The sequence below is a fragment of the Rhinatrema bivittatum genome, chromosome 6, assembly GCF_901001135.1.
Source record: "Rhinatrema bivittatum chromosome 6, aRhiBiv1.1, whole genome shotgun sequence".
NCBI lineage: Eukaryota > Metazoa > Chordata > Amphibia > Gymnophiona > Rhinatrematidae > Rhinatrema > Rhinatrema bivittatum.
This window is the reverse complement of record NC_042620.1, coordinates 120,454,020-120,598,198: the sequence shown is the minus strand read 5'-3', so window position 1 is coordinate 120,598,198 and position 144,179 is coordinate 120,454,020. Positions and strand designations below refer to the sequence as shown.

General features: G+C 43.6%; 1 protein-coding gene and 1 long non-coding RNA gene across 4 annotated transcripts in view; one reads left to right on the top strand and one right to left on the bottom strand.

Moving 5' to 3' along the window:
• The first annotated feature begins 30,483 nt into the window (after positions 1–30,483).
• Positions 30,484–100,030, top strand: NFE2L2 (nuclear factor, erythroid 2 like 2). Of its 3 annotated transcripts, none has more exons than XM_029605877.1 (5): positions 30,484–30,721; positions 88,546–88,815; positions 89,380–89,464; positions 90,021–90,199; positions 98,247–100,030. In XM_029605877.1, the coding sequence occupies exons 1-5, from the start codon at positions 30,680–30,682 to the stop codon at positions 99,474–99,476; spliced, it is 1,806 nt and encodes a 601-aa protein (XP_029461737.1). In that variant the 5' UTR covers positions 30,484–30,679; the 3' UTR covers positions 99,477–100,030. The 3 variants fall into 3 exon arrangements, with proteins under 3 accessions (XP_029461737.1, XP_029461736.1, XP_029461738.1); XM_029605876.1 differs by having other exon boundaries at positions 30,485–30,721; positions 89,380–89,469; positions 90,023–90,199; XM_029605878.1 differs by lacking the exon at positions 30,484–30,721 and adding an exon at positions 31,238–31,366 and having other exon boundaries at positions 89,380–89,469; positions 90,023–90,199.
• Positions 100,031–143,104: 43,074 nt separating this feature from the next.
• Positions 143,105–144,179, bottom strand: part of LOC115093712 — a 6,904-nt gene continuing 5,829 nt past the window's right edge. Inside the window, exon 2 of the long non-coding RNA XR_003857388.1 lies at positions 143,105–144,179. This exon is cut by the window's right edge and continues 69 nt beyond it. This is a non-coding gene — a long non-coding RNA (uncharacterized LOC115093712).

Below are 144,179 nucleotides of genomic sequence, written 5' to 3'. Positions count from 1 at the left end.
CTTAGCCCGAGGGCAGCTGTGCCACTGCAGGAAAAGGCTGGAGGGAAGGAATAATATGAAGCGGAGAATGAAGCAGTTGGAAGGAGGGGAGAAGCTGGGGTGAGAGCAGCTGGGGGGAGGAAAGAAGTGAGAGGGGCTGAAGGCAGAAAAGAGAAAGTTGATAGCTGAAAGAAAGAGGAAGAGCAATGGACAGGGGGAAGGAAGGTTAAAGGAAAAGGGAGAGCAGCTAGGCGCAGTGGTTCTCAACCCTGTCCTGGGGGGAGCATATGATGGGAAGGAAGCAAAGAATCATAAACAGGAAAAATAAAAAGCAAAATAAGCAACAAATCTAAAATTGTGTGGCAACTTGAAGAGTGTGTTATATGAAAAGAAAAGATATTTTGATGCATACACTGAAAAATAATACTTTATTTTTTTAGAAGTACAGGAGACAGGAGAAGGGCCTGACCCAGGACTCCATCATTCACACCAAAAAACAGCTTCAGTTGCATAAAATGTGTTATTTTAAGTTGCAGCATAGTTCTAGACTTGGGTAACAATTTTTACATCTTGTTATATGTTTGCAATGCACATTTTTTCCATTTTTGCAGCATCCCCTGTGTGAGATTGACACTTGGCTGTATCAGTAGTATTTTTTATTAAAATGGACAATCCAGAAGCCTAAAACATTCTAAAAGCTTTGAAATTTATATATAAAATAAGAGGATACGTATTGTGGAATTGTTGATTCTTGCTATATATTTTGTGATTTTTGTTCCGGTCTCCAGCACAGGATCCCAGTTACTTAAAAAAGTGCATCTCTCCGAGTCTCCTCCCCCTCCCCCATCCCTCCACCTACAAACCTGTTCATCTATTAATATTTAAATTTCCCAAGAAAACTCCTTAAGACATTTTATCCAAGCATGAAATAAGTAATATGAGATATACATTCCACTTTCAATACATAATTTTTTTTTAAAGATGACTGAATTATAAATGTTTATGAAAGATTCTTTAATGGACAGTAGCCAGGATTGAAGCCTTGATGACTGGAGCAACTGTTCACAAGTTTTAAACTTGTGCCAATTCAACCATTTTTTTGTATTTATAAAGTGTGATAATTTTGAGGTTCCCATCGTACAATAATTTTGTATTTCAAATCTAGCAACATTGTTGCCAATACTCAGATGGCTGGGACAAGGAGATTTTAGTAGCCCTGGTCATGCTATTGCCCCATTCCTCCTTAGATCTCCTGAGGCAAATCTGCCATCCTCCAGGTCTCATCAGCATCGGAGAGGGCCCCCTTCCAAGTCTTCCAGCCCTATAGCCACAAGATAGGCTAAAAGTGCATTAATGATACCAATGCCATGTTAATTCTACAACCTACAATTCATGTTATGTTTTTAGCATCCTCTGCATAACAAATTATATACTTTTGAAATTGCCAGCAGCAAATACATTTTGATAACTCGGCCTATCCCTTTTCATAGGGTTTGTCTTTTTGCGGATGATACTAAGATCTGCAACAGAGTGAACACGCCGGAAGGAGTAGAGAGAATGAGAATTGATTTAAGGAAGCTTGAAGAGTGGTCGAAGATATGGCAGCTAGGATTCAAGGCAAAGTGCAGAGTCATGCATTTGAGGTGTGGTAATTCAAAAGAGTTGTATGCGATGGGAGTGAAGGGCTGTTGTGCATGGAGCAAGAGAGGGACCTTGGGGTGATAGTGTCTAGAGATCTGAAGATGGCAAAGCAATGTGACAAGGCAATAGCTAAAGCCAAAATGCTGGGCTGCATAGAGAGAGGAATTACCAGTAAGAAAAAAGAAGTGATAGTCCCCTTGTACAGACCTCACTTGGAGTATAGTGTTCAGTTCTGGAGACCGTATCTCAAAAGGAAAAGAGCCAGGATGGAGGTGGTCCAGAGAAGGCTGACAAAAATGGTGGGAGGGTCTCAATCAAATGACTTATGAAAAGAGATTGAAGGACCTAAATATTAGGGGTGAATCGTTTTTCTAATGAATTGAAATATCGTACGATATTTCTAAATTCGTTAATATATTGGGTAAAAAAAGAAATGATCACTTTTTCCCCCGAATTTTTGTAAAATTGTTTTTCGGGTTAGTGCGCGCTAATGGGAGTTAGCGCGCACTAACCCGAAAAACGATTTTCCACTAAAAATAAAAACAGGGATCCGTGGGAAAACAAGATTTTCCCACGGCCAGACGAACCCGAAAGCGGGAACGATCGGGCACCCGATTCACATCCCTACTAAATATGTATACCCTTGAGGAGAGGAGATGCAGGGGAGATTTGATACAGACCTTCAGATACCTGAAAGGTTTTAATGATGCACAATCAACAAACCTTCTCCGTTTGAAAGAAATCAGTAAAATTAGGGGTCACGAATTGAAACTCCAGGGAGGATGACTCAGAACCGTCAGGAAATATTTCTTCACAGAGAGCATGGTGGATGTTACGTGTCCCGGCCGTGCTAGGCCCACGCCCGGGTCTACTCAGCTGCCAGCTCCGGCTCACCTTCGCTCGCTGCGGTGGGCAGCCGCCTCCGTCCCCGAGCGCCTGCAGCCACCTCTTCCACTTCTGTCTACTGTGCGGTTCCTCTTGGCGCCCAGTGAGCCTCCCCGCGTGGCCCGCGGAGTGACGCCGCCGCTCTACTTCGTTCGGGCTCCAGCTTAGGCGCGTGCGCAACTTGCACTCTTTTAAAGGGGCCACAGTGGGAAAGTAGCCCGCAGCCCCGGATGATGACATCACTGGGCCTCTTTATAAAAAGCAGGGCCTAGCCACTTGTTCTCTGCCTTGGCAACAGGTCTCCACGATACCTCCGAGCGGACGCCCTGTCTCACTCTTTTGATCCTGATGGCATTCAAGAAGAACCCAGTCATATAATCGATCCTGCTTGCATCTGTCTTTCTACCACCTTCACCATCCCAGCCGGAAAAACCATTGTGCCTCGTCAACTTCGAGAGAGGGTCCTATGCTGGGCGCAAGACTCCAAACTTGTCGGTCATCCTGGGCGCGCCTGGACCTTGCTTGACACCCGTGCTTATGTGGATTCTTGTGTCACCTGTGCCCAGGAGAAGCCTCCAGTTGGCCGTCCTTGGGGCCTTCTCCAGCTGTTGCCTGCACCTGATGAGCTGTAAATCATCACAAAAAGCCCGCTGGTTTGGATCGATTTCCGGTTTGTTTCTTTGGACCTTCCCTGATGAGCCGTGGACTCATCTTTCTACGGATTTCGTCGTAGACTTACCGCCATCCAAGGGAAACACTGTATTCTGGGTCATCAAAGACCGCTTCTCCAAGATGGCCCATTTTGTGTTTCTGCCTGCCTTGCCCTCGGTCCCAGAGCTTGCACGTCTCTTTTTTCAACACGTTTTTGTCTCCATGGCTTGCCCACAGATATCGCCTCCAACAGAAAACCTCAATTTGTCGCTCGCTACTGGCGCTCCATCTGCAGGAAATTTGGAATTAATATCAGCCTGACAACTGCATACCATCCGCAAGCCAACGGCCAGGCTGAGCATACCAATTGCTCTTTAAAGAACTTCCTGCGATCTTATTCTAACGATCAACAGGATAATTGGGCAGAGTTCTTACTGTGGGCAGAATTCTCACACAATTCCCATGTGGCAGTAGCCACCGGAGCCTCACCGTTCTCTATAGTCTACGGCAAACAACCACGGCTTCCCTTACCAGTTCCTTTGTCAATGCCTTCCCTGGCAGCTAAGGCCACTGCTGATGCTCTGCAAGTCATCTGGAATCAGATGAATAAACGTCTTCATCAAGCAGCTGCTCAAGCCAAGAAAGCCGCCAACTCTCACCGTCGCCTGGCCCCTGAATTCTAGCCAGGCCAAAAGGTCTGGTTGAGCACCCGTTACATCCGGCTAAAGTTACCTTCTCAAAGGTTTGTTCCCAGGTACATTGGTCCGTTCCCTGTGACCCGACGTATTGGACCTGTCACCTACCAACTTCGGTTATCACTCACCTTGGGTGTACACAATTCATGCCATGTGTCACTGCTCAAGCCAGTGATACTTTCTTGGCCATCACGTAAAACCCCTGCGCCATCACCAGTTTCCTCAGAGACCGATACACATATTGGGTTCAAGAAGTACTGGATATCCGGAGAAGAGAACGCTGTTGGGAGCACCTTCTTTCATGAGACGGTTACGGACCTGAGGAAAACTCCTGGGAACCAGCCAGTAACAACCTGAACAAAGGACTCCTCCTTCAGTTCCACCATGCCCATTTGGGCAAGCCCCGACCTCCAAGAGGAGGGCATAAAGGGGGGGGGGGGGGTGGGTACTGTTACATGTCCGGGTCATGCAAGTCCCACTCCCAGGCCTACTCACCCCAGGAGCTCAGCTGCCAGCTCTGGTTCACCTTCGCTCGCGGCAGTGTGCAGCCACCTCCGTCCTCAAGCCTGCAGCCACCTCTTCCGCTTCTGACTCCTGCGCAGTTCCTCCCTGGTGGGTTCCGGCTTAGGTGCGCGCGCAACTTGCGCTCTTTTAAAGGGGCCGCAGTGGAAAAGTAGCCCGCTGCCCTGGATGATGACACAACTGGGCCTCTGTATAAAAGGCAGGACCCAGCCACTTGTTCCCTGCCTTTGCAACAGGTCTCCATGATTGCTCGTGTACTAGTTGCTCGTTCCTGGTTCCTGTTTCTGTCTTCCGCTCCTGTCATCATTCCTGGTTCCTGTCCCTGCGTGTTCCCTTGTCTGCTCCTCGTTCCTCAGACTGATTTTCTGGTATTGACCACTGCATTGCCTGGACTACGCTTGGACTGATTCTCTCGTATTGACCTCTGCTTCGTCTGGACTATATTTATTTATTTTTTTTTAATTTATTTATCGAGTTTTATATACCGTCGTTCGGTTTCGCCGTTGATCTATCTCCTGGCTCTGACCTCTGCTCTGCTCCTGGTACTGTACCTTCCTGCTGCCTGCCCTGACTCCAGCTTGCCTTGGACTCTCCTTGTCTCCTACGGACCTGGCCTCTCAGGCTTTGGCCTGGACGCCTCCTGTTCTCCTTTGTTCCTGTTGGCGTCTGGGTCTTTGGTACCCTGCCTCGTCCAGACTGTCCTCGGCCTTCCAACACCTCTGCTGGTTTCTGGCGTACCCTTGTCTACATCAACTGGGAGTTGTCTCACAGAAGCCCACCTAAGTCCAGCCAGCCCCGGCACCCAAGGGCTCAACCTAAGGGGAATGTGGGCTGGTATTGGTGAAGCTCCAGTCGGCCTCCATCTCCTAGCCTGCTCCGCCACCCGACGGTGGGGACCTATAGGGCTTGCCCTACGGGTAGCACCAACCCCACCTCGGGCCAAGGGTCCACCATCAGCGCAACAGTTTAGAGCCTTCTTTACTGTCCCAGATTATTTCTGTTAGGTTTTGTAGGTTTTGTGGATCCTTGGCCCGAGGTAGGAGTTGATGCAACCTGTGGGGTTGGGCCCCACAGGTCCCCACCATCGGGAGGTGAGGTTGACTGGAAACAAAGGCAACAGGACCATGGCTGTGGTCCAGGAGAGAGGAGGTGTAGAAGAACTGCCTGCGTCACAGCCACGTGATCGCAGGAGTCTGCACTTTAGCTGTACTGTGGGGTGCCCTGAGGATCGGGGACAGAGAGAGTCAGTTCAATGATATTGCAGTGCTGGGCAGGTCTGGAGAGAGCATATACCAGAGGAAGGATCTCCAATGCTGGAGCGCGCAGGCCAGGCCCCAAGGAACGGGTAGCGTGGAGACAGGACCCCTGACGAGGTAACGCTGAGGCTTTCCCCAGCGTCGAGACAAGATCTCTGGTTTATGTCATTGAGGCTACCCCGAGGAGTGGGGAAGCGTGGAGACAGGATCTCTGGCGTAGTAGCACTGGGGCTACCCCGAGGAGCGGGCAAGTGTGGAACAGGCCCCCGAGGAGTGGGTACCCAGAGCCAGAGTCCGCAGTCCGAGAGTAGAGATCCAAGGCAAGAACAGCAGGTCCGGAGAACAGGAACAAGCACCAGAGGAGCTCAGGGAACTCATTGCCAAGTTGGCTAGCATAAGCCAAAGATGGTGCTTAAATATCTCAGGCTTGTGATGTCATCAGCCGGGGAAAACCCTGGAGTTCCCGCCATTGGGCCTTTAAAGGGAGGACAGATGGTGCGCACGCTCGCCTAAGAAGGCCCTGAGTCGGAGCGTAGGTTGGCGGCATCCTAGCCACCATGTGGGGCACAGAAAGGTAGGCGGAACGCGGCGGTAGCGGCCACAGCCGCGAGTTCACCCAGAGTGGAGAGCCAGGTATGACATGATGTGAGTTGGGTCAGCTGTGGCCGACAGTCATAACAATTTCTAGTGCTTCAGCTTGCTCCTTCACCTTCTCCTCAGAGTTTGCTTGGCCAAGTCCTTTTTTATCAGTCTGTTTCAAATACTTCAACTACTCCATCTACCTGAACCATCTCTGAATGCTCCAGCAGGCACTTGTTGCGCCCGGTCGCAGACGGCTGTGACCTCTGTTGCTCACCTCTCTTTTCCCTGCACCAGCGATTATTGGAAGAATGGCGGCCTCCGCTTGCATATGCCACCTTCCCCGGCGTTCCCAGGACGGCCTGGGCGAACCCGTCCGCCATCTTGAATCGGGGATTACCTAGGGCACACATGCAAGTGCCAGGCCCTCTTTTATACACGTCATGGTGGGAACCTCGGAGGCGTCCCCTCCGCATGATGTCACCCGCCAATGTATTTAAGCTGTCCGGCTTATGTTTCCTATGAGTTAGCAAAGACTTCCTTCCTGCTGAATTCCACTTCACTTGGAGATGCTTCGCTATTCGCTACTCTGAACTGTTCCTGAACTCCGGGACTTGGACGCTATAGCTCCTCGGGGGCCTTGTCGCGTTCTGGCTATCCGCTTCTCGGAGGGCCTTCCTGCCTGGAGAATCCATCTACTCGAGATTGGGACTCAGCCTCGTTCAGCCTTGTGAGTACACTTCACGTTTGATATCAACTTGCTGATGGAACCTCCGGTGTACCCCGTGTCTCGGGCCGCTACCGTGCTCGCCTCAGCAACCACCTGCTACACTTCAGAGTGAATACCTTCATCTACCTAGCTCTGCTGCCCTCCTGCACTTCTCTTACCATCTACAGTGCTGATTCTCAGCGTACCCTGCACTGTGGGCCACTACCGGATCTACCCTAAGAAGTTATCCTTGAAGGAGGAGTTCCCCGGCATACCCCGCTCCGCGGGCCACTACCAGGGATATCATCACAGAGCTGTGTCTTCTTTCCCACTCGGTGGGTACTTCACCTATGTTCCAATCTAATAAAGTCTCGTTACTACCTGTGTCCGTCTCAGCTGAGGCCACGCCTATCATGGTGAGTCCCCACAGGGCTCCTCCCTGTGGGTGGAGACAGCTTTCACTACGATCCAGGGTCCACAACCATACCAGATTATAACAGTACTTCACCATCTATGAATATTTTTGCTCCATTTCTTGAATTCAGTCTTCATATACTGCTATCTCCTTATAGGGTTGCCAACTTTTCCATAGACCAGGACTGGACACTTGAAGACCATGGGGGTGGGGTGGGGGAATGGTACCTCCTGTTTGCATACATTTTAGATCCTGCCAGTGAGCTTCCTAAACAGTGTATCTATGTATCTGCAGAACCACTAGGAGCTGAGGGCTGTGCTGTTTTCACCACCTTCTCTCCCTATACTGTCCAATCACAGCATGGGAAAGGAGGCAGGGATACAGCACAGCTCTCCTCCAATAGGCTCCAACCTGCCTTTCTCTTCCTCTAACTAAGAGGCTGTGGGAAAAAGGAAGATCCACCTGCAAAACCGGACTATTACCATCCTGTCGGTATTTCTGACTGAACACTGTACAGAATGCCTGAAAACCTGGCTGTCTGGTCCAAAACTGGACAGTTGGCAATCCTATCTCTGTATCCAGCATCATCTTGCACCATATTGCTTCTTGCTCCTTTTATATCCTCAGTTCCTGCTGGGTGGCTGCAAAACATGAGACATCTTTACACTTCATTTTCAAGGTCTTCCGTATCTTGTTGCCCACTTGCCTCAGTTTCTCTGCTTTAACATGCTACAACTAAATTTCCTCAACCAGTTCCAAACTTCCTTTCCTTCTTTCCCCTTTATCCCTGAGTCGAGGTGCCCCTGGTGGGCCTCTTGTATCTCACCCCACTGCTTTATGATCTTTTCTTTAGCCACCTTCTCAGTAGTAAGGAAGCCAAGTAGCTTTCAATATAGCTTATCCTGTTGCTCTGTCTCATACTTTAACCTGTTCAGCTGTGGTAATTTTTCTTAAAAAATAAAATAAAAGTACTATGTCAGGTCCAGCAAAAGCCTTCACTTTCCATTATAGTTGCAATGGGGGAAAAGAAGCAAGTTCATGAAGGTTCCAGATTGGAAAAAAAAATTACCACTGGGTTCAGTAGGAATGTGTACAGAAATCTTTTTTTTTTCAATTAAGTGATTTTTTTCCCAGCTGAAATAAAATATCAAAGGAACAGAAAACCTGAAAAAAAAAAAAAAAAGGTGGGTCCCCTTGTTATTTATTTATTTAAAACATCTATATTTCACTTTTTGAATTACCTTGTACAAAGTGGATAACAATAAAAACATAAAAATAAACAACAGTTCTTACAACAAACTTTAGATTATCAACAATCATACACAGACAGACAACTCAGTAACATCAATAATCCCTTACTACTTGGAATGGTGCTATAATCGTTTCCAATCAAGACTAGCCCAAACCTCCAGCGCAGAAATTAAACCATTACTGTCAAACCCTCTCCTCCCACAGCACATATAAATTGAATTCACACATCATCTCCACCCCTTTGCAATTTGAAAATGGTGTCAGCTGGCCAATGTGGGGGTGGCACCACTTTGTTGTACAGCTGTACATATGTTATTATAACAAAATGGTGCCAGCCTCAAGACCCATTAAGTGCCATTTTGAAAATGGAACCTAGCAAAATTGGGGATCACGTTTGCTCCATCTGGATATTGGAACTTCATTGGTAGAGGAACGTGAATTCAATTTTTTAATTTCTGTGAACTTGTTCATGTTCTGGCTCCTCCCCGAGGCCTCCCTACCTGCGTGCACACAGTGCGCACCGATACTTAAAGAGCCTGCAGTGGGAAAGTCCCAGCAGCACCCTTTGATGAGATCAATAGGCTCTCCCTATTGAAGTTGTCCCCGGACAACCCACCAATGCCTCAGCAACGAGTCTCCTGCCTAGTGCACTGCATGTTGCTCTTGCATTCAGCTGTTCAAGTGTTCCTGTGCTTTTGTGTTCTTGTGATCCTGTGTTCTAGTATTCCTGCCTCCAACCTTGTCTTGCCGAGCCTGCATTGCTCAGCCTGCTTCATCCAGCCTTGCCCAGCCTGCCTCGTCCAGCCTTCCCCTGCCCAGCTGTCTTTTTCAGTGTCTCTTCGTCCATCCATGGCCTGATCTCCTGGTACTGAACTCTTGCCTTGCCTTGGACCTGACCACATTTGCCTGCCACCTGGACCTGACCTCTTGCCTTTGACCTGACTATGCTTGCTTGCCTCCTGCCCCCGACTCTTGACCTGTTCCCAGTATCTACAATCTGCTGCCTCTTCTGACACTGGCTTACCCTTGGACTCTTGCTCTCGCTACCGCCCTAGAGACTCACCTAATTTCTGCAGGTTGCCAGAACCAAAGGGCTCAACCTGCAGGGGAGGCAGCTGGTATAAATGAAACTCTAATCTATCCTGCTTCAATGTGCATTCACCAGCTGTTGGCATAGATCTCTTAGGTGCGCCTACGAGGTTGTATCAACTATGCCACAGCATTAAGGGCTCACTCTCATGCCACTCATCACATATAAAAAGAAATACAAAAAGAGAATACATAAAAGGAAAACCCAAGGTAGGATAACTACAACTGGGAATATCACAAAAATCCTTCCACCTATTGTCCATAAAGCTACAAAGACGCCTCTGATCTGTGCCAGGTCCAGTACAGTCCCCAAACTTGCATTTTTCATTTTGTTAGAAAACAAATGTGCATCCCTCATGTTCAGGGCTTCCTCTAATTGCTGCTCTACACCTTCTTTTAAGTGGTTTGTTTTAGCCAGCAGTTTGGCCCAGTGGCGTAGCCATGGGTGGGCCTGGGTGGGCAGCTGCCTACTCAATTTGGACCCAGGCCCACCCAACTGGCACTGGAACTGCAAGGCTGTCGCGGGATCCCATCCCCGCGACGGCGAAGAGGAGGACCTGGGCCTGGTGCGCCATTCTGTGCATTTGCATGGCACACATGGGGAAGCAGTCCTGTGGCCGTATGGCCCACCGATCGTCCTATTTGGGGGGGAGCGGAAGCGCCGTGCACAGCTTCCGCTTCCTCCCCCTCCCCCCAAGTAGGAAGATCGGTGGGCCAAACAGCCCGAAGATAGCAGGAGGCCGGATGCAGCAGGAGAGGCCAACTGATCTTCCTGCTGGGGGGAGGAAGCGGAACTGGAAGCTGTGTGCGGGTTTGTGTATGTGTGGGTGATAATGGGTGTGTGGGAATGAGAATGGGAGCTTTGTGTGTATGCGTGGGTGAGAATGGGAGCTTGAATGTGTGAATGCGTGGGTGAGAATGGGAGCCTGGGTTTGTGTGGGGGTGAAAATGGGAGCCTGGGTGTGTGTGGGGGTGAGATGGGAGCTTGAGTGTGTGTATGTGTGGGTGAGAATAGAAGCCTAGGTTTGTTTGTGGGTGAGAATGGAAGCTTGAATATGTTGGTGAGAATGGGTGCTTGAATGTGTGTATGTGTGGGTGAGAATGGGAGCATCGGTTTGTGGGTGAGAATGGGAGTCTGGGTTTGAGTGTGTGCCTGGATGTGCGTCTGTGTGTGCATAAGAATGTAAGCCTGGGGAAGGGTGAGAAAGTGAGAGCTTGTATGTGTGTCTGCAGAGAATGTGAGCTTGTGTGGGGGGGGGGGGGGGGGAGAGCATATGAGAGTGAGAGCTTGAGTGTGTGAGTGTATCTGTGAGAGAAAGAGTGTGTGTGTGGAAGGGAAGAAGACAGTAGTAGAAGAAAGACACTGAAAAGGAATTAGGAAATGAGCAACAAGGGAAAAAATAGGAAAAAGAGACCAGGACCAACTGATTAGAAAAATACAAAGATCAGACAACAAAGGTAAAAAAAAAATATATATATATGTATTTTGAGATGTTAGCAATTTAAATATGTCAACTTTAGGAATGTGCTTTTCTTATATTTTTGTATTTTGCTCTTTCTTAAGTATCCACTGTTCAGAAACTTTAGTTTCTCAGGCTTTCTATTTTGGTTTTATCTGCATGTTTCTGTTTCTAATTTGTAGTCTCTTATTTCTATATTAGGTATAGATCAGTCTGTTTTGCCTGTGTGTGTGTGACTGAAATGCAGTTTTTCTGCTAGCATGTAGTTTCTCTGTAGTAGCAGTCCAGCTTGTTCTGTTATTCAGTAGGTGATGTATTAATGTTCTAGGGCCTGGTGTAGCATTTGCATTGCTGCTTTTTCATAAGGTTGCTGTTATTTGAATCCTGAGAGTCAGTGCTGTGACTGTATAGCAAGGTTCTATCTAGATGCCTCTTTCTTTGCAAGAGTTTGTGTTACTTCACAAAATAGCAGTGGAGGGTTATTTTTTGCTGAGGTGACACCAGAATTTGAATTTTGTTTTCATGTTAGTTGTAATATGAATTGCCCTAGCTCTGCGCTGTACCTGTTCTGATGATTAATTATATTTTATTGTATTTATGATGATTTCTGGTTTTCTGCAAAAATGGTTCATGAAAGAATACATTAATTTTTGTTTTATTACATGATTGGATCTGATTGTTTTCTATACTTGTGCATTTATAAACTGCAATAAATATAAAATAGATTCTGATTAATAAGGAATTTTTAATGCTGGTAAGTGCTTGAAATAATTGAGGTAAATTATTTTAAAGTTTCATACATGATGCATAATGGCTGTTGCAAATTACTTGGAAAGTCATTCTAGGGTGCAGTATATGGCATTATTTTTCAATAAAACAACTAGTAGACCTGCATGCCTACAGCCCACCCATATTAACCTTGTGCGCTTGGAGCACTCAGCGGCCTGGGTAAGGCATTCTTTGACTTGATTCCACATCTGGCGAATGGTGTGGGCCATGAATTGTGTAGCTGGAGAAGGAATAGTCAGAGGAACTGGAAGTGGCAGCCGAGGTTGTCGTCCAAATACCACAGAGAGCGGAGATACATCGGTGGCAGCAGCAACATGGGTATTATGCGACAGTTCAGCCCAGGGTAACAAATCAGACCAGTTGTCCTGCTGGTCATTCACATAGGAACGAATGAATGTTTTCAAAGTCCGGTTGGTCCTTTCAGCTTGACCATTGGTCTGTGGGTGATAGGCAGACGTGAAATTCAAGGCAAGGTTGAACTTTTTGCATAGGGAGCGCCAGTACCTGGCGGCAAACTGTGGTTCTCGGTCAGATATAATTTCCTTTGGGAATCCATGGAGACGTAAAGTGTGTTTCAGGAACAACTTGGCTAGTTCTGGGGCTGATGGAAAGCCCAGCAAGGGAATGAAGTGACCCATTTTCAAAAAATGGTCGATGATGACCCAGATTACGGTATTGTTCTGGGACGGAGGCAGGTCTGTGATGAAGTCTGTTGAGATGCTGGACCATGGCTCGGTAAGTGCTGGAGTAGGCCCTAAGGCCATCCGGTAGGTGGCTTCTGTTGGGCGCAGATGGGACATGAATCTACATAGTTACGAGAGTCTTGCACCATGTTGGGCCACCAGTAATATCTCTGCAACATCTCTAAGGTCCTGGTACGACCCGGGTGTCCTGCCAACTTGGAATCATGGGCCCATTTCAGAACTTGTTCACTTAATCTACATGGAATGACGGTTTTCCCAACTGATACTGTAGTGGTCACGGCAAGGGATACGCAGGCAGGATCTATGATGTGTCTGGGAACATCAGGAACATCTTCTGGTTCGAAGGATCTTGATAGTGCATCAGCACAGAGGTTCTTGGAAGCTGGGCAATAACATAGAATGAAATTGAACCATTCAAAGAAGAATGCCCATCGGCCTTGTCTAGGATTCAAGAGTTGAGCTTCTTTAAGGTGCTCAAGATTCTTATGGTCGGTGAAAATGGTAAGAACATAAGAACATAAGAAAATGCCATACTGGGTCAGACCAAGGGTCCATCAAGCCCAGCATCCTGTTTCCAACAGTGGCCAATCCAGGCCATAAGAACCTGGCAAGTACCCAAAAACTAAGTCTATTCCATGTAACCATTGCTAATGGCAGTGGCTATTCTCTAAGTGAACTTAATAGCAGGTAATGGACTTCTCCTCCAAGAACTTATCCAATCCTTTTTTAAACACAGCTATACTAACTGCATGAACCACATTCTCTGGCAACAAATTCCAGAGTTTAATTGTGCGTTGAGTAAAAAAGAACTTTCTCCGATTAGTTTTAAATGTGCCCCATGCTAACTTCATGGAGTGTCCCCTAGTCTTTCTACTATCCGAAAGAGTAAATAACCGATTCACATCTACCCGTTCTAGACCTCTCATTATTTTAAACACCTCTATCATATCCCCCCTCAGTCGTCTCTTCTCCAAGCTGAAAAGTCCTAACCTCTTTAGTCTTTCCTCATAGGGGAGTTGTTCCATTCCCCTTATCATTTTGGTAGCCCTTCTCTGTACCTTCTCCATCGCAATTATATCTTTTTTGAGATGCGGCGACCAGAATTGTACACAGTATTCAAGGTGCGGTCTCACCATGGAGCGATACAGAGGCATTATGACATTTTCCGTTTTATTCATCATTCCTTTTCTAATAATTCCCAACATTCTGTTGCTTTTTTGACTGCCGCAGCACACTGAACCGACGATTTCAATGTGTTATCCACTATGACACCTAGATCTCTTTCTTGGGTTGTAGCACCTAATATGGAACCCAACATCGTGTAATTATAGCATGGGTTATTTTTCCCTATATGCATCACCTTGCACTTATCCACATTAAATTTCATCTGCCATTTGGATGCCCAATTTTCCAGTCTCACAAGGTCTTCCTGCAATTTATCACAATCTGCTTGTGATTTAACTACTCTGAACAATTTTGTGTCATCTGCAAATTTGATTATCTCACTCGTCGTATTTCTTTCCAGATCATTTATAAATATATTGAACAGTAAGGGTCCCAATACAGATCCCTGAGGCACTCCACTGTCCACTCCCTTCCACTGAGAAAATTGCCCATTTAATCCTACTCTCTGTTTCCTGTCTTTTAGCCAGTTTGCAATCCACGAAAGGACATCGCCACCTATCCCATGACTTTTTACTTTTCCTAGAAGCCTCTCATGAGGAACTTTGTCAAACGCCTTCTGAAAATCCAAGTATACTATATCTACCGGTTCACCTTTATCCACATGTTTATTAACTCCTTCAAAAAAGTGAAGCAGATTTGTGAGGCAAGACTTGCCCTGGGTAAAGCCATGCTGACTTTGTTCCATTAAACCATGTCTTTCTATATGTTCTGTGATTTTGATGTTTAGAACACTTTCCACTATTTTTCCTGGCACTGAAGTCAGGCTAACCGGTCTGTAGTTTCCCGGATCGCCCCTGGAGCCCTTTTTAAATATTGGGGTTACATTTGCTATCCTCCAGTCTTCAGGTACAATGGATGATTTTAATGATAAGTTACAAATTTTTACTAATAGGTCTGAAATTTCATTTTTTAGTTCCTTCAGAACTCTGGGGTGTATACCATCCGGTCCAGGTGATTTACTACTCTTCAGTTTGTCAATCAGGCCTAGCACATCTTCTAGGTTCACCGTGATTTGATTCAGTCCATCTGAATCATTACCCATGAAAACCTTCTCCATTACGGGTACCTCCCCAACATCCTCTTCAGTAAACACCGAAGCAAAGAAATCATGTAATCTTTCCGCGATGGCCTTATCTTCTCTAAGTGCCCCTTTAACCCCTCGATCATCTAACGGTCCAACTGACTCCCTCACAGGCTTTCTGCTTTGGATATATTTAAAAAAGTTTTTACTGTGAGTTTTTGCCTCTACAGCCAACTTCTTTTCAAATTCTCTCTTAGCCTGTCTTATCAATGTCTTACATTTAACTTGCCAATGTTTATGCTTTATCCTATTTTCTTCTGTTGGATCCTTCTTCCAATTTTTGAATGAAGATCTTTTGGCTAAATAGCTTCTTTCACCTCCCCTTTTAAACCATGCCGGTAATCGTTTTGCCTTCTTTCCACCTTTCTTAATGTGTGGAATACATCTGGACTGTGCTTCTAGAATGGTATTTTTTTAACAATGACCACGCCTCTTGGACATTTTTACTTTTGTAGCTGCTCCTTTCAGTTTTTTTCCTAACAATTTTTCTCATTTATCAAAGTTTCCCTTTTGAAAGTTTAGCACGAGAGCCTTGGATTTGCACACTGTTCCTTTTCCAGTCATTAAATCAAATTTGATCATATTATGATCACTATTGCCAAGCGGCCCCACCACCGTTACCTCTCTCACCAAGTCCTGTGCTCCACTGAGAATTAGATCTAAAATTGCTCCCTCTCTCGTCGGTTCCTGAACCAATTGCTCCATAAAGCTATCATTTATTCCATCCAGGAACGTTATCTCTCTAGCGTGACCCGATGATACATTTACCCAGTCTATATTGGGGTAATTGAAGTCTCCCATTATTACTGCACTACCAATTTGGTTAGCTTCCCTAATTTCTCTTAGCATTTCACTGTCCATCTCACCATCTTGACCAGGTGGACGGTAGTATACCCCTATCACTGTAGTCTTCCCTGATACACAAGGGATTTCTACCCATAAAGATTCAATTTTGTATTTAGTCTCATGCAGGATGTTTATCCTGTTGGACTCTATGCCATCCCGGACATAAAGCGCCACACCTCCTCCCGACTGCTCCTCTCTGTCATTGCGATATAATTTGTACCCCGGTATAGCACTGTTTCATTGGTTATCCTCTTTCCACCATGTCTCTGAGATGTCAATTAAGTCTATGTCATCATTTACTGCTATACATTCTAATTCTCCCAAGTTACTTCTTAGACTTCTGGCATTAGCATACAAACATTTCAAAGTTTGTTTTTTGTTTGTATTTTTATGTTGCGCCCCTTCCAACCAGGGGTGCCACTCTTGGAGCACCAACTTGACGGCTAGAAGTTCTCGGTCACCAACGCTGTAGTGCTGCTCTGTACAAGAGAACTTGTGGGAGTAGAAGGAGCAAAATATCAATTTACCCTTTGGAGAAAACTGACTTAAGATGGCTCCTGCTCCAATTGCAGAGGCGTCGACTTCAACGACGAATGAGCGTCTTGGGTCTGGATGCTGAAGACAAGGACCAGAACAGAAAGCTTCTTTTAGTGTCTGAAAGGTGGCTTGTGCTTTGGGTGTCCACACACAAGTGTTAGCCCCTTTCTTGGTCATGGCGGTGAGCGGAGCAGCTAGGGTAGAATAATTGGCAATGAAGCTCCTATAATAATTAGTAAAGCCAAGGAAACGTAAGGCCCGTAGGCCAACTGGCTGGGGCCAGTCTCGGATCCCCTGGACTTTATCTGGATCCATGGAGAACCCTCGATCAGATATGATGTACCCTAGGAAGGGTAAACAATTTCTCTCGAAGAGGCACTTTTCTAACTTGGCATAAAGATGATTTTCTCTTAGACGTTGGAGGATGATCCGAACATGATCTCGATGGGATTCAAGGTCTTTGGAAAAGATCAGGATGTCGTCAAGATATACGACTACGAATGAGTACAAGAGGTCTCGGAGTATTTCGTCCATAAGGCGTTGAAAGACTGCTGGGCATTGCATAGCCCAAGGGGCATCACGGTGTATTCATAGTGACCATCCCTTGTGTTGAATGCGGTTTTCCAGATATCTTCATGTTGGATGCGTACCAGATTGTACGCACCCCTCAGATCCAACTTAGGGAAGATCCGTGCCCCTTGATGGTGGTCAAACAGCTCACTGATAAGGGGCAGGGGGTACTGGTCTTTGCGGGTTATGGTGTTGAGCCCTCTGTAGTCAATACAAGGGCGTAAACTGCCATCCTTTTTCTTGACGAAGAAAAAGCCCATTCCAGCGGGAGAATCAGAGGGATGAATGAATCCTTTTTGTTAGTTCTCTTTGATACACTCAGACATGGCTAGGGTTTCTGGATGAGACAATGGATAGGATCTGCCCTTGGGAGGCATCGTGCCCGGCAGAAGTTCTATGGAGCAATTGAACTTACATAACGGAGGCAAGGTATCCGCCTTCTGCTTCGAGAAGACGTTTTCGAACTCAACATACTGAGTAGGCAAACCAGATAGGGTGGTAGACTTCAAGGCAGAGACTACTGGAGATACTTGACGTAGGCATGTCTTCTGGCATTTGGAACCCCACTGCACCAACTGCAGGGAATGCCAATCGAACTGAGGTTCGTGGACCTGGAGCCAGGATGACTGGATGTGTAAAGTGTTTTAACACATAGGACATCTTCTCCTCGTGGAGAGTGCCCACGGTAAGATGGATAGCCACTGTTCGATGGGTGCTGAGCCCTGGAAGATGTTCTCCTTGAATGGAGGTGATACGGAGACTCACATCTAATGGCTGGAGAGGAATATTCAGAAGCTTGACAATGTCATCCATGATGAAGCTGCCACTTGCGCCTGTATCGACAAGAGCAGTGGTGGTGAAGGAGTGGGCCTCGATGCCCAGAGAGACTGAAAGCAGGAGTTGGGGGCCGGTGACAGTAGCGCCTAAGCTCGGGACCCCGCCAGGCTCAGGCATTGTAGTTTTCCGGATGGACCAGACAGGACTGCCGAAGATGTCTGGAAGTGCTACAGTAAAGGCAAAGACCCTCCGATGGAGACGTTTAGTTGGAGACAGTCGCCCACGGTTCATCTCCATAGGTTCCACCATGGGAGGAGGTGGTAGTGATGGAGTCTTGGCTGGAGGACTCTGAACACGTGTGGGACGCGGTATAGGAGAGCGGGAAGCCTTTACTTCTAGGCCCCTTTGCCGGAGACGATGGTCAATCTTCCCGGTGAGGGAAATCAGGTCCTCTAGAGACCTGGGAGTTTCACGGACGGAGAGTTCATCTTTGAGAGTGCTGGAGAGTCCATCTAGGAAGATGGCTTATAGACAATCTTCTTGCCACCCGAGCTTAGTAGCCAGGGTCCTGAACTCCACTGTATACTCAGAGGGTCCGTGACCCTTGACGGAGGTGGAGTAGATTATGGCTGGCTACAGCTTGGTGGCCTGGGTCTCCGAAGATCTGCTTGAAGAGAGCAACAAACTCTGATAGCTTGGAAAGCGTGGGATCAGAGAGTTCCCATAATGGAGAGGCCCATGCAAGAGTCTTCCCTTCCAGACGGGAAAGGATGAAGGTCACTTTAGTGGTTTCCTTCAGGAACAAGGAGGCTTGCAGTGCAAATTGCATAAAGCACTGATTGAGGAAGCCACGACAGGAGTGTGGGTCCCCATTGTATCGCGGAGGTGCAGGGAGCGCCCACGATGCTTTGGGTAGCATAGAGGCCGTTAGGCCCACAGGATTGGCCAAAGCTGTATCTCGCAGCTGGGAACAAAGCTCTTCCAATGAAGAGGCTAGCAATCCCAAAGCCCTGCGATGTTCTTGGACTGTGGCGGCCAAACCCGGTAGGGCCCTGGAGGCGGGAGACTCTGCCGAGTCCATGGCCTTGGCAACCTATTGCGCTTGGAGGTGGACTCTTGTCCTGGAACAGTGGAGATTGGCTCCCTGGTAGGGACCAGGAAGCCTCTGCCCCCAGGGGGCGGAGCACAGGAGGAAACAGAGGCTAGGTTGAGCTTCACCACTGGAAGCCCGCATTCCCCCTGGGTGGAGCCCATAGGAACGTGGGCCACTTGGACTTAGGTGGGCCTCGCAGGGTCTCCCGGAGAGTTGGTAGAGAGGCGTGCCCATGAGCAACAAGGGAGTGCGGTCGGACTCTAAGGCTGTAAGTCTGGAGGAGCAAGGAAGGCCAGTACAGCGTAGGCGATGACAAGGCAAGGGACAAAGCCAGAATCAGGAGATGAGGTCAATGGCAGCCGAGGTCAGAATCTGAGGATCAGTCAGAGGAGTAGTCAACGAAGCAGGGGGTCAGGTTCCAGAGGTCAGACGAGGTCACAAGGCAGGCAGAGGTCAGGATCCAGGCAGCGAACAGAATAGTCAAGGAGCAGGCCAAGGTCAGTACCAGAGAGACAGTCCAAGGGTACTACCTGGGGAGACAGGACAGACAGATGCTGGAACAGAAGGACGCTGGAACAGATGACACTGGAACAAGACTGTGAACGCGGAGGCAAACTAGTACACTTACAGTGCCGACCCGATGCTGTGCTCGATAGTAATCCAGCCGGACCATGGATCTCCAGCCACGGTGGACTCAGGAGACGGTCGACAGGAGCGAGGTCTGGGGCGAGCAAGTGAATGGGACAGTGATAATCTGGTTGGAGTGGATGTTCTTGGAATTCTTGAAGTGGGAGCTTGAACCCACAAGCTTGGAATCAATTGTTCTTGGAAGCGCTGGTGTGGGGGCTTGAACCCACAACCTTATGATCAAAGTCTCTTATTGACTCTATGGCGGATCAGAGTCTCTTTGGCCTTAACCTCTGCACCACGAATGAGGCCTGGTGCGCAGTGGAAGGCCCGGTGACCGCCGCCGCGAGACGCCAAGGCCTGGAGGAGCTTGCGGCTGCCGCTGGGGAGGTCGACCCATGTCCTGCAGAGGAGCTAGCGAGGTGAGCAGGTCTGTGCACGGGCCGGGCGCGGACGGGCGTGCAACAGTTTCAATAGCAGAGAATAGCACAAAGTCATTTTTGAATAAGGCCCATGGTTTTACCAGATTTTGTCAAAGACTCATGTTCTGGTAAATATATTTCAGTGCAGGGAGTACTTCCAGGTAAATCAGTACATTCCTAATGTTCCCAGTGCTCTATACACACTTTTTTGGGGGGAGAAATTGCCATTTTTCCAGTGTTATTAGTATTGTATACCATTCAGTATGGCAGCACATTTTCAGTGTTTTCAACACCTAAAAAAACATTTCAGTGGATTCATCCATCCTCTGCTACAAAAGGCAGATTTATCTTTAGACAATATATCCCACAAATAGGTGTCTATTATTGCATCAAACTGTACCAACTTTGTGAGCATGCCACTGTCTACACACAATTTTTTTCAAATGTAAGGAGGAAAGGACTATAAACTGGACCATCTGGCTATCCCTGACCTTTAAACCAAAGAGAAGATCACATGAGATCCCATGCTACCATTACCAAATTCTGGCAACCACCTATATGTGAATATTTTTACACTAGCATCCGTGTTGTAATTTACTGGTTAGAAACTCAGGTATGTAGAATAGGAAAGGATTATAAGAAGAGTGGTAGTCAGAACGGTGAGAAGGGGAGACATTTCTGCTGTGGCAGGATCTAATATTATTTTTTATTTACTTGATTTACTGCAAATCAATGCAATCTCGTTAAAGATTGGACCTCTTTGTGATGGTGAGCCTCCTCTAGGCATTGACACTTTGAGTATCCCTTGCAGTGCTATATAATGTATTTTTTTATTGGTTCATTTTATTTCATTTTTTATTGTATAAATGTTGATTTTATTATGAGTGCTTTTTTTGTACCCCCCTCTGAACTATGGAGAGGCGGGTTGTAAATATTTTAAATAAAGTGGTTTACAGTGTCAAAACATTACAAAAAACAAAATCAGAATAAAAAAAAACATGAAAAAAAACCCAAAATTAAAAAACCAGTTAAATATGTAGTCAAGGATGCTTAATCTCCTCACTTCTGTCCAGGACTCCATCGCTGTGGCTGTTGCATGTGATCAGAGCATACAAACTCAAAAATCTCAGTTTATTTTGAACTATACGGGAGGTGCCTTTTCAATGGACCAGGTGCTGTAACCTTATAATACAACATATAAAACTCTGGAATGGTGCACAAAGCCGGGGATATACTATGTTCAAACAACACAATTTACTTGTAGCATATCAGCCTGCATCATCTGATCTTTTTTCTATCTTTCCTTGATTTTCAGAGTTAGTTGCCTGTTTGAAAGAGAAGATGATCCTGACAGGGAGCAGGTTTGAAAAAATTTTTGTTGGGCTCACTGAAGGTCATTTCTGTGCCAGGCATCCTCTCAAGTGTGCTCGTGTTGCAAAATTCTCTCTATAAAGGAGGTCAAAAGAGGCTCTCAATATTACTGTCACCAGGGCCCAGCTTGGTCTCTGTGCTAGGGGTCACTTCCAGAATAACCGTGCTAGCCTGAAATGGTGGCAGAAGTAAACGTCATCCAGGATTCTGACCAACACATTAATTAAATCTTATCCTCCCTGAACCTTCTCTTCCCTTTTACCTCGGCTTTTTTTTTCCTTCCAAATTGATCTGGTTTCTCTTATCTACCCCTTGTGATTTATTTTGTTCCTATAGCAGCGTGCGCATTTGTAATAAATGTGGACTAAATCTGTATAAATGAGTACATTCTGAGTAGGCCACTTAGCAGCCACATAGATGGGTATCGTTGTACCTGTGTAATTGTAAGCAGGCTTCCAATGGAAACTAGCTGGTTATACTTACATCCGCTATTTCTGCATTATCTAGTTATCCTCACTGACCTAAACACGTCCCAGAACATTGATTATTATTTATTATATCATAATCCGCTTTCCTACCATAGTCCTTAAAGCAGCGAACAATAAAAAATACAGAGAATTATATTCCTAAAAATATACTAACCTAGTCTAAAAACAGTATATAGTCTATGCACATTATACATTAGTCCTGCTAAAGAAAATCCCCAACTGTCATTCCAACATCAACCTACTTGATAATCCCATCATCCCTTAAAATAAAAATGTATAATTCTTGCTGATCAATCATAATTTTGCTCCACATAACTAACATACTTCCTGGCTCAATGAAGCTAAGTAAGTCTTGCTCAGAATCAGGCCTTCAACCTTTTTTTTTCTAAATGTCAGGTAATTCCCCCCCCCCCCCCCCCCACCCCAGGTCCTGTGGCACCAAATTCCATATTTCTGGAACACAGCAGCAGTTCATCAAGCACAAGATACTTGCAGTGATGGAGTCACACGTAGCTGCTGCTGCTGCGATGATTTCAGCATTCTAGTTGGCTCATATGGCTTAGGCGATCAGCCTAATATATCAATCTCAGAAAATGTAGATGTTTTTGGACCAGGCTTAAACCTGATTCAACTAATAACAGGGAACCAATGCAGTTCACACAATACTGGGGTGTCTGTTCTCTTTAGGTTTTACCAATCAATAAGCTGGTTGCAGTGTTGTGCAAAGTTTGGAGACAGAGAATATGTCAGGCATCCCTTCAAACGACATTTTACAATAATCCACATGTATGATAGTTAACATCTTTTTTTTTTTTTTTTTTACTATCCAGTTTTACCCCCAAAATAGTGACTAACTCCTGTAGAGGACCAGACAATATACAATTATGCTGACTTATCTCTATAAGGCTTCTGACTTTCCTGGGTTTAACTTTGTCCTGATCTAGAACAGCCAGTCAACTACAGCTTGCAAGCAATTGTTCCATTTTAACAGACTAGATCCCGGAGGCCAACTCCAGTCCTAAAAGAGCAACAGACAGGTCGGGTTTTCAAGATTCCAAAATTAATGTGTGGGAGAGATTTGCATACAATGGAGGCAATGCATGCAATCTATCATATGCGTATTAATTAATTAATTAATTTATTTTTAGTTTTTATATACCGATCTTCTTGCATTAGATACAAATCAAACCGGTTTACATTAAACAAAGAACTTGCCTGTAGGCGGTACATGGAAGATATCTTGAAAATCAGGCCTGTTTGTGGTTCCTGAGGACTAGAGTTGGCCACCCCCAGATCAGTCTCTTGGTTACCCTCCAGATGGGCCAAAACCTGGATATAGTCTGTATAAAGCTGACAATCCAGCTCGTTACCGATTAAGGGCTACAAGCAATGCCATACAGATAAAACTTGAACCCTGATGCAAAGAGCGATAAGCAAAACATTGATCATTCCAGATCACACATTGCTTCCAACTTCCCAAGAAGGATCAAAACCACTGCTGCACTGTTCCTTTCACGCTAAGAGCCTGCAAAATGTCTAGGAGTAGTTCAGGGTCGGGGGTGGCAAAAGCAGCAGACAGACTGAACAGGATAGGCAGAGAATCCTCGCCTGTGTCAGCATGCACTTTGATACTATCGACCAATGCTAACAAAACTGTCTGTTTCATATCCTGGATAACAACTTGATTGACAACAATATAAGTTCTCAACCTCATCCAAAAAAGTACTGAATCAATTATAAACCACTCTCTCAATCAAGTTTCTAAAAAATAATAATAACAGGATCCAACCACCTCATTCCCCCTTCTTCATTTTTTTTTTAAATAACTGCCTCTTTCAGCAAATAAAAAAAAAATAACCCAGCTAGTGCAATCTATGAATACTTTTTAGTCATTACACAGAGGGAGATTTTTAAAAAGTTAGGTCTAACTGCTAAGTGCCTGAAAAACAGAATATAAATCAAATAAATAAATAATAAATTAATAACTCTCCAAGGTACTCCACTTGAATCTTATGAAACTTTCCTCCAATATTATCTCTCTCTCTAGGTCATCTGCATTCTCTGAACCTGAAATGTAAATAACAGTGTAAACCATATCAGTAGAAACAAAGGACAACAAACAAAGAAAGATAAGGTGATATCTTTTTATTGGACTAACAATATATTTCTTGGCTTACTTTTGGGAGAAGTATTCCCTTTATCAGGTCAAAACCAGCGGTATCTTTACATGTTCATTTAATTTAATTTTATTAAACTTGCTACTCACCAGTGTACAAAAACACTCCTAGAGAGGCTCAGCCAGTTAACAGAGCCAATGGAAGCACTAGGTGGACTAGTTGGGAGTCTAGGACTAGTTACCTCTGTGTTGGAAATTCTTAATAAAAATAATTAAACATAAAATGCCACAGTTTTGGGGGTGGAGCCACAATGGCATTTTCTTCTTCCAGCTTGCACAGGCTTGGAAGAGGAACTAGTGCCACGTGGGCCTGCACGAGCAAGGGGAAGATACCATTGCAGCCACTGTTAAGGAGCAGGAGAAGGTTGCAGCATTAACCTACGTGGCCGGAAAGAGGAGCAGGCAGAGCAGAGTCAGCCCTTATGGCCAGAAGGAGCACGGTTCAGTACAGTGTCAGGCAGAAGCAGCTTTGTTCTTCACGACCCAAAAAATGAGGAGGAATTGTATTACCTACAGGAATTGAAGGAGATGGCAGCCCCTGCCACTAGTACATTCAGAGTGGGAATGCATAATCATTGCAGATATCCTGAAAACAAGGCCTGTTTGTGGCTCTCAAGGACCAGAGTTGGCCACCCTTGCCATATGGGTTCTAAGTGTCTATTTTGCAGTATTTTCTGGTTGGCATCACAATAGTGCATGTAAAGATAATATATATGTTATTGTAAATGATATTTTTACCTCAGAAGACTATACTTTGAATGTCCTTTTTCATGTAAAATCTGTTATTATAAATTCATAGGGGCAGATCCTCAAACCTGCGCGCGGGCGTAGATTTGTTCGTGCAACCCGGTGCGAACAAATCTATGCCCGATTTTATAAAATCCAGGGTTGGCGCGCGCAAGGGGGTGCACAATTGTGCAACTTGCACGTGCTGAGTAGCGCAGGCTTCCTCTGTTCCCTCCGCCCCCCCCACCTTCCCCTATCTAACCTGCCCCCCAGCCCTATCTAAACCCCCCCCTACCATTATCATTGAAGTTGGCGTAACTTGCACGCGCCAGCCAGCTGCCGGCGCGCCATCCCCCAGCTTGGCGGCTGTTCTGGAGGCTTTGGACCTGCCCCCGGAACGCACCCGGGCCGGAGCCCCACCCACGACCCCGCCACGCCCCTTCTTCGGAGCCCCGGGACATACGCGCGAAATAGGCTCGGCGGCGCAGGGGCAGATTTTCTTGGGTTACACGCGTATGTTACACGCGTAGCCTTTGAAAATCTGCCCCACATTTTTTAATTGTGTGTGGGGAGGGGGCACAAGACTAAAAGGCAGTTTTTCCTAACCAATGTGCCGTGGCACATAGGTATACCTTCAGGCTTGATCAGGTGTGCCATGGAAAAGTCATCGCTGCTTGCTGCTCAGATCCAGTCTGGCACCTGGCTCTGTTTTCAGCACCTCACAACAACAACGAGTCCTCAGAAGTGGCTCTTAAACATATTGGTGCACCTTTCTGAGAACATGTGTAATCATGCATGCCTTTTCTTCCTAGCTACAGCTTGAGCCTTAGAGTGTGGTAATCAATGGACAGCATGCAGGACATGAATAACTAGGCCCCCACGTTGTGTAGTGCACACAGCATCTCCTTATCTTTCTATTACTGAGCTTCCTCCTTTGAATCTGTCCAGCCTCTGCCTTATCCCTAGCCTGAGTGAGACAGGGAGAGCATGCACTGAGCACTGGATGCCACTCATTTTGTTTGTTGGGAGCAGCAGCAGTAGTGGAAGAGCTCTGGCAGCCACATGCGGCAAACAAGGTAACTAACCGAGATGTCTGCCCACATCACACCAACTTCTCCCTTCTCTTCCACTTGTATATAGAGGGAACTTGTCCAGTGTGGCAAGTTCATGTGTATGTCCATATAAAATTTGGAAGTGACTTGTGTGGCTTTCGGTTCTTCCCTAGCTCATTTGACCATATGAATCTTTTCCATGTCTGCTTTGCCATCCCTTTGGAGACTGGTGTGCTACACAACATTTTTGTTAATATAGGTTTGCTTTGGGCTGGAAAAAGGTAGGGAACACTGCTATAAGTTTCACCCAAAGTGCCTAATACCCTTGTACCACCTTGACCAGTTGAATAACTATACAATAAAAAGATGACAAAATTAAAAAAGATTCCTGTGTAACTCCTGAAAGATAGTCAAGAAATGTAGTGTTAGTCTTACAAAAACAACATAACCTTATCTTTGTTTATTGACTTTTATTTCCGGCATTTAAGTGGACTAAGGCGGCAATAACACTATCTTATTGTTAGGATCCTGCCTGTTATGCAGCCTCCCAACAGAGGTCCCCATGGAGCTACATCTACTCTTGTTCTAGTCATAGTCTCCGTGATCCCATGACTCAGCAGTGCTCAGCCTACTTAACCCTACCTCTTGCACAGCCCATTGCTTTGTCATTGAGTCTCCTCAGCTCTCTGCTTGACCCTGTCTTGCCTTGGAGTACTCTCTGGCTTCCGGGCCATTTAGTCTTGCTCTGTGGCCTTTTCAGATCTTCTGCTCTTGCCTTGCCATGTGGTCTTTCAGGCCTTCTGCTTAGTCTAGCCTTGTGACCCTCGGGCCCTTTATCTAGCCTGGGGGTCTGGGTGTGAGAATGAAGGTGTTTGTGCCTGGGGGATGGGGAGGGAATGGTGTGAAAATGAATGGGAGCCCGCCTGAGGGTCAGTGTGAGAATGACTGGGAGCTTGCCTGTGTGTGTGTGTGTGTTTGTGTGAGAACGATTGGAAACTTGCCTGGGAGTGTGTGTTTGTGTGTATGTAAGGGAGCCAGTGAGAGCATGAGTGTGTATGAGAAAATCCAGGGGCGTAAGATTTTGTGTGGGGGGGTGTGTGGAGGGGGAGAGAGTGCCTTAGAGCCTGAGTGTGTCAGTGTTTGTGAGAGCGAGAGGTTATGGTTGGGTATAAGAGCATGAATGTGTATGTATGTGACAGTGTATGTGTGAGAGAGAATGGACATGTGAGTATGTGTGAGAGAGAGAGGATAACCTCAATCAAGAGCTCCCATGTATGGACAGCAGGGGCTTTTTAAAATCCTTATTAGTTTTAATTATTGGGTGTTATTTGATATATGTACTGTTTTGAAATATTTTATTGGTTTTGGGAAATTGTAAAAAATGTATATGATTTTAATTAATAGAAATTCTATTTATCAGTAGTTTTAAAATATTATTTTATTAGTATGGTTTTACTATTATAACTGATGCTTTATGTTTCTTGATTTTATTTGTTTTATGAGGAATGGTGGTTCTGTTTTTCCATTGTTAATACACAGAGTCTGGCTTCTTGGGGTTTCCATTTCAGTTTTTTCTAATTTGTGCTCCTTTATTTTGTATTCTGTATTTGGTGAGGGTCTGTCTCTGCTCTGTGTGTGCGACCATGATGAGAGATTCTGCTATCATATAGTGTCTGTATAGAGATCTATAGCAATCGGGTTTGTTTTGTTTCCTCAGTAGGTGGAGTATTAGTATTCTAGGACCCAGTGTAATATTTACCCTTGCTTATTCACAGGGAGGGTTATTGTTGTTTGAGTCCTTGGTGTTATTACTATTATGTTATAATGGGATTGCAGTATAGATTTTGAGTGTCTTTTTTGTGGTGTTTTGTGTTAGTTCACAATGTGTCTGGCAGTGGAAGGTGTTTGTGCTGCTGTTATTGTGAAGTGACACCAGAATTTGAAAATATCTTTTAGTATGATGAGCTGTAAGGGAAACATCCAAGCTCCATTGTTTGGGGGAATTTCAGTGGATGCCCAGAGTTAGACAACTGAAGGTGCAGGATTTATATTGACATTCTGTCCCTTCCTATATATTCCAGACTTCACTCTCATAGCCATGTAGAATTAGTTGAATGAGGCTATCAAATAATGTTATAGTAGTTTTACTAGAAGTGTGAAACTGGCCAGCTTTTTAAAATAACGCAGAGGAACCTTTGGACTTTTTTATTAACACTTTTCTTTTGTAACCAATTTTAAAGCAGGATCCATGCTATAGAGGTGGGTGTATTGAAGAAATGTCATTTTGGCTCCCCCCCCCCCCCCCCAAATTCTTCTGTCTGGAGACACCACTGATTTTCTGTGACCTTAAGCATTAGTACAAGAAGGATTACGGGGGGGGGGGGGGGGGGATGCAGGAGAGGCACAGAAATGCATTGGCCCCCGGGCGCCGGAGACCCTTGGTGCGCTACTGGGTGCGAGCCATATGGGCATCAAGCGAGGGCAAAGAGGAGTGGAGATTTGGCAGGCCACGAGCAGTGCCCAACCATCTCGCGACCCAGAAAACCCCAGTCAGCGGGCGTGATCGAGAATGAGGTAGGAGTTGGGGCCGAGACCGGGGGGGGGGGGGGGGGGCGGCGCAACCAGGGGGGGGGGGCGCAAGGGAGAAGGCTCGCCTAGGGCGCCAAATCCCCTTGCACTGGCCCTGTGAGGGGGCATGGAAGCAAGGAAGGTCACAGGGAAGGGGAGAGGCACAGCGGGGGCTTGAAGAAAGGAGGGAGACATAGAGGGGGGAAGGAAGATACAGAAGAGGTACAAAGGAGATGGGGACGCAGGAGAAAAGGAGATAAAGAGGCACTGGGGAGGAGAGGGAGACAGGAGGGAAGAAGGAAGGAGAGAAAGACAAGAACATGGAGAGGGAGGGCAGCACAAAAGAGTGGTGCACAGAGGAGGGAGAGGGCATATTGAGAGACAGATGGCGCAAGGGAGACAGAGATGAAAGGTTGGGAAGTTTTAAGGAAAGGGAGAGTGAACCACCTGTGTCTGAGAGAGGAGGCTGTGTGTCTGGGAGTGTGCATGTGTGTATGATAGAGAAGGCTGTGTGTATGAGAAGAGTCTGTATGTTTGGGAGTGTGCATGTGTGTATGAGAGAGGAGACTGTGTGTTTGGGAATATATGTATGTATGACAGAGGAGATTGTGTGTTTGGGAGTAGAGATGTGAATCGGAACCGGAATCGGTTTGGTTCCGGTTCCAATTCAAATTGTGCATTTTTTTCGTCCAGCCCGATCGGGTTTTTTTTTTATCTGCTGTGCCCGATCCGATAAACAAAAAACCCACCCGACCCTTTAAAACCGCTCCCTTAGCCTCCACCACCCTCCCGACCCCCCCCAAAACATATTAAAATTACCTGGTGGTCCAGCGGGGGTCCCAGGAGCGATCTCCCGCTCTCAGGCCGTCGGCTGCCACTAATAAAAATGGCGCCGATGGCCCTTTGCCCTTGCCATGTGACAGGGTAACCGTGCCATTGGCCGTCCGTCCAATGCTCCTACCATGTGACAGGGGCCGGCCAATGGCACATGGTAGGGGCAAAGGGCCATCGGCGCCATTTTTATTAGTGGCAGCCGATGGCCCGAGAGCAGGAGATTGCTCCCGGGGCCCACTGGACCACCAGGTAATTTTAAAACGTGTTTAGAGGGGTCGGGAAGGTGGTGAAGGCTAAGGGAGCGGTTTTAAAGAGTCGGGGTGGGTTTTTAGGTTGTGTCCTAACTCCCGTTAGTGTGCACTAACCCGATTAACGATTTTTTCATGATAAATCGGTGGAATTTCTATTGTATCGCACTCTTTAACGATTAATGATGATTTAAAAAATATCGGACGATATTTTAAATCGTCAAAAAACGATTCACATCCCTATTTGGGAGTGTGTGTATGTACATGAGGGATGGCTGTGGGTCTGGGAGTGTGCATGTGTGTATGAGAGAGGAGACTGTGTGTTTGGGAATATATGTATGTATGAGAGAGGAGATTGTATGTTTGGGAGTGTGTGTATGTACATGAGAAATGGCTGTGTGTCTGGGAGTGTGCATGTGTGTATGACAGAGAAGGCTGTGTGTATGAGAAGAGTCTGTATGTTTGGGAGTGTGCAAGTGTGTATGAGAGAGGAGACTGTGTGTTTGGGAATATATGTATGTATGAGAGAGGAGATTGTGTTTGGGAGTGTGTGTATGTACATGAGAGATGGCTGTGTGTCTGGGAGTGTGCATGTGTGTATAATAGAGAAGGCTGTGTGTTTGAGAAGAGTCTGTGTGTTTGGGAGAGTGCATGTGTGTATCAGAGAGGAGACTGTGTTTGGGAGTATATATGTGTGTATAAGAGAAGAGGCTGTGTGTTTATGGGGAGTATGGAGATGGGTGCGTATACCAAAGGCTTTAGTTGTGATTGAGAGCAAAACTGCGTAAGTGAGGCTGTAGTTGATGTGTTAATGAGGATAGTTGAAATAACAATAAAACAAAGTATACTGAGGGGGGTGCTTGAAAGCCAAGAAATGAGTAGATTGACAACTGACCTCTGTAACCTTCCACCCCCTGCAAAACATTTAGTGGAGTGGATTTACTTGTTGATGTGTTTAACGTACATCTTGTTCTATAGTTCTCTCTAATTAACATTCAAAAGTAGAAATAAGGTCTGAGTCTTATCTGTGAGAAACAGCCCAGCCAACAGAGAAACAGACAAACTCAGACGAACTATCTACGACTCTCACCAGCTCGCTCCACTTTCCCAATCCTAGGCCTCACGTGGCTGCCTAGTCTGGTCACGCCCCTCCAGCTGAAGTGCCAAAGTTCGATTGTCGTCATAGAAGGGCGGGGATATTAAGCACAGCGAAGCATTCAATTGGCTGCTATGGCCCGGCTGCAGGAACGACCTCAGCTTTTCTTTTTTTTGTTAGGGACAGAAGTAGGAAGAGCTCTAGAAGCGGAAAGAAGATCAGCGGTGGTTGCGCGGGGAGACTGGAAGCATCGATCTATTAACAGACGGCTTGGATACAAAACTGATCTGTGACTTTTGGGGATTTATTCCCAGGATTTACGAGGCGCGCGGGGAGACTGTCACAGCTGGGTCCAATATGATGGAGATCGAGTTACCGCCGGTACAGCAGACGCAACAGGTGATTGAGATGGGAAAGGGGGTGGAGGTTTGAAAACGTTTCTGTATAGTGGCTATTACCAGCCTCAGGGGCCTCTTCCCCCGCTAAATAAATAAACTCAATCGATGATTGTCACCTTGTGCCTGTAACGCTGGTGGTACTGGTGAATTGGGGTTCTGTCGTTGCGGTGTGCAAGGCGGATGGGGGAGGAGGAGGGAGCAGCTGGCTTCCTGAGAGCAGAGGACGAGTTTAAGCCGGTTTCTCAGTATAGCACCGCAGCCTCCATACTTCGCCTTCTCTCCCCCGGCACCTCACGGGACCCAGCGGCGGGGGCGTTCTTCTCCCTACTTCCAGTTACAACTCTGCTCGTCCTGTGGGACTGCTGGGGCTCCCGAGGGGCGGGGCGAGAGGCTCGAGCTGGACCAGTCTTGGATGTAAAAGATGTCATTATAGATTAGAGGGGGGGTTTTTTGTTGGAGGGGGGGGGGGGTTCTTGTAAGGCTCGCAGGGGCTACGTCTGCCTACGGTGTCTCCTCCCGTGGTGGAAATGACGAGGCAATAGATAACGTGCAGGGTCGGTTGTCGGCGCTGCCCTTGTTGGGGCTCCTCTTCCTGCGATGGTGTGCGAGCTGGAGCTGCCTGCGCCATCCCAGGCCAGTGCCATAGGTAAAATAACACGGTGGCAACCGAATAATTCCCTTTTAGTTAACTCCGCCTGGTTTACGGGCACTGCAGTTTAACCCCACTAAAGCACTTCTACTAAAGATTAATCAATCGGGTTTGACCGAGAGTTTACAGTGCAATTTTGTCCCATGTACTCTCCTCCTTTCCTAGCTTATATAAGAGAGAGAACTGTTCTTCCCCTTCCCCCAAGACTTTTTTCAAGGACAAATCTGTCAGGAAATGCCCTAAACTCTAGGAAGGAAGGAAGAATGGAGATTTTGCCTTGCAGTACCTGGTTCAACACAAATTGGAGAAAACATTGGTGTGGCAGAGCTTAAAAAAAGGTTTGGACAAGTTCCTGGAAGAAACGTCCATAAACCATTATTAAGGTGGAGTTGCAGAAATCCACTGCTTATCCCTGGGATAAGCAGCATGAAATCTATTGACTTTCAGGGATCCTGCCAGGTACTTGTGATCTAAATTTGCCAGTGGTGGGAAACAGGATGTTGGGGCTTGTTGGACCTTTGGCCTGACCCAGTATGGCAAGTCTTATATTCTTATTTCTGTGCATTTATTGCAAAAAAAAAAAAAAATCTGAGCAGTTTAGTTAGCTTAATGATTACAAGGCAGAAAGGGTCCAACCTACCCTATAGAATCTGGAGGCCCAGAGACAACCTCCTCCCTGTTGTGACCTTGAGCAAAAGCAATTTGACCAGTACAAGCTGGATTCCTTAAAGTATCACTTGCATTGTTGCCTTTTTATATTATATTGTTATGACATTTTATTTTATTGTTTTTGCACTTTTATGGCTGAAATGTGCTGATAACTACACCTGCCTATTTTAAGTGTGGAAGTAAGGAAGAAAATGTTTATATTTTAATACTTTTTTGATCAATGTGATGCCTATATGGGACTTTCAGAAGAATCAACACAGATCGCATATTAAGCATTTAGGTTCTAAATAGTGGGAGTGAAGAAATTAGATGTTCCTAGATATTTAGAACTCTGATATTTTGGCTATGAAGGCATAGAAAGAGGAGTGAGCTACTCAAGAAGGAAATAATTACAACAAAAAAGGAAAATTTCCAGTGGTTTCTGCATACCAGTTAAATTATGTAAATGATACTGTACTATTGCTGCTTTACTGCTTTTAGTCCATCTTAGTACTTTTTTCCCCATGTGATTTTTTTTTTTTCAGTGTTTCTGGTCCCTTGTGTGGTTTGCAGGCCCATATAAATGTTCCTGCTTTCTGTCTTTGAGGTGGCTAACTTTTTTTCTTTGTCACTTTAACATTTTAATATGCTAATTCATATATACGATTGTTCAGTCCTGAGGGTGCAACAAATTATGGAGCAATAGAAAAGGTACCACAAGGGAACAAATGAAACAAAACAAAGTTAAAAAAAAAAGCAAGGATTTACACTTCTACCTTTTGCATCATGTTCTAGCAAGAATAACCAAAGCAAAATGACTAAGTTTTTTTTTTTTGTTTGTTTTCTCCCCCCCCCCCCCCCAAAAAAAAAAACAAAACTAAATGAGTGCTGACAGCAGAAAGTTCACCTGCACCAATAATGGAAGTAGGACTTGCTAGGAGAGAGTGCTTAAATCCTGCAAAGGAATTTGTTGGAGGGATGAACTATATTACCATGCATGTTTATGGGTGTGCTAGTTAAGTAATTTGAGAATATGAATTAATCCGAGTGAAGTTTAACACTTCAGTTATAATTATATGTGTGTGTGCTGGGAAATAAACCAGTATTTGAAAAAGTTGCTTGATCTGAGAAGGTGTGAGAATTTAATTTTAAAACCTTTTAGTTTTAAACATACCGTAGTCACTTCTTTTTCACTTTTGTTGAGTTGTTTAGAGTTTTAAGGTACAGACAGAAGTCAGCAGCAAGATGGGAGTTATCCAGTCTGTTGCACTGAGTGCCATCTTAACTAGGGGTTCACTGTGTGCACCAGGTATAAAGAGTTTCTGGTTCTCAGAGAATGAGTCTGATTTCTGGAGGCCCGAATGGCAGATCTGGAATTGCTGAGGTATATAGAGGAGACCTTTTAGGGACATAATAGAATGATCCTAACTCCAATCTAGCAGCCCTTGTGCTGCTTTGAAGGAGCAAGGTCACTTGGAAGGAAACAATCATCTTGACTGGTGTGGCAAGAAGTGATGTTGTAGCTAGAACCTGCCCTTCAACTGATGCTTTATTTTTAGGGATCTTCATTTTCCTCCTTTTTTATTTTTTTTTTATTTTTTCCTGGGAATTTTATCAGGGTTTCTTCTGACAAGAACAAAAATAGGAGAAAATCAGTGCAAAAAGTTTTCATCATTTTCTGGGAGCATATCGGAATTTTATTTTGCTGGACAGAAACCTCCCACTATCCTATCCCTCCCAACCCATCTATATAACGTCCCTTCAAATGATTCTTCAGGTGATCCTGGTCCCTTTATCCCTCTCCCCAGCATTTCTCCTTTTTCTCCCACTCTTCTTCTGTTTTTTCATTATCTTCTCCCCCCCCCCCCCCCCCAAAAAAAAAAATAAAACAACCTCTCCCTCCTCAAACATTATTCATTCTTAACCAGCTGTTGTGACTTTAGGCTCCTCTTCCATTTATGGCCTCATGCTCATGTTCCCACATCCTGCAGTGCAGTCCTATACTGAACCTCTGAGTCTGTGCTGAGCCATAGAGGCAGGCATCATGTCAGAAACCTCTTCTGGTGGGGGGCTGCTGCTCATCTGTGCTTGGGCAACTGTGAAGCCATGCTCTGGCCGCTGCTTGAACCAAAGCATCGACCAGAGCAATGGCTTCACCGTCACACAAAATTAGGGTGCAAATCAGTTTTAAATTGAAAATGAAGGTCCCTACTTATATTGCACTGAGGATGTGTATCCAGAGGCATGTGCCCCGGAGGGCAGGGTTAGGACTTGGGTTAGAGTTGGCAATTCAATAGTCATGAATGTAGTGGGCTATAAAAATGTTTAAATAGCTGAGTGGCTGGTGAATATGAGGATTGCTTGGTAATTTGCCTGCCTGATGCAAAAGTAACAGACTTCACATGTCGCTAAATAAGCTTTTAGAATGCTGTGGGGTACCAACAATATAGGAGGGCTCAACGGGGAGGTTCTGGAGGTTAACTTCAGGATTTTAGGTAGGAAATTGCAACCTTGAGAGGTTCTGGATTTCATTCTCGGAAATAGTTCCCATTCCACGCGCAGGACCCTAGATGCAGGCTGAGGTCCAGTGTCTCAGTGTGTAGATGAAAAGTTGATGCAAGGAAGAGGGCTTTAGATTTGTTAAGAACTGAAGAGTATTTTGGGGAAAGGGGAGCCTGTGCTGATGGGATGGAACCCAGATGCTGGTGCTAACATTTTAAAAAAGATGGAGCACCTTCTAAACAAAACTGAAAAGGGGAAAGCTGGTATTCACTCAGAAGCACATGCTTCAGAGGGAGGTATCTTCCAGGGATACTTGCAAAACAGGGAAGTTAGAACATCTCAGTAGAAAGTTTGTGACTAAGGCTGAAATAGCCCAGATGGCTGAAAAGCACAAAGATGAGAGTGACTCTAAACTGCCCATATCATTTGCTAATAAGCAGATTGTACATACAAGTAAAAATATATACTTTAAAATGTGAATGTTAGAAGTCTGAATAGTAAGATTCGAGAGAGAGAGAATTTCTAGAATTATACAAGGATAATAGACATAGGCATCTTAGAGATGATGGTGGAAGGAGGATAACCTAGGTCAGAGTCTACGTCTCTGACCTATGTCCGTGTCTGGAAGGTTTTTGAGAGCATGGGATGTCGAGGATGGTCACTGGTAAATCTTGGTAAGTCAATTTACGATGGATGGAAGTATTTAGCTCACCATTTTGAAACGAGAGTAGGATTACTGGAAACAGATTACTGGAAACAGAGAGTAGGATTAAATGGTCAATTTTCTCAGTGGAAAAGGGTAAACAGTGGAGTGCCTCGGGGATCTGTACTTGGACCGGTGCTTTTCAATATATATATATATATATATATATATATATATATATATATATATATATATATATATATATATATATGATCTGGAAAGGAAAACGACAAGTGAGGTTATCAAATTTGCAGATGATACAAAATTATTTAGAGTAGTTAAATCACAAGCAGACTGTGATACATTGCAGGAGGACCTTGCAAGACTTGAAGATTGGGCATCCAAATGGCAGATGAAATTTAATGTGGACAAGTGCAAGGTGTTGCATATAGGGAAAAATAACAGTTGCTGTAGTTACACGATGTTAGGTTCCATATTAGGAGCTACCACCCAGGAAAAAGATCTAGGCATCATAGTGGATAATTCTTTAAAATCGTCAGCTCAGTGTGCTGCAGCAGTCAAAAAAGCAAATAGAATGTTAGGAATTATTAGGAAGGGAATGGTTAATAGAACGGAAAATATCATAATGCCTCTATATCGCTCCATGGTGAGACCACACCTTGAATACTGTGTACAATTCTGGTCACCGCATCTCAAAAAAGATATAGTTGCGATGGAGAAGGTACAGAGAAGGGCAACCAAAATGATAAAGGGGATGGAACAGCTTCCCTATGAGGAAAGGCTGAAGAGATTAGGGCTGTTCAGCTTGGAGAAGAGACGGCTGAGGGGGGGATATGATAGAGGTCTTTTTTTTTTCTTTCAAAAGGTTTTTATTGAAATGAGGTACAGAAATTACATATCCAAAAAGGCAAAATACAAAACACAAACCAAACGCTAGATACGCCATTGCAAATGGATAGCATAAAACATGAACAACCTCATAAATGGATACAGAAATGAAACATGTGTTAGAACCTATCCCCCCCTGATAGAGGTCTTTAAGATCATGAGAGGTCTTGAACGAGTAGATGTGACTCGGTTATTTTCACTTTTGAATAATAGAAGGACTAGGGGGCATTCCATGAAGTTAGCAAGTAGCACATTTAAGACTAATCGGAGAAAATTCTTTTTCACTCAACGCACAATAAAGCTCTGGAATTTGTTGCCAGAGGATGTGGTTAGTGCAGTTAGTGTAGCTGGGTTCAAAAAAGGTTTGGAGAAGTCCATTAATGGCTATTAATAAATTTTACTTAGGGAATAGCCACTGCTATTAATTGCATCAGTAGCATAGGATCTTCTTAGTGTTTGGGTAATTGCCAGGTTCTTGTGGCCTGGTTTTGGCCTCTGTTGGAAACAGGATGCTGGGCTTGATGGACCCTTGGTCTGACCCAGCATGGCAATTTCTTATGTTCTTGTTCTTAACCAATGGGACACTAATGCCAGGGTATAAAATGTTATATTGATGTAATAGAGTAGATCACATTGGAAGGGGGCATGATATATAAAAGATAGCATAGGATAAAAGTCTTGTAGGAAACAAAATACACTATGGAATCCTTGAGGTCCATGTTCAAAAGCCATTTAGACAGATAACTCAAGTTATTTGTTTAAATGGAAAATTTGGCATATTCAGCCACTTATCTGGCTAAATTTATAGCCAAATAGGTAGTTATCTGGCTATAATTTAGCTGGGTAATGAAGGGGCATCCTAGGAAGGGGTTGAGTTATCCGGCTATCTTAGCCAAATATGAGATAGGTTAGCCAGGTAACTGCTTGAAAAGTAGGCCTAAAGCTATCAGCCTTGGCTGGCTGGATAACTAGCTACTTATCCAGATATATTCACAAATATCCGGATAAGTAGCGCTCCTGAAAAATAAAAAGTCATGGGCCTTCCAGCCTGATCCCCCACCCCACCATAAGTAGCAACGTCCTGCTGGGCAGGACCCCCTCCCCCAGCCTGTATGGGGGGTTTTTTTTTTTTGGGTTTTTTTTTTTTTTTAGCATTCTTAGTGAGGGGGGAGGGCTGAAGGCCTGGACCTGGCAGTGCTAATAGAAACATAGAAATGATGGCAGAAGACCAAACGGCCCATCCAGTCTGCCCAGCAAGCTTCACACTTTTTTTTTTTTTCTCTCATACTTATCTGTTACTCTTGGCTCTTAGTAACCTTTTTTTATTCTATTTCCCTTCCACCCCCACCATTAATGTAGAGAGCAGTGTTGGAACTGCATCTAAGTGAAATAGCTTAATTAGTTAGGGGTATTAACCACCGCAATAAGCAAGATACACCCATGCTTATCTGTTTATCCAGACTATGTAATTCAGTCCTTGTTGGTTGTTGCCTGAATGTAGATCCACGTTTCTTCATTTCCCCCCCTGCCTTGAAGCAGAGAGCTATGCTGGATATGCGTGAACTGTATCTCTGTATAAAAAAAAAATTTCTAGAGGTTGGAGAGGTTCCTGGCCAGCGGAGGTTTGCCGTTTGTGGGAATCAGGCCAGGAGGCTGATAACTTATGTGAGTGTGTGGTGTGCTTGTTTTGTTTGTTTTTCAGGAGCACTACTTACCTGGATATCTGTGAAGATATCTGGGTAAATAGCAGTTATCTGGCCACACAAGACTGATAACTTTAGGCCTAATTGGCCATATTCAAGTGATGGTTGGTTAGGGTTAAAGTTATCCAGCTGGATGTGTTAGCTGGCTAACTTTAAACAAGTATATTCAGCAGAACATTTATCCCATTGAATATATGTGACAAGTTACCCAGCTAACTTTAGTCAGATAATTTGTCCACTAACTGCCCTACTGAGTATGATCCTCTTTATGCATAGAAATTCCATGTGATGGGTCAGAGTATAGCAGTGGGTGAACATTACCATCCACTTGGCCAAGATGAAGAAACAGACTATGAAATGCTAGCAGAAATTAGAAAGGCAGATAAATATGGGAACACAAAATGATAAAAGGAGATTTCAATTGCCCCACTATTGATTGGGTCAGTATCTCATCAGGATATGCCACAGATATTACATTTCATAAATGACTTTTCCACGGAGCTGCTGGCCCTAGAATCAACAAGAAGGGGAGCTGCTTTAGATCTAATCCTTGGTGGAACATATGACCTGGTGCAAAGGTTATTGTGGTGGGGCCACTTAGCACTAGCAAGGGAAGACATTAAAAAAAACTATTGTAGTAGCATATAACTTTAAAAAGAGAAATTGATAGAATGAGGAAGATAATTAGAAAAAAAACACAGCAACTGCTTTTAGTCTTAAGTTTGCATGAAGTCAAATGAAGACCAAATGACTGTCAGAATGATTTAATGGTGAGGTGAAAGAGAGAGTTAAAGTCAAAACAGTAGTAAAAAGGGCTAAGGTAATTTGAAAAGACGTTTGCCATAGAGGCAGAAAACAAACTTTAAGAAACATTCAAAGCAAAACGCTTGAGGGAGTCAGTTGGTCTGCTAGATGAGTGACGAGTAAAAGCCTTATTGGCAGAGGACAAGGAAATGGCAGAAAAACTGAATTATTTACCTCAACTTTGTTGAGGAGGATGTTGGGAACATACTCATATCTGAAACATTCTTTGATTGTGAGCAATTAAAGCAAATCCCTGTGATAATGGAGGATGTAATAGATCAGATTGATAAACTAAACAGTAACAAATTACCAGGACTGGATGGTATCCACCCCAGAATCCTGAAAGAACTCGAACATGAAACTGCAAACCTGTTAAGAGTATTCTGTAACCAATCATTTAAAACAGCCACAGTACCTGGAGAGTGGCTAATGTAGCACTAATTTTTCAAAAGGGCTCCGGGGGTGATCTGGGAAACTATATAAACTGATGACCCTGACATCAGTGCCAAGCACAATGATAGAAGCTGCTATTAAAAGCAATCACTGGCTATAAAGATAGATACGGCTTAATGGGGAAAAGCTGATGTGGATTTAGAAAGGGGAATCTTGTCTTACAAACCTATTAGATTTTAAAGATGTAAGTAAAATGTGGATAAAGGTGAACGGATTAATATAATCTATTTAGATTTTCAGAATGCATTTGACAAGAGTTCTTGAGAGACTCCTCAGGAAATAGGAGGCAGTGTTCTGTTGTGGTTTGGCAACTGGTTAAATGATAGGAAACAGAGTAGGAATAAATGGAGTTTCAAAGAGGTTTCATCAAGTTCCTGCTTGAAAAGTCCATAAACATTATTAGCCAAGTAAACTAGGAAAAGCCATTGCTATTCCTTGCAGTGAGTAAGAAACAGGTCTGCTTTTGGGGATCCTTTGGCTACTCATGACCCAACCATTGTGAGAGGCAGGATGCTGGGCTCAAAGAACCCTGGTGGACCATGTTCATAGACATTAAAGATGTTGATCGTTAGATTGTTTGTTTTTCATATCTGAGAGAGAATTGTCTGTTTGGATCTCCATGTGTTAATTTTTTTTCTCAAGCTTTTCGTTTCCCAAGTTTATTTTTACAAAAGAAAAATTCTCTTTTTTTTTTTTTTTTATTGGTGATATAGTCTAGAAAAGATATTGGGCAGCAATGAAGGCACCTGTGACATTCTGTAAAAAAAAAAAAAAAAAAAAGTTATAAAGAAATCAGCAAAGAATATGGATGTGTATTTGGGGGTGTATCTGAGTCAGAGTTGTTGCTCTGAGGGGGTCCTCTTTCTGCATATGGGGGGAAAAGGAATGCATTTAAAGCTTGTTTACCAGTGTTTTGTAGTTTGGGGTTTTTTTTTTTTTGTTGGTTTTTGTTTGTTTTTTTATATAATTCTTGTGAGTTCTGCCTTTAGGAATATTGGACTAACTGTGCCTAAGGGCTTACTTTAGTAAACTTTTCTTTCAGAGAAAGAATGGAGAATAAAAATCCTTAGTAAATTAGGCCCCAAGTGCATTGTGAAGGGAAATGTAAAAATTAAAATCCAATCAAATTGTGGTATTGAAAAACATACATTTCAAAACTAAGATAAGGGGTTTTTCTTTTTGTCTTGTAATTCAAAGTTAATTAAAGCCTAATGTAAGGGGGCGAACCCTCTGGTTCAGATTGCTGTACTCTGCTCTGTAGTTTAGGTCTAGCAGAGGTAAGGGAAGGAAGATGTTGACGACAATTGCTGCTTCTGTGCTGTTTGCTGGTCTATGAATGGTACTAAGGGGCCTTTTGGGCCAGTGAAGGTTCATAGAGCCATCTGGGTATGCAGTCCGAGGATGGAGGGGGGAAAATGAATAAAAATACGAAAGCTGATGAACGGGAAAAGTTATGTGGAACAACAGACATCGGCTGCGATTTCGTGGTCCAGGGGAGCCCCATTGCATCATATTTGTTGTCGTTGGGGAGCTCATCTGCGGTCTGTAGAAAGAGAAGGGTTGACCTAATCGTGCCACATCCACTTCCCGAGCTTGAAGTGCTTTACAGGCCTTTCATGTAGACCTTGGTTATGTAAGCTGGATCAGCGTGCCAGCCCCTGTAGCCAGGTGCAGAGGATCAGTGTGCATACACAAAGCATGATCCTCGCAGGACTTTGTGTCCCAAGAAGGCTGGGTGGCTCGTGTGTTCTGCACTTTTCATAAACAAACACCTGGGAAACAGGTGCCACCCGCATTCCGAAAAGCACATTATTTCAGAGTATGTGCTCGGTATTACAGAAAGGGGAATTTGGAGTCCCACAGGGGTCTTCTTTGTCCCCGGTGCTTTTTAATATTTATTTGGCTCCGTTGGGGCAGTTAATTTGCTCATTTTGGATTTGTTCCATTTTTATATATGGACAATATCCAAATTTTAGTGTTTTCTGAGGGCAGATCCTGAATTTATTTTAAAGGTCTTCGTGATTGTTTGGAAGTTAAGTGGTTGCATCATAGTGGTTTAAAACCGAGATTTTACAGGTTGCTGGTGGTCCAGGAAAACCTTTGCAGATTGGAGGAGCAGTGGTATCAGGTGAGGATGAGACAAACATTTTGGAGATGATGTTAATGGTTAGAGTTTTGAAAATCATATTTCTCAGATGATGGTTAAGAATGGTCTGTCAAATGAGATCATTCCTAAATGTTCAAGTACTGATATCAGTGGTTTGTGCTCTGATAATGGCCATGGCTGACTATTGTAATGCAGTCTGTTGTGATATACCAAGGGCGTCTATACTGCTCTTGCAGGTTATTCAGAACATGGCTGTGAGGGTAGTTTCGGGGCACACAAGGCGGGTTCCCACAGCACCTTTTAAAAGAAAAAAAAAAAAACCCAAAACACTGGCTTCCTGTAAGATCTCGCTGTAAGTTTAAGGTACTACTTTTGTCCTTTTAAAATTTTGAAGGGGAAGGGCCCGCCACACGTAGGGGCTGATGTAATAAGACCCACAGCAAAAAAACGCTAGTTATGAGCATGGGCTTTGATCACTGCACGCAGCTAAAGTTAGCTTCTCTGCAGGATGTAAAAAAAAATTATGCAAATGATTTGCACTCACAAATCCACACGCACATGAAGAAATGCATGTTCCTAAGCTCTATAAGGCCTTATGTAATAAGTGGCTGCTTCCGCACCAATAATCCATGCCGAAAATATGTGCATAAGAGCAAATGTGACAAGCAACTGGATTTACCTTTTTAGAAAAATGATGACCCTAGAATAGGAAGGCATATTTAAAAATAAATAAATAAATAAGTCTGCTGTAGCAAACATGGCAAATATATTAATGGGTGATAATTCTTACCACATGCCATGATCTTTCACCTGCTACCATCAGGAATAGCTGGACACAATCAGAAATCTCCATAGTAATAACTCCAGAGCTGCATGGATACATAACCACACCACGCCAGTGCAAGCAATGGAATAAAATGGCCCCCGAGTCGGTGCTGTCACTTAACTCGTACCCTGATGGTAAAAAAAAAAAACCTGCACTAGCATTTTCATGGCTCCCTGCATTGCCCATGATTAGATAATTGCCTCCTATGCATGCCATTAGCGTGCACTCATGCAGAAAAAAACGTGGGTCAGTAAGCACATTCGTACGCCTTTTTTCCCCCCTACACTCAAAACCCTTATTACATCCCCGCATAAGGCTTTGCACGGGAAAACGTGTGTACAAACCCGCGGCAGCTTCAGTGCACCTTTATTACATTGGGCCCCGAAGAAAATCTGCTGTCTTGGGGACAAAATCAAATTGGTGTCGTGATCTTGGCAACCTGTTTCAATTGCAGCTACCAACAATTAAGGCATTGTGTCATGTCAGACTCCAGAACAGGGTGTTTTCAGTCATAGTTCCAAAATTGTGGAATGATTTGCCCCAGGTGATTAGGGAGGACAAGATCTAATGAAATTCCTTAAGAAATGAAAGACCTGGCTTGTGATTAATGATATGAACTGAGGAATGGTAAAAGTTCAGTTTGTAATGTGTCTGGCAATTTGGGATTTTTTTCTGAACTGTGCATCGTTTTTCTTTTGTGGTTTTATTATTGTACACTGCTTTGAGCGATTTATTTTAAATTAGGAAAGTGATAAATTTTAAATAAAATTCACATAGCCTAGTAACTGATTTTTTTCCCCTTCTACTCTTACTGTATGAATTGTGTACATTACTCACTTTTTAAAAGTGCTAAAGTAGTAATTCAGTCCATCTAACCAGAGGCACAATAAACTGTCCTCAGTGGCTCAAAATTTGGGATGGGAAAGTCTCTTGTGCTCTTAAGTTATGTTATCAAAAGTGACTGAAACCTGATGAGGTTGAGGTCTCTTTCAACAGTGATGTTGGCAAGCACTAGAAGGATCACGTGCATGCATGGTTTTCATTTCTCTCTTGTTTAAATATCATAAGGCACCAAGTAGATGCTGTGGATAATGTAAATAGAAATGTAAATTCATAAAGATTTCAGGGGATACTGGCTGGGTGAGTCCTGCTGCTGTCCGACTCTGGTCCTTCAGAAATATGGGCAGAGTGCCCCCCTGTATAATTTGATATTTCAGCAGATCATTCTCAGTCCTTAAGCTACCAGAGAGAGAACCAATGCAGTCCACCATCATATGTGGTACTTAAGAAATCTTTCCTTGAATTCCATTTTAATTAATTGAACTGACCCATATTGGACAACCTGTGTAGAGGAAACCATGGACAGTGATTCTGAAATAACATGTGAAGGTCAGATGTATGACCTTAGAAAAGTGAGAGGGAGGTCTGTGGATATTCTGTTCTTTGGACTATTTCAAGAATGCCTGGATTGTAGAGACGAATCCTGCAACGCACCATAAGAGCAGCTGCATCAGCCATTATTGATGGAAAACATCCAGGTGAAAACAATTTTTTTTTTCCCTAAGCAGTGTGACTCATGCACACGGTTTTGCATTATATTTACATGTGAGAAATGTGACTGCTTGCCAGCCAGTATCCCAAAACAAAAAAGGGTCACATCCAGGACTGGCATCATTCTCCTGAGCATCAGCTATGAGTCGAGAGATGATGCAAGAGTTAGAAACAGTTTGGGGTCTAAGTGATAAAGGAACAAGACTGGGCATGTCATAGATTTTTAGCCTGTTTTCTGAAGGGAAGGAAGCTTAGAAGATCGGCATATCTAAATGGGGGTCCCCCACTACTGCTTTTTGTGTTTAATTGGCTGACCACATCAAATTTTCAGTACAAGCCTTATATACACAATTCCTCACCCTTATTGGATCCAGGAATATATGTGGACAAGTGCACACATCCTAGAAAGCAGGCTCCATTGTTTCTGTGTGGATCTTGTTACTAGTCACCAAAAAGATAACGCTCTTGAAAATAAGTAGGAACCTTCATTTTTGGCTTTTATTGTTCTTTATTTTCCCTGGGAATTATCGGGGTTTATTATGACAAGGAATAAATCAGTTGAAAAACTTGACTCTTTATTTTTCTGCATAAATATCAGAATTTATTTTGGAGGACAGAAGCCAAAACAAAATATTAAGCAGATTCTCCCACCCAGCCACTCAGCAGCATTCCCATATCTATCCCCATGGCCTTCTCGCCACCCCCGTTGCCCAAAAAATGTTCAGAGAAGCAGAAAATACTGGCGATTTATTAAATTGGAGGAACTGAAAAAAATAGAACTGTCAAAAAAAAAAAAAGTGCCAGCGGTCAGGTTAGGAAAATGGATGCTCAATTAACAAGCATCTATTTTCCTAACCTGTGGCTGTGCACAGTTAGGAAAAGGGAAGCTCGTAAAATTGAGTGTCCCTCTTACTAACCCACTGACAGCCATCTCTCCTGGGCGAGGAAGGCGCTAGAGATGCACAGTTTCCTCTAGTGCCTCCTTTTTACCACAGCAGCTCATTTGCATACTGCATCGGGCACTCCAGAGAGGTCGATCGGCACGTGTTAGGAGAGCGGAAACTCAATCACGAGTGTCTTCTGCACGCCAATATGCATCGGCCTGAAGGTATCCAAAAAAAAAAAAAAGTCGTCAGACTTTTGAACTTGGCTTAAGGATATTTGGATTAAAAAAAAAATTCTTGCTTTAAGTTGATGTTCTGTCTTGTCTGAAGAAGAGTGTATAACTTATTATTATATGGGATCAGAATCCCTGTAAAGGTACCTGAAGCAGAAGCTCTTTCATTCTGGAGAAAGGGGCAAAAAAGAGAACAGGATAGCAGCCTTTTTTTTTTGTTTTTGTTAAACATTTTTATTGGCGTAAATAGTGTTACGTACAAACAAGAAAACGTAATGAACAACTGTGCACACTCCATTTTTTGTGATATACAGAAACTACATAGAACACCTTTATCCCCCCCCCCCCCCCAGCACACATCCTAATAACAAATACAGAGATGGAGTTCCTAATAATGAAAAAAGGTATCTTAAGCTGTAGGGTTCAGGACGTCTGCCCCTGCCTTTGTGTCTCGCCACATCGGGAAAGAATCCCAGATAGAATGAAACTTCTTCGTGATGTTATGTTTGGCAGCTGTCAATTTATAGAAAGGACAGACGTTGTCCAGACGCGTAATAACAGCGCTCAGAGCAGGGCATTGAGGCAGTTTCCAGACTCTCTCTGTTTCCATTCTGGCTGCTAGGCAAACTTGTTCCAGCAAGAGAGGACAATTCGCCAGTGTTCGTGCACAATCACTGTGTAACAGAGAGCGAATGGCATAGTTAAAGTAACTGGTGCCTGTAATATCCGTGAGCAAAGATTTTCAGTCGCTTTCCAGAATGGTTTGATACAGTCACCTGACCACCACATGTAGGATAGCAGCCTTTTTAACATACAGGTACATGATCTGGCTTCTACTTTCTGGCAGTGTTTTGTGTGTTAAGTTATTTCCCATGCTGCCAAAAAGTTATTCAGACTAACGTGGGGGCTGTTGAGCTCTGTCCGCAGCGGTCTATCTTTTTGCACATCTGTGGGATTTGCAGGTTAGAGGCCTTGGACATAAAAACAGACCAAATACCACTTAGTTTCTGTTTCTGGCAGAAATCCAGTTCAGCAACTTTTCATGGCCCTTTACCTGAGACCTTTGTACAGCCTGCATGGCTGTTGGCAGGAATAGTTATGCAACAAAGGGATGGGATTAGTGGGTGAAATTTTTAGTAGTTTCATGTGAGGGCTTAGTTGCTTGACACTGTATTGGTTCTGAATAATGTTTAGGCAGAACTCATAATTTTGGTGATTTTAAAATCATCTGGTGACAAGTAATATTCTCTCAGTACCAGAGTGCAGACTTCAGGCAAGATTAAAAAAAATTGGCCAGGAAATGCAATGAAAAATGGAACAGACCTTAGATTCTGGATCATTGGTTTTTAAGCAAATTGGGGGGGGGGGGGGGGGATTTTTATTTTTATTTTTTTAAACAGTCATTTGTCCATCAAATTATTTTCCGCTTTTAGGGCAAGGATCATATTTGTTGCACTGATTTTAGTTTAGTACAAATCTGATAGTAACATAGTAAATGATGGCATATAAAACCAAAAAGGCCCACCTAGCTTGCCCAGCATTGTTTTTTTTTTTTATGCGCATCTACTCAAAAGTACATGAAATTCCCCTATGGAACTTGACCCCCATTCCTTTTGTGTCCTCCTTTAGTGCTCTGTGCAAACTATCCCATGCCATCCAGGAAGCACAATGCAGCTATGGGCCGTGGACTACAAAAGTGAAGGTTGCTCAATGCTTCATTAGTATTCTTTCGCCACTAGGGATCCTCTGTATTTATACTATGCCTCTTTGAAGACTATCACCTTCTCCTCCGGGAGGGCATTCTAGACATCCACCACCCTATCTGAAAAAATATTTTCCGACATTCTTCCTAAATCTACTGCTTTGGAGTTTTGTATTATGAGCCTGAGTTTTACAGCTTCCTTTCCATTGAAAAAACTCGAGTACCTGTGCATTAATACCTTTTCTGTACTTATCCCCCCCCCCCCCCCCGTTTCTTCCCTCTTCTCTAGGATATGTATATTACGTTTCTTCAGGCTCATCTCACAGGGCTTTTGTTACAAACCCTGCAGCATTTTGGTTGACATTTTCTGGACAGTCTCTAGACTCTCTGTCCTTTCTGAGATACGGCCTCCAGAACTGAACACCGTACTCCAGCCGAGGCCTCGCCAATGACCTATAAAGAGGCGTTATTAACGTTTCTCTTTTTCTGCCAGTTATGCCTTTCCCTATGCATCCAAGCATCCTCCTGATTCTGGCCAACCCTCTGGCACACTGTTAAGCAGCATTGAGATCATCTGACACTATAACAGTCTAACCTTAGGCTTTGAAATGTCTGTTTAGACTGTTAGACAGTTGGACTTTTTTAAAATTACAATTTTGTAATTGTATTATTTTCTGATCACTTTGTCAAGATAACATAATAAAATAGTAGATGCAGAAAAAGATCTGGTTCAGCCAGTCTGCCCAGTTAGTCTGTCCACACTAAGTGGTAGTGATAAGAGGATTTGTGTTAAAGATTTTTATGTAAGGGTCTAAATGCCCTACTGGCTTAGACCAGTGGTCCATCATGCCCCTGAATACTGTCTTCGAAATTGTCTAATCTGTATCACTTGGAAGAAATACCCAGCAGATCTCTGTTAGCTCCTAGTGCTGGACATTAGGGATGTGCGTTCGTTGGGCCATTCGTTTCATTCATTTTGGCCATGTGCGTGTATTTCCCAATTGGAAAATACACAAACTGTGCGCACAGATTCGGGTAGGTGCCCACATGCACACATACTAGCAATTTTTGTGGGCGTACATGCCAATCACAAGATCTGCGCATAACTGCCAAAATGAATGGTCTTAAACAAAAAAAACAAATGCACATCCCTACTGGGCATTCCTACAAAACTACCTTGCTAACTGTTGTTAATAAACTTGTCTAAACTTTTTTTTTTTTTTTAACCCAGCTATACTACTGGCCTTGGCCACATCCTCTGAGGAAAAATTATACAACTTAATTGTGTACTAGCTGATTAAGTACTTTGTTCAATTGGTTTTTACATCTGCTACTAGTTTCTTGGGATTCTATTTATGCTGGGGGACAGTGTAACAAATTATAAGTTTGGAAATATCTGATACATCTGAAAAATTACAAATAAAGGAATTTTGAGTTTGAAAATATAAGGACAGTTTGAGACTTTCTCTGCCCTACTGTTTCTTGTTTTCAGATATTTTGTGGTGAGGGCAGTCACCACCTTTCTTTTTTTTTTTTGTGTTATTTTATGCTGCCAAATATTTGGACTAAATAATATTACTATTTTTATATACCGACATTCGATCTCAATCAAGATATCACACTGGTTTACATTCAGGTACTGTAGGTATTTCTCTATCCCCAGAGGGCTTACAATCTAAGTTTTTGGGTTTTTTTTTTGTACCTGAGGCAATGGAGGGTAAAGTGAGTTGCCCAAGGTCACAAGGAACGACAGCAGGACTTGAACCCTGGTCTCCTTGTTCATAGTCCACTTCTCTAACCACTAGGCTATTCCTCCTTATTAACTTGTTTTCCACCTCTCATGGTTTTATAAACCTTTTTTTATTCCTCCTCGGCTTCATTTCTCCAAGCTGAAGAGCCTTAACCTTTCAATCCTGCCATCACAAGAGATTCCATCCCTTCCTTTAATTTTTTCTAGGTCTGCTGTTGTGTGTTCACGCAGATGAATTAATGCAGAGGCTTTACAATGCACTCTCTTCTATTACTTATTCCTTTCTAAATAATTCCTAACCTGGATGACTTGCCTTAACTTCATCAAATGTTCTCATCTACATGGTGGGTCTCTAAACATCTGATGGAGGTAAATGGAATATACCCAGGTGGTGAGATTTAGGTCTGAAGGAATATTACTTTTGGAAATGGAAGAATGCTGTGAAACTGGGGCCTTCTCGCAGAGATATCCAATATATATATATATATATATATATATATATATATATATATATATATATATATATATATATATATATATATATATATATATATATATATATATATATATATATATATATATATATATATATATATATATTGGCTGTCGGCCCTCCTCCGGGCCGACAGCCAATCAGAAGCCTCGCAGCGCCGCCAATCACGGCAGGGCCAGGAGCCCTTTATACTCACCCGCGGCGACGCTAAAGCCTCCTCCTCGGCGATTTGCGGCGGGACCGGACGTGCGAGGCCTGCGCAGCCGGCGCCGAGACCCACCGGGGTAAGGCCCTTAAACGCACCCTCACCCCGGCAGACCTCCGCGCCGACCACGAGGCGCTGATCCCGGCCCACCGGCTCCTCCTTCAGCCCTCCTCCGGGCCGACAGCCAATCAGAAGCCCCGCAGCGCCGCCAATCACGGCAGGGCCAGGAGCCCTTTAAACTCACCCGCGGTGACGCTAAAGCCTCCTCCTTGGCGATTTGCGGCGGGACCGGACGTGCGAGGCCTGCGCAGCCGGCGCCGAGACCCACCGGGGTAAGGCCCTTAAACGCACCCTCACCCCGGCAGACCTCCGTGCCGACCACGAGGCGCTGATCCCAGCCCACCGGCTCCTCCTTCAGCCCTCCTCCGGGCCGACAGCCAATCAGAAGCCCCGCAGCGCCGCCAATCACGGCAGGGCCAGGAACCCTTTAAATCATCCACAGCGCCTAGGCGTTGCACGCCTTGCGTCGCACGCCGAAGGAGCACGACAAAGGGGCTGGCCCCTTTGTGCGCCCCTTCGTGCAGACCCGAGGGAAGACCACCGCAGACCGCTCAGGGCAACAGTAACCACACAACTAAGGTCGGACCATCTGCGCATATCAGCCGAACAACCGCAGTAAGTACTGAGCAACGCCAAAATACAAACTACCACACCTACAAATCCTCCTCTCTCAATCAAAGATATATCTCACTAACTCAAAGAGTCTTCTTATCTGAATGCACACTCCAGGCTCAAAAACTAACCACCTCTAAATCCAACAGCTCACACCACCAAAGCAATCCCTGCCTCAACCCCCTCACAAAACCAAACATGGCAGGTTCACCAATCCCAATCATCCACAATGTCAAGAGATCATCTGCAAAAAATCAAGCCTTACCTTACCCCTTACAAAAAAGATTCATTCCTATCATCATCTCGCCTTTAAACCAACTACTAGGCCTCTCACTTTTTACCCTATCGCTGCTAAATGCACAGGGGCGGATTTTCAGAGCCCTGCTCGCGTAAATCCGCCCAAAACCGGGCGGATTTACGCGAGCAGGGCCCTGCGCGCCGGGAAGCCTATTTTACATAGGCCTCCCGGCGCGCGCAGAGCCCCGGGACTCGCGTACGTCCCGGGGTTCTCGGAGGGGGGCGTGTCGGGGGGCGGGGCCGGAGCGCGCGGCGTTGCGGGGGCGTGTCGGCAGCGTTTTGGGGGCGGGTACGGGGCGTGGCTACGGCCCGGGGGCGTGGCCGCGCCCTCCGTACCCGCCCCCAGGTCGCGGCCCGGCGCGCAGCAGGCCCGCTGGCGCGCGGGGATTTACGTCTCCCTCCGGGAGGCGTAAATCCCCCGACAAAGGTAAGGGGGGGGTGTAGACAGGGCCGGGTGGGTGGGTTAGGTAGGGGAAGGGAGGGTAAGGTGAGGGGAGGGCAAAGGAAAGTTCCCTCCGAGGCCGCTCCGATTTCGGAGCGGCCTTGGAGGGAACGGGGGGAGGCAGCGCGGCTCGGCGCGCGCAGGCTATACAAAATCGATAGCCTTGCGCGCGCCGATCCAGGATTTAGTGGATACGCGCGGCTCCGCGCGTATCTACTAAAATCCAGCGTACTTTTGCTTGAGTCTGATGCGCAAGCAAAAGTAGGCTGATCGCGCTTCTTTTAAAATCTACCCCACAGTCTTTGACTAAGAAAACTCACCTTCTACATGACTACCTTCAGGAAACAAACACCGACTTATTTGCAATTACAGAAACCTGGTTAAAACCAGAAGACATCGCTACAATCAACCAACTCCCCACCCAAACTTACAATATATTCTCTATCCCTAGACTCAAAAAAAGAGGAGGTGGTCTTCTTCTTGCAGCAAAAAAAACACTGGGAATGTCGCTGCAAACCTCAATATCCTCACACTCTCTAGAATTCGCAGTTTGCAGATCTTCTCACCTTCAAATCGGGCTAATTTACGCCACCCCAGGATTCCTCGAAACAGACCCTTCACCTTTGATTGAAAATATAGTAAAACACATCAACTCCAACATTCCAGCGATCATCCTGGGGGATTTCAATCTCCATGTAGATGTATCCCCCCTCTCTTCTAGTTGTGAAACCTTCCTAAACACACTAAACTTCATGGGTTTCAAACAAATAATTAAAGAACCCACCCACAAAGCAGGTAACACGCTGGACCTCATTTTCATTAACCAGGAAATTACCCATTCCTCTAACCCTACATGCATTCCAGTTCCTTGGTCAGACCATATGCTGATCAACACCGTACTAAAGATAAACCTACCTACAACCCCAGGAAGGCAGAATAACTCAATCCAATTCAAGAAAATGTGCAGCCAAGAAACACTCAGCAATTGCCTATCAGGTGAATTCAACCAACTAGACCTTACAAACGTGGAATCAGCCATCACGTCCTGGAACAACATTACCAAAAAAGTGGCCGATACCACATGCCCAACTATCACCAAAGCTCATCAAGCAAACAAGGACAATAGAAAACCTTGGTACACACCAAATCTAAAATCCTTAAAACAAGAGCTCAGAAAAAAAAGAACAACACTGGCGGAAAAACCCTACATCTACCAACATCACAGCATTCAAGTCCACGATGCACCTTTACAGAATATCCATTCTCCAAGCAAAAAGAAACTTTTACTCGCAAAAAATTCACCACTTCATCTTCGACCCCAGGGCGCTTTTTTCTTTGGTATCATCACTCACTAAACCCGCTTTGACATCCATACCAGATGATAAAGCAGCAAGCAAAGCAGAAGAACTGGCTACCTACTTTAAAAATAAGATCCCAAAACTCCTAACTCAGTCCAAGAATAATATCAACACTTCACCAGTTACACCTCGAGCTGCTGTCCCATCACAAAAGGTTAGCCTTAGGGAATTCGAACCGACCTCATCCTTAGAGATCGAAAATATCTTAAAAAAGCTCAAACCTTCTTCACACCCTCAGGACTCCATACCCACCAATCTACTCATCGCCTGCGCTAAAACCATCTCCAAACCCATTGCACAAATCATCAACTGCTCCTTCTCCCAAGGGCTAGTACCTGATCCACTAAAAATGGCAATCGTAAAACCACTACTAAAAAAATCTAGTCTTTCTCCAGAAAACCCATCCAATTTTCGCCCAATTGCAAATCTACCTTTCATCGCAAAAATCATGGAACGTGTTGTAAACAAACAACTAACTGAATACCTAAACGATAACAACATTTTGTCTCCAGCTCAGTTCGGTTTCCGCCAATCACGAAGCACGGAAACTCTACTTATCTCACTAACGGACTCCATATTACTAAACCTGGAAAACCGACACCCTTGTCTTCTCATCCTACTTGATCTCTCGGCGGCATTTGACACGGTCAATCATAACACATTAATAGATCGTCTGTCAGACATAGGCATCAGAGATGAGGCCCTCAAATGGTGCAAATCATTCTTACAGAACAGAGAGTACAAGGTCAAGGTCAACAAGGAAGTTTCGCAACCAGTCACCTGCACCTTAGGAGTCCCACAAGGCTCGTCACTTTCTCCAACCTTATTCAATATATACCTTCTACCACTCTGCCAGCTCCTCATTAATCTAAATCTCATACACTACTTATACGCAGACGATGTGCAGATAATGATTCCTATCACTGAATCTCTCCAAAAAACCCTGGACTTCTGGAACTCTTGCCAACTAGCCATCAACAACTTGCTCACGAGCCTCAATCTGATTCTAAATCAAAGCAAAACAGAATACCTACTCATCTCCCAAGACGGAACCCACACACATCCCAGTACCATCTTGTCTTCTCAATTAACAATGTCCACACAAGTCAGAAATCTAGGGGTTATCCTTGATAGTCAAATGAATTACAGATCTCTCATAAATAATATCGTAAAGGATGGATTCTTCAAATTACAAGTTTTGAAAAGGTTGAGACCTCTCCTCCATTTCCAAGATTTCCGTTTAGTGCTACAAGCTATCATTCTCACGAAAATAGATTATTGCAACTCGCTTCTACTAGGCCTCCCCGCTAACGCCATAAAACCCCTACAGATGCTGCAAAACGCAGCAGCAAGGATCTTAACCAAGTCCAATAAAAGAGACCACATATCACCTATTTTGAAAACCCTACACTGGCTACCTGTGAAATTCAGAATACTATTCAAAGTGCTCTCAATAACCCACAAGGCTCTACACAACTTGGCACCACTCGAGCTCAAAATCCCTCTCCGATTCCACACCTCCTCCAGACCAGTAAGACAAGCTTATAAAAACAACCTACATACACTACCGATGAAGTCAGCATTAAGCAAAAGAGCCTTCTCTACAGCGGGCCCCAAAATCTGGAACTCTCTCCCACCAGAACTCAGAGCAGTGCAATGCTCATCTACATTTAAAAAAAGACTCAAGACTTGGTTGTTCAACCAAGCTTTCCCATAACAGCTTCCTGTGGAACATCTCGGCCAATGATTACCCACCTGAGAGCTATTTAGATCATCTATAGAACTCACTTAATCTATGGCAGTCGAAGACATAACCTAGTCTTATAATTAGCAACTGTTTATTTAACCTACATTAGGCACTGTATCTTTTACTTATACCTATATTAGGCAATGTATCTTTACTGGTTAACCCCATATTTACTTATCCAAGTTATATCGACCTGTTCTTTGTAAGACATTTACTTGTCAATGTTATTGTTCTGTTAAAATGTAAACCGAATTGATCAGTAATTCTGTTATTGGAAAGTCGGTATATAAAAATGCTAAATAAATAAATAAATATATATATATATATATATATATATATATATATATATATAAAATTTTCTTAAACTTCTGTGAATCCCTGAATTGAGACAATTAAGGAAGCAACATGCAACAGAAAACACAATCTTAAGTATCTCCCAAGAGATCTGATACCTACTACTTCTTTTTTTTTTTTTTTTTTTTTTTTTTTTAAATGGGATTATTTGAAAATCCTTGCACTCCACTCCCCCCACCCCCCCCAAAAAAACCCAAAAAACAAAGTGCATTTTTTTACTATCAAATATTTAACCTGTTCTGTCAGGTATTTAATGCTTTGCCCCTTTTTTTTTTTTTGTCTTAGTTTATTTTTTTTGTTTAAATTGCACTTATTTATTTATTTAAACATTTTTGTTTCACCTATAATGAAATAAGCTGGGTGAATTACAATCACTTTTTAAATCTTATTTTAAAAATAAAAGAAACATTATAAGACACAATCAAAGTCACTTATTCGTTAGAAAGCTCCTCACAGAATAGAATACTCTTCAACTGCTTTCTAAATGCTTTGAAATCCTGCACAAGTTGCAAATTCTCAGGAAGAATATTCCAAAGAGAAGGGCCAGTAACAGACAAAGCTTGATTATGTGTGGATTGTAAATACGCTATCTTAAAATAAGGAACCTCAAGAAAGTAAGAGCTAGAAGACAGCAAAGCTTGAGAAGGAATATAATAACAATCATATTAATCTTCCATACCCATACAGTTAGTCTGATCTCCTAGGCAACATTTTCTATTTGAAGCATCCTTAAATTATGGAGCAGTACCATTTTGTTCTTCACATTAAAAGCTCTTACTCATTTTAAAGGAAAGGCTTCTCAAACTACAAAATAATTTTGAGACTTCATAAGTACATAAGACTTTCCATACTGGATCAAACCCAGTGTCCTGTTTCCATCAGTGGCCAAACCAGATCACAGGTAAATGGCAGGATCCCAAAGGGTAGATAGAATCTGTGCTGCTTATCCCGGGGATAAGCAGTGGATTTCTGCAACTCTACTTTAATAATGGTTGATGGAATTTACCTCCAGGAATTTGTCCAAAGCTTTTTTTTAAAAACAGCTATACTAATAGCTTTCCTCTGGCAATGAATTCCAGAGCTTAATTATGATATGTTGTGGGTGGCAATGTTAATTGTAGTGGTGGAGGAAATGCATATGAACAGCAGATGTGAAAAGAGAGCATTGGAAGCACATATTGGTTTTGTTCAGTTATTTAAATCTTGTAAGTAGATTTAGGCACTTGCTGAGCAAGGGGAAATGGTCAGCAAAAAGTTGAGAAATATGTTGTCCAAGTGGAAACCTAAAGAAAATCACAGAAGTGATTGCGTTGTACAGCTTTAGTCGCACTCCCTTCCTGCTTCTGAGTAAGGGATCGCCCAGCCCTATGCTTTACTGTCTCCTTTCTCTCGGTGTGAGAGGGGACTCCCAGGCCTTTACAGACAACGTTGTGGAGGAATCTCGATGCACTTGTGCAGTGGCTTTTTTTTTTTTTTTTAATGGACAAATAATTTTTGTGGTAAAACTGTTTTCTTTGATTTTTTTTTTCTAAAGAGACCTTAAACATTGCTTCACGGGAAATGCAAATGGTGAATTTTCATTTAGTATATAATATACTATACTGTACATCTCCCTCTGTGATAAGAGAGAGCAGTATCCTTCCAGCTCTCCAGTATCATCAAGTTACAGTAGGAGTTCCCACTCTGTGGGGCAGAGTAGGAACTCTAACTGGAATAGAATTAAGCATTTGTTAGCAAATCATTAAAAGGTAGCAGTTAAATGAAATGCTATGAAAATGTGGAGGTCTCTATTGGGTGCTACCAAAGTATGCAGAGTAGAGAACTTTTTTTCCAGTAAGACTTTTTCTTTAATATATGTTGGGCATTTTATGACAGTGGAATGATGTGAGCAACCAAGCTACCCCTAGATAAGGTTCCTTCTACAGCTCAGCAAAGGGAACTGCTCCTTTAGCTGAGTTGTAGAGTCCCTGGTTTGAAGCCACTGAGTTATGGATTTCTGAAGGGGAAATAGATACCAGTAGTGTAGGATGTTATAGGAAGCTTGGAACCTTAATGACTGTATAATCTGAGGGCTCAGTCACTATCACAATTTAATGACCAAAAGCTGCAAATAACGAAATCTGATGAAGTTAGTGAGTTACCCAGATGATCGGACCTACATCAAAAGGAATATTGCATTAGGAAATGGAATTGGAAGAAATAAATATTTTGTATCAGCTGCTAAAATGTATCTATAACAAGTAGGGATATGCTTTGTTTACACAAATGGGTAAAGGTAAAATGCAACAAATGAGTCCATTTTTGTTTCATTCATAAACCCCCAAAACAAATTGGAGAGTGTCTATGAATTTAAACCAAAATTTCTCATTTGTTTCCCATTCGTCTGTGGCTGTGCTGAGCAAACAAACAACTGTTAACTATAGGAACCAACTCTTGCCTGTGTGACAACATAGCCTCCTGCAAGCCAAGATAGGGGAAGTTGGCAAGAAGACCAGATGGAGGACAAATCACGTGAATTATCTTTATAACTAGCCTACAGCTGCCATCTGTATCAAGTGATGCTGACATCCTTCCACTAAAAAGTCTGAGCATGCTCAAACTATTTGCTTTCTGGCAGTTGGCAGAAAAGATCTCTTTGCAGAAGCTCCCCAAGTTGAAAAAAAGATTTAAAAAATGTAGGCTTTGGTGCTGGTAAAAGGCTTTTTCTGATCTTCTCTGATGTAGTGGACTTGCTCACTATGATGGCAATTTTCATACTGCCGTACAGGATCATTTTATAACATGCATGTGTTTTATAAAATAGTCTGGCCGTGCACCCATGTGCCTAATTTTAAGTGGGTGTGTGCAAATATCGCTTCTACCCCATAAATTGGGGGACTGTAAAGGGTTATGTGACAATGCCTTTACCAGTTTAGCCCCTGTTCATCCAGTTAAGAGGGAAGTCCTTCAAACCCCCTCCCCTGGTTTGATAGCCTTCAGTACCCTCAATTAGCCCTGTCCCTTAAAACCCCACAGATCTGCCTAGCTTTCTTTACATTTTAACTTATGGCATCCATAGTAGAAGTAAAATTACTTGGCAAGGGACCTTGACACGTTCTGGGTCGCGTCAGTATTTACGTGCACATTTTAAGTTCACGTCCTGCCCCCCCCCCCTTTTTTTCTTTTTTTTAAACTTTAGAGACGTGCATGTTGCAGGAGATATGGGTGTATATCAGCTTTTAAAATCTGCTCGGAATGTGCGAGCCAAACTTTTATTTACACATCTCTTGATTGATGTGTGTGTCGGGCTTTTTAAATTCACCTCAGAGAGGCAGTAGCACTGCTTTATGTTCACGGAGAGTAGGATAGGAGTGGAGATTGATGCAGTGCAAGTGATTTTGTTTTTCTCACCGTCTATTGTAGCATAGTATATTGAGATTAGCAGACACTAACAGTTTGAAGCTGAAGAACTATTTAGTAAAACTTTCTGCAAATGATTGCATTGCTGTTTTCACTGCTAATTGTCAATATATATGTTCGGTTTTAATTGTGAATGTTTAATCGTAAGCCACCTAGAACCATGGAGGGTGCAGCATATAAATGTTTTAATAAATAAGAGTTTTGCCAGGGTGTCAACCACCTTGTCTGTCTGTCTGTGTCTCTCTGTCTCTCTCTCTGTGTCTCTGTGTCTCTCTCTCTCTCTCTCTGTGTGTGTCTCTCTCTCTCTCTCTCTCTCGTGAGTGGTGGTACAGTATCAATAAATGCCTTTGTGTTATCAAAATCGCCGCTAAGAAAAAATTCCATCATACCAGTGCAAGGAAAGGATTTGCTGTAGAGCCAGTTCAGGTAGCAGCAGCAAGACTTTTTTTTTTTTTTTTTTTTACTGTAGAATGGCAGCAGTGGAAGCTAGCTCAAGTCAGAAGAAATTGTAATTTGGAGAGCATTTTGTTTTAGAGCAGGGCAAAAGGCAGAAGAGCCATCCAAGGCTGGCATTAGCTGGCCAGAGGCATGGACAAGGGCAGCCAAAATCAACAGCATGCTTCTCGATGGTTACTGCTTCTTAGGCAATGGAGGTAGTATTTTTGAGGGTTGATAGTAAGAATCTTGTTTGGTATTCCTGAATCAGAAATTTAAGAGCTCATAGCTGAAGAAAATTTGAGACGTTTAGTTAATAGTGTCTTAGCCTCCAGTGAGGTGATGGGGAAATAGATAATACAGACGGTGTTGAGAGCAAACTCCTAGGAAGAAAAGGCAGTGCAGGTCAAGAGCCAGAGTGATGCCCCTGGCCTTTTTCCTGAGGGTTCACCCTCACGTTAACGCCAATGCCAGCATCAATCTCCATGAATGCAGAGAAGAGATTGGGCAAGACATCCCTGTTCTGGAATCACTTTCAAGTGATAAAAGACCTACGTTTTGCTTAATGTATTCGCTGCAGGTAGGCCATTAATTGAGAGAAGATATTGGGGAATCTGACAAACACTAGTATGCAGCATCACTTATAGAAACAGGTTCAGCATCGCTCACTAGCATTGGCTTCAGGGAGGGTAGCAGAACTAGCCTGGGGACCTCTTCATCACTCATTGCAAAAGTGAGAGGAAAAAGTTGAAAGACTTTTTTTTTTCCACAAGCTGATCCCACGGCCCCTTCTACCTGTCAGATCAGACCAGCAGTCCCCTGGTGTGTGTCTACAGCAGCAACCCACCATAGAGGAAATGGGATGGTTTTCCATATCACTGACCCGGCGTAAGAGGCGTGCATCATCTAATGTAGCAATGAAGTGCATCAGGGAAATTTTATTGCCTTGGATGACAAGCCCCTGCAGGTAGTGGAGAACCTGAACTTTCAGCATCATCTGCATGTGTTACCCTGCTTACTGGAGGGCATTTTTTAATTGGGGGCTATCCCCACCCTGTACAACTAGTGCTGTAATCTCATATAGGCACTGCTGGTTAAGGCAGAGCCAGTAGCATGCATTTCATCAGCAATATCTGGACCAGCATGAACACTACTCCTGCTTAATTCTCCCTGATGGAACACTGGTGGGACCTGGCCGAGGTAGGAGCAGGGAGAAGCTCTAGTGGGGACCAAGCATCAGGGTGCAGGTGGGCCTGTACTCCACTCCCAGGTGATAGCCTTCATACCTCATGCAATATTCTATCCATCAGCTATAAGAGAGATGCTAGAAGCTTGGCAACTAGACTGGGGAGGCAGGAGTCTTCAGGCAGCGTTGTTTGTGACAGTGGGGAAAAAATAAAAGGACAATAGAAGATGGCGACTTTCAGGGGATCTATTGCTTTTGGACACTTTCTGCACAGGAATCTATTCTGAAGGACCAAATAAAGAAGTACAGGAAAATAGTGGGGCATTTTCATCAAAGTGTGAAGGGGGGAGCGGGGGGGAGGCAGCTTCTTTATGAGAAGCAGGAAAAATTCAGGCTGCCTCATAAGTTTCTGATTCAAAATGTTGGCACCTGCTGGAATTCAAACTATCTAATGCTGCAGAGGTTAGTGAAGCAGCAGATACCTCTTCATGATCTCTCTCTGGAAATAGAGCTAGGTGTGCATCACTCCCTGTAGCATCGTGATTGGTTAGTGATGAGGCAACTGAAACCCTTCAAAGATGCCATTTAGATCTGAGTTCTAGAAGCGCCTCCCTATAGTAAATGTTCTAGAAGAAAAGGTACAAGGTTTCCTTGAGCAAGAAGGAATGGAAGCAGAGGTGTTGTAGTTTTGTGGACTCCTTGCAGTAGCAGGTGCATGTGAGACTGAAACCTGGCACACAAGGATGTATACATGCTTGCCACACTATGTAATCCCCAGGTAAAAGGGAATCTTGCCTTCTAATCCCAGCATCTCACATACATAAAGGAGATACTGGTAGGTAAGAACACAAGAAATTGCCATGCTGGGTCAGACCAAGGGTCCATCAAGCCCAGCATCCTGTTTCCAACAGTGGCCAATCCAGGCCATAAGAACCTGGCAAGTTCCAAAACACTAAGAAGATCCCATGCTACTGATGCAATTAATAGCAGTGGCTATTCCCTAAGTAAACTTGATTAATAGCAGTTAATGGACTTCTCATCCAAACCTTTTTTAAACCCAGCTACACTAACTGCACTAACCATATCCTCTGGCAACAAATTCCAGAGCTTAATTGTACGTTGAGTGAAAAAGAATTTTCTCCGATTTAGTCTTAAATGTGCTACTTGCTAATTTCATGGCATGCCCCCTGGTCCTTCTATTATCCGAAAGTGTAAATAACCGCTTCACATCTACTCGTTCAAGACCTCTCGTGATTTTAAAGACCTCTATCATATCTCCCCTCAGCTGTCTCTTCTCCAAGCTGAACAGCCCTAACCTCTTCAGCCTTTCCTCATAGGGGAGCTGTTCCATCCCCTTTATCATTTTGGTTGTCCTTTGGATGTACAGTGTGTGAATAGGAGCACCAGAGGCATAGTGGGGATGTAGCACAGGAAAGAGTGGCCACTCAGAGTAGCTCAGGCATGAGCCTCCTGTCAGCTAGTACTTCCCCCACCTAAAAAAGCCAAAGGCACTCACAGAACAGTCTCTCTTGACACAGGCCATAGCTAAAGCAGCAAACAAGAGAAACCCCTTGCCCTGCTATCTTGCAGAGCTCATTAAAGACATGAATATAGATTTACTGGCATATTGGGTGCACCACTCCTAGCCAAGGGGACTGTGCACTATCTTTCCTGCCCATGAACCAGCATGGCAAGGGATATCATGAACTCTCATCATTCAAAGCTGGCACCAGACTTGATGGAAAAGTGTAGGTCTTTTTTTGAAAATCAATCTGCCTTTGCTGGGCTTTCCAGAATTTCCATGTGAGTGACAAGACAACTGAAGGCAATCTGGAGGTCTTGCTGCCACTGAGCCCTAGATGTGGGGGAGGGGGGGGTCTTGCTTCCACTATGCCAACTCCTAAAACCTTGGGAGTTTTAGTGCCTTCATGTTTGCTGTTTGTATTCAGCCTAGTTCTCCCACCCTGTTTTGCCTCCCGCCCCACCTGTTTTCTGGTTTTTCAACTTGCTATCTAAGCTGTTTGTGATTGACCGCACTGTGTTTTGAGGGTTTTATAACTTTTGTGCAGGTTGATTTCCCCTACTAGCTCTCAGCGCTCATCGGCATATATTAGCTCTACAATTATCTGTTATCCCCTTAACAGATGGAACCATAACTGTCTAATAAGCCATTCATGGCCTCACTGTACCAGCTGTATGTAAACCCGTGCCTGGCTTGGTCTTTAGTTTTTGCCAGAGGTATAAGCTACTGATAGGATCAATCGGAGAGCCATGGCTCTGACTAGGACAGGCACCCATCATTGCTGCAGGTTGCCATGCTTCTTTCAATTGCTTTGACCTTCTGTCTCTGCCTTGGGGGGGGGGAGAGAGGTTCTGCCCCTTTTGGTGCTTTGTTCCTCCTTCGCGGTGTCTTGAGCTGTTCATGCCACACTTGGTGCTGCGTTGCCCCTCTCATAAACTTTGGGGGGAGGTTCATGCCACTGTTTGGTGCCCTTCACCCCTCTTTTGGAGCCTTGGGGTATTCTGGCCACTCCTGCTGCTGCTTTGCTCCTCTGCAGTGCCTTGGAGAATTCCTGTTGCTGCTGGTTCTGCTTTGCACCCTTGCAGGTCCTTGGGCTCTTCATGTCATTTTTTGGTGCCGTGTTGGCCTGCCTTCATCTTTTAATGTCTGCTCACCTGTTTCATTGGAAATTATTTAGAAAATTCCAATTTGGGAGCCCAAAATAGGCTGCATGCTTCCCTCATTGACTATAATGGTAAATGAATGAAGGGATAAATATAGGGTTTTTTTTATATTGTTTGAAGCAAATGAATGAACCAAAATTTATTTTTTTGATTCTGCACATGCCTAATAGGAAATCAAGCATTCCTCTTAAGATTTTATTTAGCAGAGACAAAAAAAAAACATTGGCCATGTACTCCAGCACTCCTCCCTACATTCACCAATTTTGTATTGGGGGAATGAAGAGGGTGATAGGAGTAAATGAGTGGAAAATTAACCTTAGAAAACCAAACAAATTTTAGGGAAGTTTACAGGCTGACCTTTTACAACTAGCACTCAAGAACAAAATATGTTATAGAAAGTGATCGAGGCCCTGTCAGCATGAAATTCAAAGCCGATCAATCAGTGCAACATGGGCCAGTTATTTCCTTAGGTCCTCGTCTCAGGTACTGTCAGTGTGACCTTTTAAAGGTCGTGGTGACCAACACCCTCTACATAACACATCCTTCTTGACATGAAGGATATGTTATATACCTTTGCCTCTTCTGAAGACTGAAAGTATTGATGTCCCCAGAATTAGGAATATAGTGTAGTGGTTAGAGTACAGAGCTCCAAATGAGGTGATCTCTGTTCTGTTACCCTACCCATCGTTCACTGTGTAAATTTGAAAAGTCCTTTCCAATCCTACATTTTCTGCATGGAAATGTTGCAGTGTGCCAGGGTTGGCATGGCTTACATCAAGCAGTTTGTATATTGGTTTATTTGTAGAACAGTTCATGAAGAAGAGGTAGATGTGACCCTTTGCCATAGTCCATTTACTAAATTATGTAGGATGGGCTTGCACTAAGCTCCTCCTTGCTTAGCTGTTCTTTGTGATTTAGTTTCACCTGTATAGTGTTATTTCTCACTGTGAGCAGTGTATATAAATGGCACTTTCAGCAGCAAGAAAACATCCATTAAATTAAGCACTGCTGCATGAAGCTGCTGCTTACCCCTGAAAACTGACACCACCATTTCCATTTTTCATGTGCGTTCTTTTCAGGTAATGACAGTCGACCTGCTGGTTGCCAAGCAATTTTAGTTGTGCTGTGAGATCTGCTTACGCTACTAAAACGGGCATATGCATTTCCTAGATTCAGTCTATAATTTGTGGAATTCCAAAGACCTGTCAAGGATTGAAGAGTTGGAGATCTACCAGTGTATCACAGTTATAAATTAGCTTATTCATATTTTCTTGATTAGAGGCTTTGCATGTAAAATTTTATAAAAACAAATTGCACAATATATTTGTACAATGAAAAAACATTTTTAAAACCAGTTTGTTTCAGTGGATGATGGGCTCAAAATATTGTCTGTGCTTTTTGTTGTGATTAAAATTCTGTTTATATTACAGCACTGTTAATATATTTATCATTGAATGGGCTGAAGTTAAGGTTGGTTAATTTTCATAAACCTGTTTTGGCTAGATGGCTTGACATGCGAGCCTTTATTTGAACTAACTTGTATAATTATAAACACAAGAGAAGTGCATGTGAGAGGATAAGAAGTGGGAAAGGGGTTACAAAAAGAAATGCAGGCTCCAGTATGAAGCAGATTCTAAAAACCTTTTCTGTAGGAAATTGAAATTTCAGATTGTTAAATTTCTATGGAAATTGGTTATCAAGTGAGAAGAATAACCAGTGTAAATAGCAAAGCAGTTGTTTAGTTTAAATATACATAGTAGCTTGCCACAAAACCAGAAGCATTTCTTCTTGTCCCTTGAATTGTGATTGGGTGTATCTGAGAAATCTGCCTACCAACTCTGAACTTTGAATTCCCCTTTGGTGTGTGTGTGTGTCTGTGTGTGTGTGTGTGTGTGTGTGTTGTTGTTGCTTATTTATTTATTTATTTGTTTATTTGTTTTTGTATACCGAAGTATTAGTGTTGGCCTTCACTCCGGTTCACATTTGAACAACATTATACATAAGAACTCAGGAACAATATACATGCAAACTTAATAATATTATACATGTGAACTCAATAACGGTATTGTACATAGGAATTCAAGAACAATATACATGAGAACTAAAGAATGTTATACATGATAAATCAAGAACAGTATTATGCGTAAGACCTTATGTATATAATAGTTATGTGAGGAGTGTGGTAACTGAGAGTCTTAGAATCCAGGGGTAACTGTGACAGGTGATAATAGCTTAACAGGACATGATGGAATAACAAGGGATAAAACTGATATAAATGTTCTGGCACGGCAATCCAGGTGACTAGTGACGTGAGACTGGGGAGGGGGCAGACCGGGGAGAGTAGGGTGGATAGAGGGGACATTGGCCGGTCTCATGCTAATGAGCATGAGACTGGCCCATTGTGCCTGCTGCTGCTTATAAGGTGAAATGGCAGATGTGATGTTAAAGAAACTTCCTGCGACTGGGGGTACACAGATTCGTTATTGTATTTCCTTCTCTGAAGCTAATGCTGAATAGCAAGAATCCATTTTCAACTTGTCTCGCCTTTTGCTAATTACTGTTGTATTAATTATGGTTATCAAAGGTTGAGCACTATGGTGTATCGGTTCTGTCTCTACCTTGTTTTCCTTTTTTTTTTTTTTTTTTTCCACTTCTTTTCATGTTGCAACGAAAAATAAAATGTATACACTTTTTTTTTTTTTTTTGGCCAAAAAATGAGTCTAGTTGCACCATGCGTCCATAGCTCTGAAATAGACACAGGGGCAGATTTTAAAAAAGTACACGAGTGCGTACTTTTGTTTACGCACCCGGCGCAAACAAGAGTACGCCGGATTTTAATAGATATGCACGTATCTTTTAAAATCCGGGGTTGGCGTGCGCAAGGCTGCGCAAAATCGGCAGCCTGCGCGCGTCGAGCCACGCAGCCTGCCTCCGTTCCCTCCGAGGCCGCTCTGAAATCGGAGCGGCCTCGGAGGAAACGTTCTTTCTGGCACCTCCCGGCCCTAACTAATTCCCCCCCACCTTTATTTCAAAAGTTATGCCTGCCGGGCCGGCTGCCGGCACGCCATGTTCCGGTCTGGAGGCCACGGCAACGCCTCCAACATGCCCCCCCCCCCCCCCAGGAAAGCCCCGTGACTTACGCGTGTCCCGGGGCTTTGCGCGCCGGCAGCCTATGCAACATAGGCTCGGCGCACGCAGGGGGAGCTTGGGGCAGGTTTTCGGGGGGTACGCACGTATCTTATGTGCGTACCCCTTTGAAAATCTGCCCCACAGTGTCTATTGCAATGTATCTTGTTTTTAATGTCTAAAAATGTGACATGCATTGAGAAAAATGTTCTGATTTACAGTAATTTAAACATTGGTACTGTGAGACATACAATGCACATATACACTTCTTCTCCAAGTGAGACATGGATGGGGAACACTGTACTGTTCCATCTCTAAAATGGACTTAAACATGAGATGTGGTAACCTAATTCTGAAAGGGCATGCTTTTTATAAATGCTGTATTTTCTATTCTTTTGAATCTTGGTGGAGGCATTTGGTTTATGATATGATTTCAGTTAGTTTGTGGTTCAGATACTGCAAATTTGCTATAAAATCTGTTTTACAGTTGTAATAAATAGGTTGAAAAAAGATATAGAGCTTGAAAATAGTGGCAAATAATTTCTGCATGACGTGAATGCCCTATTGAATAGATTGCGTGTCTTGGATGATCTGACCCACAACACCAGTGAAATCTGAATGAACAAGGAAGTAGTGTTTGGGAATGTGTACCAACATGCTTTTCTGGGTGGAGCGGAATCTTTTTGAACACAGTTGCAGCAGGTAATTCTCGTTTTCAGAGAGTTATGGAGTTTTATGTCCAGCTTCGAAAGAAGCTGTACATTTGCATACATGTTTTATTCCTATTTCCATTTTCAGTGATCTAATGAAGGGAGCATAATTCTCAAAAGCTAATAAGTATTTTTAGTCCAATAAAGTATTTCTTAGCTTGCGGTCAGATGAATCCAGGACAAGTGCCAGCAGATGGAGTCGGAGCGCACTGACATCACAGTACATATACCCCTGCAGTGACATCAGCCTTCTAGTATTCTCCGTCTCCAGCAGATGGTGGACATGCATTTCCCTACTGGGCATTGCTTCATTTTGAATTAAGGATATTACATTTGTCTGGTTCTCCTGCGGTAATACCAAAAGGTTCCTTCCACAGTTGAGAATTCCTGAGGTGATTTCCGTAGTCCCTCAGATGAGTGCCTTGGTCCAGTACCTTTTTTTCAGCCGACGTGGATTTAGCTGCTTAAGGGGCTGAAAGGCACCCGGGTATAGGAAGCTGAGGGCAGCGGTGATGGCATATGCCCTCTCCCCTGCAGCTGGAGACCGTCTCTGTACTCAGCCAGGTAATTTTAAAATACACACCCACGCATACACTTGTGAAAGGTCATGCTTTTATAAAGGCTATATTTTCTGTTCTTTTGAATCTTGGTGGCAGTGTTTGGTCTATGGATATGATTTTATTCAGTTTGTGGTTCCGACACTGCAGATTTGATTATAAAATCGGTTTTGCGGTTGTAAAAGGAGGCGCTTGTACCATAGGGCTTCCTCCTTTTTTCCCCCAGACTCCATACTCTGTGCGCCGTTCCAATGTTCGTCCTGCTCCATGGGAGGCCGAGGGACATGGGCAGCCTGGTAGGTTGAGCAGCCTCTGTAGGCTAGGCACCATTCTGAGGCTTTTTCGCTGCACACTAAGTGGTAGGCTGCAGTGGCACTTTGCATGCTTTCTTAGGCTGCCCTCTACAGGATTCTCTGTTCGGTGTGTGATTCCAGGTTGGATGCTTAGTCAGGCCTTGTATTTTATGTGCATCTCAGTTAAGCGGTACCTTGAGTGGCCACATGCTCACCTGTGCGCACAAGTTCTATTCTGCGTTTATTTTTGAAATGCCTAATTTTTGGACACCTAGGTTGGATGCCTAGTATTTTTGGATATACGAAAAAGAAAAAAAAAGCTAGATGCACACTTCAGGCTGCCACTCAAGTGCACAGTCAGCCATAATGGAGCCTATGCCTAAGAAACCTAAGTTCATTTCTCTTTATGCTGCCTGTCATATTCGGGCATATCAGCCAGGAGAACCCACTAACTTGTGCCAGCTTTGTTTGGAGGCTCAGGGAGAATTGCCTTCCTCTGATTTCACTAAGCCTGGTTCTTCCCAACTGAATATAGGCCTGAGTACAGACTGCTCAGGTGGAGCGCCTTATTTTGGAACTCCCCTAACTGGTTCCTCAGCAGGAGATGGTAGCTCAGTGAGTACGCCTCAAGTACCTCCTGGATTGAATGCTTCTACCTTTCAAGGGTAGAGTTTATTTTCCCAAGGATTGCAATCCTTTCTCCAGGCACAATCTTCAGCCCTCTCAATACACCCAGAGTAGAGTCGCAGGTAGGAACCTTGCTGGGTCCTACTGTTAAGTGCCAGAGTACTGTTAGAGCGGGAGCAGGTCTTCCTGATGGAGGTCTGAATGGCACACGATGAGGCCGATCCTGACTCTCTTGAGGATGGTGAAATTCCTCCAGGATTAGAGCCATATAGAACCTATGCTACGGTTATTTCATAAAGATGAATTGCCAGCTCTGATTTCCTAGACCTTGAAAATGCTCGGAGTTCCTGGGGCAGATATTGTGACTGAGCCAAAGAAAAATTCCGTTTTGGTTTCCATGCGTAAGGCCTCTTGTTTATTCTCCTTGATGGAAGCCATTCAAGAATTAATTGATCTTGAGTGGGATGCCCCAGAGGCTAATTTCAAAGGGGGTCGGGTTTTGGAAGGCCTGTACTCTGTAGATCCAGTGGCAAAAGAGTGTTTACGTTTTCCGAAGGTAGATGCACTTGTGTGCAGTCTTCAAGTGGACCACTGTTCCTGTGGAAAGAGGAGTGGACTTGAAGGATGCTCATGATAAAAGGATTGATACTATCCTTAAGCAAACATTTGATGCAGTGGCAGTGTCCTTGCAGATTGCTTCTTGTTCTTTTGGCTCGATCTTGTTTGCTTCTCTCCCAGGAGGTCACTGACTCTGGAGTGAACTCCAGGGCAGTTTTGGAGCCAGCTGCTGCTTTTTTTGGCAGATGTGGGCTGGATTTGGTCAGCTTTTCAGCCAGAGGAGTGGCTTCTATAGTAGCTGCCAGGAGTTAGTTATGGCTGAGAAATTGGTCAGCTGATGTGACCTCCAAGGCTAACCTTACCAAATTGCCCTTTATTTAAAATTTTTCTATACCGACATTCATGAGAATATCACATTTGTTTACATTGAACAGGGGTAACAATTAACTGTTGGAAATTAGAAATTACATGTAACGAAGGGGAGCTGGAACTGGGGGTAAAAGGGCTAGAGAAGCAGAGTCAGATACATGAGGAATGTTAACCATATAGAACATTAATGAGTATTTACAATATAGACAAGCTGTAGAGTATATACAAGAGAGGGTGGGGTACTTAATTGATGTGAGGCAACTTCTGTTTGGGTGTGGGGCTCTCTATTATTTGGAAGAGAGTTGGAAAAACTGGCCAGTAAGTGGGGCGAATTTCTGGTTCCATGTTTGCCAGAGGATAAGAAGCAGACACCACGCTTTTTCAACAAGATGTCATACTACAGAATCAAGGCATTTTCATCCCTATAGAGAAACGACCCTTCAGAGAACTCAACCTTTTTGGTAGGTTTGTCCTTTTGTCCCCAACAGCCAAGAAGGGGTGCGGGTTCAAGTAGTGGAACCTCCTGACCCTCCCAATGAAGGTTTGCTGATCCACTCCCAGGAACAGGAGATAGAAGAGAGAGAGAGGCATTACCTATCAGAGGTGGCTTGAGATCACATCAGATCAATGGGTGCTGGAGTCTTGCAATGTTCCTCAGGACATGTTCATGGAGTCTCCCTGTCACTTCACCACAGAAGTAGCAGGCAATGGAAACTACATTGGCAAGGCTCCTCAGTCTGAGGGACATGGTTCCAGTGCCCACGTCTCAAGAAAATATTCCATTTATTTCTTTGTGCCCAAGAAGCAGGGCCCGTTTCGTCCCATCCTGGATCTCAAAGTTGTCAACAGTCATTTGCGGGTGACGCATTTTCACATGGAAACATTGTGCTCTGTAATAATGGCCATACAGTCAGGGGAATTTCTGACCTCTTTTTGGATCTGTCTGAAACATACCTTCTGACTAGAACATCAATGCTATCTGCGGTTCGCAGTTCTGGTACACCATTAGCAGTTTCGAGCCCTGCCTTTTGGTCTGGCCACTGCCCCAAGGACATTTTCCAAGGTAATGGTGGTAGTGGCAGCAGAATTGAGAAAAGATGGGATCCTCATACACCAGTATTTGGACGACTGACTGATTTGAGCCAAGTTGTTGGAAGAGAGCTGCAGAGTAACCCGCAAGGTGATCTCCCTGTTGAAGGAGCTCAGCTGGGTAGTGAACCTGGCCAAGAGCAGACTTCAGCTTGCTCAGTCATTAAAATTCTTTGGGGTTTGGTTAAACACGAAGCAGGGCAAGGTTTTCCTGCTGGAAGTGCAAATTCAGAAGTTAATAACATGGCTCTGTCTGTTATTAAATACTCTGCTCCCGAATGTATGGTTCTACCTGCAAGTAATGGTGGTGACCGTGGAAGTGGTCCTGTGGGTGAGGGCACATATTCGTTCTCTTCAGCACTCCCTGCTGTCTCGGTGGAACTCACAGTCTGAGGACTATTTGATTTGGCTCCTCCTGCCGATGGAAGTCTCTTCCCATCTGCAGTGGTGTCTACAGGTGGATCATCTAAGGAAGGGAGTTTCCCTAGCACCACCAGACTGGCTAGTACTGACAACAGGTGTGAGCTCCTTGGGGAGCTGAAGGCACAAGGGCACTAGAATGCAGAAGAGTCTCTCGGGAACATTAATCGACTGGAAACCAGGACAGTCCGGTTGGCATGTTTGCAGTTCAGCGACATGCTATAGGGTCAATTGGTCTGGATAATGTCAGACAATGCAACAACTGTGACTTACATCAATTGGCAGGGAGGAAACAAGAGCCAGCAAGTGTTGCAAGAAATAGATCAGCTTATGGAATGGGTAGGAGTACATATCCAGATGATCTTAGCCTCACACAAAGCAGGAAAAGACAATGTAAGAGCAGACTTTCTCAGCAGGGAGAGTCTAGACCAGGAGAATGGACTTTGTCAGATGAGGTGTTCTAGCTGATTCTGGATTGCTGGGGTCCCCCATTGCTAGACCTCCTGGTGACTTCTTGCAATGCAAATGTTCCACGATTCGTCAGTCACATGAGAGATCCAAAGTCATTGGGGATTGATGCCCTGGTACAGGAGATGCAGGAAGACAAGTTGCTGTATGCCTTTCCTCCATGGCTCATGTTGGGCAGATTGATCTGAAGGATCAAGTGCCACAGAGGGATGGTGCTCTTGATTGCTCCAGATTGGCCCAGGAGGCCATGGCATGTGGATTTGCGGCGATTTCTGGGGGACTCACTCCTTCGACATCCGACACACAGGAACCTGCTAAGTCAGGGTCCGGTTCTTCACCAAGATCCAACTCTGTTTTGTCTTTACGATATGGCCCTTGTGAGGGCTCAATTTTGCTGAAATTGGATACTCTGTTGCAGTGGTTTTTATTTTGCTTAGAGCTAGAAAGTTCTCCACTTCCTTGGCCTATATGCAAGTTTGGCGAGTGTTTGAGGCCTGGTGTGAGGATTGAGGTACTCTCTCATTCGGCCAAGATCCCGCTTATTTTGGAATTTTTGCAGGATGGCTTGAATAAAGGTTTGGCCCTTAATACCTTAAAGGTACAAGTAGTGGCTTTCGCCTGTTTCAGGTTCCAGGTGAATGATGGTTCCTTGTCAGCTTATCCTCTTGTGGCCCGTTTCCTGAAAGAAGTGAAACATCTTCATCCTCCCTTGTCTGTTTCCAGTACCCTTAATGAGTCTAAATTTGGTCTTGGTTTTCTTAGCAGGTCCTACGTTTAGACCGATGCGTAACCTGTTCTTGTGGTTACTGACTCTGAAAACTGTGTTTGTTGTGGCTGTTTGTTCTGCGTGGAGAGTTTCTGAGCTGCAGGCCTTGTCTTGCCGGGAGCCCTTCCTCCGGGTGACTCCAGAGGTGATACAGCTGCATATACTGTTCCTTCTGTTTTTACTGAAGGTGGTCATTGAATTTCACTTGAATCAGTCCATCTCACTGCCGTCTCTGGACAGACAGTCGGGAGTATTATCTGTTGCGACCCTTGGATGTCAAGAGACATATCATCCAGTTACTGGAGGTTACTGAGCCTTTATATAAAATAGACTGCATGTTCTTCATGGCAGTACTAAATAAGAAGAGCTGGCCTCGTGGACTACAATAACCCGCTGGATTAAGGAGGTAGTCACGGCAGCATACATTGATGTTGGCAAGCTGTTACCTAATTAGGTTAGGGCTCAGGCAATGTTATGGGCAGAAGTTAGGTTGCTGTCTCCCATTGACATTTGCCTAGTGGCAAAGTGATCCTCCTTATACACCTTTTCCAGGTTTTATCGTCTGGATTTACTGGCCCGGGAGGATGCAGCCTTTGCATGTGTGGTTTTGACAGGACTGTGGGCAGCCTCCCGCCGTATTCAGGAGTAGCTTGGGTACATCCCACTTGTTCTGGATTCATCTGGGTGCTAAGAAATGAGAAATTACTACTTACCTGATAATTTCCTTTTCTTTAGGACAGTCAGATGAATCCAGCTTCCCTCCCTTGGCTGTCGAATGATTGTAGTATACTCCTCTTGTGTTACTGTGTGTTTGTGTGTTACAGGGATTACTGGTAAGTGTTAGTCCAGTCCCTAGATTAGTGGTAATACATTTCTTGTCTGAGCTCAGTGCTTCCTGTTGGCTGAGTATTGACATGGTTATCTGTTTTCAATCAAGTTTTTTGCTAGTCTGTCCACAGTTTGCTTTTGAAGAACATACAGGCAGGCTGATGTCACTGCAGGATATGTACTGTGACATCAGTTTGTTCAGTCTCCATCTGCTGGTAGAGGTGCATAACCCACTTGTTCTGGATTCATTTGACTGTTCTAAAGGAAAAGGAAATGATCAGTTAAGTAGTAATTTCTCATTACTTACAATTTACTGACTTTTTTTATTCCTACATATGCAAGTGGACTAACACAGCAGTCACACCAAATTACATTTCATATATACTGTATATAATAAATCTAAATCCAGTTTACAACCCATCAGAGTATATGTTGAAATTTCATATTGGGGTAGATTTTAAAAAGGTGTGCGTAGGCGCACACGTACATCTGATTTTATAACTTGCAGGCGCATGCAAGTTATAAAATCAGGGGTCGGCCGTGCAAGGGGGTGCACAGTTGTGCACCTTGCATGCGCAGAGCCATGCTGCCTTCCCCCGTTCCCTCCGAGGCCGCTCCGAAATCGGAGCAGCCTGGAAAGGAACTTCCCTTCCCCCTAATTTTTATTTTACCTTTTGCGCCTGCCTCTGGGCGTGATCCTTCGACACAGCGGCAATGGCCTCTGCCATGCGTGTCGCCGGGCCTTTTTAAAATAGGCTCGGCGCGCGTAACCTTTTTAAAATCCGGCCCATTATGTTTAGATATATATGTATAGATTTTTTTTGTATCACATATATATCTCATATGAATAGATCCCATGCTACTAATGCCGGTAATAAGCAGTGGCTAGACCCTTATGTATATAATAAAAAGAGGAAAGTTGTCCTGCATTTATATTGCCTGTATGGAAATTGAGCTCTGCCCCTCTCCCTCACTGTATCTTCCAACTCTGCCTACAAATCTGCACAGTGGTTAGGCTATACATTTTTTTATTTAGAAGTACAATACAACATACTATGTAATTCAGACATAGTCAGAAGAGAGATTTTAGTATTTACTTTTTTAAAACAGATACTGCAAGAACTGTTTAATCTACAAACAGTAAAATTTAATAGTCAAACCAGATTTTAGAGATTGGTGTCTCTATTTTAAAGTATACCTGATCTTGACTAATTGGTGACCTGTTTTGATTTGCATAATCCTCAAGCTTTGTTTACCTTTTGCTTCTTTTTATTAAATTGTGTTTATACTGCTAAGTTGAAACAGAATAAAGTCGAGTATACTATTCAGTAATAAATATACAATGTACCAATATTCTATTAGGTTTTATAGTCTCCCAAAGCACACATTTTTCCATGTCTTTATTTTAGTACAAGCTTGGGTCTTGATTTAGACATTTTGGTAAGTCATTTATCCCCTATAGAGGAGGATAAATATATGGCTGAAAACAAATTTTACTTCTCCCAGTTTTTTTTTTCCCCCCAGCATTTTCCAAACATGAATCCCTTGTATGCACGAACTAGATCAGTAATGTTACGTACTTTAGGAATAGTTTTGAAAATAATTTTCTTTGCCCCGAGTAATTTAGAAATTGAGAGCCCTACTCCACAGAAAACTGCCCAGGCAGAGATTGAACACAAACCTTCCCATCCTGCTGGCTGCAAGGAAGGCTACCACTCAGGCCAGAAAGTTGTGAAGGATATGTTCCTTTTTTTTTCTTTTTCCCCTTTTTAAACTGAGCAGTACTGGCAAGAGTCTGGTGCACTCGGAGCTACTCATCAGCAGAGGCTGCGTGCAACTCCTTGCTGTGAAACTGGCATTGGTTTGTGGGTCATGATCTAAAATTGGTCACAGGAAGGCCAAATTATCCCTTCCTCCCCCCGCCCCCCCCCCCCCCCCCAAAAAAAAAACCAACCCCAAAACAAACCATAAAACAAATGTCAGTTGGCCTGACAAATTCCAGCTGCTTTTATACATCTACAAATAATGTACCCAATGAAAGTAAATACTTCTGTTTTGAATGGGGCAGTCAGCCCCTTGGTGGTCTTTGCTGTATAACCTCTCCTGCCTTGTCTGCCTTCAGTTATAAGCAGAGCTTCACTACAGCTTTAGAATTTCCCTGGGCATTTCCCTTCTCTTCCTCCAGTTGGTCAGATGATGCAAGAGCTTACACAACTGAGGAAATCATAAGCGGGCAGCTGTGGGAGAAGTCACCATAAACACATCCTGCCCTGTAGGTCTTAAAGAGATAAGCACCATCTGGAGAGAAACTGAGGAGAGATGCTCAGTGGATAAAACCCCAAATATGTACTTGTGTTAATCTGCAATATCATTGCAGCTACTTTCCTGAAAACCTCTAAGTAATAAATTGATTTCTTAGAGAGAGAGAATGTGGTCTATAGGTCACAGCAGCATCCTACATATTACAAGATACGTGAAGCTACATACCGTAAGTGTTGTTACTAGCTAATGTAACCATAAGCAGGTTACTTTATCTCCTTTTGATTTGGTTTATCCACTTGTAATTAAGTAATAAACTTCTGACAACAGATATTCTCCCCCCCCCCCCCCCCCCCCCCTTTTGGAAGTTGTTATACTTCAAAACCGGAAGCCAGACTTTCCAGTGCTGACGGGCTGTTTGCAAGTTTCTGAAAGATTAAACTGTACTGTGTGCAGTTCTGGTCACCCCGTTTCAAAGAAATTTGCAGAAGTAGAAAAAGTACAGAGGGAAGGCACAATAAAGGGCTAGAACAACTCCCCTATAAAGAGAAGCTACACAGGCTAGGAAAAGAGATGACCAAAAAGGGATCTGAGAGAGGTTCATAAAATCATGAGTGGGATAGAACGGATAGAGATGGTTCCTTTATCCTTTAATATTACTAAAACAAGGCAATGCTCCTTAAAACTTAGAACAAATCATAGAAAGCGTTTTTTCATTCAGCACACAATTTAAGGTAAGGAATTTGCCAGAGGACAGTCTCAAGGGTACTTGTGACCCAGGCTGGCCACTATCGGAGACCGGATATTGGGTTCAGTAGACCTTGGTCTGACCCAGAATGGCACATCTTATGTTCTTAAATACTTCATTGATGCCTTTTTTTTTTTTTTTATTTTGTCCCTGATCCTTTTGCTTTCTAAGCTAGTAAAGGATTATTCATAATTATTAGTTGTATAGTATATATCTGATGTATACAGTACTGTACAGAGATGCAGAAGACTGTTCCTGCTCCTTGGAGCTTACAATCTAGCCAATACAGATGGATAAGCCACACCACAAAAATCAAATAAACTTTAGATTTAAAACAGCGAGGCCATGATTGGGATGATCTGAACCAGATGATTTATAAGTGGGAAGGAGCAACATTAATTGAGAGAAGCTATGTGGAATAAGGCCTCTTCAGAGTAAATATAAGAAACGGCCTATGGGGTACATGAGTGAGGAATAGTGTGGAAGGGATTATCAGTGAAACATGAACATAGACATACTGGCCTTGCACAGGAATACATCCTAAAATCTCTTTGTCAGTCAGTTTCAGTACTGGCTGTTAGGAGGGAAGTCGTAGTGCTGAGGATTTTGAAAATGTCAGACTGCAGCCAAATGTGGCATACTTGGAGGATGTATGATAGATGAGAGTGAGAAGAATGTTTTTGCCCATAGCAACAACAATCTCCTCTGCACAGAACTGTTACTGTCCATTAATGCCCCATCTGGATTAATAGCCTGTGGCATCTTTAGGCTGCTGGAGTGGGCAGACAGGGATTTAACTGTCTGTTTTAAGTTTGAGAGTTAAAATAAAGCTCTAAAATAGTTTAAATGTTTTTAGACCTGTTTTAGCATACAGTTGAGTGCTTGCTCTTTGGTAGAGTAGGGTAATTAATACATTGGACAACCAAAAAATGGGTTTTACCCTGTCTGTGTTGCTTTCAGCTACAGATTGTTCTTAGCACTAACTTTCTCAAATGTCAGTGGTATTTATTTAATTAAACTTATGAATTGCCCATCTAGGACTCTAAGCAATGTATAATAAATTGCAAAACCACAATAAAAACCATGAATAATTAACAACCAATTATTAAAAAAAAAACCAAAAGACTGGAACATAATTTATCACATTTCCTGCAGTTGTCCATATGCAAATCTTTCTTAATTAAATAGGGCTTCAAAAAGCCACCTGAAATGAAGGAAATTATCATCTAAGCTCAGTTCTTTTGGAAGGGAATGCCAAAGAATCAAGGCCATAAATCTAAAAGCAGATCTCCTCCATATTTCATCACGTTATGCTCCTTAACGGTGGGAACACAAAATAGTTGGTCATCCATAGAGCATAAATAATGCTTAGGGGTATTTTTCCTAATCTTCCCATTAAAGTATTCTAGTCCTAAACCATGAATGGTTTTAAAAATAAGACAAATAGCCTTAAATTGGGAGCCAAAGAAGAGAGGACAAGATTGGGGTAATATCTCTGAGATGGCAACCTGTGCAGAATGCTTTTAATGGTAAGCCAGTAAAAAGCAAATTACAATCAAGCAGAGATAAAACGAGATTGCTCAATTTAAAAAATGGTAATGCAGTTGACAGGTTTCAGCAACCAGACCAATCTCAATTTAAACCAGCCTCTTTGGCATAACAAAGAAATGTTTCTGAAGCAAGTTGTGCATATAGGACTATGCCAAAACATGACATGCCACTTTAAAGGAAGAGGGACCCTATTCAAACAAATATGATTTATCAGCCATATAAATCTCAGTAATCCAGATCTGTTTTTAATGCATTCAGCTTTATGATTTATCAGATGTTTAAAATGTTCAAAATTCAGCTAAAAATCTTCGTTTTTCAGGAAGCATATTTTAAAAAACACAGCTTTGTCTGCTGTTTTAATAATTTTTTGTTCTGGATTACAAGAATGTTCTTTTAGAATGTTAACATTATGAACATCTTTAAGTGTTTATGAGGAGTGCTTGAATGAGTTCTTAAGAAATCTGATCATGTTTTTATTAGTCTATTTTAGCAATGCTTTTGTATACTGAACTTTTATTGTGAATGTCCTTTGTGTGAGCTGCTTAGGAATTTTAAGTGGGTTATAAATAAAGAGACCATAATCCACTTATTTTCATCCAAGCTGAAACTTGATGCAGATGCTCATTAACCATCTTGATCAACTCAACTGGATTGCATTCCACAGAACAGTATATCTGTAAGTCTTATAATGCTGAACTTTAAAATCCAAGGTCCTAATATAAAAAACAGAATAGATAAAAATATTGAAGAGAGTAGGAAACACGATTAGACTTTTGCAGAGGAAGGGAGGACTCTCCCTGTAAAACTACCAGCTGAATTCTGCTACTTAAAAATGATCTGAACCATGCCATGACCCTGCCTCTGACACTGATGTCCATGAGTCTAGATAATAAGATCTCATGGTTAAAGATGTTGACAGCCACCATTGGGTCCTGCAGATTAACAGAGCGGGGTTTGCTTCCAAGTCCCTGCTGAAGGTTATTAGTTAAGGCAGTCAGAGCAGTTTCTGTGCTATAACCAGTCTGAAACCCAGACTGGTAAGATCTAAAAAGGTTTTCAACTACCCTAAAACTACTTGTTTCACCACTTTTGACAGAAATGCAAGCTTTTTCTTTAAAAGATTGCATCCCGCTGTATCATGATATCCAGGCGGGTAACAGAGCATTTTGATCACGTATTTTAAAAATGACAGGACAAGAAATTGTCAAAAACTGTGTTAAAAATAAAGCTTTCCAAGAACTACCCCCAGCCCTCTTGATGAGGGTGGGCATGGATCAAAATTAGTGACCTGAGTAGTATTGAGCAATAAAGATACCTCTAGAGCAGGGGTCAGGAACCTTTTTGGCTGAGAGAGCCATAAACGCCACATATTTTAAAATGTAATTCCATGAGAGCCATACAATATGTTTAAAACTAAATACAGGTAAATGTGTGCATTTTATGTAAGATCACACTTTTAAAGTACAATAAGTCTCTGAAAATATTACACCAGGCCTTAAGACACCAATACATCTCCTATTAGGAAAACGGACCAAGTCAGGCTGCTATAGAGTCCTACACAGAAACTACACGCCAGCAGAAAACCTCACCTGAATCACGTGCTGTCCCTCACCTAACATAGAATAAAGAGACCAAAATGCATAACAAGAAGCATGCAGAAAAAAATGAATTGGAAACTGCAACAAGCCAGAGTCTCTGTATGCAGTGTAACAAAGGAAAAAAGAAACATCACCCATCCTTATAAAACAAATCAAGAAATATAAAATCATCAGCAGTAAAACTGTACTAACAAAAAGAACATATTTCGAAACAGCTGATGAGTGGAATATCCAATAATTAAAAACTCATATAAAACATTTCCAGATACCAACAAAATATTTCAAAATAGCAGACACAAAGACCCAGTAATGAAAAATAATAAGGATACAAAAATTCTTTTGCTCTGCATACCTGGGAACGTTTGATATCCAGGTGTCCTGAGATTGTTCTGAATTAGCAGGAGGCGGGGTGGTTTGCTTGGAACTGTCTCCTCTCTCAGTCACATACCAGCGCTCTCTCTCACACTGGCTCTCAATGACACACCTATACCCACATGCTCTCAGTACTCACATATACACATGTTTTTTCTCTCTCACTTATATAGGCTCTTAATTACACATTTACACACATGCTGTCTATCTTTTCACGCTTACACACACACACACACAGGCTTTCAATCACACACATACATGCTGTCTTTTTCTCTCACACACAGACTCTCATTCACATGCTTACAAACATGTCCTCTCTTTCTCTCATTTACACACAGGCTCTCAATCACATACTCACATGCTCCCTCACCTAAATCAGCTCTCAATCACACACAGACACACATGATCTCTCTCTTACTTATACACACAGGCTCTTAATCATACATACACATGATTTCTCTCACACACAAAGGATCTCAATCATACACACATACTCTTTCACACAAACAGGTTTTCAATCACAAACTTACACATACAGGTTCTCAATTGTAAGCTTACATTCATGCTCTCTCTCTCACAGGCAGGCTCTCAATCACAGACACTCTCTTTCACATGTACAGGCTCTCAATCATTCACATACATGCAATCTCTCACACACACACACACACACACACACAGGCGCGCCCCCCCGCGGCCCGGAAGAGGAAGTGGAGAGTATCGGGTGCCTGCGCGGCAAGAAGAGGCCACGCTAGTGCGCTCGGCATCGGCCCGAAGAAAAGAAGACTGCAGCGCGACTCGGAGGAAAATGAAGAGGTTCAACCACGGCCGATGGGACTCCGCCTCCGCGAGGGCTGAAAATGAAGAGGTTAGCGTTGGGAGGAGGCTGCTGCTGCCGCGAGTTCCCGGGGGGGGGGGGGGGGAGAGAGAGTGAATGAGCGAGCAGCTCGCTCATTCACTCTCTCTCTCCCCCCCCCCCCGGGAACCCGCGGCAGCAGCAGCAGCCTCCTCCCAACGCTAACCTCTTCATTTTCAGCCCTCGCGGAGGCGGAGTCCCATCGGCCGTGGTTGAACCTCTTCATTTTCCTCCGAGTCGCGCTGCAGTCTTCTTTTCTTCGGGCCGATGCCGAGCGCACTAGCGTGGCCTCTTCTTGCCGCGCAGGCACCCGATACTCTCCACTTCCTCTTCCGGGCCGCGGGGGGGGGGGGGGGGGGGCGGGAAGAAGAGAGCACGCCGGTGCCGCTGACTCCAGCTGTCCTGCCGCGTTCCGCCCGGGCGGAGGAGGACCGGGGAGCAGCTGGGTCAGCGGGAAAGTGTGGCGACACTTTTCTGCGAGCCAGATGCAGCCCTCAAAAGAGCCATATCTGGCTCGCGAGCCATGGGTTCCCGACCCCTGCTCTAGAGTCTGCTGGGTTAAATTCTTCTCATAAAACTGAGGAAGAGGCTCCAGACAACACAAATAAGGTCTTAATTACAAAACATTATAATTAGATTGACGGATCTTTGGCATTTCACCTTTTGCATTTCACAGAGGTGCTCTGCTAGCTTGTAATTTTTGTGTGGGGACCTGTAACAGCCTGGTTTGTTCTATTTTCTTAAAAGGAGGTGTTTTGATGTTCAGGGCCTGGTGTAATATTTGCAGTGTTGCCTTTTCGTAGGTAGGATTGATTGCTGGCAGTTAGTGCTGTCTTGGTATGGGAGGTTTAGTATAATGTAATTGCAATTCCGTTTACTCGTGGCTTTCTGAGGGCCAAGCCTACACCTAACACGTGCTACCATAGGCCTAATACCACATGGGTTCCAAGTGCCTTTTTTCTTTTACTTGTTTTGCAGGATTTTCTAGTTAGCACCACAACAATGCAAATATAGATGATGATGTAAGTAATGGGGGACATATATGCAAAAGCCATTTAGGCTGATTACTGGAAACTTTCTAGCATGTAGACAGATGGACTCAGGACCACTGGGTTATGCTCCCCTGCCAGCAGATGGACTGAGCAAGCTGACGTCACAGTATATATGCACTCCTGCAGTGACATCAGCCTGCCGGTAATCGTCATTTCCATCCCCTTTGGGGATTGCTTCAGATTTTGGAAGGAGTATATTAAAAAGAAAAAAAAAGCCTCGCTCTCCTGCTGTGATACCAGATGGTCTCTCCCCCAGTTGAGAATTCCTGAGGTGATTTCCGTGGTCATTCAGATGTGTGCCTTGGTCCGGTAGCTGGTTTTCCCGGTGTGGACTTAGCTGATTGTACAGCTTAAAGGCAGTGGATGTTCCGGGACACTTGGAATAAGTACTGTCGTTGGAAGGAGGGCGTGGGTAGTTCTTCCTAAAACTCTATGGAGGTTTTTGCTTTTACGGTTGGACTCTGCTCCACCCTCTATATCCTTAGTATACTCCACGCAGATCAGCTATCGGCTACGATGTCCACCTCTTTCTATTCTTTAGATATGCATGATGTGATATGATGTTTCACCTTTGTAATTTTTTGTGCGAGATAGGGGGAGGGATATGTTGAGTCTTATATATAGGTTTAATGTGTAGCAACAAAAGGACACAGGACTCCTGGTGTCATCTCTTTAATGCCTTTTATTATCACTGTTTATTTTTCTTATAGCATTGATGATGATGGTTCTTCATGTTACATGTCCTTCATTTTTGTAACTATTGACTTTTGTAATGTTGCAAATTTCAGCAATAAAAAACATTTAAATTTAAAAAAAAAAAAGGCAGCGGGTACAGGAGGCAGAGTGCTGTGGTAAAGGCACATGCCCTCTCCCCCTGCAGCCGAAAACAGTCTCTGTACTCAGCCAGTAAGGCTCAGCGTGCCATTCTGACATTCATTCCCACTCCCATTGGGGTTAGGAGATCCGGGCAGCCCGGGTGGGCTAGGCCCCACAGTTTTTTCCTGTGTGCCACATGGTAGGCTGCAATGGAGTTTTCGCGCGCTTTTGCGCATGTTCAACTGCCCTCTACAGGAACGTCAGTGTGCACTGTGCATCCAGCTCCACACGCTCATGTGCTTAGTCTTGGGCACGACGTTTGTGCATTTTTTTTAAATTTTTTTTTAAGTGGTGGTGTGGCCAGATTTTGGCGCACAGCTTGTGTGTGTGTGTGTGTGTGTGTTTTTTTTTGTGTGGTTTTTTTTTTTTTGGTTAGCACTTTCTCTTGGGGTGCCTAATTCTTTTGTGCACATAAATTTTGTGCGCTTGAGATTTTTCAGCACAAGATGGCTGGACACATTCTCCATCTGCTGTGCACTGATGGTGCCAGTGAGCAAGAAACCTTGGCGCCTTTCTCTCTGCGTTGCCTGTCCTATTTGGGCATCTCGGCATGGAATGTACTCTAACATGTGTCAGCACTGCTTCAAGGCTCGGGGAGAATTGTCTTTATTTGATTTCACTAAGCCTAGGGCTTCCCAGCCTGATGAGGGTCTGGTCAAGGATGTGTCTGGAGGTACTCCGACCTTGGAACTTCCTTCACTGGTTCCTCCGCAGGAGATGGCAGCTCAGTGGGCCCTGCTCCAATTCTTTCTGGGTTTGGTCTAGATCCTGCTGCCTTTTCTTGGGTGGAATTTTTTTTTTTTTTTTTCTTCAAGGTTTGCAATCCTTCATGCGCAGTCCTCAGTTTCGACCAATCTTGTCAGGTCGGATTCTCAGCCGGTGGCCCCTCCCAGTCCTATGTTTAAGTGCTGAAGCACTCCTCTGTTCACTGCGGGTATTCCCGACCGGAACCCGGATGGCACTGATGATGAGGCAGACCCTGACTCTCTGGAAGATGAGGAAATTCCTCTGGGACAGGAACCGTTGCGGTTCTTTCATAGAGATGAACAGCTGGCCCTCATTTCCCAGACTTTGAAGATACTGGATGTTCCTGGTGCAGATCCCATTTTGGTTTTTTTTTGTGTAAAGTCTCTTGCTTTTTCCCTGTTATGGACGCCATTCAAGACCTGATTGATCTTGAATGGGAAGCGCTGGAGACAAATTTTAAAGGGGGGGGGGGGGGGTCGGACATTGGAAGACTGTACCACCTGGATCTAGCTGTGAGAGAGTTTGCGTTTTCCAAAAGTGGATGCGCTGGTATGTGCTGTCTCTAAGTGGACGACTGTCCCCGTGGAGGGAGGAGCGGCCTTGAAGGATGTGCTTTTATAGGAGGATTGAGGCCATCCTTAAGCAATCCTTTGAAGCAGAGGCAATGACTTTACAGATAGCTTCCTGTTGAGTCCTAATGGCATGATCTTGTCTGCTTCTCTCTCAGGAAGTTAATGATTCTGGAGTGAATTCCAGAGCAGTTATCAAACACGCTGCCGCCTTTTTAGCAGATGTGGGCTGCAACATTGTCCATACCTCGGCTAGAGGAGTGGCTTCTGTGATAGCAACCAGGCATCAATTATGGCTGCAAAATTGTTCGGCTGATGCAACCTCCAAAGCTAATCTTACAACAATGCCCTTTAAAGGCTCGCTCTTGTTTAGAAGCGAGTTGGAGAAATTGGCCAGTAAGTGGGGTGAATCTCCAGTTCCTCGGTTGCCGGAGGACAAGAAACAGTTGCACTGCCCCTCTGGTTTGCGGGATGTTCTCGGGGGTTAAGTGTTTTTGTCCTTACAGAGGGTTGACCTTTCAGAGAACTCTGCCTTTCAGCAGGTCTCAGTCCTTTTTGTCCCAGACAGCCCAAGAGAGGAGCAAGCTTGGGTAGTGGATCTGCCCGAGCTTCTCAATGTCGACCCACCTTCAGGAACAAGAGATAGGGGGACACCTCTCTTAGTCTTTTTATCAGAGGTGGGTCGAAATCACATCAGATCAGTGGGTCCTGGAAGTGATTTATTTTATTTATTTGTTTTTCTATACCGACATTCAATAAGGAATATCACATCTGTTTACATGGTAACTCGTGGGGTAATTTGACAACAGGTCATATTATCTTTACATCGTAACAGCAACAGTGTCCTATTATCGTAACAGTATAACTGAATACGAGAAGGATATACACTGGAATTTCACAGTATTCCTTGGGACGTGTTCATGATGTCCTTCTTGCCATTCCCAGCAGAAGAAGTCTGAGGAGCCTTAAGAGCAGAGACTCCATTGCCTTCTGAGGGCTGTAGTTTCAGTGCCTGCGTCTCAAGTATGGGGCGATATTCCATTTATTTTGTTTTGACCAAGAAGGAGGAGGGCTCCTTTCATCCCATCTTGGATCTCAAGGGAATCAATCATCATTTGTAGGTGACTTATTTTTGCATGGAAACCTTGCACTCAGTGATGATGGCTGTGCAGTCGGGGGAATTTCTGACCTCCCTGGATCTGTCAGAGGCCTACCTTCATATCCCATCCGCTTGGAGCACCAATGTTTTCTGCGTCTTTTGTGGTGTTGGGGCACCATTATCAGTTTCTGGCGCTGCCTTTTGGTCTGGCCACCGCTTCCAGAACTTTTTCCAAGTTTATGGTGGTAGTAGTGGCAGAGTTGAGAAGAGATGGAATCCTAGTACACCCGTATTTGGATGACTGGCTAATTAGAGCCAAGTCTCTGGAAGAGAGCTGCCTGGTGACCTGCAAGATGATCTCCTTGTTGCAGGAGCTTGGTTGGGTGGTAATCTGGCTAAGAGTAGTCTTCAGCCATCTCAGTCATTGGAGTATTTGGATGTTCGGTTAGACACGAAGCAGGCCAAAGTTTTCCTGAAAGAAGTTTTGGATTCAGAAATTGATGTCACAGATGCTTCTTTTGGTGAACACTATATGCCAGACAGTATGGCCCTAGCTACAGGTGCTCAGTTTAATGGCGGCAACCCTGTAAATGGTGCCAAGAGCCAGGACGCATATGTGTCCTCTTCAACGTTCACTGCTGTCTAATTGAAACCTGCAGCTCAAGACTATTCAGTTCCACTTGCCAATGGAAATTGAACATAAGAAATTGCCATGCTGGGTCATCAAGCCCAGCATTCTGTTTCCAACAGAGGCCGAACCTGGCAATTACCCAAACACCAAGAGGATCCCATACTGCTGATGCAATTAATAGCAGTGGCTATTCCCTAAGTAAACTTGATTAATAGCCGTTAATGGACTTCTCCAACAACTTATCCAAACCTTTTTTGAACCCAGCTACACTAACTGCACTAACCACATCCTCTGGCAACAAATTCCAGAGCTTAATTGTGCTCTCATTTCCAGTGGTGGTTGCAGGAGGAACATGTGAGAAAAGGTGTTTCCATAACCTCACTGAACTGGTTGATACTCACGACAGATGCGAGCCTCCAGGGTTGGGGACTCACTGTCAGGAGCTAACTGCGAAAGGACACTGGAATGCCAAAGAGTCCCTCTGGAGCATCAATCACCTAGAAGCCCGGGTAGTCGGTTGGCATGCTTGCAATTCAGCTACAGACTGCAGGGTGAAGCGAATTGAGTGATGTGAGACAACGCAACGACTGTAGCTTACATCAATCAGCAGGGAGAAACTAAGAGCCAGCTAGTGTCGCAGGAAATAGATTTACTTATGGAATGGGCCGAAGTGCATCTCCAGATGATCTCAGCTTCACGAATAGCAGGAAAAGACAATGTAAGAGTAGACTTTCTCAGCAAGGAGAGTCTGGACCCAGGAGAATGGGTATTGTTGGATGAGGCATTTCAGCTGATAGTGGATCACTGGGGCCTTCCGTTCTTAGACCTGCTGGCGACTTCTCGCAATGCAAAAGTTCCTAGATTCTTCAGTCGCAGGAAAGATCCATGGTCCTTGGACATAGGTGCTCTAGTACAGGTCTGGCCGGAAGACAAGTTGCTTTATGCCTTTCTCCTGTGGCGCCTGTTTGGCAGAATAGTTCATAGGATCAAATACCACAGGGGATGGTACTTCTGGTGGCACTGGATTGGCCCAGATGACCATGATATGCAGATCTGTGAAGACTCCTGTGGTGACCCCCCCCCACCCCTTCGTCTTCTACCACACAAGAATGTGTTGTGACAAGGACCTGTCCTTCACAAAGATCCGACTCTTGTTTTGTCTTACAGTTTGCCCTTCAGAGGGCTCACTTGTTGAAGCATGGATATTCTTCTGCAGTGATTGCTACCTTGCTCAGTGCTCGAAAGTTCTTCACTTCCTTAGCCTGTATGTGAATTTGGAGAGTGTTTGTTTGAGGCCTGGTGTGAGGATCTAGGTGTTCTTCCTTGTTCAGTCAAGATCCCACTCATTTTGGAATTTTTGCAGGATGGGTTAAATAAAGGCTTGGCCCTTAATTCCTTGAAGGTACAGGTTGTGGCTCTTGCCTGTTTCATGGGCCAGGTAAATGGTGAATCTTTATCGACTCATCCTGATATGGCCCATTTTTTTTTTTTAAGGGAGTGAAGCATCTTTTGGCCTCCCTTGAGCTTACTGGCTCCATTGTGGAGTCTTAACCTGGTGTTGGAATTCTTGGTGGGCCCTATGTTCTGACCGCTACTCAATCTTTTCTTGCGGTTATTGACCTTGAAACAGTGTTCTTGGTGGCTATATGTTCTGTGTGTTGAATTTTTGAGCTACAGGCCTGGTCTTGTCGGGAGCTCCAGGTGCGTTACAACTGCTTACTGTAATGTTCCATCCTTCTTGTCTAAGGTGGTCTCAGAATTTCATTTGAATAAATCCATTTTCTTGCCGTCCTTGGATAGGGTCAGAGATGCGGAGAAGTATTGCCTCTTGTGTTCCTTGGATGTTGAGACATGTCATACAGTATCCAACCCTTTCTGAAAGATGGATCGCCTGCTTGTCCTTCGTGATGGAAGGAAGCAAGGCGAACCAGCTTCATGGGCTACAATAGCTCACTGGATTAAGGAGGTAGTCAGCCACGTAAATGGGTGCTAAAAAGCAGTTTCCTATTCAGGTTAAGGCTCATTCCACTAGGGCTCAAGGCAGTGTCATGGGCAGAAGTTAGATTGTTGTCTCCCATCAAATTTGCCGAGCTGCGACGTGCTCCTCCTTACACTTTTTTCCAGGTTTTTTCATCTGGATGTGCAGGCCCAGGAGGACGCAGCCTTTGCACAGGTGGTGTTGACTGGACAGCGGGCAGCCTCCCACCCTGTTCAGGAGTAGCTTGGGTACATCCCACTGATCATATTTTCTGATTTCTCCCAATTTTGTTTTTGTTGTAATAAATACTTACAAATTCCCAGGAAAAATAAATTAAAAACTGAAAAGGAAGATCCCTGTTAATAGGCTACAGTCATCTTGTTCAGTGATTTGGCCACTTCCAGTAAGCGGTTCCATTTTAGTGTTGCAAGCCTGTTGTACTCAGAATGACTGCCTGGCTTTTGTGCATGCTGCAGATTCCAATTACTACAGAATAAACTTTTCTTCACGTTTTGTCTGAAGCTTTTGTGGGGAAGTCTTGAAAAAGTAGAAATCTGTGAACACTCTGTTCATTCTTGTGTTTCTTCCGTGCAAGCTCTGAGACTTTTCATCTTGTCTGTGTAATTCAGTAGCTTGATCATGGCAGGAGTGTGTAAGATTTTGGATTTCTTCTCTTTTGACATTCAGTCCTTTCTGTGTGTTCGATTTTAAGATTCTTTACTCTCCATTGGTTTGGGGTTGGTTGGTTTGTTTTTTATTGTCCCATTTTCTAGCAAGTTCAAAAGGTCTTTCAGTGCTACTTTCTGATCAGCTTATTTTTATTTATTTATTTTTTGGTGGCTCCTACTCTCCAACTTTATTCACAAAACTGATAGACTAAGGGAAGTAGCACAGCAGTCAATCTTGCAGTGCTTTCCCCATCCAGCAATGTGCTGGCATTTTGGTATTGGTTTGGGGTTTTTCTTTTTTTTGTTTTTTTGTTACTTTTTTTCTTTCCTATCTTTGTGTTTTAGCTGAAAACATGCTGTCCACGTAGCACACACTTTTTTCCATAGATCTTCATAACAGCATTTAAAACAAAGCAAAACACTTATTACCGTTCAAGCTTATCAAAGTGACGGGCCGATACAGAAAAACCTGCGGGAGATCGGGCACCCAAGCCACTCTCCTGGGTGCGTGATTCAGAAAAACAAAAAATGCAAATGAGGGCTCATGATAAAAGGAGGCACTAGGGACACTAGCGCGTCCCTAGCGCCTCCTTTTTGACAGAAGCAGCGGCTGTCAGCGGGTTTGACAGCCGATGCTCAATTTTACTGGCATCGATTCTTGAACCCGCTGACAGCCACGGGTTTGGAAAACGGACGCTGGCAAAATTGAGCGTCCGTCTTCCGGGCTGCAGGCAGATTTTTAAATTTTATTTTTTTTTTTTTTTTGGGGCCTCCGACTTAATATCGCTATGATATTAAGTCGGAGGGTGTACAGAAAAGCAGTTTTTTCTGCTTTTCTGTACACTTCCCTGGTGCTGGCTGAAATTAACGCCTGCCTTTGGCAGGCGTTAATTTCTGAGAGTAAAATGTGCGGCTTGGCTGCACATTTTACTTTCTGAATCGCGCGGGAATAACTAATAGAAACATCAACATGCATTTCCATGTTGCAGGTGCTATTAGTTTCGGGGGTTGGCCGCGCATTTTCGACGCACTATTACCCCTTATTGTATTAGGGGTAAAAATAGCGCGTGAAACGTGGGCTAACAGTGCGCTCCACCGGAGCGCACTTTACTGTATCGGCCCATTTGAAAATGTTGTTGAACTAGGGGGCCTCCAAATTGGTTCAACTGGTTCACCACTCTAAGTTTTTTGTAAGATGTGTATTTGTTTTTTTGCCAGTTTTCTGTCCCATCTCCTGGTGATTTTGGGACCCTTTGCTAGCTGACATGTAGAAAGAATGCCCTGGGCTGATGAATACCTGACTTCTGCTCATGTGGCAGCATTGTCCTGCCCAATCGGCACCCAAGTGGATGACCTCCATGACCTACCTGGTTCTCCAGACTTGAATATCCAACACTCTTGGGGTCCGCCGGGTCGCCTTAGGTGTTTTGTGTGCAGGAGGTATGTGCCTTGAAATAAAGGATTAATTCAGGGACCCTATACACACTTGCATTTTTTACAACAGAAAAAACATCGTTGATGAAGAACTGATGAGACTTGTTTTAGTGAAGTCGATCAAGCGACTTGTTCTTTATCAGGAAAGTATTTCAGTATCATAGACATAAGTGGTTTGTGGCTTTGAATTCTGTTCAGTAACAAAGGGAATGTGCAGGCTATCAAGGATCCAAATTACAGGAGAGAACTTTATTTTGCATGTTGGTTTTTGCTTTTTTTTTTTTTTTTTTTTCATTCCTACATTGTGAGGAAAAAGCCTTTTCAAAGTAAGGCAAACCTAACAATTCTCTGGCAGGGAAACCTAGCTGTGTGGAATGAAAAGAAATCTTTCTTTTTCCTCACCAGGCCTCATTCACATGGTCATTTGAGTACCTGTAACCAACCTGGAAGAAACTGATTTTAAAGCAGAAACCATCTTGAGTGTGTATTTACATTGTAAAGAATTTTGCTAATCCCCACACTTACGTGTGCATTTGAGTACACACACATCCAGTGTAATTTCTCTTTTGGCAACAAGTATATACACTAGATTCTCTATATATGTATGACCCAGTGTATGCCGTTCTTGCCAACTGATTGCGTTAGAAGAAGCCAGGTAATTTCAGCTGGTCAAAGAGTTGTAAAGATGAGATTTTCAACTTTATGCTAAATTGGTTTTTCTTTGTGGTCTTATGCAGTAATGCCAAGTACATGATTCTTTGTGCTTTCTTTGACATTAATTGCTTAAATGATTTTGTAGAAATAAAAAATTCAAATAGTTTAAAGTTTTGATTGCTCCTACATGTTGGTCTTACTGAAAATGGAGACCTAGGTCTTTGCTACCTAAAAAGAACTGGATTGGAAAAGTGTATTGCTAAATCTTCTCTCTTCTTTCTTGCTCAGGACATGGACCTTATTGACATTCTTTGGAGACAAGACATTGACCTGGGAGCAGGGCGGGAAGTGTTTGATTACAGCCAAAGGCAAAGAGAATATGAGTTGGAGAAACAGAAGAAACTGGAGAGAGAACGACTGGAACAACTGCAGAAAGAGCAAGAAAAGGCCTTTCTGGCTCAACTGCAGTTAGATGAAGAAACGGGTGAATTTGTTCCTATTCAGCCAGCACAGAACATTGAATCGAAAACCACAAGGATCTCCAACAGCTCCCTTGAGGTAAAGGTTTGCTTTGGTTATCATCTTCTGACGTAGACACGGTAGCTTGAATATGAGGAAGTGGACATTGGCCTTACCCAGTCTGTGTAAACCAGTGCTTCTCAAACTATCCTAAAATACTGACCCCATTTTTAACTCTTGAATTCAAATGAGGATCAAAAAAAACTAGCTGAACTCCTTCACCCACAAAGGAACATGATGGAGGCAGCTGCAGTTAGCACCTGGACCTCAAGTCTGTGTAAACTCAAGGTCCCGGCTCTCTGCACAGATTTCTGGCCTAACAGGAATGCTGTGCGGGACAACCTGTGACTGCATCCAGGAGAGCAAAGCTCCAAGCCCAGGAGGGGAAAAAGAGCAGCCCGGTTTCTTGTGACCCCCATTTGGGGCTGTTAACCACATTTGGGAACTGCTGGTGTAAACATTGACTCCAGCCCTGGCCCCTGTGAGGAGCAGGAGCCTCATCTAGGAAGCACCTCTCTGTCTCTCAAAGGAGTTTGTAGCACTGCTGCTAGCCAATTAGGCTGGCCCCATTTTTGCTTCTTTAAATATTTTTCTGGTCTTTAGAATAACATTTTGGAGCAAGATGGAGATGCCCTGTCCTTTGACGAATGCATGCAACTATTAGCAGAGACATTCTCATATGGAGTTGATGAGGTAAAATATTTGTATATAAATACTCCTGTATGGCACAAACTGTCTGAAAGTTGTCTAAAAATATGTATATATATTTTGCTCATCGAGAGATTCCTGTCTCCCTCTGGTCCCCAGTCTATCATCTCCTGCCACTAGTGGGGCTGTGGGTGGAAGGTGCAGTGCTTTCAGTATCGGGGACAATTACTTACAAATGTGAATTGTTTGGGGTGTTTCCTTGCTTTCTGCATCTGATTCTGCTGCCTGCAGGGATTGTAAGCACTGCTTACACAGTACCTACTGTGCAGCTGTCCTTTCCTATAAGGAAAAATGGGGGCTTTTACAGTAGTAGTGGGTTAAGGTTTTGGGGGCTGTAGTGCATTGAAGTATGGTAAGACTCCAAAAGCCCTTTATTCACTTCACCTGCAAATTGTAATTTAAAGATTGCACGTCATATAAATATTAGGATTTAAATTCAGAAAGAGAGATCTGGGTTTCATTAATGGTAATTCTGTTTCAGATAATTTAAACATGCCCAGGAGAGAGATTTGGAAATAATTTTTCTTTGTAATTTCAGGCTTCTTCTTCAGCCATATTTCCTTCTCTGGTTCCCAACCAGATTGACTGCAGCTCCACCTTCATTATTCCTACTGCAACTCAGACACCTCAACCCCAAGCTGCAGGTGCTGAGCCAGATAGGATAAATGATATAGAGCAAGCATGGGAGGAATTGCTCTCCATTCCTGAGCTGTGGGTAAGTACATTTATTGTTAAGATCTGGATGGGCTGTTCGTGGGCAGATCTTTAAACCTGAGCACGGGCGTAGATTTGTTTGCGCAACCCGGCGCGAACAAATCTTCGCCCAGTTTTATAACATGTGCGTGCTGCTGCGAGCATGTTATAAAATCCAGAGTCTGCGCACGCAATGGGGTGCACAATTGTGCAACTTGCGGGCGCCGAGCTGCGCAGCCTTCCTCCGCCCCCCAGCCCTATCTAAAACCCCCTCCTAACCTTTATTGTAGAAGTTATGCCTGCCGGCTCTCCAGCCCCCAGCACAGGCTGCTGTGCCGGAGGACTCTGGACCGCCCCCTTCCCGCCCCTTTTTCGAAGTCCCAGGGCTTGCGCGTGCTGCCGAGCCTATGCAAGATAGGCTCGGCGTGCGCAGGGGCAGTTTTTTGGGGGTTACGCGTGTAACCCTTTGAAAATTTGCCCCTTTGTGGATATCTTTTTTTTTTTTTTTTTAATTGCAGGATGAACTGCAATGAAACTCAACATGTCTTGACATTACAGCAGCAGTGTCTCCTCCTGATGGCAGAACAGGAAATGCTGCTGCTTTTAATAATGTCAAAAATTTTGTAAACAAGAGTAATGCAATATTTGTCAGTTTATGTTAAATGAGATGCTCCATGCTTTAACTGAGTTTCCAGGCGATGACAGAATATCTTACTCCCAATGCTAACCTACTCATAAGTGCAGACGATTTGGCATACTGGGTCAGACCAAAGGTCTATCAAGCCCCAATATCCTGTTTCCAACAGTGGTCAATCCAGGTCACAGGTTCCTGGCAGGATCTTGAGGGGTAGATTCCAAGCTGCTTATCCCAGGGATAAGAAGTAGATTTCTGCAACTCCACCTTAATGGTTTATGGACTTTTTCCTCCAGGAGCTTGTTCAAATCCTTTTTTTGAACTCTATCCTTCTATCCATGGGATTTCTCCGTGCCCAGCTAGACCATTTTCACTCTACTAGTCAATAAAAAGAGGCTAAGTAGAAGGTCTTAACATACTCCTACCTTAGTCTCCTAATAGAAGAAAGTGGCAATCCTAGGGACTGGCCCTCCTTTAACCCTGGCTTCCTTCAGTCAGTAGTACTGGAGAAAATTCTAAACCTTTATCTGAAGACGTGGATACAGGTTAACTTTATATTTTTTCTCAAACGAGTACTAGTTTTCCTGGACAGTTGATGACATTGACACATTTTATAGAATCAAACCACCTCCTCTTATGAAACATGGTACTCTGTATGCAGGAAACGTTGGACAGTCAGCCACCCAATTTTCAGTGGCTGAAATTTAATTTTGGCCTCATCCTCAAAGTCACCTAAAGTTTAGCCACATTGCAACGCCATACATTCGGTTGTCTTACAGTTTAGAAAGCCCATTAACACAGCTGCCAAGCTTGCTATATTTTTCTTGTTCAATACTTTAAATTTTAAACATTAAAAGGCTTTTAATCTCATTGCCCAAAAGAGCCCATACTGGGGATGAAGAGATAGCTTGACCCCCTTAGGCTACTGTTTCACTTTTCTGTTAATTCACTTAAACCTGCATTATCCCAGGACAAGCAAGATGCTAGTCCTCACATTTGGGTAATGTTACTGACTGAGCCCTATCACGGAAAACTTTCTGTCAAAGTTTCTAGAAACTTTTGACTGGCACCCTGAACCCACTGAGCATGCCCAGCATGCCATGATATTCTCAGCCACAGGGGTCTCCCTTCAGTCTTCGTTTTTCTGTGCTGCTTTTGGCATCGCGGAGTAGGAGCCCTGTGTGAACTTCTTCACACAATCTCTGATTAAAAGTCAGCTTAAAAAATTCATTTTTTTTTCTCTCTCCCACATCGGGGTCTCTCTCACATTACCACCGGCCGGTGAGTACAATAATTCTTTTCCGACTCCTTTGAGTTTAAAACTTTTTGTCAGATATCCATCGACGGCTGTCTAGGATTATCATTACATTTGGAACATTTTTTAAATCCTGTGGCAATCGGACCATGTCTGTTACGGATCCACACCTCGAGTGTGTACTTTGTTTGGGCCAGTCTCATGATGTCTCATCCTGCCCAAAATGTGCAGAAATGACCGCTAAAGGTCGCAAAGCACGACAAGAAAAAATGGAACACTTGTTCCACCTTCAACTATTACCGTCCACTCAGTCGTCTCCGGCCGGAGCTTCGAAAAGGATAATCCTTAAAAAAAAAAAAAAAAAAAGTCATCTGGAGGGTTCGGGGGATTGTTAATCACCAACCCCATCCGCGGCATCGATCAAGTCTGCATCGGGCCTAGAAAAAAACCTCTGAGCACCGGTCTAAACATCGACATCCGTCGATTCCGGAGTTTCTATTATCCCTGGAGAAGTCGACAGCTAAGCGGCCTCGCTTACAAGAAATACCGAGGCCTTCGACACCGAGGTCTTTACCTTCTATTGAAGTGCCAGATATTGAACCTCCACAGGGCCCTCTGGTAGGGACCGATGACGCCCCCACCTCCACCATGTATAGCTGCTCTGCCTTGCATCAGCTATTACGGAGGAACTGAGCGGTTTCATCCACCAGGCGGTGCGAGAAGCACTCCAGGAGCATCGATGCAGATACCCTCACCGAAGCAGACACCATTGTCTATGCCGGTGCCTTTGCCGACACTGATACCTGTGCCGAGGCCATCTCCGAAAACAGGGCGAACACTGATGCCAGTACCCATGCCTGGGGCTCCAGAGCAACCGGAATTCTCCATTTTTTAAATGTTGATGGACAGACTCGACGCCCTCGTCGGTGCCATCCCACCGCAACATATCCCTACTAATCCTAGTGGAATAGAAGGAGGTTCCTGGACAAAACCCCTTTGATAATCCTCAACCGGGACCTTCAGACCACTGGCTCCATCACTTCCACCGAGGTCTTCTCCAACTTCTCCTTCAAAACAAGTGCCATACAACTCATGGGAGGAGAATACTGATTCCTCATCTGAAAGCTTCATGTCTGAGCCATCTCCTTCTGAAGGAAGGAAAAAGTCTCCACCAGAATACTTGTCCTTCACTAATTTCATAAAAGATATGGCAGACACTGTTCCTTTCAACTTAGTGTCTGAGCAGGATACACGACAACAGACTTTAGAAGTCTTACAATTTGTAGATCCACCCAAAGAGGTCCTGGCAATTCCTAGCCACGAAGTACTTTTGGAATTACAACACAGGCTCTGGGAACATCCATGTTCCGTTCCACCAATTAATAAAAGAGTGGATACTACATATCTTGTCCAACATCTTCTTGGTTACCAAAAGTCAGTTACCGCATCAATCTGTAGTAGTTGAGTCGGCTCAAAAGAAATCCAAAAGAGTACGACCTTATTCCTCTACTCCACCAGGAAAGAAACATCGATTCCTGGACTCTCTAGGGAGAAAGGTATTCCAAGGAGCCATGCTTAACTCCAGGATAGCGTCTTACCAACTATATAAGACGCAATACCAGAGGAATCTATGGAAGCAGATGCAGGAACTCACTGACTCCCTACCTCAACAGTACCAGGATGCGGCTCAGGCTATCATACATAAGAGACTTGAAGCTGGAAAGCATGAAGTCCGGGATGCCTACGACAACTTCGAAACAGCTTCGAGAGTAGCAGCCTCAGGAATCAGTGCACGCCGATGGGCATGGCTAAAAGCCTCTGACCTCAAGTCTGAGGTACAGGATAAGCTGGTGGATTTACCCTGCATAGGTGACAATCTATCTGGGTCAAAGGTCCAGGACGCAGTGGCCCAATTAAAAGAACACACAGAGACATTATGCCAACTATCGTCAGTCCCACAAGACACTTCCTCATCAATGTCTCGCCGTCCACCAAGAAAGGAAACCAGGAAACCTTTCTATAGGCAGAGACTGTATTATCCACCACCATCCAGGGGTAGATCTTCTCATCCACAGCAAAGATCTCAGCCCAGACAGCCTAGAACTGCTAGGCCGCCACCGCAGAGGAGACCTGCTACAGGTTTTTGAAACCACCACCAGAGAACAAATGCCATCTCCTCAATCCCAAACCGAGCTTGCCAGAAGGAGGTTGAGTTTCCTCCTTCTACAACCATTGGTTACAGATAACAGACCAATGGGTACTCTCAATAATATCACGAGGTTACCAACTCAATTCCAAGAGACTCTCTCCTCCAAAACCTCTTTCGCAAAATGAAAATCCCAGAATTCATCTGCAAGCAGAATTATCCACCCTTCTGAGAGCCAGAGCAATAGAACCGGTGCCCCGGACTCGGGGCAGAGGATTCTACTCCCTCTGTTTCCTCATTCCAAAGAAAACTGGAGGCCTACGTCCCATCCTAGACCTCAGAAATCTCAACAAATTTCTAAGGAAAGAAAAGTTCAGGATGGTTTCTCTAGGCACCATGCTTCCCCCTTCTTCAAACGGGAGATTGGCTTTGTTCTCTGGATCTACAAGACGCTTACGCTCACATTCCAATATTCCCTCCTCATCGCAAGTATCTGCGTTTCCTGGTGAGTAAACAACATTTCCAGTACAGAGTACTGCCATTCGGACTTGCCTCAGCTCCCAGAGTGTTCACGAAATGCCTGGCAGTGGTAGCAGCACACTTACACAAGGAAAGTGTACACATTTTCCCCTACCTAGACGACTGGCTCATCGGAAGTCAATCTCAACAAGGAGCTCTGGCTTCTCTCAGTCGAACGATTACTCTGCTACACTCGATGGGTTTTCTCATCAATTACCAAAAGTCCCATCTCATCCCGTCTCACGTACTTCAATTCATCGGAGCAGACTTGAACACTATACTTTCAAGAGCTTTCCTACCCAAAGATCGGGCAGAAACACTCTCTCCCTATTGGCAAAATCGCTACACTTGCAGAAACAAGCCACAGCTCATCAGTTTCTCACTTTACTAGGCCACATGGCCTCCACGGTTCAAGTCACTCCTATGGCAAGACTAGCCATGAGAATGACCCAATGGACATTAAGGTCACAATGTATACCAGCCATTCAACCACTGTCGTCTCCAATTCAGGTAACACACCAACTACGTTCATCTCTTCTTTGGTGGGCAAACAGGGACAACTTGCGCAAGGGCCTACCCTTCCAATAACCAGTCCCACAGATAACGTTAACTACAGATGCATCCACCTTAGGTTGGGGAGGTCACATAGACAATCTCCAAACCCAGGGTACTTGGACAAACTCGAAGCAACATTTCAAATCAATTTCCTGGAACTTCGAGCTATACGTTATGCTCTGCATGCGTTCAAGGACTGCCTTTCACACAAAACTGTTCTGATTCAAACAGACAATAAGGTAGCCAAGTGGTACCTGAACAAACAAGGAGGTACGGGCTCGTATCTCCTTTGTCAAGAAGCAGCACAGATTTGGGACTGGGCCCTGACACATTCCATATTTCTCCGGGCCACTTATCTGGCGGGCATCCACAACATAGTTGCAGATCACCTGAGTCGTCAGTTCCAACCTCACGAGTGGTCACTGGATCCCTTAGTAGCGACCAGGATTTTTCAACGTTGGGGACAACCAACAATAGACTTCTTTGCATCACATCTGAATCACAAAGTGGACAACTTCTGCTCTCTGCGCAAACAGAAACACCAGCCAGCCAAGGACGCCTTTGCTCTCCCTTGGAACTCAGGACTTCTATACGCGTATCCTCCGATACAGCTAATAACCAAAACTCTAGTGAAGCTACAACAGGACAAGGGGTCCATGATACTCATAGCCCCACATTGGCCTCGACAAATGTGGTTTCCCATACTTCTCGACCTCTCGATCACAGAGCCAGTTCGCCTGGGTGTAGCGCCCACTCTCATAACTCAAGATCAGGGCCTGTTGCTCCATCCAAACCTTCAATCCCTATCTCTGACAGCATGGATGTTGAAAGCTTGATCTTACAACAATTCAGTCTTTCAACTAATGCTTCTCAAGTGCTTATAGCTTCACGTAAACCTTCCACAAGGAAGAACTATTCTTCGAAATGGAAAAGATTTACTTTGTGGTGCGCACAAAAGGACATTGACCCTTTCTCCTGCCCTGCATCTTCTTTGCTAGAATACTTATGTCATCTTTCAGACTCTGGTCTCCAGACCTCATCTGTAGGAGTACACTTAAGTGCAATCTTGGCTTACCATAACAAAATGGGAGATGCACCAATATCCATACAACTTCTTGTCAGTAGATTCATGAGCGGTTTAACTCACCTTAAACCACCAATACGGCCACCAGTCACAGAATGGGATCTTAATCTGGTGTTAACAAGGCTCATGCGTTCTCCTTTTGAACCCATGAATTCCTGTGATGTTAAATTTCTCACATGGAAGACTATCTTTCTCATAGCCATTACATCAGCTAGAAGGGTTAGTGAGTTACAAGCACTTGTTACGTACTCACCCTACACAAAATTCCTACGTGACAGGGTGGTTCTACGTACACATCCAAAATTCCTCCCCAAGGTAGTTACGGAATTCCACTTGAACTAATCCATAGTTTTGCCCACGTTCTTCCCAAGGCCTCACTCTCACCAAGGTGAAAGGACTTTACATACCTTGGACTGTAAGCATGCACTAGCATACTACTTAGACCGCACTGCAGTCCACAGGAAATCCACTCAACTCTTTTTTTTTTTTTTTTTTGTTTTATTTCTTTTGATCCAAACAAACCAGGTAATCCAGTGGGCAAACATACTCTCTCCAACTGGCTAGCAGATTGCATAGAATTCTGTTATGAAAATGCAGGCCTTCTCTCCAAGGGCGAGTAAAGGCGCATTCAGTAAGAGCGATGTCAACCTCAGTAGCTCACTATCGTTCAGTGCCAGTTCTAGACATATGTAAAGCAGCAACATGGAGTTCTCTTCACACCTTTGCAGCTCATTACTGTTTGGACAAAGAAGGATGACAAGATTCAGCCAACGGACAATCTGTCTTAAAGAACCTGTTTCCAGTATAATCCCAACTCCTTCTACATCCAACCTGCTGTGATTTTTGGCTGCCTCATTTTTACCAACAATACTGCAATGTTGCTTCACTACAAAATGACTCAGCCTATAGCTTGCTAATCACCCATATGTGAGGACTAGCATCCTGCTTGTCCTGGGATAAAGCAAAATTGCTTACCTTTTAATAGGTGTTATCCCAGGACAGCAGGATGTACTCCTTATGAAACCCACCCGCCACCCCGCGGAGTTGGATCCGATACGTTTATTATTTTATTTTTGCTAAAGCTTATTGCTACATACGAGACTGAAGGGAGACGCCTGTGGCTGAGAATATCATGGCATGCTGGGCATGCTCAGTGGGCTCTGTGTGCCAGTCAAAAGTTTCTAGAAACTTTGACAGAAAGTTTTCCGTGATAGGGCTCAGTCAGTAATGTCACCCATATGTGAGGACTATATCCTGCTGTCCTGGGATAACACCTATTACAAGGTAAGCAATTTTGCTTTTTCAATAAAGCAGGGCTATTTTAGGAAAAGCAATCACAGCAGTTTGTATAAATGCAAGTTGTGTTCAATATAATATATTGTGTATTACAAAACGTGTTTGGACATGCTGTATTGCAAACCTCTTTAATATGCAGAATATTAAAGCCTTAGGCTGTGCTGCTTTGGGCACATTTCTAACAGCAGTGTCTTTTGCTTGCTGCAGAAATAAAAAAAATATATATTACTTACTGATCTACTTGTGTTCCAGTTTTGATCAGTTAATGATTTTGGTGAAAGGTCTTCAGTGATAAAAATGGAATAATAGTGTGTATTTCCTTGACAGTCATTTTCAATATTGTGATATTCATTGGACTTTATTAAAGTAAAAGGATCTCACTGGCAAAATAACATATCTGATACCTTTATTGTGATTGTATAATAGTAATTGCTAATATGTTTGAAATGGTGACCGTTTAGCATGTGTAAGTATTTTTTTTTTTTAAGTTCATAGATAAATCACAATTTGTGCATAGTTTTTTTTTATTTTCTTTAAACATACTTTGAACCTATTTGTTTCAACTTATGTTTTCATTTAGTGTCTCAACATTGAGAATGATAGCTTGGAACAAATGACAGTCTTTGAGACTCCAGAAACCATTCCAATACGACCTGAAAGTAACTACAGCTTCTATAATCCACTCTCCACAGCGGAGAAACAAATTGTCAACTCACCATCCATGTACACTGGTGCTTTTGAGAATTCCTTCAGCACCACCATGCATTCAGAAGACCTTGACCAGATGAGTGTAAACGCCTTAAATAAAAGAGCATCTTTCAGCGCCAATTCTTTTTGTGAAGGTTTATATCCTACCCTGATAGATGCAAAGGTGAACAGCAGCATGACCTCATCAGACACAGCCAACCAGTTGCCCTCCAAGCTTTTAGATGATCCTCTTGATATTTCAGACTTGTCGATGTGTAAAGCTTTTACTGGCGATGATCCAGGACCTGCACCAGAATTCAGTGATTCAGATTCGGGCATTTCAGTGAATTCAAGTCCTGGTGCCACATCTCCAGGACATTCCACCGGTTCTTCCATTCTCAATGATGCTGCTTTTGGCTCCAGTGATTCTGAAATGGAAGACCTGGACAGCACCCCTGGGAGTGTGCAGTCACACCATGTTGAAATGTATTCCATGCAACTCCATGAAGATGCAACCCATCATCTCTCACCATCTCTTCCACAGACATGCCAGGCTTTTGATCTGCAGCCCACTGCCACACCGAAAAAGGAGCAACCAGCCAGTCCAGGCCACAGCAAAGCTCTATTTGCAAAGGATAAAATGTCAAGCCGGCTTGAAGCGCGTCTCACAAGAGACGAGCAAAGAGCCAAAGCTCTGCAGATCCCTTTCTCTGTAGATGAAATCATCAACCTTCCTGTGGATGACTTCAATGAAATGATGTCAAAGCACCAGTTCAACGAAATGCAGCTTGCACTAATTCGTGACATACGAAGGCGAGGAAAGAATAAAGTCGCTGCTCAGAACTGCCGCAAACGGAAAATGGAAAACATCGTGGAGCTGGAGCATGACCTAGATCATCTGAAAGATGAGAGGGAAAAATTACTGTTTGAGAAAGGAGAGTATGACAAAAGCCTTCGGGCACTGAAAAAGCAGCTCAGCACACTGTACCTGGAGGTCTTCAGCAAGCTGCATGATGAAGAGGGGAAAGCTTACTCTCCCAGCGAGTACTCCTTGCAGCAGACCCGGGATGGTAATGTGTTCCTTGTGCCCAAGAGCAAGAAACCAGGGATTAAGAGAGACTAAAGATGGATTTTTTTTTTTAGTGTGTGTATGGGCTGGGTGATGGCATGCAAGAAAGGGTTGGGGGAACAGCAGGACTGGCTTTCTCAGAATTAGTGTGTTTGCATTGTTAACTTGATAGCTCTTATTGTGATGTGAAATGCAGAATTGTATCATGTTTTTGTTTTTTGTTTTTTTTTTTAAAGTGATTCTATGCAAAAATAAAATATATATACATATATATATATATATAATGCTAAGCTAGTGTAGACACTGCACTAGTAAAAATAATAGTGATATGCAAAATCTGTAATCTCACTTTTATAGCAGTTGCTATATTTTTCCTTTAGTACCATTTTGACTAGTAGCTGTATAAGTGTGTAAATAGCTTAAGACATCTTATTTATGTACAGCTATCTTTTGTTCATAGTTTATATAAAGTCAGATTTTAGTATGCTCTAAATATCAGTTTTTGCAAAATATCAATTGCTTTTTTATAAATATTTTGAAGAAAGGCTCATCACAACTTTTCTTTTTTAACTTAGTAAGAAATAGCACTAATAAAGTCTCAAACACACTACTGGTGTAAGTGTTTATTGATGGAAATTGATTTGCTGTATTGTAAATATTTGGCAAATGAAGTGTTGGTCTCTTACCCCTAGGTTTATCAAAATGCTATAAATATAGCAGAAAAGGTGCCTGTGATTTAAAAAAAAAAAAAAAAAAAAAGGGGGGGAGCGTGGTTAGAGAAATTTCCCAGCTCCCACAACACGTAGCTATTTTTTGCGTCGCGAGCAATGTTATCGTGTGGTGTGCTACGTCAGCACGTTCCGCGTCATTAGCCGAGGTTGCGTGCTAGTAGCTCCATCTATGTAAATTGCGCAATATCTTATAGTGATTTTCTGAGTGCGTTGTCCTGTTCTTGACTGTTTTTCCTTGTGTTTACCTTGACCTTTGTCTTTTGTCTCTCTGTATGTGAAAGTTTTTTTTGTTTGTCAGGTTTGTCTGTTTTGCTTTTTTCTGTGTAGGAGTGAGGAGGTGTTTACAGAATGGGCACAGGTGAAGAGCAGATGGGCTAGAGGGCTGCAGCTGCTGCTGTTTTGGACTAAGCAGACTGGCACAGACCGGCTGCCCCCGCTGTACTGGTCTCGTCCGTGGATCTAAAACCTGTTAGTTTAAGATGAGATAACAGGGATTAGACTGCTCCACAAGACAGGGCAGTCAGTCTGTGCCAGTCTGGTCTCAAACAGCATCTATACCACTCTAGACCATCTGCTCTTGCCCTGTGGCCATTCTGTACACAACACAAATTCTTCACTCCTCCTCATTTGTCACATGGCAGATGGCACCATGTTTCAACAGCCTGCAACAAAACAGCAGTGCATAATGGCAGGGTGGCTTATTTGCAAAGTTAAATGCCAGAGGTTTAAAGGCAAATCTGGCCCCTATATTACAAAGCCGATTGATGCCATCATGTCTATGTCTGTAGAGTAAAAAAAAAAATGTAGCTACATATGATTGATTCCAGGTAGGCATACCCTGCCAGTGTATACAGAGGGTGAGTATGTGTCAAATGCTGTGGCCTACTGTGCCATCCTCTAGGTCAACTGTACTTGTTATGATCTACAGCAAGGAGGCTAAAGAGGCCACTGTCTTAAAAAAGGTACCCTAAAATCGGAGTCATAGCAGGCCTCGTGTACCTGCAATCACCCCCCCCCCCACACACACACACACACACAGGTCTTAACAACATATTGCCACTGTGCCGCTCCAGCAACCCAGTTCTCCAGATAAGCCTAATATTGCTAGCATACTGGGGCCACTGCGACTCTGCGTTCCAGCCATCCCTGCATCCCCAAATTCTGGAGTCACCTTTTAACAACCACACCCCTGCCAAACAGGATCGGCCTCCCTATTAACAGAATGTCTTGAGAACCTTGTACACCCCCATTTTACCGGATTATTACCACCACTCCCGGTACTAGGTGGAAGATCTGCCAGGGGAAGGGGGAGGTGTGCAGTACAGGCAGATATGAAGTCTTGACTGTCACAATGCACACTGGAGTTGTGACGCAGCCAATTGTCACTCCTCTCCCCAACCCCTCCTCCTCTCAACACATTCTTACCAGTGATAGGCTGAGAGGGAGGTCAGAGTACAACACATGAGGCCATTCTGACAACAGCCCATACTATCTGATCTATGAGGACACCCTTGTCATGAGTGTAAGCACTGGATCACTGCTGGGTAAGGAAAGTGTGTCAAAAATTAATGCCCCCACACATTGCTTGCTGTGGGGGTATGCATTTCTGAGGTAAGGGAAGGAATTGCTAGGCCTACATCACTCCGCACCCATAGATACTAGGGATGTGAATCGTTTTAGGACGATTAAAATTATCGTCCGATAATTTTAATATCGTCTTAAACCGTTATGGAACACAATACAATACAGATTCTAACGATTTATCGTTATAAATCGTTAGAATCGTGAGCCGGCACACTAAAACCCCCTAAAACCCACCCCCGACCCTTTAAATTAAATCCCCCACCCTCCCGAACCCCCCCAAATAACTTAAATAACCTGCGGGTCCAGCGGCGGTCCGGAACGGCAGCGGTCCGGAACGGGCTCCTGCTCCTGCATCTTGTCGTCTTCGGCCGGCGCCATTTTCCAAAATGGCGCCGAAAAATGGCGGCGGCCATAGACGAAAAAGATTGGACGGCAGGAGGTCCTTCCGGACCCCCGCTGGACTTTTGGCAAGTCTCGTGGGGGTCAGGAGGCCCCCCACAAGCTGGCCAAAAGTTCCTGGAGGTCCAGCGGGGGTCAGGGAGCGATTTCCCGCCGCGAATCGTTTTCGTACGGAAAATGGCGCCGGCAGGAGATCGACTGCAGGAGGTCGGTCAGCGAGGCGCCGCCCTTGCTGAACGACCTCCTGCAGTCGATCTCCTGCCGGCGCCATTTTCCGTACGAAAACGATTCGCGGCGGGAAATCGCTCCCTGACCCCCGCTGGACCTCCAGGAACTTTTGGCCAGCTTGTGGGGGGCCTCCTGACCCCCACGAGACTTGCCAAAAGTCCAGCGGGGGTCCGGAAGGACCTCCTGCCGTCCAATCTTTTTCGTCTATGGCCGCCGCCATTTTTCGGCGCCATTTTGGAAAATGGCGCCGGCCGAAGACGACAAGATGCAGGAGCAGGAGCCCGTTCCGGACCGCTGCCGTTCCGGACCGCCGCTGGACCCGCAGGTTATTTAAGTTATTTGGGGGTGGGGGATTTAATTTAAAGGGTCGGGGGTGGGTTTTAGGGGGTTTTAATGTGCCGGTTTTTCGATTTTTCGATTTTTTAACGATTTTTCACGATATTTTACCCCCCCAAACGGCAACAATACGATTCCCTCCCCCTCCCAGCCGAAATCGATCGTTAAGACGATCGAGGACACGATTCACATCCCTAATAGATACTGACAGAGGCTAATACCGCATGTCACTTCCCCCCCCCCCCACACACACACATCTGTGGTGACTGGACTACCAGCACAACTTCATGCCCCTATACATGGGCAATGTGTAGGTTCCTGGACACTTTGTATCAAGCATCTCTGATATCAGTGGCGGCCTGGTCCCTAACAGCTAATAATGTAGTTGGAGTCATTTCTCAGCATATACCCTAATCCAGCGCTTCTCAACCAGTGTGTCGCCAAACACTGGCAGGTATGCTGCATCTCCCGGTGTCCCACTGCCCCGTTGTACTTTCCTTCTCCCTTTTTCCAGCCCCCGCAGACCAATTGGAAGCCTCCTTGCTTCCTACCCTCACTGCCCAATGGGAAGCCTCCTCCCTTCTACCAGCCAGTAGGATAAGGAAGATGGGAGGAAGCCTTTGATTGGCTGGTGAGGCAGGCATCGTATAGCCCAGGGGTGGGAGGAATGGCAGTGTCGAACCCTGACGAAGGGAGGCCACCACGGGAGCCCATCCCTGTGGCAGCGAAAAAAGAAGGCCCGCCGGAGTAAAGATGCGGTGGAACTGGAGCCCATCCCTGCAGTGAAGGAAGATGTTTTTGGTGAGAGCTTGTGTGTCTGTGTGTGAATGGGTGCCTAGGTGAGAGCTTGTGGGTGTGACTCGGTGCCTGGGTAAGAGCTGGTGTGAATGGATGTGAGAGCCTTTGTGTGATTGAGAGCTTGTATATAAGAGAGCATGAGTGTGATTGAGAAAGAGACTGGTCAGGGAGGTGATTTGTTTCTGTGTGAGAGAAAGAGACTCGTCAGAAAGATGATTAGTGTGCGTATGTGAGAGAGATACTAGGCAGGAAGATGACTGGTGTGAAAGAGACCGAGACTGGTTGTGGGGTCTAATAGGGTGTGTGTGTGTGTGTGTGTGTGTGTGAGTGACTTGTGGGCGCTAAGGAAGAGGACAGTGAGGACAGAGCTTCAGCAGCCTTTGTTGCTTCTGGTGAGTGCTATTGGCCTGGAAGGGAAAGGAGTAGGAGAGTTGCTGGAGAGGGTAAGTAAAGGCTTTTTAAATTTATTTTTCTTGATTGCCATTTTAATTATTGGGTATTATGCGATGTCTGCTGTTTTGAAGTATTTATTGATATTTGGACATGTTTTAATAATTTTTATGAGTTTTTAATTGTTGGATATTATTCTGTTCAGCAGCTGTTTTGTAACATTTTTAGTATAGCTTTACAATTATTTCTGTGTGGGGCTCTATAGCAGCTTGGCTTATTCTGTTTTCCCAATAGGAAATGTATTAGTGTTTAGGGCCTGGTTTAATAGTTGTATTTCTTAGATAGGGTTGTTACTGTTTGAGTGTGTTCCATAATACAGGTGTAACTTTGTGCGGGTTAGTTTGTGTGCATTATTGCAAATCCTGAGACTCTGTTAGGTGCTATATTTCACTTTCCATTTCTCCAGGTTCTCACTGCATGCAGAGTGGCTTTTTTGGTTTTCCATTCCAGTTTCTGTCTCCATATTTATAATTTGTGGTTTTTCTGTACTTGGTGAAGGTCAGTTCTGGGTGTGTGACCGAGGTGAGGTATTTTACTAGCATGTAGACATTTGTATCAATCTTATTTGTTGTGTTTTCTCAAGAGAATATGCATTAGTGGTAAATTACTATCTTTTCATAAGGAAAGCTGTTGTGTCTGGTAGTAAAGGGAGTTTGTTTTGCTTTTACTGAGATGTCATCAGAACTAGAATATCTTTTTCTGTATGGTGAGTTGTACAGGGTAATGCCCTAGATCTGCTCTGCACTCATTGCTGGAGTTTGAGGGGATTCCTGTGGATGCAGAGTGCATGTTTACATTTAGCCTCGTGATGGTCACATGTTCAGTGTCACGCATGTGAGAACCATCTGTTAGGTGTGTCCCGGCCAAAAAAGGTTGAGAACCACTGCCCTAATCTACAGCTTCACACCGAACACACATCTGTCCGAGGCTTAGATGGTACATGCTTTGTCTCGGGTTTCTGTATGCGGCTCACCTCAGGAATCATACAACTATGTATTTATTTATTATTTATTTGTTAAGATTTCTATACCGCTATTCAGTCAAGCTGTCATAGCGATTTACATGTTTTAAAAGAATAACAGAATGAATAAATATATCCTAAATAAAACAAAATAGAGTAAAATACTCTATGCTAATATTATTCATAAGGAAATTACAACAAATAGTGTAATAAAAGAATCAAATAAGAGTTCTTTGCCTATTTTCCTTCCAGATTCTTAAAAGCAATACCAAACAGCCAACAGAAAGCATTCGGAGTGTAACAGTTGCTATCGCTACTAACACAAGTCATCATTAATTACAGGTATAATTATATAGCAGCACAAGATGACTACCCCTCAGCTGTACAGACCAAGGGCCAACCACCACCATCACATTTCCTTATTGGGCAAAGCCTACCGGAGCCCTCTCATGCTAGACAAATCGCTTCAAACACACTTTTGCGATGGGTTCAGTTAGGGGAAGCTTTGGTTAGGAGACATTTGGGTGATTAATATTACAATCTTTCCAAACCATACTGTGACCTTGATAATGGGGACATGACTTTATAATACAGGTAAAAGCATGTCCGGCCTTCACACAGTCTGAACAGCATCCTTGACTAGGTTCCCTGAGAAGACAACATTACCAATGTGACATCCCACCTGCCAAGACCCTCACTGTGTGGTCATGATAGGTTACATTTAGCCGAGGTAGCTGGAGGCTGGTGCATGTGCATATGGTTGCACCCAAACCCTCACAGGTATGCTGACTTGCAAGCATTGTGGGAATGACACTATCTTTGATGTGCTCTCTAGGAAAGCCTGTTTCTGCACGCCTGCTAGATGAGCACTCTGAGGTATGCAGTGGCTCTGCCTCAACTGATGCAGTGCTGGCATCAGTGACTTTACAGGCCCTTGTGACACTAGGCATCCCATGTACAGGTGCATATCGTCAGAAGGACATGGATGTTCGTCATAGAAGGAGCCCGTTAAATGTGTACTCTGAGAATGATATATTATATACTCAAACTGTAGATTGACATTGTGCCTTAAAGTTTCTCAGCTAGCCTGGCTTCACATGATATCTAGAGATGGTGGTCTCCATGTTCCAAAGCCAGCTGGAGTCCCAGCACAGCTATCGGGTCTTGCAGAAGGCATTCGGCAAACTAGGTGGCCACCTAGGGTGCTGGAAGCAGGCAGGGCACCACGAGTGCTGCAGTGGATGTGAGGGCATTGCGTGGTGTCTGCACAATCTCTCACCGGAGTGAGAGACCATGTGGTAGGTTGATGTCACTGCCTAGGGCATCTGTATATCCTTGCACCGGTACTGATAGCTATGCCACTATGTCTACAACATGTGAGGTGTAGGACTGTGTCCAAAGCCTAGGCCCAACCAGCCTAACGCAGCAAGCTAGGGCAAGCTATGTATACTGCATTGGCATGCCTACAGCAACACTATGTAGAAACTTGGCTCTTTGACAGGCACAATCATTCTGAAAAGCTTGGCCTAGACACATGTATTAGTAGTCCCCTTTACTGGCTGTACACTTTTTCATAGTACAGTGAATTGCAATATTGTCAAGATGAAACGTAACTAGATCAACGTGGTTTCTTCACCAGCCAGAGGAATCTTGAATAAAAGAGAATGGCAAGAGGACAGCTGATGCAAACACTCTGCCTGGATCTCTTACATGGAAGGGGAAGAGGTAGTTGATAGCTAACAGGCAAAGTGGTGTTGTATCAGGCTTTACTGCAGCTGGCTGCCACTCAGTGTGTTGTCCTGTGCCTCTATGGGTGGACATGGTGGACCCTGGGGTAGGTCCTGAAGTATGTCTATTGGTAGACCATGACGTAGGTTGAGATTATGGAATACACCATATAGCAGCACTATATCCGTTATGCTGAGTGGTGCATACATTAAAGCTCCACCCATTTTGTCCAAACAGCAAAATGTACTTTTGAGAACTCCCCAAAGGTGCGTTCTATGACACAGCGAGTTGAACATAAGGCCTCATTATACCTCATCTCAGCCATCCTGTTAGGAATAGCAACAGGAGTGATAAGCCAGGTCTGGCAACCATTTCCAGAATCTCCTGCTGCAAACACAGAATCGCTGTATCACTCACCATACTGTTAGTTGGACATATGAATGGTAAGCAACAGCATGTTATAAGACAGTGTACCGTTACCTCTGTTAGCTGCTTACCTAGCTTAAGGCCATGCCACTGTATTTGACAGTATCTGACCAATATAAGGACTTGCACATTGTGTCATCTGTTCCTGAATGGCTAATTGCATGTGGGGTTCCGACCAACTGTGTGCCTTTCACTCATAAAGAAGCAAAGGTACCAGTTTGTAGCAGTCATCAAACCATGGAGCTGTATAGCTGCCACACATGTCCTAGCAGAACAGCTTCAGGCCCTTGGGAAGATAGTGCAAGTCCTGCCTGTTCATTGTGTGTCCTCTCCAGATACACATTGTTCTGATGTTGCACACTTCATATGCTAGTTCAGATAATGTGCATGACGCTGCTTTTGTTTTACCTGTGTCATGGTGAAGACAAAGTGCATTTGAGCTACTCACTGACTGATGACTAACTGGCCACTCAGGATCTGGGAGGACCAGCAGTGTGGATACTAAAAGAATGTGAGTAAAGAACAACGTTTTTACTGCGAGGCTTGGAAAGGAAAAATGTTTTAAGAGAAGTGTGTGAAAGTGTAGCGTCTGCCCACTCACAAAGCTTGGGGGCAAGTATATTGTGTGACCACACAACATTAGCAGGCCTCTCCAGCATGTAGAGAGAGAGGCACACTCTGGTATCTACACCTAACAGTTCAAGCCATGTGGCAGGTAATCAAGGCTGTTACCTCCCCCACAGCGCCCCCACCCCCTTGTCCCAGTGGGTTGATGCAAACAGAGCCAGAGAGTCATTAGCAAAAGAAGCATGTTTCTTACCTACAAGTCAACCGTCGTCATAGAGGCTGTCCTCAAAATCTTGAGAGGCCCAAATTCCTAAGTATAAACGAATTGGGTGCAAACCCCGGGTACCTGGCCATGACGTCGGATGTGCAGTCATGCGTCCCAGACCACTTGCACACTGATGGAGAAGAGCTTTCTGTTGCGGTAGACCTCCTTGTTATATGGTGGGATGATGGCTATGTGAGTGCAGTCAATAGCTCCCACAACATTTGGAAAATGTTCAGTGGCATAAAAGGCTCTCTTGATATCCATCAAGTGCTGCCTGTCCTGAGGGAATGCTATATAGTGATTAAGGCGGTTGGATACAGCTGTTATGACTTGGCCCAGACAGTGGGAAAAAGTGCTTTGGGACATACCCCCAACTATTCCTACTGATGTTTGGAAGGAGCCAGATGCCAGGAAATGCAGGGTGGCTAATAGTTTGGTGAGGCCAGGTATAGCATGAGACCTTTCCGTGACCGGATCCAGAACCCCTCTGATTTCATCATATAATTCCATTATAGCTTGAGAGGTGAGAATATACCTGCTTACCATATAATCATCTGGCATGCCTAGCAAAGAGATTCGTGGAGAGAAGATGTGTTCCCTGTATCTCCTGTGCCATGAATGCCTGCGTGGCAAATCCTGTCATGGGCCCCAGTGCTCTCACTGTGGGGCCACTGGCTCATGTTCAGGTGCTGGGATTTTCTGAGGAGTGGCTGGATATTCCCTTTCATGTTCAGCGTATTGTGGTTGGTTTTCTTCTTCCTCTTCTTGTTGATGTCTGTGGCGATCCCCCCTCAAGCATCCAATACACTTGTCACAAACAATGGATGTAGGAAGGCAGGCCAGGTGCGAACAGCTGTTTTTATTGGCCCAGGAGGGCCTGGAAGGTGTGTTTGAAATAAAGCCCAAAATTATCGTGTGTGGTAATAGCCGCGAACCAAGGAAATGGCTGACCGCATGTGATAAAAACTTTTTCCCCTATACCACCCAAACAAAAATAGGTATAGTTATTAATTCATGCAATATTGTGTGTTAACTGGATATGGGAAGCAGTAGAAGACCCTCTTTTGCATTTACTCCTCCCACTCCCCTCCAACTCCTCTCCCACTTGCATACTCAAGTGTATATTTGCATATGCAATTGCGTTGCAGTATTTATTGCATGTCTTAGGGCTTTAATGAGTGTGTTAGGCCATTATCATGCTTTAAGGTCCTATTGCGAACTGATAAATGACCTAGTTAGGATGCCTGGTGTAAACAATCATGAACATAAGATTTGCCATGCTGAGTCAGACCAAAGGTCCATCAAGCCCAGATAGTAGAGTTGCTTACCTGTAACAGGTGTTCTCCAAGGACAGCAGGACGTTAGTCCTCACAGGTGGGTGACATCAGCAGCAGGGTCTCATGGTGATCTTTGAACTGGGCCACTGCGCTCCAGATTTTGTCCCCAAACAGGTTCTCTCCTATTCAGGAGAGGTCGGCCAGTTTGTCTTGGACCTCCGGGCGGAGGTCAGAGGCTTTCAGCCAGGCCCATTGTTGGGCACTAATGCCCGCCACTTGAGACCCTTGCCGCCTTCTCCAAGACGACATAGGCTACCCTCACTTCATGCTTATCAGCCTCGAATCCCTTTTGGACAATGGATTCCAGGCCCTCCTGGAATTGTTACGGGAGACCCACAGTGAACTCCTGGACCTGTTTCCAGAGGTTTCGGTTGTAGTGATTCATGTACAACTGGTATGCCGCTATTCTGGTGATGAACATGGCCCCCTGGAAAATTTTCCGACCCAGAGGGTCTAAGGCTCTGTGGTTCTTCCCCAGAGGGGCGGAGGAGGGAATGCAGGCCCTCTTGCCCTTTTTCTGGGCTGATTTTACTACCACTGACTGATGAGGCAACTGGCTCTTCTGGAAGCCCAGAGCCTGTTGCACTAAATAGATGGCATCCGTCTTTCTATTGACCGGAGCCATGGAACCCGGATGCTACCAGAGTTGGTAGAGGAGGTCTAGGAGAACCACATGTTCCGGGATGGCCACCACCTCCTTAGGGACATCCACAAATTGGAGGACCTCCACCATCTTGTGGCGGGCATCCTCTTCCGTTAAAAGTTGGAAGGGAATGGTTTCCGCCATCGCTTGCACAAAGCTCGCGAAAGATAAGTCCTCAGGAGGTGAGCACCGTCTCTTGTCTTGTGGAGAAGGCTCTGACAGAAGGTCCTCGGAGGCCTCCAAGGAATGCTTGGAGGAGGCATCTCCCCACAGGTCGTAAGGGGCCTCCTCCTCACCACCAAACTGTCTGGGTCGAGGAAGAAGGCCAAAACCCAAGTCACGGGGTGCAGGCACAGATGGTCGGTGAGGGGGAACTGACAGAGGTTGCACCAGCATCGAGGGCACCGGGAGGCCCGAGGGTTTGGGAAAAGGATCCGGCACTGGTGGCACCACCCATGGAGATGGGCATGGAGCTGCCTCTTCCTCCGAGGAGCCCAGAATCGGGATTGTAAGTGGGGGAGAGCCTGGTGGCGGACAGGGCACCAGGGGGCCTGTCAGTACGGGCTGTGTCGGTAAGGCACTGAGCAGCACGTCCAGCCTTTCTATAGGAGGTGCCAATATGGAGGGTGCCGGTTCTAGTGCCAGTATGGGGGCAGGCGTCTGTGGCTGCTGGAGACCCTGGAGGGTATTTAGCACTGCCTGTTGAACCACGTGGTCCAACTCTTCCCAAAATGCAGGTGTGGTGAACACCAACCCGGGAGGGGGAGGCAGGCTGGGCTTCACCGGAGCATCCACGGGGGCTCGGTGCCAGACATTGATATCTGTGGGGAACTCCCTGGCTTGGAGGAGGACGAGGCCTTCTCCCTTGGGGCCTCTTCAAAGGGGGATCTGAGCTTCAGGTAGTGGTGACTTTTTTTTTTTTTTTCTGTGCCACATCTGATGAGGTCCAAAGGCTCACTGGGGAAATGCTAAGATAAACCATCTGACATACTCCTTGATGTTATAGAACCCCAATAAACAATTCATAGAAGCATGACAGCAGAAAAAGACCATATTGCATATTATCTAAATAAATATATCTAGTCAGCCTATCCATCCAACTAATTTAGCTTTTGTATATTTACACTTTAGAATTCCCATTACTCTGTGAACTCTCTTGTGTTTATCCTATGCTTTTATTTAATTCAGATGCTACTTTTGTTACTACCGTCTCCAATGGGAGGCCGTTCCATACATCCACTACCCTTTCTAAAGAAATATTTCCTAAGATTACTCCTAAATCTGAATAGGTCTGAGCCACATTGGCCCTGGACTAGGAGAAACTTGTTACTTGTCCTGTGAATAACTTCCATTTCCCCAATTTTTAATCACATTCTTTTCTTGAGTACCAGGAGAAACTAGACAAGAGCAGGTGGCTGCAGGGCGACTTTCTTTACACCAAAGAGAGAATGGTTTGTTTCCTTATCTATTTGTGACCAAGGGTCGGACTAATCTTATTTCTGCATTACCACTCTTACCCTTTTCATTCCTTTTTTTGGCTGGCAATGTTGAGGTTTCTTTACTTAGTCAGTTCTGTAGTCAGTATTTTGAATTGTTATATCTCAGTATGGATTAGACAAAAATGGGAACAAAAAGTTGGAGAATAACAATACATTAAAAATTAGACTGCAGGAGGCTTCCGGTTATGCACTGAACCTGTAGGGTGCCGTGCAAGTTAGCGCCCACTGCGATCCGTTTGCATCCTGTTTAATTTTAGCTTCAGGGGCCACTGGGATTACCATATCAATCGGTAAAGATGTGTCTAAGCAATCAATCCACTATCTGTAGGCCAAGAAGGTGCAGTAAGACCTCAAAACAAGGGAAAATGTTTGAGGCCACTGAGAAATTCTTAGCAAAAGTACTACAGTTTACGGATGTCATGTCACAGCTCATTCAGTCTGAGCAGACTGTTTCATTAAAGGGAGAGTGTCAACCCATAACACAAGGTGGGTGTTTAACATTGTGCATAAGGCACATCGCCAAGGTCTTTCAGGCTTGTTAATTTCTCTGGACACCGAGAAGCTTTTCCTGGCCTCTTATGTTTGCAACCCTGTGGGTTCTGGGATTCCCTGATAAGTTTCTGGTCTGTGTCTGGATAGAGGCTATGTATAAGGGACCGTGTGCTTGTCTTGTTATTAATGGGCACTTAACATCCTTCATCACCAATCAGCAGGATACTTGACAAGGGTGCCCACGCTCTCCTTTGTTATTTAATATAGCTTTCAAGCCTTTGGCTGAATCTATTAGATCTCATCCCGATATTCAAGGTTTTTCTGTGGGTGGATAGAGCCATAAGCTGGTCTTCTATGCTGATGACTTATTACTATTTCTGATGGAGACTGCTAAATCTGGCCCAGCCTTTATTGCATTGGTGGCAAGCTATGGGGCTTTGTCCAGCTACAAACTAAATTATGATAAATTGGAGGTTTTTCCCCTTAGCGGTTCCATGAGAGTGCCAGAGTGCTTTCCAAATATGCGAGTGGTCCAGAAGGGGTTTAAATATTTGGGGATTTTTATAATTAGGAACTATTTAAGACAAATCTAGCTCCATTATTCATAGATGCAAAACAATGCCTGAAGGTCTGGCAGGATATTCCGGTCTCTTGGGCTGGACATATTAACTTAATTAAAATGGTTATCCTGCCTAAGTTTATGTATGTTTTCCAATATGTCCCCTGTACTGTCCGGGCTGCAATGTTTCAAGAACTACACAGTCAGATCGGGAAACTTATTTGGAGATTTAAGCCAGCTAGAATTAAACTACATACATTATGGCTGCCTAAGCATCAGGACAGTATGGCGCTTCCCAATTTTCACCTTTATTATTGCACAGCTCATTTGGTGGGTTTGATTTATTGGTTTAGCGATAGAAAGCCGGGTTGGTTGGCTTTGGAAAAGGAACAGGCTGGTGGGGTAAACCTACCGGTCCTTCTTTTTTACCTTCCTCCTCCCCCGTAGGTGGGGGGCCTGTCACTCTCATCCACTTGTAGCTCTCACTCTACAAGTGTGGAGACAGTTGATTCGATTTGTGGGGCAGACCGATGACCTTCTTTCCCCTTTGTCCCCGATTTGTGGGAAACCTTTGCTTTCTAGTTGTATTTTTCATCCAGATTTTGCACATTGGAGACAAATGGGATTGCACTTTGTTGTTCAGCTATGGGGGGAGGAGGGGTTTCTTCCTTTCTCTGAGTTTGTGGAAGATTACAAGATACCCACCACTTTTCATGTTTCATCGTATGTACTGGGGGGGTTTTACTGCAAAAAGAAATTGTAAACACTCCCAGTTCCCTCATAGACCAACGGAACGAGGACCTACGTCTTTCCCTAATGACTAAAGCTTGGAAGGGGATTTGGACTTCCGCCCACAAACTCTCCATTTGTTGCAAGCGGATTGAACTGGGGACACCGGTTTTTTATGCTACTTTATTCCCCAAATACAGTGTCTCCTGTTGGAGGGGATGTGGGGAGGTTGGGAGCTTTATTTGTATGTGGTGGCACGTCCCTGGGATGGCTTGGTTCTGGCAGGATGTAAGCCAGGAGATTGCTGAGATATTGAACATCACTTTCCACCTTCTGCCCAAATTGGGCCTGTTGGGTATTTGGGAGGACTCTCTGGTACTGGTAAAATTTAGACCCCTGATGGGACAGCTTCTTTTAGCAGCTCCGTTTGCTATTGCAATAAAGTGGAAGTCTAATCTGGATTTGGGGTAGTGGAAGACTCAGGGGCATAATAATATGGATCTCAAAAAATTATGATACGAAATGTTGAATAAGGGGTTTAAGTTTCACCAGACCTGGTGTCCTTACCTCAAATATTATGGCCTAGATTGAGGTGACATTGGTGGTACTGCTCTAATTCACATACGTTGCTTTATTACAATTACTGATTTGTTGTAATTGTTGACGATTTGACATTTTGTTATTGAATGGTGCTTTATTCACTGGAACCATGTATGCCTGAAACTTATTAAAAAAAAAAATATAGACTGCAGCATCCTCCCTACCTAAATTATTGTAGCTATAGTCTTTGGCAGTCATTCAAGTGCCTCACATAGGGCATGCTCTGAAGCTTATTTTTTCCACCAAATATGCCACAAAAATACCTGAAAATTTTGAAGGATTTATGGAGTATATGAAAAACATCCTTATGTTGAGTTTTGGCATTTGTTCAAAACAAATGCACATCTTTACCTCCATAGTACAGTCAGAATCATTGATTAAACAACTTTTTAAAAGGAAACAGTTTTCTTATACAAGGCAGAGTTTCACTATAATAATTTTTATCATTTCTACTAGGGCTTAATGTGTGATGGAATGGTAGTCTAGGGGTTTGGTTTTTTTTTTTTTTTTTTTAAATCACTCAATGCAAAAACAGCTCCCCAGGTAGAAATAATAATAACTGTAAAGCAATCTACCATATAACAGGTTCACTTTATATTATCTTATCTATAAATTAAAAGACCTTCATACAACTTTCTTCACAAAAATAATTTTGTGGAAGTATTTATCATCATAGGTCTCATCTGTTTCCAGTTCTTCTCAATTTTTATATTTTACATTAACGTTTTTAAAATGCACATAAAATCAAAAGTCTCTGTGGTACCACAAATCTTGAAATGGAATTATACTGCTGCAGTTCACTCTATTTCAAGATTAGTGGTACCACAGAGACTTTTGAGTTTATGTGCATTTTAAAAATGTTAATGTAAAATATAAAAACTGAGAACTGGAAACAGATTGAGACCTATGATGATAAATACTTCACATGAGGAGCAATTCCACAAAATGATTTTTGTGAAGAAAATTGTATGAAGGTCTTCTAATTTATAGATAAGACAATATAAAAAGTGATCATATTATATGGTAGATTTTATTTAAATCACACATATGGTGGTCCAGTTCTTTGACAGCATTCTGGTTCTTTTTAATATACAAGAATATTAATGCTCATGTTAAACTAATTTTAAATCACACATGTAACCACTAAAAAAGTTGCCATGGTAAAAATAAAACAAATGAGGACTTGGGCTAACAGCACAAGAAGTCTACATCTCCCAGCCACTCCCAGTCCCACCATTTCTTTTTAAATGTAAATTTAAACTAGGATTCCTACTAATATTTATTAAACAGATGTGTCTTGCCTTTGACACAAAGCTTAGGGTCACTTGGGTCAGTGGTCCCCAACCCTGTCCTGGGGGCCCACCAACCAAGTCGGGTTTTCAGGATATCCATAATGAATATGCATGAGAGAAAATTTGCATGCACTGCCTCCTTAACATGAGGTCTCAGCAGGGACCTATATAGGGACAGTATCACCTCCATCTGTTTGCTGACCATTCCTCTCAAGCTACAGCCAAGCATCTTTCTGGCTTTTATTGTTGCTTAAGATCATCAGATAATCAACTCCAGCTCCTGCTCTTTCATGCTTACAATTTCACCTCCAATACTATGCCTATCCCTTGGGTTTTTGCAGACTACATGCATTACTCTGTATCTTTTAGCATTAAATCTTAGTGGCCAGAACCTAAACCATTCTTCAAGCTTCACTAGATTCCTCATGTTTTCCACACCTTCCTGGCTGTCTATCTTGTTGCAGATATTGGTATCACTGGCAAAAAGGCAAATCTCTCTCAACAGTCCTTCAGTTATGTCGCTCACAAAAATGTTGAAAAGCACCGGTCTAAGAACCAAACAAAACCCTGAGGCACAGCACTAGTAACAGCCCCTCCTCAAAGAAAATTATATCTATCACTACCTTTTGTCACCTCTCACTCAGTCACTTTCTAACCCAGTCAGTTACTCTGGGTCCCATCTCAAGGGCACTCAATTTATTAATACGTCACCTATGCGGAATCGTGTCAAAGGCCTTACTGAAATCCAAGTATACCAAATCTAGGGTTCTCCCTTGATCCAACTCTCTGGTCTCCAGTCAAAGAAACTGATCAAAGTTGTCTGACAAGATCTACTTCTAGTAAAATCTTGCTACCTCAGATCTTGCAATCCATTGGATTTCAGAAACTGCACTATTCTCTGTTTTAGCAGCAGTTCCATTAATTTGCTCACCAGAGAGGTCAGACTAACTGGCCCATAGTTCCTAGCTTCCTCCCTAATTCCACTTTTATGAATAGGAACCATCCACCCACCACAAGTCCCCTCGAATTACTCGGGATTCTGAAGAAGCATCGAAAAGATCAGCCAGCAGTTGCCAAGTATTCTCTAAATTATCTTATTATCCATCACCTTATCTACTTTAATTTTAGTTAGCTCATCACGAACACATTTTTCTGAAAATCGATTGGAAGTGAATTAAACTTCAATCTTATTTGTATACCTGCTCTTGGATCTTCAACACTGTTAAGCGATTTTGCTTTTTCCTCATCTACATCTCCCCATCACCTCTGAGTCTCACAATACCATTTTTGTACTTCCTTCTATCACTGTCATATGTAAAAAAAAAAAAAAAAAAAAAAAGTCTTAATTCCGTTTTACAGTATTTTTTCTTCTATTTGAATTTTTGTATTTCTGACTACTTTCCTAGCTTTTTCAGATATTGTCCTGTCTTCCTCTTTGTGATCTCTTGTAGTTTATAAACACTAACCTTTTCTCCCTTACCTTTTCAGCTACTTTAGAAAGTCATAGCAACCTTTTTTCCCTCTTTCCTAACAAAATGGCATTCTTATATCTTAATTTTGCCCACTGCTCTATTTCCTAGATTTTCCTATCCTAATTTTAATATCCTCCATTTTAATAGTTTTTCTGAACTCTAGGAGCCTCACCTTTGAATGAATCTTCATCTCCTGCACTTTAATACTATTCCACATTATCCAGTACTGACTGGACCCCCGATTGATCACTCCAGAGTAACTATCCCTGCTGGAAAGCACCAGGTCCAGTATCACCCTCCTTTCATATAGGTTCTGCTACCAGTTTACAGAACAATTCTCCTTGTAGAGAATTCAGGATCTGCCTGCTTCTAGAAGCCACCACAGCTGGGATGTCCCAATCAACATCTGGCAGATTGAAATCCTCTTTCACAGCAATTTTGTGAATATCCTCCATTAAATCTTTATCCATTTCTTCTGCCTGCGATGGAGGTCTGTATATGACATTTTATTATGAAAAAAAAGGTATTCCAAATAATAAACTAAATGTATAAATATAACAAAAGTAACGCTGAATCAAATCAAATTGGTACCAGAACAGTAATAGTGCATGTAAACTTAATTTTGTTGTCTCTTGCCTGTGAATGACTTCAAGCAATTTCAGGGACTACACCATAGAACAAATCATTTACCAGAGTGATTTTTTTTTTATAGTTGTGATGGTCATAAAAATATATTACTTATCTCATGCAACAAAACATCAAGGCACCTTCAAACATATTTGACTTTGCTTGTGAATCTGATCATCTAGATGTTTATAAGTCAAAAGCTGTGCCGCTCATTCACATTAATTTTCCATAGACCCACATAGAGACCATGTTTCAACCAAACTGTCTTCTTCAGGGGCTCTTTGTGATGTGATGCACTCTAAGCATTCCAAGGGACGGCAGCTGCTCCTGCCCACTAATCAGCATGCCCAGTGAATGAGTCTTAATGGTAGGGGACATTGTGAGCCCTCATGGGTTGTGATGGAAAAGTTGGTCTTTTTGAAACAAAATTTGCCTTTGCTTGGGTTTCATGTGAATAGTATGATGACTGAAAACACCTTCAAGGCCTTGCTGCTCCTCTGCCTACCTGCCATGCCCCATATATACCACCTTATGGGGTCTTCCTACTACTATGCTTACTTGGCCATGTCCCTCAAGTCCCACCTTGGGTTTTTTCTGCCACTCTGCCTATCTGCCATGCCCCTGATCTACCATCTTTTGGGGGTAGGGGTTCTTGGTCCAGCCTTCAGCCATCTAGTTGCTAAGCACTGGGCCTTTCCCAGCAAGCCTTTTTACACCTCTAAGGAACCAATACAGATCCTTGGGTGCATTGCGCATTTTAGGATAATAATTGGTCTGATACTACATTTTAAACCATTCTGTGGCCTCATCAGCAGGGCACCAGCACTTGAGAGATATGATATGGAAGACAAAAAAATACACCTATACAGCCTATAGCAAAACACAATCAGTCAGAAGGAAGAAATGCAGGCATAACAGAAAATATGCACAGGAGAGACCTTTTTGCATGTTCTGAATATGGGAAAGATTGCAGTAAGTGTTCAAAGTCCCACATGAGAAGCTTCTAAGAAAACTAAAACGTCTTGGGATAGGAGGCGATGACCTTTTGTGGATTGCAAGCTGGTTAAAAGACAGGAAACAGAGTAGGATTAAATGGTCAGTTTTCACAATAGAAAAAGGTAAACAGCAGAGTGCTTCAGGGATCTGTACTTGGACCAGTGATTTTTTAATATATTTATAAATGATCTGGAAAGGTACAATGAGTGAGGTGATCAAATTTGCGGATGACACAAAATTATGCAGAGTAGTTAAATCTCAAGAGGATTGTGATGAATTGCAGGAGGACCTTGCGAGACTGGAAGACTGGGCTTCCAAATGGCAGATGAAATTTAACGTGGACAAATGCAAAGTGATGCATATAGTTACACAATATTAAGTTATATCTTAGGAGTTACTGCCCAGGAAAGAGATCTAGGCATTGATAGTGGCTAATACATTGAAATCATCAGCTCCGTGTGCTGTGATCAGAAAAGCAAACTGTTAGGAATTATTAGGCAGGGAATGGCAAATAAAAGGATGGATGTCATAATGCCTCTGTATCGCTCCATGGTGACACCGCATCTTGACTAGTGTGTGCAATTCTGGTCACCACATCTCAAAAAGGATATAGCTGCAGTGCAGAAAGTACAGAGAAGGGCAACCAAAATGATAAAGAGCATGGCATGGTGCCCCATGAGGAAAAAAGGCTAAAGTTAGGGCTGTTCAGTTTGGAGAAGAGACGACTGAGGGGAGTATGATAGAAGTGTACAAAATCATGAAAGGACTTGAACAAGTTAATGTAAATCAGTTATTTACTCTCTCAGATAATAGAAGGACCAGGGGACACCCCATGAAGTTAGCAAGTAGCTCATTTAAAACAAATCCAAGAAAATTCTCTCACTCAGCTTATAGTTAAGCTCTGAAATTCATTGCCCTGGATGTGGTTACAGCAGTTAGTGTAACTGGGTTTAAAAAAAGGTTTGGATAAGTTCCTAGAGGAAAAATGCATAAACTATTATGGTAATTAATAATCTATAATAGCTTGCAGTTTATTTAATGTTTGGGTACTTGCCAGGTACTTGTGACTTGGATTGGCCAATGTTGGAAATAGGATACTGGTCTTGATGAACCCTTGGTCTGACCCAGTATGGCATATCTTATGTTTTATTTATTTATTTATTTTTAGATTTTTATATACCGGTGTTCCTATATGAAATAAAGATCACATCGGTTTACATTGAAACAGAACATGAAAATTGCCAAAAGGCATTACATAGAACAAGGTTATGAAACTTGGAACAGTGTACATAAGTTCAAAATTTAACAATAACGTTGTAACATTGATGACCAAAAGATAAAGGAGAAAAAAAAAAAAAAAAAAAAAAGACTTAAACAATTAAGTTGACAGGTCTTATTGAGCATAAAAATTATAACGTATAAGTGAGAAAGTCTCAAGTGTCCTGCAGCAAGAGATTAGATACCGAAGTAGGTAGTGGTATGGAAAATGGGGGTTTGTGAAGAAGATATGTTCTTGCTGGTTGGAGGGGAAAAAATGATGATCATGGTCCTGGAAAAGCTTGGCTAAAGAGCCAGGTTTTAAGTTTTTTTTTTGAATGAAGAGTGGCAGAACTCAAGCCGAATGTCTGGTGGGAGCGCATTCCATTGAATGGGGCCTGCTGTAGATATGGCACGTTTATGATGCGAGGATTTTGTTGAAGGTACATAGAGTGTGCCTTTATATGCTCCTCTGATGGGTCTAAAGGAGTGAGGGCGTAGTTGGTTACATAATTGAAGAGGAGAGATATTGTGAATGGATTTATGAATTACGGTGAGTACTTTATATAGGATCCTTTGTTCTTATGTGTTCTTATTACACATATTACATATTACACATATTATGTGTTATTATTACATATTACATATAATATTACATATTACACATATTATGTGTTATTATTACACATATGTTCTTATGTGTAGTAGGAAGAAAGAACTAATATGACACTAGAAAACAGAGGGAAAAGACTGTTTAACTGCAGAATATGGGAAAGGTGTTCCTAATAATGAAAACTTTACAAATTACCAGGAAAGCTACACTCAGACAATTGTCATGTTCTAATTGTGCAAAAGCTTGAAATCGGAAAGTAAATTTCATATGCAACCCAAAATTCCACCTAGTAGCAAGAGCAATGGCAAATAGATAATGTAATGAAAATTTATGTCACAAAATTAATACTGAAGACAGATCATTCTCCTGTACTAAATCTGACAAGTACTTTAACAGGAATACGGACATCTCCCTTACCAATCTGCTTTGCTGCTGTGCCCCATACCCAGACTTTGCACCTTGGGGGTCTTGCTGATACACCCCACACTCTACACTGTGGGGTGTTCTTGCCCCTGCGGGGCTGCTTTGCACCTATCATGGTGCCTTACTGTGCTGATGCCACTCTCTCTGCTGCTTTGTCCCTTTATCAGGGTCTTAAGAGTTTTTTTCCTGCCACCTTTCCTGCTTTTTCGAGGTGCATATGGATGGTTCTGCCATTCTTGGTGCTCATTGCTTCCTCGGGCTGCCTTCAAGAGTTCATGCCACCATTGTTGCACGCTTTTGAATCACTGAGTATGTTCTTCCCACTCTTGCTGTTTCTTAGCTCTGTTCCTGGTTCCTTGGAGAACTCCTGCCACTGCTAATACCCCTTTGTGCCTGTGCCTGTATGGAGCCTTAGGCTATTCGTGCCACTTCGATACAGTCCAGGTGGCTTGGAGTTCTTTTCCCCCTTTTACTGCCTTCCCCAGAAGTTCTATTAGAATTGATGAGAAAATCACAATTTTAGAGCCCAAAATAGGCTGCAGTGCTTCCCCATTGACTAGAAGGGTAAACTAAAACAAACAAACAAAAATAGTTCTTCATTTGAAATGAACCACACGAATGAAGGTGACCTACAAAATTAATTACAAACTGAAATGAAAATTTTGCCTCTGCACATCTCTTTTCCTAAGTCTAAAGAGGCATTGAAAACATCTGCCAGCAGCGCTACCAGGACTTCATTTATTGTCATTTTTTATTGCCATTTTTCATTGATATTTATTGTTGTTTATTTATTAATTATTTATTAATTGTTATTGCATTTATTTTCATTTATTAATTGTTATTTATTAACTGTTAGCATTGTTATACATATATATTTTATTCTGTTTCTTGGATTAACTATGTTCATTGTAAACCGCTAACTTGAAGCGATAGTTACTGTTCATTGTAAACCGGGGTGATATGTATATTATACAGGAACCTCCGGTATATAAATCCTTAAATAAATAAATAAATAAATAAATAAAACTTCCCTTTATATCCTCAAGTGTATCCCAGCTGGCCCCATCACTTTATCTAATTTTAGATAAAGTGATGGGGCCAGCAGGGGAGAAAGTCTTCAAGCATATCCAGCATAGCTCTCTGCTTCAACGGCAGGGGAGGAAGTCTTCAAGCATATCCAGCATAGCTCTCTGCTTCAACGGCAGGGGAGGAAGTCTTCAAGCATATCCAGCATGGCTCTCTGCTTCAACGGCAGGGGAGGAAGTCTGACACTTCACACACATCCAGCATAGCTCTCTGCTTCAACGGCAGGGGAGAAAGTCTGACACTTCACGCATATCCAGCATAACTCTCTGCTTCAACGGCAGGGGGAATGAAGAAAAGTGGATCTATATACAGACAACAACCAACAAGGACTGAATTACATAGTCTGGGTAAACAAATAAGCATGGGTGTAGCTTGCTTATTGCAGTGGTTACTACCCCTAACTAATTAAGCTAGGTATTTCACTTAGATGCAGCTCCAACACTGCTCCCTACATTAATGGTGGGGGTGGAAGGGTAATAGAACCAAAAGGTTACTAAGAGCCAAGAGAAACAGAGAAGTATGAAAAAAAAAAGTGTGAAACTTGCTGGGCAGACTGGATGGGCCGTTTGGTCTTCTTCTGCCGTCATTTCTATGTTTCTATATGTTTCTGTTAGTTTACCTAGCTCTTCATCAATGTAGTCTTCTAAAAATTCATTTAGGTTCACTTTCAATCCTATTTGTTTTTATGTAGAGCTCTTGCTGGCTCTTCCACAGTGAACACCAAACAAAAATTAGGAAATTCTACTTTTTCTTCATCTGCCTCCACCTATACCTCCCTTTTCACCTCAGAGCCTCACAATACAACTTTTGCACTTCCTTATATCACTAACATATCTTTAAAAACAAAAACGTCATGTCCCTATTTTATTGTAGTTGCTATTTTTTCCTCCATTTACATTTTTGCATTCCTTCTGCTGCAACTCCAACTCTTTCCTTTGAGGGCAAGGGTTAAAGGAAATTGGACTCAAACAGCATGCAACTGAGGGCCCTGACTTTGATGGTCTGGGAAACTGATAAACATGGGGGTAACCTGCACAGTGCAGCAGATACTAAGAACATGTATTTATTTATTTATTTACATATTTTTATATACCGACTTTCCTCAAAAAGAAATCAAGACAGTTAACAGAAAAAAAACGTCTATACAGATCTATAGGATCATGATGACGCAAACATTTCCATACATAATTCCATTTCCAAAGTAACAGTTCACAACAATAATAAAAATAAATCATACAATGGCTATCTATCTAAAACACATTTCTAATTGTCAATCTAAAACAATACTCGGATTATAAAATTAAAATCTAAGTGTAGTTATATAACTATTAATAATTAATATATAGCATGATAAAATACAGTACAACTAAATCTTAATAGCATAAAATCTTACTAAAATTAAATCTAAATAGTTTAAAAACTTAATACAGTAACACTGAGTTTATATATTATTGTGGAGTGAGTCTAAGATGTTAAATAGATCAACTTGTCTCTAAAAAGGCCTGTTCGAATAGCCATGTTTTTATCAATTTCTTAAATTTCCGAATACAAGTTTCCGTTCTAATATCAACAGGAAGGGAATTCCAAATTTTAGGACCAGCCAAAGACAAGGTCCTGTCCCTGACTGAGTTCAGATGCGCCATTTTTGGAGAGGGAACTGTGAGCAGTGCTTTTCCCAAAGATCTTAAATTACGGACCGGGCTATGAATCCGGAGAGAGGCATTAAGCCATTCAGAATTATCCCCATATATTGTCTTATGAATTAGAGTCAAACATTTGTAATGAATTCTCGAGTGAATCGGTAGCCAATGGAGTTCTTTTAAAACTGGTGTTATATGATCATATTTTTTCTTATTAGACAAGACATAAGAAATTGCCATGCTGGGTCAGACCAAGGGTCCATCAAGCCCAGCATCCTGTTTCCAACAGAGGCCAAACCAGGCCACAAGAACCTGGCAATTACCCAAACACTAAGAAGATCCCATGCTACTGATGCAATTAATAGCACTGGCTAATCCCTTAGTAAACTTGATTAATAGCCGTTAATGGACTTCTCCTCCAAGAACTTATCCAAACCTTTTTTATAGCCAGCTACACTAACTGCACTAACCACATCCTCTGGCAACAAATTCCAGAGCTTAATTGTGAGTTGAGTGAAAAAGAATTTTCTCCAATTAGTCTTAAATGTGCTACTTGCTAACTTCATGGAGTGCACTCTAGTCCTTCTATTTTCTGAAAGTATAAATAAACAATTCACATCCACTTGTTCAAGACCTCGCATTATTTTAAAGACCTCTATCATATCCCCCCTCAGCCATCTCTTCTCCAAGCTGAACAGCCCTAACCTCTTCAACCTTTCCTTATAGGGGAGCTGTTCCATCCCCTTTATCATTTTGGTCACCCTTCTCTGTACCTTCTCCATCGCAACTATATCTTTTTTGAGATGCAGCGACCAGAATTGTACACCGTGTTCAAGGTGTGGTCTCACCATGGAACGACACAGAGGCATTATGACATTTTCCATTTTGTTAACCATTCCCATCTTAATAATTCCTAATATTCTGTTTGCTTTTTTTACTTCTGCTGCACACTAAGCCAACGATTTCAAAGTATTATCCACTATGATGCCTTGATCTTTTTCCTGGGTGGTAGCTCCTAATATGGAACCTAACATCATGTAACTACAGCAAGGGTTATTTTTCCCTATATGCAACACCTTGCACTTACCCACATTAAATTTCATCTGCTGTTTGGATGCCCAATCTTCCAGTCTACCAAGGCCCTCCTTCAATGTATCACAATTCTCTTGTGATTTAACTGAATAATTTTGTATCATCTGCAAATTTGATAATCTCTGTCATCATATACCTTTCCAGATCATGTATAATTATATTGAAAAGCACCAATCCAAGTACAGATCCCTGAGGCACTCCACTGTTTACCCTTTTCCACTGAGAAAATTGACCATTTAATCCTACTGTTTTCTGTCTTTTAACCAGTTTGTAATCCATGAAAGGACTTCGCCTCCTATACCATGACCTTTTTAGCTTTCTTAGAAGCCTCTCATGAGGGACTTTGGATTTTCAAAAGGCATTTGACAAATACACTACATCTACCAGTTCACCTTTACCCACATGTTTATTAACCCCTTCAAAAATGAAGCAGATTTGTTAGGCAAGACTTCCCTTGGGTAAATCCATATTGACTGTGTTCTATTAAACCATGTCTTTTGTATATGCTCTGTGATTTTGATATTTAGAATAGTTTCTACTATTTTTCCTGGCACTGAAGTCAGGCTCATTGGTCTATAGTTACCCAGATTGCCCCTGGAGCCTTTTTTAAATATTGGGGGTTACGTTGCCCACCCTCCAGTCTTCAGGTACAATGGATGATTTTAATGATAGATTACAAATTTTAACTAGATCTGAAATTTTATTTAACTACAAATTTTAACTAGATCTGAAATTTTATTTTTTAGTTCCTTCAGAACTCTAGGATGCATACCATTTGGTCCAGGTGATTTGCTACTCTACAGTTTGTCAGTCTGGCCTACTACATCTTCCAGGTTCACAGTGATTTGGTTAAGTTCATCTCACTCATCACCCTTGAAAACCATCTCTGGAATTGGTATCTCCCTAACATCCTTATTAGTAAACACAGAAGCAAAGAATTCATGTAGTCTTTCTGCAATGGCCTTATCTTCTCTAAGAGCTCCTTTAACCCTTTGGTCATCTAATGGTCCTACCAACTCCCTCACAGCTTTATTGCTTCAGATATATGTAAAAAAGTTTTTATTATGAATTTTTGCCTTTACAGCCAACTTCATTTCAAATTCGCTCTTCTCCTGTCTTATCAATGTTTTACACTTAACTTGACAATGCTTATGCTTTTTCCTATTTTCTTCAGATGGATCCTTCTTCCAATTTTCTAAGGATTTTCTTTGGCTAAAATAGCTTCTTTCACCTCACCTTTTAACCATGTCTGTAATAGTTTTGCCTTCCTTCCATCTTTCCTAATGCATGGAATACATCTGGACTGCAATTCTAGGATTGTATTTTTAACAATGTCCATGCCTGTTGAACACTTTTAACCTTTGCAGCTGCACCTTTCAGTTTTTTTTTCTATTTTCCTCATTTTATCAAAGTTTCCTTTCTGAAAATTTAGTGTTAGAGCTGTAGATTTACTTACTGTCCCTCCTCCCAGTCAATAGTTTAAATTTGATCATGTTATGAGCACTATTGCCAAGTGGCCCCACCACAGTTACCTCTCTCACCAAATCCTGCATTCCACTAAGAATTAAATTTAAAATAGCTCCCTCTCTCATTGGTTCCTGAACCAATTGTTCCATGAAGCAGTCATTTATTACATCCAGGAACTTTGTCGCTAGCAAGTCCTGCTGCTACATTTACCCAGTCAATATTGGGGTATTATATTTACATTTACCCAGTCAATATTGGGGTATTATATTTATATAATGCATTGAGAGAATGCCAGCTACTTCTTATCTTCACGTTATCAATGGAGTGAAATACAGAAGTCCTTTTGACTAATTTTTATAATATTAAAAAAGAAAAAGGAAAAATACATAAAAATAATTAAAAAGTTTTCAAAGTGATGGTGAATGATTAGAAGTCCGGTTGGATTTGGGTTTGAATCACAATGTCTGGCTTGATGACACCGTCACTATAGGCAATATTTTGAATTAAAGATCAGTTTCCCTCTTTTTTTACAGTTTTCCAATCGGGTTACTGTGTTGACTCTCCTTAGTATAATTTGGTAATTGAAATCTCCCATTATTACTGCACTGCTAAATTGGTTAGATTCCCTGATTTTTCTTAGCATTTCATCATCTGCCTGACCATTTTGTCCAGGTGGATGGTAGTATACTCCTATCACTATACTGATTCCCAACACACATGGGATTTCTACCCATATAGATTCTACTGAGCATTTAGTCTCTTGAATGATCTTTATCCTGTTGGACTCTATACCCTCCTGAACATAAAGTGCAACACCCCCACCAAGTGGATCCTTCCTATCATTGTGATATAATTTGTACCCTGATATAGCACTGTACCATTGGTTATCCTCCTTCCACCAGGTGTCTGTGATGCCACTTATCTCATCATTTACTGCTATACACTCTCTAACTCTCCCATCTTACTTCTTAGACTTCTGGCATTGGCATACAGACATTTCAGTGTGTTTTTTGTGTGTATTAACAACCTGCTTTTCAGTTGATAGGGATAATTTGGAAATCTTTAGCTCAGGTGATTATTTTACAGATAGGCACTTGGACTACTTTTGCTTTTATTGGAACCCTCTGTTGGGATGCCCTAACTCTCCTGTTTCATTAGTATCCTTCAAGGATACATTCCTCCAAACCATGCACTGCTGAGTGAATGTCTGCTTTCCCCCTTGTTCTAGTTTTAAAGTTGCTCTATCTCCAGGGTGCTTGCTGGGCATTCTGGGTAGATCATTTGGTCCTTTTCTGCTGTCATTTCTATGTTTCTTTGACTACTTTCCCAGGTTTGCCAGATAACATCGCCAGTCTTCTTTCTGCAATCCCTTGTATTTTATGAATACTAATCCTTTTTGTCTGTCTTACCCTTTCAGCTATTTCTAAGTCTTAGACCCTTGCCTTTAAACAAACCTTCAGCACCTGCTCTCTAATTCTGAGCCATGCTAACTGATAAACTAGATCCCAGATGCCAGTCCACTACACTATCAGCAACACTATCCCTTTTGGTAAGCAGCAGATCCAATATCATCCCCTGCCGTATGGGTTCCATTGCGAGTTGATGGAACAGTTCTCCCAGATAATTCAGTATCCCCTTGCTTTTAAAAGATACCACAGTGGAGGAAGTGATGTCACCGAGCACTATGGACATCTAGCTCTGACTCTCTGCTTCCGTTTTTTCAACATTTTCTTGAGCACATCAAGAGCAGCCCCCTGGAACTTATAGCAATTGCTTGCTCGACTGAGGCCAGACATGGCTGGCCACAAAAAGCCCATAGATTTAGGGCCGTACTCTTATGATTCGTCCAGGTCCCAATTCGCGGCCCTGGGATTGGAGGTGGCAGGGCAAGATGGCGCCGAACAGCCGGAGTCCCCATGCAGTGATAAAGAGGGGGCTACAATGCTGCACTCCCTTACCAAAAATGATTTTGACAAGTGGTTTGCTGACCTTAAGAGTGAGTTTCAGACGTTGAAGGATGAGGTGAAAAAAAATCTCGACCACCTCCGAACATAAATGCTAGACCTGAGACATCGCCTGGAGGACACAGAGGGCATTGTGGAGGGACAAGTTCTAAAAATGGCAATCTCAACTGATTTGGAGAACAGGTCCTGCTGGTCCAATATCTGAATCCGGGGCCTGCCTGAAGTGCTGGAATATGCGAATGCCATGGAGGTGACCCGTAAGATTCTCTGCGGCAGAGAAAGGAGAACCCCATCGTCAACACGAGGTAGTGATCGAGAGGGCGCACCGCCCGCTGGGAAATGCCCCTCGTAACACGCCTAAAGGCATCATCGCATGCCTTCATAGTTATCTGGTCAAGGGGTATTTGCTATGCTGCGCCAGCAGAGTCTCCCCATTTAGCTGGGAAGGGCATGAGCTGCAACTTTTCATGGATCTGGCATCTGCCACTTTGCGGCGCAGGAGAGACGTTCAGCCACTAACCACTCTCATGCAGCAAGAAAACATCCGGTATAGCTGGGTATACCCATGGGGTTTAGCCTTCTCTATCCGGGGCACCACGACACAGGTAAAACCTATGCTGTAGGCTAGGCCTGTTCTTCAAGCTGCGGGCGTGGATGTTTCCGCCCTAGATAAACCACTGCTGAAAACACCAATGCAGAGCCAGCCCCATTGGCAAAGAGTGGGGAAAGGGGGGAAGGCACCTCACGAGAAACCTGGTGGATGCTGAAGGAGTGGATATGGGGAGACCCACCTGAATCATACAGAGACGGTTAGTCAGTAGTGTACCATGAGAATGGGAGTGATAGACAGATGGGAAAACTGATAGCTTGAGATAGCTAGCACAGCTATGCTGAAGGGGTTCCCTCTAGTTTCGATGGGGGGAAACCCAGTTATTCTACAAGAGGCTCTCATAAAGGAGAGATAATGAGCTGTGGAGTTATCCATGGATATCTTTGGACATGTGTTGGCTCTGCATAACCCTGCGGATTATTGGTTTGAACAGTTCTGGAACCTGGATGTTTCAAGAGGTAGAGGGAGCCCAACATCTCTAGTGTTATTGACTTTCAAGTTTTCAGTGTTATATGCTACATTTGCACATGGAAAGTGGGGGAGGCCGAGAGGGCATTCCTCCCATGGTAGGGGTCCACAGTGTAAGGGTGGACATGATGGTACAGGGAAAGAGGGTTGGGGAGATGGGGTGCTTCAGGGACACGTGAGCAACATGAGGGGGTGCTTAATCCTGGTCCGGGAGGGGGAGGGAGTATGCCTTTGGTGAGATCTCTTGGTTGCATAGGTGGGTGATCCGTGGAATCCAATGTATAGATGGCTGACTGTAAATGTATTTATCTTTATGTTAAACATCTGAACTCTCCACTTAAGCATCAGAAAATTTCCAGGGAACTCAGATGGCTCTCTGCCCATGTAGCTTTTATTCAAGAAACCCACCTACACCATAGGGATGAGCGATTACTTGCATCCCGCCGCTATCCATTGCAGTTCTATGTGCCGGCAACTGTACATCGGCGGTATAGTGGGGTGGGAATCCTCTTCGCTGCTAATTTGCTGGTCCAAGTTCAGGACAAGAATTGTGACCCACAGAGGCGCTTTATTTTGTGGGCTATGATTGCTAGCCAGCCCATGGTGTTGGTGAGCATATATTGTTGACCATCTATATAAGTTGAAACCTTGAAAGAGGTTTCCCACCGCCTAGCATACCGCTAGCATCTACATACCCTAGCGCTAATATAATAGTAGCGGGAGACTTTAAAGTGCCCCTTGCACCAGTTATGGACACGTCAGCTTGGGCTTCTGGGGTGGGGGAGGGCTAGGAGGGCATTCAAACATCTCATTAATGCACTGCAATTGGTAGATAGTTGGAGGATTAAATATCCCTACAGTAGAAACTATACCTTCTACTCCCACCCCTATAATACTTACAGTAGAATTCATTATATTCTGGTTACCAAGGACCTGGTTGGTGGCACCCTCACAGTAGATATAGAACCTATCACCTGGTCTGACCTTGCCCCAAGTCAGCTGGTTGACCACACTACAGTTTAGTGATGGAGGTTGCAAATTTTGGAGATTAAATGACTCTCTTAAAAGAACCAGTTCATTGTGAACATATTGCTGATGCCCTGGAGGAATATTTTTCCATAAATGATGTGGCAAGGGAATCCCCCATAGTGATTTAGGAAGGTATGAAGGCAGGCATAAGGGGCCATTGTATTGGTCTTGCCTCCTTCCATAAGAAGCAACAACAGGCCCACCGTGAGCTCTTGATGAGAGAACTTAGGGATCTAGAAGAGCGTCATAAACGCAATCCTGGAAGTACCCCTGGCGGAGGTTGACTCAAAAGAGAGAGGCAATCGCAGCATTGGACGCGGAACATATAGCTTACGCCTTAGACCTGTTACAGCAAAGGTATTATGAATTTGGGGAAAAAAACAGTAAACTGCTGGCCAGGCGGCTGCAGGCTCGACAGATACAGGCCTTAATACATAGTATTTAGAACGCCTCAGGTGCCCTACTGTTGAACCAGGCGGCAATTCGAAGCCGTTTTCAGGCTTATGAGGAGCTATACATACCAGAGACAGAATCCAAAGAGGAGGACATAGATTCTTATTTGATTAATATACCATTGACCTGCCTATCTGACTCCAGAGCAGGCAACGATCGGTAAACCAATCTCCCCCTTGGAAGTGGACTGGGAAATTAAGGATCTAAAGGCTGGGAAGTCGTCCCTGGGCCTGGATGGGTTTACACCCTAGTTTTATTAAAAAAAAAAAAAAAAAAAATTTCATACCATCCTGAGAACCCCATTAGCAACCATGTTTAATAGAATATAGGTTGGAGGCCAATTCCTCCCCTATGGTAATGTAGCGGGGATTACCTTAATTCCAAAGCCTGGGAAGGATAGTGATAACTGCTTCTTATAGGCCAATCTCTCTCATAAACATTGATCTTAAAATCCTCGCTAAAATATTGGCTTTTTGTTTAAGGGAAAGGATAGGACAACTGGTTCAATCAGGCAGGATTTATTCCTGGCAGGGCAATGGCGGATAACATCTGGAAATTATTAGATTTAATTTATATCGCAAAAGCAAAAAAAGAACCCAGCTGTATTTGACACTCGATGTTGAGAAAGCCTTTGATAGGGTATACTGGCCCTTCCTGTTCGCAGTCCTAACAAAGGTGGGCCTTGGGGGGACTTTCTCCACCTGGGTGTGGGAGTTGTACTGCGATCCCCTACCATGCTTAAAGATTAACCTTGGATATACCACTAATTTTCCAATTAAAAGGGGAACCCGGCAGGGTTGCCCATTGTCTCACCTCCTCTTTGCTCTTAGTCTGGAGCCCCTGGCAGAAGGAGTCTGTAGGGCCAGGTATGTTCAGGGGGTTAGTTGTGGAGGGCACCAGTACAAGATCACTCTATACGCTGATGATGTTATCCTATCACTCCGAAACCCTATGGTCTCTGTCCCGGCTGTGATGACTATGACTGAAAGCTATGGGAGGCTCTCTGGCTTTCGAGTTAATCCGGATAAATTGGAGATTCTTCCGGTACATTTCTCTCCTGAATTACTAAGGTTTACAAAACAGGCACTTCCCTATAGATGGACACAGGGCCCCTTCCGATATGTGGGGATCAACTTAGATTTAAATCTTGAATGCCTGGCTCACCAGAACTATAGCCTCCTGATTAAATCTCTTTTGGGGGAATTGGATAAGTGGGAGAGGCTGCAATTGTCCTGGTTTGGTCGGATGGCCTCAATTAAAATGAACATACTGCCCAAAATTAGCTACCTTTTTTTCAAGTGCTTCACTGCCTACTCACGGAGGGGGTGCTACAACCGCTCCAGTGCAAGCTTTTTGCTTTTGTGTGGCGCAAGCGCCTGCCTAGGGTGGCACCTCAGGTACTTTACCAACCATGCAAAGCTGGAGGCCTGGGACTGCCCTCCCTGGTGCACTATTATGTAGCCGCTCAACTCAAGCATATATTGGATAGCCATGACCTTAATTCCCCAAAACAGTGGGTACTGATAGAGCAATCTTTAATAGGTGTACTCCCTTTACAGGCCATCTTCTGGCCCATGAGTTATAACACGCGGGAACTAGCCTCAATGCCCCCAAGCCTTCAAACGACCCGTGTCCAGTGGAAAAGGTGGAAATCTAAACTATTAGGTGTAAAGCAATATTCAGTGCTATTGCATATACAATATCTTAGGGACTTTCCTTTGGGAAAGCAGAATGTAGTTTTTCAAAAATGGGAGGCTCGAGGCTTGACTAATCTGGGCCAATTATGGAAACAAGGGATGGTTCCATTTTCTGATTTGCATATGCAAGGAGCCCTTGTGTATACCATTGTTTTATAAATATATATCCAATATAAAACTGTGTGATATAGCTGTGATTGTATGCACTTACTAAAAATTTATTGTAAATAATATTGACCAGTTATGTTATTGTAAACAGTTATGATGGTGAATAACTTAATGACTGTATATAAAAACTCTTAAATAAATAAATAAAATAGTTTGCCACACATTATTTCTTTGTTGTATATGCACAAATTTGCCATTTTTTGACAACACAGGGCCCCAAGAGGGGACCTACAAATGCCCCGCTTGATTTTTGAAGGCTATTGTATCCTGGCAGTGTACAAAAAGGTATTTTGAAAATTTTTCAATTGCTTATAAGTAGTGCAAAGGGGAGAGCCTCCCATGTGGTGGCCTGGGAAAAAGATCTTGGGGCCCAGTGGAATGAGGACAAGTGGGAGGAGTCCTTTCAGACATTAGGACAGCTTTCTATGTCTGCATCGATGATGGAAAATCATTACAAGTTATCGTATCGATGGCACTATTCTCCAGCTTGAGCGGCACACTGTGTACTAGGCAGATCCCCATTATGTTGGTGGAAATGCCTCCAGCTTGGCACTTTCTGGCACAGGGGGTGGCAGTGTCCCTGCCTCCAACAATTTTGGGTACTTTGACAACAAATGGCCGTAGCCATTTTGAGGGTTAAGATTCAACTTACAGGCAGAGTACTGGCTATTGGGGGTTCAATATCCAGCCTTAGAGGATGAATCACATAAACCGTTTTTTTTATTTCTTACAACAGCTGCTAGACTGTTGCTTGCAGCACAATGGAAGTCTGTCGAGCCACCAGGTTTATCCCAGTTATGTCAAACTGGTATATGGAGAAACGGCAATGCACCGTGATACCATATCTAAGTTCATAGAATATGGTCTCCTCTAATTCGTGTTATGGATCGGGTTGAGGGGAATCTTGATGGAAATCTGCAGGGAATTTAAGGACCAAACACGGTGGTTCGCACCATTAGTATTGTTTCTCTTATTTCTTGTTATGTTACCATTATCTACAGTGAGGGCTGGCATATGGAGGCCGCTGAGGAGCTTGTTAGACTACACTTGCTTACTGCGGGCCCAGTAAAGCACCATGGGCTGGGTGGAGGACTATTTGTAGCACTTATATATTGTGTTGCTGCCATGAGCAAGGTGAATGGGGGAGGGTGGGAGGTACAAAAAACAAGGGACCAATGAGATGTTACTATATATTTTTCCTTGTCTGGACATTATTCCTAAGTGTTATATTTGTAATTTTTCAACTCATTTCTCAATAAAATATAAATAAAAAAAAAAAAGTACAGTAAGTGATTGTCCTTACAAATTCATAGTACTTATTTTTATTTAAAGCAACTCCTGAATCTTTAAAATGTTCATATTTTACAAGTCAAAATATGTGACATGGACACTGTGTTTCATCACAAAGGCTGCATTGGGAGGGACAGATGGGCTGTAACTCATACATTTATAAAAGACAAAATACAACATGGTTACAAAATAAGGACACAACCAAAGGGCTTAGGGAGCAGGCCCGGCCCCACTGGGCATGCAAAGTGTGCAATTGCACAGGGCAGTACACCCAGCGGGGCAGCGTCAGGAGCAGGGAGATGCCAGAAGAAGTGGTGGACGCGATCCCACTGGCAGCAGTAGAAAAAGGGCCGGGATGCTGCCAATGGACCCAATCCCTCCAGCGGCAGAAGCAGGACACAGCAGAGGAAGCCCATCCTTTAGCTCCTGCTCCGGTATTGGCCCTGCAGCATTAAAGACTTGCAGTGCTAGAACCTCCTGTAATCTCATCAGATGAGAATACAGGAAGATCAAGCACTGCAAGTTTGCTCTAGCTACCATCTCTTCTGTTTCCGAGATGATTTGAGGATTTTATTTTTATGTCATGTTAAGATGAGTTATATGATTTTTAGGATATGTTCAGGCAAGTTTTTGACCTGTTTCCACTGTTAACTGGCACCAATGTTCCTTGTACTGCCCCTGAGCGAATGTTGAAGTTTCATTGTAAACCAATATGATTTGTATTTTTACAGGAATGTCTGTATAGAAAAAATAAATATCGAATTACTGAGGTGCTAGCACAGGAAGAGGAGCTGCAGAACGGCTTTTCCCGACAAAGGAAGAGGCTGGCAGCAGCAGAGGAGGAATAACCCATGGACCGCACCTGCCTTGTCTGTATGCACGAACAGGAGGCTGCCTGTGACGGTGGGTGCATGCACCCAGGAGGCTGCCTGGGATGCGTGCGCACAGGAAACTGCCTGAAATGGGTGTGTGCGTGAACGGGAGGCTACCTGGGATGTGTGGCTGTGTGTGTGCCCAGGAGGCTGCCTGGGTTGGTGTGTGCATACATGCTTAAACCTGGCTCTTTAGCCAAGCTTTTCCAGGACCATGATCATCATTTTTTCCCCTCCAACCAGCAAGAACATATCTTCTTCACAAACCCCCATTTTCCATACCACTACCTACTTCGGTATCTAATCTCTTGCTGCAGGACACTTGAGACTTTCTCACTTATACGTTATAATTTTTATGCTCAATAAGACCTGTCAACTTAATTGTTTAAGTCTTTTTTTTTTTTTTTTTCTCCTTTATCTTTTGGTCATCAATGTTACAACGTTATTGTTAAATTTTGAACTTATGTACACTGTTCCAAGTTTCATAACCTTGTTCTATGTAATGCCTTTTGGCAATTTTCATGTTCTGTTTCAATGTAAACCGATGTGATCTTTATTTCATATAGGAACACCGGTATATAAAAATCTAAAAATAAATAAATAAATAAATGCATGCACTGTTGGCTGCCTGGGAGGGGTGTGTGCGCATCCGCACACATGCATACACGGGAGCCTTCCTGGGATAAGCAGGGTGTGTGAGTGTAAATGGGAGCTTGTGTGTGAGAGGGAGGGAGAGAGAGAGAATGGGGTTGCAGGTGGATTCCAACCTGCTAGGAGCTGAAATTAAGATGAAGGCTGGAGCTGCTGGTAGATCAAAACCAAAGAGGAGCTGGACATACCTGTGGGTTTGGCTGAGAAGGAGCATGTATATGTGTGTATGTATATATAAGAAAGAAAGGAGAAAGTTTATGCATTCCACTCCCACGACAATCTCAGGATGACTGGAAATCAAAGGTTCCCATGTAGGGAGAGCGTGAATTTTAAAATCCTTTAGTTTTATTTTTCAGGTGTTACTGTTAATTGCTGTCTGCTGTTTTAGTGGTGTTTGGGACATTTAAAAAAAACTTGTATATGAGTTTTTATTCATCAACTTTTTGATGATGTATTTATGTATTTATTTCTTGATTTTGTTTGTTTTGAGGAATGGTGATGGTTGTTTTGTCATTGTTGCACTGCATAGAGAACCTGGCTTCTTGTGGTTTCCAGTTCAGTTTTGGTCTATGCATTTGTCTTTCTACTTTATGGTTACTCTAGTCTGTATTTGGTGAGGGTGTGTTTGTTCTGCATGTGTGACTGAGGTGAGGCATTTTCCTAATAGGAAGTGTATTTGGGCTTTTAGAGGGTCAAGCCCACACCAAACACACATCACAATAGACCTAATATCATATGGGTTCTAAGTGTCTTTTTTTGCATGGATTGCTGGTTGGCATCACAGCAGTGCATATAAATGTGATTTTATTTTAGCTCAGAATACCGTACTTTGATATTTTTCATGTAAAATATAAATGCATAACTCTTAAGTGTGTGTGGAAGAGGGGGGGAGGGGGGGAGTACATTGTGCAAGACTATAAGGTTCGCCTGGGGCACTTAATAATCTTGCACAAGCCGTTGATACGGGGGGTGGTGTCAGTTTTTAAAGTTTGTATCACTGAAGGGAGCTGGGCTTTCTTTTGGTGGGCCTGGCCCACAGAATGAATGAATTGTGGGGGGCAGGGCAGACAGCACAGTAATTGTTCGCACAGGGCAGCAAAAAAAACCTAGCACTGCTCCTATTAGTCAGCAAATGAGAGCGGCAACCTACCTTTCACAGATGCATTCATTAATGGCAGGAGCTCATACAGAAAGTAGACAAACCAGTGAACTGACACAGCCTCTGTGGCAAAACACACTGGGGGAGATTTTAAAAGGAGAGTGCACATGTATGCCCGATTTTATAACTTGCGCGCGCAAGTTATAAAATCAGGGGTCGGCGTGCACAAGGGGGTGCACGATTGTGCACGCCACGCCGCCTTCCCCCATTCCCTCCCCCCCCCCAAATTTTTATTTTACCTTTTGCACGCGCCTCCACCCTGCCAGTACGCGATCCTCTGACACAGCGGCAATGGCCGCTCTGCCCCCACCCCGCTTGTAAAGCACTGGGACTTACATGCAGCCCAGGGCTTTACGCACATCGCCGATCCTTTTTAAAATAGGCCCGGCGCGCATAGACCCATTTATGTGGGTAACCCTTTTAAAATCCGGCCCAGTGTGCATGTCAGGGGACATTTTGATTGGTAAAATATGAACATTTTTAAGATGCAAGAGATCTTTTGGATAAAATAAGTACTATGGCTTTGTAAGGACATTCACTTTTTCTGCACTCTTTGATTTATTATACACAGAGGGTGGACTTAGCTCCTGTATTATTATTTGGGTTGCCAATCAACCTATACCAGATTGAAATCCCCTAGCAATAACACCTTTCATAGCAACTGTGTGAATATCTACCCTTAAATCTCTAATTCTTCTGTCTGCACTGGAGGTTTGTATATTACACCAATATAATATTTTATTTCCTGTTTCTAGAGGGCATGGAATATCTATTTATCCCATAAGCTGTTCTATTGCTTTATATATATATTGGGACTCTCTTCCTACCCTGTTTTTCCTGAATAGGTTATAGCCCACCCATGGTTTTTCGTGTACCACATTCTTCGTGACAGCCACTACATATCCTAGACATCCTCTTCCATGAGGGCTTCTAGATTCAGGAATTTATTTCACAGGGTATGAGCATTACCATATATATAGCTTTCCCCCAACAGTTCCCTTTTCTCTTTCATTTCTATACAAGTGTTTAATGTTTTACTTACCTGAGGACTCTCACTTACCTTAGTGTTTTGTTCACCCATCCCAGGTGCTCCTAGTTAAAGCTCTTCTCTCTAAGCATAGTTCCCTCTAAACTGAGCACCTGATCGCTCATACACTTCAAAGCATCGCTCACAGGTTTTACATGGTTGCTCACTTTTTTTTTTAGGCTATAGACAGCATTGCAGCACTAATACTGGCACTCAAATATTGTTGCTCACATAAAAACAAATGTGCACACCCCTAGTCACTCCTTGGAGGGAACAGTGTCTAAGTTTGCCAGTCTGTTCTGCAAGATGGTGCTCTGCCTTTTTTTTTTAAAGGACCTCTATCTCTGTGCAGCAGTCCTTGAAATATTATCCCATGGTCCAGGAAGCCTAAAATGCAGGCTTCCCTGCCTGGGCCTTGCGTAGGAGAATACCACCTAAACACCTCTCCCCCAGTCTCATGAGTTTAGCTTTGATACTATATATGCAATGCCTAGCAGCATCATTTGTGCCAATATGAATGAGCAGAATCAGATCGACAGGTTTGAAAATATTTGACAATTTCTCCATAAGGGCTTGTCTACTAGGTCCAGCACAGGTCACGGGATATGTTTGGTTGGCAGATGGATGTCTCCATCTCCCTAAGAAGCGAGGCACCCTCCGCATCCTAGGTGCAGTGGTTTGAATGCACAGCTTTGTAGTTTGCAAGTTTTTTGTTCCTCTTTTTCCCTGGGCTGTATACCTGGCTTCAGCTCAAGGGGTAGGCAACACCAGTCCTGAAGTGGTACAAGTAGGTTTGATTTTTAAGGATATCCACAATGAGTATGCATAAGGTATATCTGCATGCAGTGCTTCCATTGTATGTAAATATCTCACCCATATTCATTGGTGTTGTCTAAAAGCTAGACCTGCTTGTGACACTCCCAGACTGGTGTTACCTACCCGTGGTCTAGGGACTGTAGCTAGACCAGCAGAAGCACTAGGGCACTGACCAGTGGCTACCAGTGTGGCCCCTGTCATATGGTAGGGGCTAAAGGCCACAGATGCCATTTTGGCTAGTGGCAGCCAACAGCCCAGGAGCAGCAGATTTCTTCCAGGTCCCCCCACTGGACAACCAGGGCTTTTCATGAGGCTTGGAGGGGGGGCAGTAGGATGGAGTTATTTTATTTAAATTTGGGTGGACAGCACAGGGGGTGGTAGCATGTGGTCCCTGCCCTGGAATCAGAGCTGCAACTGGGGGCAGTGCAAGCCTGAAGGTGCCTAGGGCACCTAAGGCCTGGAGTGTGGTAATCTGGGTCCACTTTCACCTTTGTTGCTGCTTAGATGTTTCCATCACTGATGCTGCTTCAATTAGCACTTCTCAGCCTTTCCACCTACTCTCTGAATTCTGCCACCTGTTTCCGGCAGGAGTCTATCTGAAGACATCTTTCACACTGAAATAGTTCCGCACTGTGGCTCAAAGCAGTAGTAGTAACCATTGTGACAGATTTAATTATACAAGGTTGCCTGGTTGTCCTTCAGCTGTTGGGAGCTTCTGGTACCTGTTGACAGAAATAAGCAAAACCTAGCACACAGTAACCTTTTAGCAGCTGTGGTCAACTCTAGTCCTCAAAAGCCACCACCACACTTGACTTTCAGGATACCCACAACAAAATATGCATTAGAGATTTACATGCACTGCCTCTAGTGTATGCAAACCCCTTATGCATATTCAAAAAAATCAGGCCTATTTGCCTGTGCTTCAGGATTGATCTAGCAGGAGCCAGCCCCTAGTCCTAAATCCTGCACTAGGCTCCTGGCCAATGTTTGTAAAGTACTTGTGACCACAAAGCAAACCTCACACAGCCATGCTTATCACTGTTCAGGAGCTGTTGGGAGCCCATTCCACAAATGTTAATTACTGTGTAGCATCTCTGCTCTTTCCACAATCATGTTCAAAACTCATAGGCCAGCACTTCCCTGCTTCTCCTTGAAAGCTATATCCTAGCCACTCAGGTTCTCAGGATATCCAACAACTATGAATGAGAGAGATGTGGATTCAATGGAGGCAATATATGAAAGTTTTTCATGCAAGTTCACTGCAGATATCCAAAAACCTGATTATCTAGGGCTTCCTCCCCCTCCCCCCCCCCACGACAGAGTTGGAAGCCACTATCCTAGCAAGTCCTATGAACCAGGGTTCAAAGCCTGTTACTGTTACTAATAACCTAGGGCAAGTCACTTCACCTCCCATTGACTAGTACAAAACTTAGAGTGTGAGCTCTCTGGGGAAAGGGAAAAATCCAAGATACCTGCATGTAATCCACTTTTAAAGTGGCTGAAAAGTGGAATATAAATAAAATAAGCAGAGCTGAATTGGTATTAGGCCCCACAGCAGGTTTTGGGGATAGAATCACCAAGCTGCTAGGGGTCAACAGCTTAGGGCCTACACCCAGGCAGACAAAATATGAGTAACTACCATAACTGTAAGCTATACAGCATGCAATAGATGTGGGTAATTCAGCATCAAGAATAGGTCCTGGTTTCTAAACACGGGAATGCTACATCTCACAATGCACACGCTCAGTAGCCAGAAGTGCCAGCGCATGAGTTTTGAAAATGTTTGCAGCCATGGGTCAGGTTTCTACTGTTGAGCTACCTTACCTGAGAAAGATGTATTTGGGGGGGGGGGGGGGGGGGGGGCAGGATGCTGGGGAAGACAAGATATGGAATGTTGGTGGCAACAAAAGGGTAAAAATACACAATTGTTTTGTGAATTCCTGGAGCCTGCTACATAAAAAAATACATTTAAAAAAAGGGCAAGAATGGAAATGCTTAGGTATGAGAGGTAAAAGGTAGATTAGATTATAAGCCCTTTGGGCAGAGAAATGCCTATTATACCTGCATATAGCTCACCTTGCGTTACCAATAAAGAGGAATGAGAGGGAGTCGGTTGGACCGTTAGATGACTGAGGATTTAAAGAGGCTCTTAGGGAATATAAGGCCATTGCAGAAATACTAAATGAATTCTTTACTTCTGTGTTTATTAAGGAGGATGTTGGAGAGATACTGGTTCCAGACATGGTTTTCAAGAGTGATGAGTCAGATGAACTAAACCAAATCACTCTGAAGATGGAGTAGGCCAGACTAACAAAATGATCTAGGCGTCATAGTGGATAATACATTGAAATCATCTACTCAGTGTGCTGTGGCAGTCAAAAAAGCAAATAGAATTTACAAATTTTTAGGAAGGGAATGGTGGAAAATGTCATAAATCCTCTGTAGTGCTCCAAGGTGAGACCACACCTTGCCTACTGTGTATAATTCTGGTCGCCACATCTCAAAAAGATAGTTGTACTGGAGAAGGTGAAGAAAAGGGCGACCAAAATGATAAAGGGGATGAAATGGCCCCCCTATAAGGAAAGACTAGAGGTTAGGGCTGTCCAGCCTTGGAGAAGAGACGGCTGAGGGGGGAATATGATAGAGGTCTTTAAAATCATGAGAGGTCTAGATGGAGTAAATGTGAGTTGGTTATTTACTCTTTAGGATAATAGAAGGACTAGGGGGCATTCCATGAAGTTAGCAATTAGCACATTTAAAACAAGTCTGAGAAACTACTTTTTCACTCAATGCTCAATTAAGCTCAAATTTGTTGCCAGAGGATGTGGTTAGTGCAGTTAGTGGAGCTGAGTTTAAAAAAGGTTTGGATAAGTTCTTGGAGAAGTCCATTGACTTCTATTAATCAAGTTAACTTAGGGAATAGCCACTGCTATTACTGGCATCAGCAGTGTAGGATCTACTTGTAGTGTTTGAGTTTTTGTAGCCTGGATTGGCCACTATTGGAGACAGGATGCTGGGTTTGATGGTCCATTGGTCTGACCCAATATGGAAATTTCTATATGGTAAATGCAGAAATAAAAAAAAAAAAAAGAAAAGTAGATGAAGGAATAGGAGCAGAAAGAAGGGAGGGGAGACAGATTGGAAGGGTAGGAGAAAGGAAAAAGGCAGGAAGGGGTGGGGTAGAGCACTGAAAGCTATAAAGGAAAGCTATGAAAGAGTGTGAGGAAACCAATGCAGAGAAGAGAAACTGAAGCTAAGATGGAGAAAACATGTGACAAAGGAGGAGAAAGCTAGGCCCCCCAGTAGTGCCAGCAGTAGGTGTAAAGAAACAATCTGACCTTTGTTCCACTATCCCTCGGACATACACATACCTTAAGAATATAGTGTGGAGATCCTCGAGATATCCTTAGCACCTCCCTGTGACTCTGCTGGAATGGCGAGCTCCTGTCTGCATAACAGCAGGCAGAGAGAGAGAGAGCGCAACACATCCTTTTTGGTTAGCTTCTGAAGGAGCAGGATCTTGCCTTTTACTGTTCCCCTGTATTTCTAGCCTCACTTCTCAAGACATAGTAAAAGAGGAGAGGCATATACCCTTTCTAGTACACATAGCCTGTCTAGGTAAGGTCCGTCTCAGGATTTTTGAGAAAGTGATTTATTCTTTGGAGTTTTCTTTTGTGAATCCTTGTTCTGGGAGGAAAATCCCTGTCTTGGGAAAAATAGGGGTAGAGAGAAGATCTGCTGCTCCCATCTCACAACCCACAGGACGACAGCGGGGACTAGCCACAAAAGGCAAAAGGCCCAGTTTTAGTATTTTTATGCATTTTTGTCCTTTTGAGGTGGGAAGAAGTTTTGCCACAATGCTCCTGGTCCAGTGGTCAGAAAAGGGAGAAAAGCTGACACTTTTCTTGATGCAAGTCCTTTCAGATAGATCCAGCTTTGCCATTTTGAGAGGAGAACCAGGAGTTCTTATTTGGAAGCAGCTACCAGAGTCACCACCCTGGGGGAAAAGGATGAGGACTGGTGTTTTGGAGGGACTTTGGGGGAAGGGATTCTATTACACTTAGGATATGCCCCACCCACCTATTCCAAGTCCTGAAGGCTAAGAGCATCTCAGGATCCAGGACTGAAGGACAGATTCCCCAAGGAGCAGTTTGAGGAAATTGTTTGGACATGGAAATAATCAGAATTGAGTGTATTTGATACCAATTATCTTGGAAGACCTGCAGTATATTGAATTTGGAGCACCCAGCCAGAACATCCAGCCTGTTTATTTTGCACCTGCCAGTGGCGACATTTATAGTAGGGGATTCAGCCCTGCTCCCCCAGTTCCCTTTCCTCTCCCACATATAGTGCCTGCCCATCCTATCTCCCCCCCCCCCCAGGTCTTCAGCAGTCTACCCCCTCTCCCCTAGAGACAAAAGATGTATGGAACCCATGTGGCATTAGGCCTGCTGTAACATGTAATGAGTATGGACTTGGCCCTCGAAGCCATGAATAAACAATTTCAATATAGTAACCCCCCCCCCCCCCCCCCCCGCCAATACCAAAATCAGAACTGCCAGCACTCAAATTCAACCCTACTAATGAAAAAACAATATTGCAAATATTACATCAGGCTCTAACATATCAATAAACCTCTATTTAAACAAACTGAGCAACCTAAAATACAGTACCTGTAAAAATAAAAAAAAATATAAAAATTACCTAAAAATATGGGACAAGTTTTTAAAACTACACAAGTCCCTTCTTCAGATGTCAGATCAGAGACATTCATATCTAAAGTCAAGTCCTATGTTGTCTCAAAAACTCATGTACAATATTGTTGGATAATACTTAATAGCTCCAATAAAAAGCTATTAGTTTACCCCAAGAAAAATCTGCCATATCAAAATAATACTAACTACCAGGACTCAAACAGCGACAACCCTACCCAGGAAAGAGCAGCACTGCAAATATTACATCAGAATCTAGACCAATACACTTCCTATTGAAAACAGAACAAGCTGGACTGCTACATTCCCCTACACAGAAACTATACACTAGCAGAATCCCACTCATACAGAACACAGACAGACCTTTACCAAAAGGCAAAATGAGACCAACAAACAAAATAAAGAAATATAAATCATAAAAGTAAAACCATACTAATAAAAAGAATTAAAAACTAATAAATAGAACATCCATTAATTAAAACCTCAATGTTTATAAAATTTCCCAAAATACCAATATATTTCAAAACAGCAGACATTTCAAACATCCAATAATGAAATAAGGATTTAAAACCTCCTGCTCTACATACCTGGAATGTTTTGATTTCAAGCTACTCAGATTGTGAGTGTGTGTGTGTGAGTATGAGTGTGTGTAAACGTTATCCTCTCACTCACTTATACATACACCCACATGCTCTAACCCACTCACCCATACACATAGTCACCCACCCACACAGGCTCTCAAACCTCTGCCTTCCCCCCTCCCCCCACCGCAGGCTCTCACCCACACACCCAGGAAGTCATCCACACACCCCTCCACAAAGCATCTCACTCGCTCACTCACCCAGCCACACTCTCACCCATAGATAGTCACACAAATCTTAACCACCCTTCTCAACGTCCCAGGCCCTAACCTTCTTGCTGCCCAGTTCCCTCTCCCTTTTCACACCCATCCCAGCAGTCTTGCTCCTCCATCCCTCTGTGTTAAGGTTAGTCAGAATCTGGAAGAGTATGGGAGGCATCCCATACCCTCAGACTCTCACCAACATTTAAACACTGCCACTGGTACTGTTTCTTCAACCTGGCGCTAGCTGATTTTTTTCCTGTGCTGCTCTGCATCTCGTGCAAATGGTGCAGTTTCATATTGGAATCTAGTCAGCTGACCCACTTATATCCTCTCCTTATCCTACCTGGCTACCCCAGAGTCCTCCAGCTGACCAGCTCTCTGATCTGCACAGGGCCAGTGGCATAACATCACGGCTTCAGCCAGGAGCTTGCACTCTCTTTGCTTTTTGCATGAGGTAGAAGGCACGACCTTGCTTCAAGCCAATTCACCGAAGCAAGGTACCACCTTCTGCCCTTTGCGGTGCTGCTCTTCATCTCGTGCAATATTGAACCTGACTTGTCTGCTGCCATTTGGCCCCATCGCCATGACAATCCCTTCCTACAGCTCAGACTAGTACTCGCCTTCTTATTGGCCTAGCAGCCCCATCCCCTCCCCCCTCTGTTGTGCACATAGGGGACAGGATGCATGCAGCCTGCAAGCA

Bases quoted from the DNA above. Each gene is read 5' to 3' on its own strand.
- NFE2L2 (XM_029605876.1), top strand. From the start codon at position 30,680: ATGATGGAGATCGAGTTACCGCCGGTACAGCAGACGCAACAG. The intron at 89,470-90,022 runs GTAAAATATTTG...TTGTAATTTCAG, and splicing joins TCTCATATGGAGTTGATGAG to GCTTCTTCTTCAGCCATATT. The intron at 90,200-98,246 runs GTAAGTACATTT...GTTTTCATTTAG, and splicing joins TCTCCATTCCTGAGCTGTGG to TGTCTCAACATTGAGAATGA.